This window comes from Pteronotus mesoamericanus, unplaced genomic scaffold (assembly GCF_021234165.1).
Source record: "Pteronotus mesoamericanus isolate MK-2021 breed Mesoamerican mustached bat unplaced genomic scaffold, CSHL_Meso_final contig_116, whole genome shotgun sequence".
Lineage (NCBI taxonomy): Eukaryota > Metazoa > Chordata > Mammalia > Chiroptera > Mormoopidae > Pteronotus > Pteronotus mesoamericanus.
In genome coordinates, this window is record NW_026555027.1 from 12839594 (window position 1) to 12983772 (window position 144179).

Here is a 144179-nt window from a genome sequence, read left to right on the forward strand (position 1 = left end):
AACAACATTTTGCACAGGTGTGTAAATATAAAAATTGCCACGTTGACTTCTACCCTCTGCTCTCAGAATCAATATATTTTTGGCATATTAACTTCTGATTTATACTGTATCTTACAAAAAATAGTTTCCCAATTGGACTATAACTAGGTCACAATAACCATTTTTTTTTAATTCCATAAGGCCAGAAGCTCACAACTTACCAGGGACTTGCTAAGACTAATGAATCCCATGAACCTTAGCCCTTACCTTCTTTTTCTTCTTCTTTTTAACTATAAAGTGAGTTCTTTGGTTAGAAGCAATGTTGCATATGTTACTATGATAAAGTTTTTAGATATTCAGTAAATTCAGAAATAGGCATTTATGGCATGGCAGAAAGTGATATATTATAAAACCAAATCCAGAATGAGACCATAAATCAGGGAGGATAAATTATTTCTTCCCAAGATGAAAGAGGTTCAAAGTAACCAATCTGGAGCCTGGCAAATTACTGGTACCCCTGCCCCCTGCTATGTATAGTTCCATATTAAAGGGAGTATCCATTAGAAAGCTTTCAGATGCAAGTGACAGAATACCCAAAATGGTAGGCTGAATAATGCCCCTTCCCCCCCAAATATCCAGGTCCTAATCTGTAGAGCCTGTGAATGTTACCTTATATGGCAAAAAGGGACTTTGAAGGTGTGATTAAATTCGGGATGTTAACGTGGGAGATTATTCTGCATTATTTAGGTGGCCTCTATCATCCTTATAAATGTGAGGCAGAGGGAGATGTGGCCTCAAAACAGAAGGGAGTGTGCAGAAGCAGACAGAGATGTGAAGATGCTATGCAGCTGGCTTGGAGGACCAAAGAAGGGGCTACAAGCTAAAGGATGCAGAAAGCTCAGCTCTAGAAGCTGGAAGTGAAAAGAAAACCGATTCTTTCCTGGAGCATCTGAAGGCAGTGTGACCCTGCCTGCACCTTGCTTTCAGCTGGTCATACTAGTTTTAGAATTCTGACCTCCAGAACTTTAAGAGATTGTTTCCTGAAACCACCAAGTTTGTGGTCATTTACTACAACGGCCATCTGAAACTAATACACCCACATAAAGGGGCTGACACAACACAGATTTCTCATCTCATGTCACAACAATCTAGGGTTAATTCAGCAGCGTGAAGATGTCAAAGGCTCTGAGTCAAGTTTTTCTGTGAATTTCCTGTCTCTCCTCTCCAGGTGGTAAAATGATCGCCGCAGTTCTGAGCTTCACACCAGGCTGTGACAATATCCAAAGGAAGAAAGGAAGGTCAGATATTTATAGCCTAGGTATGCCTCTCTTCTCTCAGGGTATAACTACTGAACAGGCATCCAACAATATCTGCCACAGTGGCTTGGATTTTATTTCTGACAATAGCAAATTGAGCTTCCAATTATCAGATAAGCCTTACTGAAGGGTATTACATATTACTAAAAAAAAGATGCATTTCTGCACCCTGGGCCCCTTTAGCACCATTGAGCAAGCATTGGGGTTGTTGGAGAATGAGGCTGACCGGTACTGACAGAGCAGGTCATCTTACCCACCTGATTATCAAGAGCTATCTCTTCAGAAAGGGACCTTTGGAGAATACCTTCATCGGTATGGACAGTTACAACAGATGACCGCAGACCACGAGGCTGAAACAACAAACCTTTATTGCTCACCGTTGTAGAAACTGGAAGTCCAAAATCAAGGAGCCTGCAGGTCCCATATCTCCTGAGGGCACTCTTCCAAATCAGGAAATGGCTGTCCTCTTGCTGAGTCCCTACCTGACAGAGAGCAGAGAGAAAGCTTGCTTTCTTCCTCTTCTTATAAGGACGCCAATTCCATCGTGAGGGCTCCACCCTCCTGACCAAATTACCTCCCAAGGGCTCCGTATACTGTCACATTAGGACTTCAACGTGTGAATTTTGGGGGAAACATAAACATCGATTCCAGAACAGTGAGCAGTCACATGGAGCATGAATAACCTCACACTCTGAGCTTTCTACCTGCCCCAGCATTCTTTGCGCCCCATCATCATATCCCAGACCAATCAGTAAAACCAAGGAGATAATGTTAACCTTTACTTTAGATTCTTCTTACAGACAAAATGGATAATTCATTGTAAACCTCTGCCTACTTTTCTCTGTCTGGAAAGAATTCCATTCTCTACTGTCCTTCAGAGTCACACCTGCTGGACTTACAATGGTGCACACCTACTCACAGCCAATTTTAGAAGTTGGGAGGAGCCATCTGTAAACTAGGATTTTTTTTCTTTTTACTTTTTCTCAGTTACCAGGTCAAATGACACTGCCCAGGAGACCTTAGCTCTGGATGGTGAGACAGATGGCAGCTGTCCAGCTGGATGTGTGCTGGGAGTAAGAACAGCTTGTTCCCGTTGTTTGGTTATGTGCCCTGGACCAGCCGGTGCCCAATCCCATACCTGTCACCCCCATTTGATGACATGGTGGTGCTGAGAAGGCCCTACTTTATGGACTGGTGGATCAGACAACACCCAGTTCACGAGGAAGAACATGGTCCTGTGTCGTTACCATCAGGGACCCAGTCTCTATCTTCCTGTTCCCACTACCAGGCCAAGAGCAGTTTCTTGAAAAACAAAGCAAAACAAGAAAACAGTTATTTGACTAAGCAGGTATGACTTTGCTCAAATATCCTAAAGAAAAGGCTTTCAAAAATTGTGACCTCAGAACGTCTTAAGAAATGCATTTTAATTAGTCATCCAGTATAACACACTAAGATCTTGAACAAAATAAACAGATTTTAATAAAGGTTGCCTCATTGTAAGCTATGTACAGTGGTATTTCCATTTCTATTCTACTCTCTTTCATATTTTTTAATGCTGCTCAGGACCTTTTAAGTGGCTTTCACAAGTCACTAACAGGCCACAACATGCAGTTTGAGGCACACTGCCCCCGAGGATCCACTGCAGGAGCAAGGGAGCAATCCGGCCAGCGAGAGAAAGTTCAAGCCAGATTGATTCTCCTGGTTCAAAAGGTCCAAGCGGCAGAGCTGCTTGCCCTGCCGGACCTGCCGAAGAAGCGTGAGCCCACGGGCTCACCCAGGAAGTGGGTCAGAGCAGCATCCTCAGTGTGATAGGCTTTGCTGTCACAGTGAAAGGGACCTGTGAAGCACTTGCCTTCCACGTAGTACAGGATGCAGCGACCTGTCTTGCAGTGTTGAGGGGATTTAACTATATGCTTTTATAGTGGGAATGATGTGTTTCAAATACCATCCAAAGTACAGTGCTTGTCATAACCATTATGCCTCCAGAGAAGGTGAAAGATAAATCCCACTCTGAGAAGGCGGAGGACAGGATCCACACAGGAGAAATCTCTGACAGACAAAAATGGGAAGTGGGTGAGAAGTCTGGATCCCAGGTGGGGTCTGAGGGAAAAGAATGAACAGAATGTCAGACATTCATGTTCAGACTTACGCAGTGAATGGATTTGCTAAAAACAGCCAGATAAGTAGAGGAACCCCAGAGCTGCGGGAATTTGTCCCCAGGAGGTCCTGGGGTTATTTTATGGCATCTGACATGAGGATCATATATGACAATATGCCTTCCAGTCTGGAAATGGCTGACCGGCATCTTGAGTTGGACGAAGACAAAGATTATCAAACTGATTTCTTCTCTGTTTGAGGTCAGTGTGATGGAAATCCCCAGTTTCACACGGGCCTAAAGAAGGAAGCCGGTGATTGCTCACACATGGGCCAACTCTCCAGACTTTCAAGAAATATTCAGGAAGGCAAAAGAATCTGACCAAGGAGTGAACTTTGGATCACTTGCAAATGATTGAGAAGTAAAGGGAGCAATCAAGGCTCCACACGGAATCCCCAGCTCTAGGGTGCTCTGCCCAGCTAGTGCCTGAAGACTGTCAATTAAGGCCTTGCAAACAACCAGTAGTTACAAGTCAGAGTTCCAGAAACCAAAAATGAAGCCCTCTCAGAGGTCCCACAATCCCCAGACATCAGAAAGGGAGATCACATGGGCTACACCATCAGCAGAGTAGCCCACTGTACCACAATAGAGCCCCGAGCACGTGCCCAGCTAGACAAGAGACCCATGAGTGTCCTGAGGACACACAATAGCTCGCACATAAATCTGGGTTCTCCTCTTGTCTTCCTGGGAACATGGGAACTGTGTTCTCACTTGGGATATAGAATGGGGAACAGGCCTGAAAGGGAGTGTGGATTTTTCCTGCCTTCAGTGGCAATAGACAGTTGTCAGGAATTTTTGATCAATGGTGGAAAAATAATGCAATTACTATATTTTATAAAATATGAGTTTATAGGCATACATAATTGATTCTGCTATGGTTTTGAATGGGATTTAAATTAATAAAACCAAAAGAAAATGCAGTGTTTGAAATTTAGCTGTGTACCACTAAAGGACCTGTGTACCACTAAAGGACCTGCGTAGGCTGAGCTGCAAAGAATAAGAATCATTTTCTTTGAAACAAACTGAATATTGTGAATAGATAGAAAACTTCTCTCTACTCATTCAACAGACAATGAAATGAGGTCTGAGCAGTGTCATTATAAATCATGAAATCTGAAACTGCACTTTACAAATAATAAATGAGACCAAGAGAAATAAAGCTTCTTGATCATCATCCCCCACAAAGTTAATAGCAGATCAAGGACGAGAATTCAATTTAGGACACTGTTTATTCCAAAAATTAACTAACTTCCTTAAACTCCCTTTAATGTGTACACAGCCTAGATTTGCAATTGGAGCATAAAAGTGGGAGAAAACATCTGTTTATTAAGTTTCTGCTCACCATACATCAGCTGAAAAAGTGATGCAGGAGATAAGAGAAATACTTCAATAACCTATTTCTGCAGTATTCATGTATTATGTATGAGTAAGAAGGATATATAATTGCCATTATAACCTCCAAGAGGGAATTAGAGGGAAAAGAAAATTTTTCATTAAGAGCTTGTGATACACAACTAAAACATGCATCAGGGAGGTAGATAATTATCTTGAGAATGCAAACATTTAGCAACAGGCCTAAAGGTAGAAAGTTATACTAAGGTAATAGATTTTATATAACATAGCAATTGTTTCATAAATAATAATATACTGTGTTTGCAACATACATTGAACCATACTCAGGCAAACCAAAGCTCCTAGATTAACACCACAACTTTAAGTACAAACCTATGTATAACCTCTCATTTGGGCAAACTTCTTTTCGGAATCAGAAATACAGTCCTAGATTCCAATCCACATCTGTTCTTCAAAAGGGCATCATTGCTATCCACCCGTGGTTCATCCCCTATTTCATTTTCTGCATCCCTTTAAACTCTGCAGAGCTTGTCTCCACTTCTCTCCACCCCCTCTAGGGAACTCTGGTTTGACTCACGGGTGTCCCATCTGGACAGATGTGCTCCTTGCCCAATACCAAGCGTTTCCTCCCCACTCTTTTTCCACGTGGTTACCCTCCACGGAAGATCAAAGTCGCAATTCCTTCCCGGGGCTCTAGGTGTCCAATGACTGTTTGGTATAAGTATGGAAGCCTAGGTCCCTGGGTCCTATTTGTGTCAACTCTGAAAGCCCACCCAACTCCACCTACCTGTTAAGTTGGCAGAGGCCTGGTTGTGGTAGCAATACAGCTCATCGTCTCTCTCTGTCTAGTTTTACTTCCTCTATTCTCCGACAGTGTTGATCCCAATAGCACTCTCCACAGCACCTCCCTGAACACTAAAGACAGCCTCAGAGTCAGCTTGCGGGGAAACCTGTCCACAACACCCACCCCTGACCCTGCGTTTCCAAACTCTCCATGGTGCTACCCTTCCCAGGGGGCCGTTTTGTTTCCTCATGGCTACTAAGACTCTCGTAAACAATTGCTTACAAATAATAAACATAGAATTTTATTTATTACATATATTTAGCCCTTTTTATTACTGTAATAAACACATAACATGAAATCTACCACATTAGTGAAGTTTTAAATAAGTAGTACAATATCGTTAACTATATAGCAGTGTTGTATAGCAGATATCTGGAACTTTTTTAACCCTACATGACCCATTGCATAGCAAAGTGCCAGTTCCCCCTCACCCCAGCCCTTGGCAACCACCATTCTACTTTCTGCTCCGATGAGTTCATTACTTCAGGGCTCTCATGTAAGTGGAATCGCGCAATATTTGTCTTTTTGTGATTGGCTTATTTCACTTAACATAATGTCCTCCGGAATCGTCCTTAATCGCTGCATGTGACAAGGATTTCCTTCTTTTTCAAGGCTAAATAATATTCCATTGTACCTTTAGACCACATTTTCTTTACTCATCATCTATCTATAGATATTTAGGTGTTTCCACCTCTTGGTTCTTTTGAATAGCACTGTAATAAACATGCAAGAGCAAATATCTCTTCAAGACCGTTTTCAATAATTTTGGGCAAATACCCCAAAACGCATTTTATTATTAATTGTCTTGTTTACAGAGTAACCTTATATATGGGCCTTAATTTCATACTGATCAATTGAAAAACATATAAATATAGTAATTTGGATTACGTGGACCATGTCATAATCTTCGCACATTATGCTGTTATAGCTCTTAGGAAATTAAGGGAGCGGATATGTTATTTTACAGGGTTGATTTTGTATTGCCCAAGATTAAGGGCATGAATAGATCAACTTTTCACAACTTTTGGTTCATAAATGACCTGCATTGTGTCAAAGCATTCCAGAAAATCCATGACATCTGTTCCCATTTCTGTACTGTTAATCAACTCATAAAACAAAATGTTGTTCCTTTTGACAACGGAATATGGAGTGAGATGGAGGAGATCAGGTGAATGGTCTGATATGCCCTTGAGCACTAGTCGTGGATTTATGATGCATTTGTACCCAGCTGAACAGCAGGGTAGTTTTGAGGGGTGTTTAATTTTTTTTTACTACTTTTAATTTTGGTCGTATCCTGTGTAATGTTCACTCATTTTAGACCATTCATTAAGCAGAAAGCATAAGGAACATTGATTTTGAATTAAAGATAATGAAAGGCAAGTAAAGGATGAAAATCCAAAATTCTGTTTTAGGATAATCTTAACGAGATCATGATTCTTAACCATCATTCAAGAATGATTTTTTGAGTTTAAAAACCAATGTTAAAAATATAAAACACAGGGATGCAATACCTTTAATTTGACTTTTGCCTTTTTGGAAATAATGATTACTTAAACTTACACTGTATTTACAAAGCATGGTGGAAACAATTTTAAATGGCCTCTTCTACCCATTTATCCTAAAACAAAACACAGAGTTATGGAAAATACTACAAATAGCAAAGTTTTTTAACAGCAGATGATTGTATATATTTTCCATACCATAGTACTTAAAACTGTACTTACATTTAACTTGCAGAATAAAATGTAATTTTTATTATTTATTTTTAAATCACACTTTTCCTGCATAATTAATTTAAAATGAATTAACCAGTGGATGTGACTTATTATTTTAAAAAAAGCTAAATCTTGTTTAATATTTCTTAAGAATATTCATAAAAATGTACTGTAATTTAACATGTTACACCCATGTGTCTCAGGAGACACTTTTTCCTGGGTGATCTCAGCAGAGAGAATACATTTAGTTAAAGCACCAGTGAGACATCCAAAAGTGATTGGAAGACAATTTAAATTTTTACTGCTGCTTCTGAAAAACATTAAAAAAGGACTATATTTTTAAATCTGAACAAAATGTGTTAAAATCTCTTTATCTGAGACTCTCAATATCTCACACAACATTGCAAGCTAGTTGCTCCCAATTCCCTTCTCTCTGCACCTGACTCCCCTAATTTTTTCTCCCTAAATTTTTTCAGTTGCTTCCATTGTCCTGATAAATGTATATTTTTAAAATAATAACGAAACCAAAAGGCAACCCTGGGAGCTATGCAAGCAATTAAGTACTATTTTTGGTAATGTAGATGTGGGGGAAAGGCTACGAAATTCACACTCAATTTTTTTTGATATCTATGCTTTTATTTTCTTCTAACATTCTTTTTTTAAATGATATATAACTTATATTCTATTTTAAGTGTACAGTTCGATACATTTTAACAATTATATACACCTGTGCGACCAACTCCCAAAGTTCAAGCTATGTAGATAAATTTCCATTAGTCTAGAAAGTTTCTTTGCAGCCTTACCAGGCAGTTCCCTACAATTAATAGAGTTGACCAGCGCAATGATCTCTATCATCATTTTGTGATTTATTTATATGTTTCATGGAGCAGTATTTTGTTCCTTTTTATTGCCAAGTGGTATTCTGTTGCATGAGTATACCGTTGTTTGTTTATCCATTCTCTTGTTGAGGTACATTGGGTTTTTCCAGTTTGGGGTTCTCCTACTACTCTGTGCTTACTAAAATATTGATTTATGTTTTTACTTAAAATTACTTTGTTAATTTCATATCCATCATACTAGCCAACATTTAAATATAACAGTAGCACATTTAAGAAAGATTATGCAGAAACCAGAATGCTTATACTCTGCTGGATGGAATGTAAAATATTATAATCACTTTGGAGAGCAATTTGGCAATACATTAAAAAGTTGTAGAGGCACAGTTTCTACTCTCCAGTAATTCCACTCTGAGTTATTTTAAAGAAACTCTCAGATATGTACATGAGTAGACATCTACGAAAATGTTTATAGCAGTGGTTTTTATATACACGTAAAAAAAGTCAAAACAGCAAAAATGTGTTGGCAACAGAAGGATGAATAAATTGTGACATATTATGTATCTTTAAATTGAACATTGTATTTCCATAAAAATAACAAAATATGAGCTACTTGTATCTACTTGGATAATTCTAACAAATATAATATTGAACAAGGAAACAAGTTTAAAATAATGTCATGATATTTTTTATTTAAATATTTAAAGCAATAATAGAATAGCACATATTATGTAGAAAATATATCAAGAAATATATAGAAATTATAAATATCAAGTGGAGAATAATAACTACTTCTGCAAAAAATAAAGAGACATAAAGGACAGGAAGCTTTAACTAAGTTTCTTTAAGTTGAGCTGTGGATACATGAGTGGTCATTATAATATCTCGTGTCTTGTATTATGTCTGAAATATTTAATAATTCCAAATTTTTCTATCATGGCACTAAACCACTCAGAAGGGAACACATGATGCCACAAATTTTTAAGGACATCTTTAGAAATATATTAGAATAAAATATATTAGATTAAAAAACTTCAAGCTAGCATGTTCGGGAGACACTGAAGCAGCTTAACTTTCAGATTCTTGTTTCTGTGAATCAGCATTCCAGTTAAACACAGTGAGTGAGGGACTGGGTACCGTTGAAGAGTATGTGATCTTTTCTCAGGACTAGAGTAGTTGCTTGGACATTTTCAGATTGTCCTATTTACTAGTTGTGCTAAAACATAATGTTTAAATAGATCCAAATGTATATGAACATATAGATAATTTGGGGACATTGGTATGCTGCTAAAGGTTTAACAACTTGTTTAGGGAGAGCAGAGCAATGAAAGCCCTAATTTGTAGCTGTGGTCAACTCCAATGGCTGCTTTAAGTTTTTGACTTGCCTTTGATGAATGCGAAGTTGGGAAGAGATGCACACAATCGACTGGCATGATGACATCTGACACTTCACTGTGGGAGATGGGTGTCACAGAACACTTCCCCTAGAAACTAGAAGGCTCTGACACAGTGGAAATTACCCACTGTCCTGGGTAATTTCCTGGCTAAGATGATACTGAGATTTTCCCAATAGTCAAACAAAGGCAGGGTTATTAAAAAATACATTGATGAAAAGGTAGAAGAGCAGGATCTTGATAGAAAGAGTTAACAGTACTTTCCATGATGATCTGAAAGTACAAGTCTGCAAACTTTCCTGCATTTCAGGAGCTAAGTCTTATCCTACTGAAAAGCAGCTCTATTTCCAGTAAAATGTTCCAATGTTTTGAAAACTCTAAATCAGTGTTAGTGCATTATTATCACAATGAAATGATAATATTCTGTATAGAAAGAAGCCAACAAATACAGTTAAAAGTGTTAAGCTGATAGTAAAAGATATGGAACTGGATGGACTTGGTTACATATAGAGAAGATTACACATAGGTACATTTTCTCCATTTGCAGAACTATAATGAAAAGAGCTAGAGATGCACAGTAGGGCCCAATTCCATCTATGAAGAGAAAGAATACAACCAAGTGAGAGAAGTTCCTCAAACATTCACTTAGAGGTTTTGTCCCTTCTCACCACTGAGTAGTTGGAAAGACAGAGACTATGGCTCGGCCTCCTCAACAGGACCACGAATCCATCATGTTTATAAACATTTCCTGAGAGGCATTGGTCAACTTTCCCAGTTCTTCTCTCAGCCCATGCAGACTTCAGGCCTGCTTGAGGTTTATTCCTAAAGGCAGATCAAGAAATACTTGTGATAAGATCACTGTCTCAAATAATGTGGGAAATTCTGCAATGAAATCAGAATTTTTGTTCTGTTTCTCATTATCTTCAGCTCAGCACCCCAGGAACCTACAGTCGTTAACGATGGTATTTACTATGCAAACTATTTATTTAACCCTAGATGAAACTAAAAAGTTAATCTAACTTAGAAAGATTCTTTTTTTAAGGTAAAACAAGATGACAGTATGAACAATGTGATTTTCCTAGTGAGACTTAAGAATAGTACTACATCAGCTTCTCAGTTAAAGATTTAACATCAAATACAATTTCGAAAATTTTCATTTGGGAATGTTCTGTACATGGAGCTGGTTTATAGTAGATACTGCTAAATATATAGCTTTAAGAATATTCCCATTGTTTCCAAAGAGCCATAAAAAAATAAATTTTGCAGCTCTCACTGTTTAATAATAGATTTTTAATTACTGTTTATTTTTTCCTTGGGATTTGAAAGTTTTGTTTTATTTTTTTTGTCTACTTTACAAAGAAATAACATACTCAAGAATTTATAAACATTTCAGAATTTGTTTCTTATGTTATTCTGGGGTCTCTCCAGCTATCAAGGATTTAAGGCATATGGACAAATAATAATTCAAGCTGCTTCATAATTTTCTTAACCTGTCTTTATGCCCTCAACTGAAATGCTTTTAAAAATGTATTTTTTCATAAACTGAAATTGATACTTAGAAACCTTTGAAAAAAATGGATTTTTTTTCTACCAGTCTTTTAAAGTATAAACACTACTTAGAAATGTCATCTAGGCTAAAAAATTTAAAAAGTAGCCTCAGTATAAAAAATGCAAACTTTTTTGAAAAAAAAAATGTGCTCCTTATTTTTATTCATTAAGTTGTTTATCTACAATAGGAAACTTTTGATTCATATAATACCAGCTGCTTGAATCTCAGAGAAGAGCAGTTTCTCTGAGTTGGTCCATGTTAATGAGATTAGATTGCAGACAGTCTTCTATCCCTGAACAATTGACTCAGTCTGAACTTTCAATCAAGATTTATTTATTCCTTGGTAGTCAAAGTTTTTTGGTCTTTTAGACTCCCATTTAAAAGAAATTCTGTTACTTCTTTGCATCCATCTGTATGGTTTTTCTTCCTGAAAACAGAATGTATTTCGTTTGGAGTATAAAAAGTATATATGCCATGTTCCTCCATAGGCTAATTCTTTAATCTGATATCAAGTAATGCCTTGGTGGAGATGAACTGACAGCTGGTTGAGAAATTTTTAGGTACTTTTCTAGGCATAAGTGAGACAGAAATAAAGGAGGAAAGTTGTGGAGAAAAAGGCGAAGAATGAAGACTTCCTTCCCCCTCGTTTAAAATACTGTCTCAGGGACGTCTCTTCAGAGCGGCCGATTGCACACAGGCGTTTTTCTCATGCTCTCTTCAGGACTCTAACCAAGGTGACAGGTAAAGAGATAAAAAGGTGAAAGTCATAATCTCACAAGGATGAAGAGAGTAGTAGAAGAGACAAGAGCAGAAAGGTCAAAACAATTTTAGAAATAGGAAAAGGGAGAGATGAATGATAAAAGATTTAGTCGAGCAGAGGAATGTGAAAGCTGCCTGCCTTCCCCAAAAACACAGGTGCTGGTCTCCAGGACTACGAAAAAGGCCGAGGGACTGAGGGCGTGGGCAGATGGGATTCAACAGAGGGGGGATGATCGAGACGTCCTATTAGAAACAGTTCACTAATAGATCTTCCCCTACTGATCCCCCAGAATTGAGCACGCTCTTGAGACAGGAAATGGACATTTGATTGAGAATAGCAGGGACCCCACATTTTATCACACTCTACCCCCAGGCCTGGACAAGAAGGAAAAGGAAGGGAGGGGAAAGTATCAATTTTGCTTCCTTTTATAGCACCCTGTGATGCACACGGAAGTCCTGAGGCCATGTCTGGGTTAAAACAGACACCTCTCTTGGGAAGCTCTAACATGTAACTCAAGTGAGCATATAATTTTAAAAAATCATTTTTATTTAGCTTTGAATCGCATTATGAAAATTTCAGCTTTTTAATTTTTTACACATTTTCTTAATTATGTTTTGCCTTGTGTATTAATAAAATTAGTTTTAATTCCCTACTTACTTGCTGACCTAAAGTGGGGAGATACAATCTGAAAGTGGAGTGGGTGCTTAAAAATGTAGTAGCCACAAAAATGGACACCTGGTAAACACATTCCCTCATAAATATCAATTCACTTAAATTTATACTGGATCTCTAAGACAAGCTAATAAAAGTCTAGCTATCTTTAAAAAATCAATAACAATCAGTAATGATTCTATGCATCAAGATAATCATTCAAGGTACATTTATTCCAAGAAAACAAAAGGTACATGACTTGAATCCACAGCAAAATACTCACAGAAAAACTTAACTATAAGGAATGATGTCAACTTAACCAGCTTCATCTCCTAGAATAAGGACGAAACTCAAGAAAAGTATACAAAAATGCTTCAGCCCTAGTCTTGTTACTTTGCAGATTAAAGATGCTCATTCCCACACAATAATATCACACCATAGTTTGATGTGAATCTTTATTGTTAGAAAAATGCAGGGCACAAAATTTTATAGAATTAGCAGTAACGGTTATTTGCCCCAAGTGGATTTTCATGAGTTTTTGTGATCTACTAGAAAGTGGTTGGCTGCCTGCATGTTTCCATGAGCTATACTCTCATAAACATTTCTAAAATGTAGGATTTCAAAAATATTTTTATGAGCTTAATATCCAAAGTATAATCTTATTCCCTCACCATGAGTTTGACTCCTTTTACCCTCTCCATTCTCCCCAAATCTCCTTTCCTCTCTGGTAACCCCTGTATTGTTGACTGTGTCTATGTGTTTGCAATACCCAGGTGATGTATTATTAAATTGTACACTTGAAACTCATATAATGTTCTTAACCAGTGTTACCCCCAATACATTTAATTTTTTTTTAAATAAAAAACAAATAAATAAAATTAAAGTAAGGTCATGGAGGATGTGTTTACTATATTATCTATAGTGATGTCCTAATAAGTGAGAAAAAAAAATGACACCAGAAATCACCTCTCCCCACTCATATTCTCTCTTTTTCTTTTTATCTTTTTTTCCTTTATGTCAGTTGGTGATGTGTTCATACTATAATAGGAATAACATAACTATCATGTGAATAGATCAAACTTTCTATAACCATATAGCCTTCTCTCAAGATATCTTTCAAAAGTTATTTTTAAAGTTATGTTAATTAAAGGAAGAATAAAATATATTATGGGAAAAGACGTTATAAAATTTTTCACATAAAATAAAGCTAACAGTTTTCTTGACATCAGTTTAATGTTTAACATGTCAGTGATTTAGAGATTATATTTCTTGATATATTCATATATAGTATTAGTTTTAATTTTTTCCTTTTTAGAGTCCCTGTTGTCTTTTTATCACTGTACACCTATAATACATGTTTTTCTGCATATATTTAGATCCTTGCAGATCAAAAGGAGTATTTAAAATAGGAATGAAAAGGTATAGGTAAGAGGACAAAAATAGGAACAAAAAACAAGGGAAACAAATAGAACACAGTAATAAATAAGATAGGTATCAATCCAACTATTATCAACAATCATTTTGAATGTCCATGGTCTAAATGCACTAGTTAAAAGACACAGGTTATTAGAGTGGACCAGGAAACACAACCCTGCTATATATATTGTTGACAAGAAACCCATTTTTCATAGTTCATTAATGAGGGAATATCTTCTCCCTTAGGAAGAAGACCTCCCACCCTCACAGAGATACGGCCTTTTCCACTGGCCCCACCCAGCAGAACAATGACATCTGAGCGCAGTAGCCCAGCACAAAGCCATTCCCCAGCATCCAGGTCATTCAGTCCTAGACAAAGCCACCGCTGAGAAATGAAAAGCCCACAAAAATGTTCACATGCAAACACAAGTGTCCTTCCTTTTCTAGTTTATTTCCAGTGTAAGTTAAAAATTATGTCTATATCTCTTTCCTGAAGTACTCTTCATCTCAGATCCTCATTCCAGATAAAAGCTGTTTAAGCAAGAATGCATGCAATCTCAAAGAGTAAATGGCAGTAAACAAGCAGACTACATTATAAATAAGGGGTGGGCAAAAAAAATAGGTTTACAATAGTTTGCATGGGAAATAATGTAATAATTAATAAGTAATAATACAAGACTAAATTCTGTTTTGCATACTCACAACTCCAAATCCATATTTGCCCACTGCTGTATATTAATAACAGAAACACATCTCTCAGAGAAGCAACAAAATCTTTAGGGACATAGCTTTGCCAGAAACTTGTGCACAACAGTTAAAATTACCAAAGAGACTACTACACTGATTCTCAGTTTATAACATCTGCAGCCATGTTTACATACTCAGGAAAGAGCCGGAGAAAAAAGGAAGGGATGCTAAAATACAGAATAAGAGATACATGCAGAAAAAAAGTATTCCTTTAAGAGAACTATAATTAGGAGGTAGAAGGAAATGGAAGTCAAAACACGAATGGATGGGATACCCTTGAATAGATGGAAAAGCTGGTGGAAGCTTAGGACTACCCATCTGAGAAAAGATTATAAATTAAAACTGGAACCTCTGCTATGATCTGGGGGATAGGAAAAAACATCAGATTTCTTTTAATTCCACAATTAACTTCTGAATGATTAATAATTAAGCTTTTTCACCTTTTCAAGTTTGAATAAAAGGAAAGTATTATTGTGCCCTTGTTTCTCACATTATGAAACAGAAATTAAAAATGCGTGGTCATAGAGAAATGAAAGATGGCAAATTCGCTTTAAATTATATAATATCTTGCTCACAGTCAAGAGGGAATATGTGTGAGAAGCCATGTATGCCTCCTGAATAATTACAGAGCAGAGGGACTGATTCCAATAGACACAAGGCAAGATTTCTTCCTCGTTAGCCTGAATGTCCCATACTGAAGGCAGGCTCCTCATTAGGTCTGTGACACGGAACATGGATTGTGTAGATGTGACGCAAGAGAGTCTCTGAGTCCACTAAAGCAGAACATGTTCACAATGGTGTGAAGGCTGCCTCTTTATTTGCATAATAGACTATAGTGAGAATATAACTAAAGGGAATGAGTTTTAAAATACTCTGATCTTAATATTCTGCTCCTGTTGTTTAGTAGTTGTACATTGAACACCTCTGTAAATTTCTTTAACATATGGTAATAAAATGGTACTTCACAATGTTGCCAGCCTTTCTCTAGTTTTAGTGAGGCAGCACTGGTGTGAGTCATTGTAAAAGACAGAGGCACAAAGATAACACCAGGGAAACCATGACAAATGTTTGGGGCGTATGGGTAGGGTATATAATAAGCTTGTCTATGTGGGAGGAAGCACCGAGGTACCGCAGGCAGAAACTGGGACAACACCATTGGTCCTCCCAGTTGGTGTGCCTCATGGCTCAGTTCCTGCCTCTTTTCTATAAACTCATCTATTCTCACATTAATGTTTTCATCCACATTCTTGCCCTTAAATAGCATCTTACTAGTTTCCTGACCGCTGTCATAGCCTAGTACCCCTGACTAGGTAGGTTAAAACAGCAGAATGGTTTTGTCTTGCAATTCTGGAGGCCAGAAGTCTGAAATCAAGTTGTCAGCAGGGCTATGTTCCCTTTGCGCTTGTAGGATAAAATCCATCCTTGCATCTCTCAGTCTTCTGCGGGTTTGCTGACAATTCTTGGCTTTCTCTGCTTTGCAGCTGCATCACTACAATCTGCTTGTCCACCATCGCATGGCGTTCTCCCCTTGTGTGTCTATATCTCTGTGTCTCTTCTCTTCTTATAAAGACACCAGTCAATTTAGATTTAGGGGCAAAACCATACCAGTCTGATCTCATCTTAACTTCACTCTTCACATCTGTAATAACCCTACTTCCAAAAAAGGCTACATTCTCAGGTACTGGGAGTCAGGATTTCAACATATCTTTTTTTTGGGGGGGTGGGGGTGCACAGTTCAACCCACAGCACCATTAACATACTGATGAACCCCAAATTTACATCTTTAGTATTGATCCTGAGCCATCTCCCAGTTGCCTACTTAGCAGATCCATTTGGGTATCTAAATAGGCATCCCAACAAGTGCAAATCAGTTGTCCCAAATCTGCACTTCCAAAGCTTTCTGTTCTCAACCTTCTTCATCTCAGTGAACGGGGTTAGCATCTGCCTCATTATTCAATTAAAACATCTGAAATTCATCCACTGCTTCTCCCTTACCCTCATCTCCTACATACAGGCCATGAACAGCTTTTTCTTGTTCTTCTACCTTCACAATGGAAGCTGAATATTCTGCCACCACGCAGATCCAAATCACAATGAAATACAAAGATAGCTTCCCAAATAATCTTCTTGCTCTCTTTCTAATACATTTTCCATACATCAGTCAGAGAAAAAAATCTTTTAAAGATACATCAAATCATGGTACTCCTCTTTGAAACTCTCCAAGTCATCCTATGGTCTAGTAAGACTAACGAGGCTTGAGTCCAACACCACCATTTCATACCACTAACCCTCTGTGTCTATTAGCCTAGTCACTTGTTATCACTGATTTCAGAAATTCTCTCATTCAAATTTTCTAGAGTCCAAATATGAGGCTACGAGGAAGGTGGAGTGCAGGAGGAGGGACAGGAGAAGGAGACCATAGCAACTGACATTTCACGATTGAAGAGGAGGCCTGGGGTCCACCCACTTTTATACCTACTTTATACCAGTCCTTCTTATTTCACTCCTGCTTCCTATACTACCCTCCATGCTATCTATACCTCCAAGTTCTAAACACTGCAATTGGAGTACCTTTTGCAGATATTTTAAGTTAAGGTATCTTTGCCCTCTGCCAAGTCAGGTACTTCTCTTCAATTAACCTCTTATCTTCCAAAACTCATAACAATCTTTGTCTACAGATATCTCTTCACCTATTCTCTTTGACCTTGTGAAATGATACTCATTTAACCTTAATTTTTCTGTAGTGAAGTTTGGAAGAGAGAGTAGATGTAGGTCATCAATCTGCCTGGTTCATGAGAAGCATTCCTAACATTAACTTGATTTCTCTACTCTAATTCTTCTATTATAATAATTGGCAGAAAACCTTTAGATTTGGGTCAACATAAACACACATAACTTGTGCAAGAACAACAGGTGAGTGATAGTTTACAGCTGCATTTCTCATCCTCAGTACTGTTGACATTGGCACTGGATAACTCTGTTGGGTGGGGCTACCCTGAGCATTGTAGTATGTTTAGAAGCATCCAGCTCTGTCTCCAGATATTATCAGATGTCTTCTGTCAGGGGTGGGGGAAATTTCCCCTGGAGGAGAATCATTAATTTAGAGAGTAAGAAAGAGAAAGTGACAAACATAATAAAGATCCTCTACTTCTTAATTTAGCCAATAAAATATGTCTTGGAAAGCCTTACAGCAAGACCAGCCAATACTTTTGACCCTGAATTACTGTATGATCTCAGGACAAGCAGGAAATGGCAAGAGCCAAGGTGGATCTGAGGAACTCAGCCGTAGGACCCTCTGATCTCTGTACAAGTGTTCCACTATTTGCAAAGTTGAGTGTCTTAGTATTTCCTTTCTGTCTACCAACCTGACATTATGTTTGTGACATATAAACTTATACTTGGAATGTGTTCTTTTAACAAACACTCACTTCCCACCCACAGCATGCCAGGGACCATTAAGAAGATTGCATATACATGCAGCAGTGCATATGATGTTTACGGCCTCAATCTACATGGCGTTTATATTCAAGGGGACAATTGATAGTAACTAGTAAATCCATCACTAAGTAAGTTAACTCATGTGGTGGTAAGTGCTATGTAGAAAGTAAAAGCGTATAATGTGTTAGAAATGAATGGTATGAATGGTGGTGTGGGAAGAAGCAAAGACGGCAAAATTGGACTGGGAAGTCAAGGAAGGCCCACTAAATAGGTGACATCTGACTTGAAACCCAAAACACAATTAGATGATATAATTAAAGTTTAATCATGTGTGTGCGCGTATGCATGCATGTATACATGTGAATATATATGTGTATGTGTGTATAGCTGTGTATACAGTTTGTGTAAATATGTATACATATGTGCTATTATCTGAATTATTGTGTACCCCCCAAATTCATATATTAAAATCCTGACTCCGAAGAATGATGGTATTAAAAGATGAGGCCTTTGGGAGGTGCTTAGGTTGCGAGGCGGGAGCACTCAAGAATGGGATTAATGTTATCATAAAAGAGACCCCACAGAGCTCCCTAGCTGCTTCCACCACGTACAGCTGCAGCGAAAAGGCACTGAGTAGGCAATGGGCTTGCACCAGAGATGGAATCCGCCGGCTCCTTGATCGTGGATGTCCCAGCCTCCAGGACTAATATAATTACATGCAAATGACAGAATTAAATAAATTTCCGTCCTTTATATGTCACCCAGTCTATGGTATTTTTGTTACAGCAGCCTGAATAGACTTAAAATCGTATGTATACATATATACATTTAATTAACTTTTTCTCTACATCGTTGTTTCTGTTTATTCAGTTACTCCTTCCTCATTAATGCAGGCCAGCAAACGACTCGCTAGAGTTACCTGTTCTCTCTCAGTACCACCCTCCTGCATTTTCAGCTCCTACTATTGCCTGCCTCACTATTTTGATAGTTTTGAATTTGAATTCATCTGATGGGCTGAACTTACCTTTTGTTCCAAGTAATGCCATAAACCCCGAGCCAGTCAATGGATTGACTACTCTCGGATCGATTACCCTTTCCTAATCTAATCAAAAACTCTGCGGTAGAGAAAAGCCAGTTGGTACTCCAATACCTGCTGAAGGTTCCCTTGAGCAGGACTGCAGTCAAATCAGTTTCTCTTTAAAGCGCCTGGGTAAGCAAGCTGCCCGGCTGACAGAGCTGCCGAAATCACCGGCAGATCACTCTTCGCCGTGTACTCAAGGTCATTCTGCCCTTCAGCTCTGCTATCATTTATGTTCCATTTTTAATTTATCATCCAGAGAAATCCCTGGGAGGTATCAGAAAAATCATCCTGGCAGTAGCAGAGGTTAAAAGCAAATAGATAAGTATACGCCTTCCTCACACTACTGTAAGATTGAAACTGATTTTCCCTGGACAGTAAAATGAACATATTTTAGTTCATATTCTCTACTGTGAACCATGAACTTATTTATTGAACCAAAAATTATTGCAGAGTCATTTGAGCCAAACTATGTTTGAAGATCTGGATAAATTAATCATGAACATAATGATGAAATTTCTGACTTGGGAGCTTACACGGTATTGGGAGCAAGCAGTGGCTGTTTACGTGGCCTCTGCAACTGTCCCGCACTCTTACAACACCTTTACCGTGACTTGCAAATTGTCCGCCTACATTGGCCTGCCTCTCCAAGGAAGATGCCAACTCTACGTTCCCAGGCTCTCTTGCCACTACATCACAGGGATATGACTATAGCCCTCCTATCAGTAACATGCACTGATTGGAGAAGAAAGTGCCATAAAGATGAAAACACAAACAGGTCTATGTTTTTGTGAGTGCTGGAGTGTCACAAAAAGCCATGCAGGCCAGAGCAGGATCACTAAAAGGGATTCTTGTAGTAGTATTTGTTGCCCGCCTTGCAGAGTCCTCAGTTAATTGGCCTCATGGTACAATTTGGGCATTTTTCTAGATTTGTGCCATCCGATATGGTAGCTAATAGCTTTGCACATCTCTTGGGACCTCAGACCATGGCTAGTGCAACAGAAGAACTAAATTTTTAAATTAACTTACATTAAAATTTCAAAACAACTGCTTCATTCAGTTATTAGAAAACTTCTAAGTATATTTGGAACAACATTGGTATGTGTATCTACTTTTTCAATTCTACGCTTTATGACATCAAAATTGAGATCAGGTTTTTAATAGAATTTAGTATCCACATTGAGATGGACCATTAGGTGTAAAATACACACAGGATTTTAAAGACAATATTTACAAAATGAAAAATATCTCAATAATTGTTTATGTTGATTATATATTATAATAATATTTTATTATAATATAATTATAATTTTATTAATAATATAATAAGATATAATAATATATCCTTGCTCTTATTTTTCCTTCAAATTCTTTCTTTACAAGCTACCACATTTTATTTATTTAAATAAGTAAATAAATAAATAAATAAATTTATTTAAAGGGCTTGGTATCTTTCTTTGCCTTTGGAAGTCAGTTGAGTTTGATTTTTTAAGCATTTAAGTACTTTAAGGCAGAATTTCTGTCAAAATGGAGTACCAGGAGGCAAGCTTGCTTAGCTATTCTGTTGAATAGTATAAGGAGAAGGCTCTGTGTTTTCAAATGTGAGCTGGATAAGACTAGTCTAACACTATAGCTTCCTATTGGCACCCAGGGCAACAGCCAGCCTCTCCCAGGGCTGTGTGCAACAACGGGGCAGAAGTAGTCTCTCTCCATCAACAGATGTCTGCCCCCATCCCCCCCCTTCCCACCCAAGGCTCTGCATCCAGTTTCATCATGGAAGACGACATCTTACCATTACAAGAATCCTCAATACAATCCTCCAGCTCTGCAAACACTGTCATACCTGTAGCTTCTTCTTTTAGGACTCAAAGTTCTATGCATCTGGAACTTCCTCCAGGATCCAACCATTCTTCCATTTATTTAGTAACTATGCTCCCCAGAAGAATGTTGAGATTAGGTTGAGAGTGACAGAATCTAGTGATGAAGCTTCTCAAAATCCATGGATTAAATATTTGGATTTTAAGCTAAGGGCAACAGGAAGCCACTTTTAAACAGGTGAGTGAATGCGATTAAATCTGTAGTTTCAAAAGAAATATTCTAGCTTCAGTCTAGAGACTATTCTTAGAGGCAAAGGGACTGCTTATAATGGAGACACTAAAAGCTGAGATTAGGGCAGAAAGAGGGTAAAATGCAAATATGTTTGTGTGGTGGTTGAGGGTACAATTAGTGAAACTTGACAGATCAGCTGTTGGGGCTGAGAAAGAAGGAGGAACTGCTCAGGTTTCTTATTGGATCAGGTGATGGTTGGGCCCACACTGGGGCACAAATCACTCTAGGAACTTCAGATTACATTTGTTTGGGAGGTAATGTATGGTCCCACCCCCTTACACTCAGGCAGCAGTATATTTATAGGGATAAATTCCTAAAAAATATATGACTAAATTAAACTTCATATGCATTTGAATTTCGATGCATATTGCTACATTGTTCTCCTTAAAAGTTGGTATTTTGGGATAGGGAGTGCTTATCTGATACACAAAAAATTATGCCTCAATATTAACTTGATATTTGCTTTTTTTTTCTTTGGGGGGGGAATAAGGATGAGCATCTTCTAAATGTTTAGAACAGTAGAAGACATAAAAGAGATATATCTGCTGATATTCCTGTTGAGTTTTTTACTGGTTGTTTCCTTTACCTTATTGATTTTTTTAAGCTCTTTATATATTAAGGAGATCAGGCCTCTCTCTATGTTGTGCATTGAAAATATTTCTGCCAGTCAAATGTTTGGCTTATCATATTCAGAAAGTTTTCATTCTTATGGACTCAAATTGCTCATTTTTTTTTTATGATTTCTGAGGTTTTTAAATAATGCTTAGAAAAACATTCTCTATTCTGTCATTATTCAAATGTCATCCTTTCATGTTTCATCTAATACTTTCATAATTGCATCTATATGCTTAAATATTTAATTCATATGGAATTGATTTTGATGAAAGGAGATAAGACTTCATAGAATCCTACTCATGGTCCCAACACACTTTACTGAGTAACCCATTACTTTAAAATGATACTTTTTAAACCATAAAATAAGTTTCTGTGCATATCTCTCTATTTTTATATTCTCTATTCTGTCCCATTGAGCCTGTGTATAATTTTAAAAAAAAAAACTGATTTAATGATTGTGATATTACATTTATTATATGTTCAGGCTTATCCTATTCACTCATTTTTAATAGATATTCTTACCAGTTTATTTTCCATGTAAACTTTAGAATCAGAGTGGTTTCAAAAAAATTATCTTGGTATTTTTATTGAGTTCAGTTTAATACCCAGATTTATAGATTAATTTAGGGAAAATTGGTATCTTCACACTGTTGAATTTTTTCAGTCAAGAGAAATATCTCTATTTACTTATTTCTGTCTTTTATTCATTCTTGCATGTAGCTGAGAACTTTCTGATTTTTAATTTCATATAAATAAGCTATTGAATTTTTAGTCATTCATCTCCACATAAGAACTTCATAGTTGCTTCTTTCTGATTTTCCATGTATCAAGCATATCATTTGCAACCGATAATTTTCCTTCCAATTTTCATAATTCTATTTTCTTCCTCTTGTCTAATCACATAGGCCAGTAACTCCATAGCATTGTCAAAATAGTGACCATGGTGTGCATTTTTGTTTTGTTCTGTTTTTCCTGACTTTATTGGAAGTGTTTTTAGTGTTCAACAAATGAACATTTTTATCAGCTTTCAAAAGAAATACTATATACTCTATGTATACTTTCCAATTCTCCTGTATTTTCGTCATTGGCTTTCTTTGTCCAATACTTTCCACCTTGAAAATGACCTTCGTTTAAAGGCAAAAAGTAAAGTTCTTCATCTTTTCATCCATTGCTTCAAAAGAAAAAAATGGAGTGGAGAATAGAGTGGAAAAGGAGCTTGCTAAACTCCATAGCAACAGCCAAAGCAAAGGGTTAGGAGTTCCTCCTAGAGAGGGTCATGCCCCCGGGTCACTGCTGAAGGAAGAACTGGAGTGTGGGGAGGAGTCAGGGCCACTCCCGCCTCCACCCCGCGTAGGGTGCCCCCCGCGAAGTTGAAATGTGAGTCCGGGTGGCCCGAGCCTTAGGAGCGACGCCTAGCCCGCCGCCGGAGCACCACCGGGAGAGACAAAGAGACCTCCGCCCCAGCGTTGCTGGGCGCGGGCCCCGGGGCTCGACTCTAGGGCTCCCGGGCAATGGCCAGGTCTCCGCGCGATGCCCCCCTCGGGAGCAGTGCTGTCTCCATCTGACCGCCCTCTATCCCCTCCATCCCCTTCCCGTTCCGGGCTCTCCCTTCGCTCCCAGCCAGCCTTTGCTCCAGTCTGTCTGTCTGTCTGGCCTGGCGCGCAACCTCCGGCCACCGGCTTGGATGGACGCGCGGAGGCTGCTCAGGGGTCCCGGGGTCTTGCTTCCAAAGTTGATTCTGCTCTTTATCTACGCAGGTCAGTGACACAGGGCAGCGGGAGAGGGGAAGGGGACCTGGGGCTGCGCTTGGGTCACCCTCCGGGCGACGCGGTTTGAGCCCGACGCATTGGGACTTTCGCAGGAGCGCAAAGATTGTGTGGTCCTGGCGGGGCAGGAACCCTTGGCTCCACTTCCATGCCGGTTTGTTTTGTTCCGTTCCTTTAACGTTTCCTTTCTTTTTTGAATTTTCTCTTCTTTAATTTTCTGTTCTTTAGTTGCGTTTTCTTTTCCTCTCCACAAAGCAACGTGGAAGCAAGCCCTAACCCCACATTTAGGAGATTTTACTCTCTGAATAGGGTAACATTTATCCAGTATCCACGACTCAGGAATCAGAGGGTGATTGAAGATTAAGGGCTGGAAGGAGAGCTTTTTTAAAATCACCTAAAGTCTAGAGATACTGCTGAAATTTTCAAATAAATTAATGTGGTGACTTTTCAATTTCAGTACTCACTGCCCTCTTCTGCTCTTGTATTCTGAATATTCCTCTTTTTCCCTTTGGAAACAAAAACCCATAGACCTTTGTTTTTATTCTTTTGGAGATGATTCTCAAGTCTGGTAGCTTGGACAATTGGATGCTTTGGAGTCAAATAGAAGGTTTTTGAGAGGCATAGATTCACTCAGAGTCTAATCTCTGTTTCATGGATTTTGTTAAGCACTTTTTTGTAGGTGATGGGCATCTCATTTCCCCCCTCCTAATTACGCTAAGTGATCATTGCTGATAATTGCTAATTATTGATGAAGTAAAATAGTTTTCTTGTTTTGCGATTGACGTAGAGCCCAGTAATATGGCCTTCCATTGCTTATTCGTGTACAGAGTTAATTACACATGAGTTTTGCATCTGCATTCTAGTCACAAAACAAGCTAAAAGCAAAAAGTTTTGCAAAATGTTTTCATTTCTCTAATTTCGTAGAGCAAAAACCATAGGCTGGTACCCATGACCTTGCAATGCTAAATTTGTATATAGTACCTTGAATAGATAGAAAGATACTGCACTGAAATGAAGATGTTCTTCAATGTTATGTGAACCTCAAAAGATTTGAATTTCTCTTTCAACTTTGCCAGAAGTGAGACACAATAACTCTTATGGAAATTATCAGTCTGTTTGTAAAATGCAAATTGGTGGGTTCTATAAATTACTTTAAAGGTATTTTCTTATACAGAGAATGCAGACTTTCAAATTCAGAAATTTATAAGAGTAGGAAAAGCACTTTTTATTTAATGAGGAGACTCCACATTCTAATCTGTTTATACTTATTTCTTTTACTTACATCACACAAGGTTTTTCTGAATTCGAGGAACTAACAGAATCAATTGCATTAATACTAGTTTTATCTATTAGTTTATTTGAAGCAGTGTTCTTTCCAACTCCTCTCTTTATCAAAAGAATACAAAAATAAGAAAATGGAACACTGCAGATAAAACTGTAATGCCCTCACTTGACCTTACTCAACCACACCATTGAAAATAACTTTTTCATAATCAATTGTCTATTCTACTCCCTGTGGTAAACACAAAGCTTCTAATTTGCACATTTCCTTCCCTGTATCCAGCGCTGGATGCGCAACTCCCTAGATTCAGAAAACCTGCAGAGCTGCCTAGCAGCAAGTTTGGTTGGTTTAGAAAGATGTCTCTCCATCATTTCTTCTCTCTTTTCACATCTCTCCCTGATGAAGTACAAAGTATGCCAATAATACCAGGTTGACCTAGTGTCTTTGATAAGAAATGTTTAGCTAATGTGTTATTTGGTGGTAATTCCTGAACTCCTTATTCCAGAGGCTTTTTCATGCATGCCATATTCATTCAACTAATATTTACTGAGTGAAATATGGTGAGTGATATATAGGGCAGAGGCTATGCTCTGAGCTTTGGCTGGGAGATAAGGTGTGTCCATTACTCTAATGGGTCATAGGAGAGGTACAATCATGTACTATCATCAGTGTTCAAAGGAGAGGCTCTTACTGCTGGCCTAGGAGTGTAAGCCCCATGAAGATGGTGTCTGTTTTGCTCAACATAATAGTCTGAGAGACAAGCTAAAAATGCCTTGTCCATAAGTGGCACTCAATCAATATTTGCTCAGAAAAACTGAATTGAGGAGGACTGAATTTAGGAACGAGATCTTTGAAAGATAAGGAGGAAGCCTTGGACATAGGAGATGGAGTAGCAAGACATAATGTGTACAAAGGCAAAAACCACGAGATGGGTCTGTGCAAAAACAGATAATCCAGTTTGATTGGAACTAAGACTTATGCTTAGAAGTGAGGACTGGGGTAAGATGGGGGAAAACAGCAGAAATAATAATAGTTCAGACACCCTGTTAAGTGAATTGCCAGCTTTAATGGGACAAAAAGCACAAATAGATGTGCTGTCCGGAACCTGAATTATTTTCCCCAAACGCATTAACTTCACGTTCCATTTGTTAAGGAAAATGGGAGCAACGTTTCTATACCTGAAGTGTCCTGTTGTACTGTGGAGTTACTTTTGGAAAGAGACCCAATGAAGTGTTTACATTATTATCCAACTCCCAGTGCAAGCCACAAAGACAGAATTGGCTAAGGTTTTGCCTTCGTGACCTTAGCCAGTGACTTCTGTCCCCTCCCTTTCCTTCCTCTCTGAACCTTAGCTGTACTGTAGCTTAAACTTTCTGAGCAAGTGTTTCCATCCAGATGCAGCTTTTCCTGTAGAAAACATTCCCTAAGATGGGATGGGGGTAGGGAACTTTCTTCTAGATCATGCCTTTAATGAAGGTCATTGAAAACAAGTTTGAACTGGATGATCTTCAAAGATATTAACTCGAATATTGGAAACAATATTATGTATTTTCTAAAGATAATTGGAATGTTTCATCTTTTTACAAGCAATAAAATGCTCCTGTATCATTCAAACTCTAATCTTCATAGAATGAGCCTCAAATACAATGGAGAAAGCAACTAACATATCAAAATAAGCTTTGAGGTGTGTTTGGTACCTCAGTTTGGAAATGCCATGATTGTGAATGTATTTGCCGTGCTATTAAATCTGCCCTTTTCAGTTGTTTAATTCTGGGAAGGAGACAAGAGCACTGGAAAATGCCATGAAAGTAATGAACAATTTGTGACTTGATCTAGATGTTTGCTGCAGGTAAAATCCAGTTTCTTGGCTACAAGATTTTAGGTTTGGTTTCCTGTAACACTGGCTCAAAATATTTTGATAACACCGTGTTCTTCTAATAATAGTTACTGGAGTACAAGAGTAGTGACTGAACCTTTGATATTCATGGAAAGCTTAGTAAGACGTCACTGTCCTGGACATCATTTTAAAAGGCACTTCTTGAAGCTACTTGTACATTGATTTGTCCTTCTCCCACAGAATAAGTGGGGACATCAGCTCTCTCACTAGCTTAATGGCCTGTAGTGGTTTTTAAGAACATAAGCAAGACATTCCTGCTAAGTACTTGAGACAACTGAGCAGTCTAAATATTTGAATTAATTAAACAGCACGAAAAATGAGAGCAATAAACATTCATTGGGAAAATGATAAAATAAACAGTCTTTAAAAGTTTGATGCGCTCTGCAAAAAGCATACACTGTCAATAAATCATTATGATTGTGTTTCTGTCCTCCAAATTTTCAAGTAGATTTAAGCAGAGTTACTGCATTTTACAAAGGTAATTATTTTCCCCTCTCATTTCTTCTTACCATTCCGGAAGTCAAGGTTTGTTAATTTATGAGGTAGAAATAAAACAAGGGAAAGAAAATGTGAACTTTTTTTCACTTGTTTGACAAAGGTCATGCATTATTGATAAAGATGAATGAACTTTGCTGTTTTTTATCACCTCCTTTTATAAAAACATCATCTTGGCAGGGAGATGATTTAAAAGCAAAATCAAAATTTTCCTTTTTTAGGTAAATCAATTGTATGGGCATGCAGAGAGAAATATAACATCTTGTACTTTTATGTTATGACTTGAGCAAGAAAGCATGAGTCTTACATAATTTAGAAAACAGTTGATATTACCTTCAGAGGTTGAGTTGGAAATGACTTATTTTGTGATTTTCAAACATGTAACTTAAATTATCAGACTATATTTAATGTTTTCCTTATTATGTACCTGAAACTCACATATCCATTATAATTTATAACACTTACTATAACTAAATGGTAACTTTAATGTGTTAAACATTATTTAAGTGGAGTAAAGAAATTTTAAAAGCCGGGGTAATTTTCATTCAACATTTTTGGTATAATTTTCCTTACCAAAAACTTATTTAAAGAAGAGAGTAATTTGGTTTTGTTAGTTCCAACATGTCCTTTTTAATCACAAAATACCTTTCCCCCTTCACACAGCATGGCTAAATAGCTTATTGATTCTTAAGTCTGAAATTAAACTCTTAATTACTCATAAGTAATTATCTATGGAAATTTTTTATTTTTCAAATCAAATGCATTGACAGATATGCAGACTCAGATGAGTTACCATATGTAGGTACACTGTGATTAAGGAAGTGAAAAATGGTAGAGAAAGGAAATCATATAATGCATTGTCATGAAAAATATACATTATTTTAAAATTATCTCCAGTTGACATTATTCATGTTCTTAACACTTTCCATTAAATGAAATTAATTGAGAATAATACCCAAAGTCAAAAGACTTTATCTTTTAAAAATCATTAAAAGAACTCAGTTGACAAAGTGAATGACTACTTAATTAGATCATTCGTTCCTCCTTTCATTGTCTCATTCAATTCTAACCACCACTTATGGTGTTTGATACAGGAGATTCAAAGAAGAATGGTCTTTGCCTTTTCTGGCTTTATGTTTAATAGGAAAGGAAATCTAGTTCAGATGTTTGCAAATGTTTTAGAATGCTGAGCATTTAAAACAAAAGTCTAAAGGGTGTCCAACCTATGTCCCGCAGGCCGCACGTAACTTAGGATGGCTGTGAATGCAGCCTAACACAAAATTGTAAATTTACTTAAAACATTATGAGATTTGTGTGTGTGTGTGTGTGTGTGTGTGTGTGTGATTATGTGTCTCAGTGTATTTCATGTGTGGCCCAAGACAACTCTTCTTCCAATGTGGCCCAGAGACGCCAAAAAGTCGGGCACCCCTGCCTCAGTGGTTATGGTATAAAATAGAATAATTTTTCATGAAGTTATGATTTCCGAACTGTAACTGGAGGTATGTTGTTTTTATTTTGCAGGCGATTGTCTTGCTCAGTGTGGCAAAGACTGCAGATCGTACTGCTGTGATGGGACCACACCTTACTGCTGTTCCTACTACGCCTATATTGGGAACATCCTCTCGTGAGTATTGGTCAGATTTGGCAGTGTTGATGCTCTTCCCATGCCCAGTTATATTTTCAGAAAATGTTAAGTTATAGGTATGGGCAAGAAATTTTAAGAGTGGCTGTTGACATAAAATCTCTACTGAAAATACTAAATCCTCATCATTATCCAGTATTATTTGACAAAATGTGCAAATTAATATACAAAATCTATTGCTTTGATTAGAAGAGAGTTAAAATAAATGTACTTCTATTGCTTAATTTGTTTTATAATAATAACAATGTTTTAGGTAGACCTTATTCATGTTATTGATCTTTCTTAACATTGTAAATTATGTTGTCTGCTTTGTTGAAAGATTTGTAGGTTAGAACTTGTCACTTAATTATGGCCAATTTATTTTGCCTGCCATGTGTCCAACTCATCCAGTAGATATCAGAGAAAAGAAACATTATGAATAAAAAACAGTCGAGATATGAAATGTCAGTTTTCTATGTAATGCATATAAAGAACCTTCAAGAAACAAGTTTAGAGTGGAAGATAGACTAGTTATCAACAATGTAAGGTGATAGCCAACTACAAAAAGCAGTGAAACATAGCAAAGTGAAACTTTGACTGTGTTAAGCATTTCTCCATAACAACCTAAGAATTGATTTCAGAGATGCTCTGGGCAAAGGGAGATAGAGAGGCGGGAACTGCCTGCAGGGTTGTACAATCCTATCTGAAAAGTATACAACTCTCAGTTGTGCTATGCAGGCCTTTAAGATGAGAAATTAAAGGTAGAGAATTAGGAACTTAAGAATTTTCTGTATCAGGATTACCCATAGTTTTCAGACAGCGACAAAGTTCCTATCTGTTCTCCTTACTTTTTATTTTTCATGTCAACATCAGGATGATTTTGGAGCTGTCCTGTTGCAGCCTAACTCATGCCCTATGAAGGTTTATGTGGACCAGGAAAGACTAGGTGTTAAAGGATGTTCATTGAGATGGCTTATAATTCATTCTCCATTTCTTGGCAATAGAAAATTTGGTACAACATAAATTTTCTCAATTCAGAGCTGGGGCTGATTTTAGAGATTATGTCTCTCTGAACAACAAGACCAAAAAGAGTCATAGTTCAGGATATTCTTGAAGACTGTCAAGATTATGTAAGAAAGATTAGGCTGTAATAAAGATTAATGAATGGAACTTAAGCAGTCTTTAAAATGCATATACACTCTAAATAAAATTCATTTTCTTTCCCATGGAAGACTTGGCAGAAAAGAGATGAAGTCTCCTTCTTACTTTAGAGGATGGTCAGAATAATATTTACAGGAATTAATCAGCTCAGAATACCCTACATATGAGTATATAATGATGTTTGATGTTTGTATGCCACCTCATACTGGCATGGATGGACCCGGAGAATATCATGCTAAGTGAAATAAGCCAGCCAGAGAAAGACAAATGCCATATTATTTCATTCATATGTGGAATCGAATACACAAACTGAACTAACAAGCAAAATAGAGAGACTCAGAGAGAGCGAGCAGGATGACAGCTGTGGGGGGTGGGATGAGATTGGGAGGTGGAGGGATCAAGCAAAAAGGAAAAAGGATTTATGGACATGGGCAGCTGTGTGGTGATTGTGGGGAATAAGAAGAATAAATAGTTATGAAAAAATATACAGTAAATTAAAAATAAAATAAAAAATCTTTAAAAACTTGAAATAAAAATTATTTAAAATACATATGACTAAGTTCTAATTTTATTTTTGAGTGATTTCCACATGACAGATACTGCTCTTCCAGGTAGATGTGCAAGTGGGCCCCACAGGTGTTCTAGATTTGAGGAACCAGCCCAAGAGTGGTTCTTGATTCTTTGGTCCTCTGGCTCCTGGCCCATCTTCTTTTCACTGCATCACGGTGGTGCTGTGACCTTATTTCTTACCTGACAGCTCCGTTTTTAGTTGCAATTAAGTTTACAGGTGTGCTTTATATGTGTTATATGTGCAATCAGATATACATTTTCATGGTATCTATTCTAAGTCTTTCACTAATTTCACTACTTATTTAAATAGTTGAGTTGGTATATTTATCTGGGTTATTAGGGCCATATACTTGCAATACTGGGGAAAGAAAGGATTTTGTTTTGGGATAAAATAAACACAGATGGCATTATATTTGAGGCAGTTAAAACTGAATCTTCTGTTCAAAATAGAGACCACGAAGTAAATCCCTTGCTAAACAATTCTTAGGGGAAAAAGGGAGGAGGGTGCTTGGAAGTGTTTTTTTTCCTCTGGATAAAGGAGACTACATTTTCAGGATTTCCAGTTATTGTTTAAGATTTGAAAAGAGTTCTTAACTCCACCCAAAGCCTTTTTTTTAAGTTGGGTGTGGGTAGGGAGTTTGAGAGAAAAAAAAAAATCATTCCAAGAATGCTTACAAAGGTTCTTTCATGCACATGTTTTCAAATATCACTATTTTGGAACTCATAAACTATGCTTCCTCTCTTCCAAGTATCCAGGCACATTCCCAGTAAAATCATTTTAATCACCTTAACAGAAAATTAAATCTTTGTGGTTATCAGAAAAGTATAAGGAAGAAAGCAATAAACACAGTGGGATCTTTTGTCTCCTAAATGAGCAACTTTATAAATCGGTTATACTTTGGTTTCTATTTTTGTCTGCTTGAAAATAGAGAATTCTTGGCTCAGTTTACAAATGAGCTAAAAAGAGTACAAAATACACTTTGGATCATTCTAGACTTTTTGTAAGTGCTAAAGTGAGGAATTCTTGATCCTGGTCATTAAGTCTTCTCCCTGATTACTTTAGTCACCCTCTACAATAATCAGAATAGACATGTTTCACCTTTAATTCTATTTAGTTCAGCTCTCCTCTCTGTTTTGCAAAGTAACCATGAAGGCTCATTTTTAAAGAAATCACAAGATCTAACTTTCAATTTACCTTTAGTTGAAAGTTATATTTTACTGAGGTCCCTCCTTCACTGATATTTTACTGGAATGTGAGTTAATTTTGATAAATAAATTGAGATCACCCCCTTTTTTTCCCTTGATAGAAATTTTAAAATTTACTGTGTCTCAGGAAAACTTTAAAAATTAAACTTTTAAAATAGCATATCGACCTGTTTTTCCTTTGAGATATTGACATATAACATGATATTAGTTTCAGGTATACGAAATAATGAATCGATACTTGTAAATATTGCAAAATGATCACCAAAGTAAGTTTACTTGACATAAATCTGTTTAAAAGGGCACATTCTACTTTTAATTATTGTCACAGATTATGTTTTCAATATAAAAAAGTAGTAGTATCATTTTCCAGAATTCAAGAATAGTTTTACAGAAATCAGTGTATACTATGCAATCCATTATTTACAAATACATAGTGAATACCCATAACCAAGTCAGGACTGACCTTGGTCCTAGGATCCAAAGGTGAATAAATGATGTACGTTGACCTGTGAATCTTGTAATCTAATAAGAGAAGAGAGTGTAGACAAATAATTCTAATTCAATGAACTAATCTTTGAAATGTTATTGGAGGATTGGGAGGAGAGAAAGCAGTGCAGACTATGTGTGAACATTTAAAAAGAAATGCTTAGGGAAAGCCTCATAAACATGAAATTTAAACAGAGCTTTGAAGGAACAGTATTTACATGAATGAACAATGAGGAAAGTTAAGTACATTCGAGACAGAGAGACTCTTGATTTCAAAGGCAATGTAATAAGAAAGGAAATAACCAGTTTGTGAAATTCCATGTTGTTCAATATTGCTAGAGAGGTAAGGGTAAAAGTTGAATATCACATTAGAATAGGTAGACAAGGCAAAATGTAAGCCCTTTTGCATATTTTTATTGGTAGATTTTATATCTTTACTGGTCATGCCTAACACAACTGAAACAAAACAATTCATTATTTTTCTAGAAATAAAACACCCAGTTTTACCTAGAAAGAACACATTGTTGGACAACACTGAGACCAGGTGCAAAGGTGAGAAGGCACTGAATAACGGTTATTTTTATTTATTCCATAGAGAAAAGATTTGAAATAAACACTTGGAGATATTACACTATTTAGAACCATTTATGACAGAATACGTGACTTGGAAATTATTTTTCAATTTTTGACATTATTTTTTACCACAAAAGTAACTACCTGAAAATGAAAAGCCTCCCTATGCTTGAAGATGATACTAGGGCCAATTCAAGAAATAAACAATTTCTCATCAAATTGACTCTCAAACATTTCATTCAGCCACTCTTCCCCAAGGAAGATAAACATCTGCGATGAATATTGAAAAGGCTGTTTCAGTTTTTGCTGCTGATGAAATTGAATTGACATTCACTCGAGAGAGGATCTAGCATAAAGATGTGGCTCATACAATAGTCTTTAGAATTGGAAGAATTCAAGGGAATAGAGAGTGAAGTTGAGTGGCTAATTACTGATAGATTTTACTGAAAGTGAAGGTAAGCTGCTATGTGAGTAAGAAAATAATTGTACAATATCGAAAAAAAACCCAGCCATGACTGGGTTGGACATGGTGAGCCAGATGACAAGAGGTAAGATTTAATTCCCTTACTCAAACATAGATTTTTGCTCTTCCAATTTGCCCTTGTCAAGTGCAGGTCTGTCTAGAGATTCGTCAGAGAGCCATCTGGCCAAGACAAAATCCCCACGGGGAAAAATCAAGAGGAAGAACTAATAATGGAGATCCTGGTGGGATTAAGTTTCTTTTCTTCTCAATGAAATGTGAAAGATGTATTGCCTGCAGTTTTGCAAAGACAGCTGCTAAATATCACAACTGTGATTTTACAGTCATGTTATGCATGAAAGAAAAACTGAGTTAAAAGATAAAGGTTTCATATTTTCAAGTGGCATTTGCAGTCCTGTGCCCATTAAGCAGCAGAGCATTCTGAATAAAACACATGAGGCTATTCAAATACTGACAAAAACATAATGCATTCTGAAAGGCCTTTGGCATTGGTAAAAAGAACATTTAAATTAATTAAATTTAAATTTTCTTAGTACTTAAATATGGAAAAACACTTCTGGAAGAGTACACACTAAGCAAATGAAAGTTTGTGGGAGTCTTTATTTCTGTTTTAGTAATGACACAAAGATAAATAACTGATATAACATTAAAATAAGTATGAACTTTATTTAAAATTTAACAAATTATTTTTAATATAAGAAGAAAGTGTTTCTCAGAAGACACATTTACATTTTATGGGTACTTTATTAAAAGCAAACATAAATATCTAAAACTTTTCTCAGTCAAGTCTATATTCTGTTCTATCAGACTTTTAAATTAAGACTAATGTCAGAATCATGATTTGCTTCTAGGAAAGAATAGATGAAGTTTTTAGAACAGTCTTAGTAACTTATTTCTACAAATATGTACAGAGATATTCTGTTCTACACCCGTTACATAGATACAGCCAGGAATCAAACACATTCCTGCCCATGCATTGTGTATAAGCCACTGGAGGCAGATAAGTAAATAGTTTAATCTCCTAGGGAGAGCCTGAAACTCAGTGAAATAAGGGAAAAGGAGCTCTTAGTCTAACTTTAGCATTCTGAGAAGGCTTCTTGAAGACAAATAATTCTAAGATCAATCTCAGATGAAAAAGCAATTGACAAAATTCATCACTCAAAGTTAAAAGAAAAACACTTAGCAAATGAAGAATAGAGAAGAAAATTTCCTAACCTAATAAATACCTTAAAAAAAACCATACCATACCTCAAACACCATACTTAATGATCCAGTGTTATACCCTTCTTTTTAAAGGCAACTGTAAGACAAGCTACTGTCTAGCACCACTTCTATTCAGTATCCTACTTTCCTGGTTAGTATAACCAACAAGCCAAATTTCAAAGAGGTAATAAGAACTGGAAAGAAAGAAAACAAATTGCTATTATTTATAAATTATATGACTGCCTATATTCCTGAGACTATAAAAAAAAAATTAGAGAATTTACCAAGACTTCAGGATATAAGATCAGTATACAAAGATTAGTGCATTAGTGTATGTGTGTATACATCTCATTTACAACATCAAAAAATTATAAGATACCCAGTAAGAAATCTAATAATAACATATGCACACATTTATGGAGTAGTATAATTATGTACAAAATCCAAGGGATGAAAGACAGAGATAAGAAATTAAGAGATATACCAAATTGTAGATTGGAGTATTGTAAGGATGTCAGTATTGGGATATGTCAATTGCTCCTGACCAATATGTAAATTCAATGTAATTCTAATCAAAACTCACAGAACCTTTATTTTTTTGTTGAGTTTGACAGCTTAAAATAAACCAATGCATGATCATGTATCTTTATAATAAATCTCAAAACTAGCAATGCTATATGAAAAAGAATTAGCAGAAAAAGAATGTGCCCAAGATGATCATATTAGTATAAAGTTAAACAGATATGATAATTCTGTGTGTTGCTTACAGAAACATGCACATGTGTGAGAGAAGGGTCCATATGAATTCCAGGCTTGCCCAGGACTGAAGGGTTTCCTGCGATATAGGACTTCAGTGCCCCCCGGGGGCAGTCCTGGGGTAATTGGAACAAGTTGGTCATCCCAGGGAGAAGAGCAGAAAGCTCCTCTCCAACTCTAATATTTTATTATTTAAAAAATCAAACATCTGAAGCAATATAAATTATTGACATGTGATTAGTCTGGGTGGTGAGTATGTGCGTGTTTTAGTATTATTATCTGTAATTCTTGTATGTTTGAAAATCTTTAAAATTTAAAAAAAAAAAAGCAATGAAAATGTTTCATGATGGCTGTCATGGATTCACCTACTCCAAGAGCAGTTCCGTTGTTTGGGTTTACCAGCACCACCAAGCAATGAACTCAGTTCTGACGCTAGCATCAGGTCCCACAGATTTAAGAGCTCAGTCCTCCCAGACTGCCCCATCTGCTATCTACTTGAGCCGCCAATTGCAAATCCATGTTGTCACCTGTGCTTCTGACTGACTGGCTGTAGATTGGATATTCCCAAGACCTCTTCCTTAGGTTTGATTAATTCACTAGAGCAGCTCATAGAACTCGGAGAAACGTTTTACTTGCTAGATACCAGTTTATTAGAAAAGAGTATAGCTCAGGAACAACCAGATGGAAGAGATGCACAGGGCAAGGTAGAGGGATAGGGTGCAGAGCTTCCCTACCCTCTCCAGGTGCTCAATTCTCCCCAAATCTCCACACGTTCTCCAACTGGGAGCTCTCTGAACCCCATCCTTTGGGTTTTTATGAAGGCTTCACTATATAGACATGATTGATCAAATCATTGACCACTGATTATTGAATTCAATCTCTAGCCCCTCTTCCCTCCCCAGAGGTTGGGGGTTGGGGGGAGGGAGTGGTGGGACTGAAAGTTCCAGCCCTCTAAACCATATGGTTGGTTTCCCTGGCAACCAGCTTTCATTCTTAGGTACTTTCCAAAGTCATCTCATTAACATAAACTTAGATATGGTTGCAAGATGTTTGCTATGAATATCAAGACACATGTACTGCTCTTATCACTTAGAGAATTCCAGGGGTTTTAGGAGTTCTGTGTCAGTCACAGGGACAAAAATCAAGCATATATATCATACTATAAATATCACAACACCTTCTTAACATACAGATTCTGATTAGGTAGTCTAGGGTGGGACCTCAGATTCTGCATTTTTAACAACCTCCCAAGCCATGCTGATACCGCCCATCCTCCAAGCACACTTGGGTAGAGAGGGCTCTTGCTATTTGACAATGTCCTGTACTAGAGGCTGACAGGGCAGGAAAGATTAGGACTTGAGGACTGATGGGATGTGGGGCAAGGGATTACGGCTAAAAAGAGGAGCCAGTCCAAAATGATTCTTCCTTCTTTAGATGAGTGAGTAGATTGTGCTCTGGGGACTAAAGGGAAATATGCAAGAAAGTTCAGAGAAGGGAATGGATTTTGTTTTTAATATATTGAGTTGCAGGGGAGGTGGGAATAGGCTTTAGAGCTTATAGGCCAAATTCAGTGGGCCTTCAATTGGTGGATTGTACCAATCTGAACTCAGTGGAGAGTCTGAAGCATCGTACAGAGGCTTGGGAGCAAAAGCCCCAGAGGTGCCGGTTTAAAAAAGTGTATGGGAGTGAATGAGATGTTCAAAAGAGGGATGTAGGAAAGAGAACAGCAACCTAATGATAAAGCCCAAAGGAAATTCGGGAGTACGTTGTGATTTCTCCCCACTCCACACTTGCCAGCTTCCTGAAAATTGTTCTATAGCTATTTCCCTTATGGTGTCCCCATCCTTTCAAAATTCCTTCAGCCCTATGAAAATTAATCTGCCCTTCACTAATCAGCCTGAAGCCATCTTCCATCGTGGTAGGGATAGTAAAGACCTTTACTTTCTTCTATGCACTTCGTGTGGTTTTTATTATATAAAAGATAGCAGTCCTGGTCTTTTCATTCATTCAGAATTGCATATGTTGCCATAACAAAGCAATTCATGTGAGGATCCATCTTCATTTATTCTGACTGTGCCCAAACCAAATCAACTCATAGCTGTTCATATATTTCAGGAGTTACCTTAATTAGGCAGAAATCAGAGTTGGGTATTATAAGAGAAAACGTGTTTGGTGGTCCCAGGGATTATTAGGGTCATAGGAAAGACCATTTATTTAATTTTTTTCTGTCCCAAATACTTAAAATTATATATAGTTTATTAATCTTAAGAATAGCCCTCATGACCTAAGTAGTAATTTTTTTTTTTGGCATTCACACAGCTCCTATGTAATGAGCTGGCATTTAAAACTTCACGTGCTGGACATCTTACTGCTTCTCTCCATGGGCTCCTCAATATCTGAAGATTTCAGAATGAAAAAATGGAAACTATTCATTGCTATAAGACATTATGAAGTGCAAAACACCGTATTTTGGGGCAAGCCTTTTCTATAAGCTGCCATAACATTATCCTTTCTCTGCCATGTGATTATTTATCACTTGATTCAAGTTCCTAAATTACCTGTCAGCCCATCCACTCTCTAGGCTCTGAGGAGACAGAAAGTCAATTGGACAACTTACCATTGAAAGTACAGGTCCAAACCAACTGAATTATCCATAATGCATTGTTTAAACGCAGGTCAATCCTCTATTTATGAAAAGCCTGACATTTTGTGTGTTCTAAATAAATACGTGTCATGTGGATGAATATTTGCTTAGAAAAAAAAATCAAATTATAATTTGCATATGTTATTGATTTTCATGGAATTCAAATCAGGTACCATTACAAAGCAGAAGGAGCAATTCCTATGGAATGATTCAGCTATCACTTTCTAGTCACTCTTTTATGATGATAACTTTACAATCAGATAATAAGATTAGAACACAAATGCCAGTTTGATTATAGTGATTTAAACTTTTGTCATATTTCATTGACAAAGCACATATTTGAATGTGATCCATCAATGAGGTAGTATGATGTGCCTGCCTCTGGTTATTAAGGCAACAGGCTGCTGTACCACTCTATTCAGTTGCTCAACTTTTGGAGATAAAATGTTTTATTGATAATTTGGAGGAGGGGAGAATTATGCACACACAGTGGTGTTTATCCCGTCATATTGGGAGGATGCTGGTGAGCCGCTGCTGGCCAGAACACAACGTGCCGCGGCCTCCCAAATGTAAAATGGTAGGATGAACACACCCACGACTAATGACAGTTTCAGAAGGTGATGATAACCCCATGCAGTGTAATAGGATTCCATCTAAACTGCCGTGGGTGATGCCGCCTTAGCTCATAGTAACTGAGAGACAAACAGCATTTCCAGTCTTCATATTCTTGTTTACAAGAAGAAGAAGAAGAAAAATCTTACAGGTAACAAAAAGAATGCCTTTGTTACACCTTTGCACAAATCTGACAAAAATAGAGAAATACATGACAAATTACTTCAAACATCCTCTGTATGAATTCACACTGCAGAACTCCTAAATCTCTCTATGCTATGCTGCATTTTGGGGGGGGAGCGGAAGTGCTACCTGTGGTTGCAAATAATCAACTGTACTATGTTGATGCACCATTTTTTCCTTTACAAATACCAGGAATTAAACTAAATCAGTCTCCCAAGTCTTACACAGAAGGAAATATTCAAGTTTAAATTTATCAAATAAATGGTGAAAACTTGACTATGGGCTCTAATTTGGGGTAAGACAGAATGTACATTCCACTCCCTGCCCCCTCTGAAAGCAACTACAGAATTTGGATGGAATGTACAGACGGTGCAGTTACAATCTCAAGTGACACCCACACTTAAGTCAATAGACTTTGCCCCTTTCCTGGGCTTAAACAGGAAACAACTCTGTGAGTCTGTTCTTAATCCACAGTAGTTTCAGTGATAGTAGGTTGTAGAAGAATTGATAAAAATGGCAAGTTCCTCTTTTGTGCTGTGTGAACTTAATTCTCCTAGTATCACGGAGCCTCAGTTTATTCATTTATAATGAGGGAATAGCAGTAACAGATTACCTAGATCTCAGAGTCAGGCAGAAGGACATATTTGTACATAAAAGCACTTAGAACGGCTTTGGAGATTTTTCCTGTGAAATTAATGAAAACACAGTGTGATGAAAACATCTGGAGTTTGAAAATAGGTGAAACAGCTGGGGAGCAAAGTGACTTCTCCAAGGTCATTTTGGGAGCCCATGAGTGACCAGCAGAACACCGCCGTGGTGTGAGGCTCCCTTCCTGGCCCTCCTGACCGAAGCATGGGCCTCTCTCCTCAGGAGAGCACTCTGAACAGGCAGCGAAACCCAGGGTCCAGCACCAATAACACCCCCTTTTTATTACAAAATCTTTTATCACAAAATCATATGCATGTAATGCTGTAACATAACAAAATCACACTCAAGCACACCACATGACATTTTAGGTGAAATGTTCAAAATAAAACTATAAATTACTACACTCATATTGTTCCACCAACCACACTCAAGCAGGCCTTACTTCTGCCGGAACCTGTACACAGTCTACCTGATCAAATGTGATTGCAGTCTCATAAATGCAAAGGCAGCTAATTAAGTACCGTGTCATGCTGCCCAGACATAATATAGCCCCCAAAGTCATGTGGATTAAGTATTACAAATCTGCCATGTTGCCCTAGGCCGAGCTGTGCATCAGCAAAGCTGACTGAAAAATCGAGTAAACAAGTCTAAATAAAAATATATAAGCCTGATTTATGAAACAATCACACATGTAATACCAAAAATCAGGGGACAGTGATTTGCTTTACAAAAGAATTCCTTATAGAGATCTAGTTAATTCACTATTCAAAATTTATTTTAGTCACTACTTTTGAAGTGTACACTGTGCGTATGGCTGGTTCGTCTCTATTGATGACTTGCAGTAATCAACGCACAAAACAGCGCTCTTAACTGCTCTCCAATTCAGCACAGGGATCACAGCGGTCTATAGACCGCAGCATGCCTTTGCATGTAAAAGTTGAGAATTGCCCTGATTAGGCTTTTTAAAAAAATATATGTTAGCATTTCTCTCAATATGTCAAGTTCTTAGAAGACTTGCAACAATAAAAAGGGCAATGACTTGCCTCTGGTGATGTGGAATACACTGTACATTGGCAACCGTTTCCAGATTGAAAATATTTCCAGTGATGGCAAATAAATGCCAGCTGCATGCTGAATAAAACGTCATTGATCATAACAAGGATCAGCTGAGGTCTATCCATTCTAAAGTGAGTTTCTTTTTGCACAGACTGTTGGGTTTAAAGAGCCAGCTTATTTTGCTATATATTTTGCATAGTATTTGCAGCAGCTTTTGTCTCAGTACTATTCGTTGAAAAGATGGGCTCTAATTTGGGGTAAGAGAGAGAGTACACTCCACTCCCTGCCCCCACTGAATGCAACTATAGAATTCGGATGGAATGCACAGAGCAGCTATTTCAGGTATATGGAAAATAATAGCAAGCAGATTGGTAAACAAGACCAAAATGTGAAGTGCTACTTAAACTAGTCATGAGTTTGCTGGTTACTTTCCTCTGTTTGCTTCACTCTGGATTAAACATAGACAAAACACATAAACAGGCTTCGGGACATGGGCAGAGAGAAGATCTCCAGGTCTGGGCAAATAAGCAAGGTCTCTTCAGGCTCAAAGACAGTGGGGAAAGTACTCTCATATTTGTTCTCTTTTGTAGCTCCCAAGTGATCTGTTGGTTGCTGCAACAGTGGCAGTAGCAATGACAGCAACCAGACCTTATAGGAACCTAAAGCTCTGAGTACAAGGAAACTTCCTTTCTGATTAGAATGAGGAAATACCAGGAAGATGGGGTGAACCCACATTGTTTTTTTTCTGTCTTTGACTTCCCACCGTTCAACCCTGAATATGAGCCCATTTGTGGAAGTATGCAAAGAGCAAAGCAAATAAAGCCCAGCTTTCTGACCAGAGAACCTAAATGGGTTGCCCCATGGAACCAGAAAGTATTGGGTTGGCCAAAATATTTGTTTTTTTCCCATAAGATGGCTCTAGTAGCACTTAGTTGTCTTTAACTTCAATTGAAACAATTTTGTTTTTTTGTTTTGTGACAGTTGTCATATCAGCATACATTAAAAAATTTATCAAAACTGGTAAATTTTTGTGTAGCCATTTTCATATTGAAGAGGAAAGAAAATATGCAACATTTTCAGCATGTTATGCTGTATTATTTCAAGAAAGGTAAAAACACAGCTGAAATGCAGAAAGAAAAACTTGTGCAGTACATGGAAAAGGTGCTGTGACTGATCAAATATGTCAAAAGTGGTTTGTGGTTTGCAAAGTTTAATGCTGGAGATTTCTCACTGGACAATGCTCCATGGTCAGGTAGACAGAACAGTTGAAGATGATAGTGATCAAATTGAGACATTAATTGAGAATAATCAATGTTATGCCATGCAGGAGATAGCTGACATACTCAAAATATCCAAGTCAATGAAGTTATTGGTGAAAATGAAAAATTTGTCTTTTATTTTACAAAAAAAAAAAAAAAATCACACAGACTTTTTGGCCAACCCAATACTAGGGAAATCACCAAGATAAAGCAACTCAAGAAAGTGACCACAGAAGTTGCTTGTGAACTCCTGGGCTCATCTGAGTTTGCACATGCATGGGATCTGACCCTAAGCAGTACACCGTAGACCTTAGTAACTAAGTACAGGATAGACAACTACCCAGATCCTACATTGGCAATTGGGTGTTGTGTGCATGGGACAGAGCCAAACATGACTGCAAAGGCTTTGAAAATGGAACTTGCTAAAACAACAACCCACATAAATCTGATTGGAATGTGTGGTCCAAATTGAACCTGGTTGATTGCCTGCTAAAACAAAAACATCAAAATTCCCCATAGTCTTAAGCAAAACCCAAAGTCTCCTAACAGACTATTCAAAAGGTCCAGAGTACAATACAAAATTATCCAGCATACGAAGAACCAGAAAGTAAAAACAAACACTATTTGAAATTAGTGAAAGTCCTGAAATAGAAAAAAATAAATAGAAAATATGAAGAACCAAATGGAAATTTAAGAACAAAAATAATTCACTGGATGTGCTCAATAGCAGAATAGAGATATCAGAGTAAAGAATAAGTTAACTTGGAGACAAAGCAATAGAAATTATCCAACCTGAAAACAAAAAGAATATACTAAGGGAAAAAAGTGCAGAATGTCAAGGACTTCAGGGACAAGAACTAAAGGTCTAGCATTCCTGCCATCAGAGTCCTCGAAGAGAGGAGAAAGAGTACAGTGCTAAAACCTTTCCAAGTTTGGTGAAAGAGAGAAACTACAGATGCAAGAATCTTAATAAATTCTAAAAAGGATAAAATTTCAAAAATCCACACACAGACACATCATAATTCAACTACTGAAACGTAAAGGAAAAAATCTTGCAAGCAACCAAAGGGTAGACAAATCACCTGTTAAGAGCTCTGATTTTAATGACTCCACACTTCTCATCAGAAACCAGGGAGGCCCGAGAAATGGTATGTTTTTTAAAAATTGTCAATTTAGACTTCTATAACCAGCAAATGTATCCTTCAGGAATAAAGGGGAAGTAAAGATATTCTCAGATTAAGAAAAACTAAGAAAATACATAGTGAGCAGACTTGATCTAAAAAGATTACTGATATTGCTCAGAAACAGTAGTTAAAGAAAGCAGGATTGGAATCTAGGTGAACTGACATTAATTTTGTCTTCCCACTACAGCCCACTGTTTTTTATCATGTCAAAAGCCTGGGCTGCCTACAGAGAAACTTCTACTCTCAAGGAATTTACAATTTAGCGAAGCAAATGTTGTATACATTTTATTATCAGGTTAAAATTGTTTTGAAACAATATCTACATTTTTAGATTTCCTCTCAGACTCTGGATTGTGTCACTGCATTTGTTAATTCTAAAAATAATGTTTTAAACTGAACACTCACTAAAAAGTCTTTTAAGGATAATGATAATTATCACCAAAAGGAGTGAAGCATACTATTATGACTATATTGTCTTATGGGGTTAAAAAAATACTTGTATTTTCCCTTTTTCTCTTCTCTATTTTTTATTATGAGTTTGTCAGTTAATGCAGATAATACAAAGGAAGCTTAGATTTACTTTCTGTCAATTTTAGACCAGTCTAAAACTTGACAATCTGTCTTGTTGATGTGTAAACACCTCGACTAGGAAATGAGATGGCCCCCACATAAGCATTTTTGTAGTGCACCGAAAACCCATTTTGGTGATGATAGAAATATTAATTTAACATGCTGGATGGAGAGTTTGCTCTGTAGGTGACATGGAATAAAGACAAACACACAAGCCCCAGAAAACTGAGTGTCAATAATTAAATGTAATGAAAATGGCTAAAATAATTAACTCCATCATAGATTTATTGAGGAAAATATATTTTCTAATGAAATGCGGAAGAGAATTTTTGAAGGGAAGTGAATGTACTGTAATATTAAAAACAAGACTCTAATCACTAGCAGGCTTTCCCAACTATATTCATACATTTTAAAAATTCATTAAACTTTTTAAAAGAATGATCCTGGATGTTTTCTTCTCATTTAAATATTGATGAGAAGGGAGAGCTCAGACAGAGTTGCAAGTCCCAAAATTCATTCTTTTCTGGAATAAAATTCGCTCCTGAGGAAGAAAGTTCATGAGGGAAAAGAGCTTATCCTGAAATGATTCATTCAAAGCAAGTAAAATGTATTCTATTTTTCAGATTATGTCATTAAGAATATAACTCCCAGGTGTTTGCATTAAGTTATAATCTGATTTAAAGTTCTGCAAAATCTTGTAGGATTTTGTGTTTTTTTTTTCCTGTACTACATCATTTGTTTCAAATAACTCTTGTAAGCCTATGTTAGCATAGAAGAAACAAAAATACATTTATTCATTTTAAAAATAACATTGAAGCTTTTAAATGTCTTATGATTGAAAATATTAGACCTTAATTATGTTTGTTCAGCAGAAGATAGAGATTTCACAGCATGTACCTTAGTTTAAATTAGAGACTTCTAAACTTTAGTATGCATGAGAACATCAAAGAGTGCTTGCTAAAAACATATTTTCCCAGGACCTAATCTAGAAATTCAATTTCAGTGGATCTAAAATAGGGTCAAGAAGCCTATATTTTATTAATCATCTACCACTAGGAGATTCTAGAACAAATCGTCCTCGGACCACATTGGTCTAAATAAACCATACCAAAAACAAATTTTTGGACTCCAATTTAGTTATCAAATCAAGAGATATGATCAAACTGTCATTTCATGAAGTATAACTTCTTTACATTTACACAGACTTACATAAAGGCTATTTCAACTGTGGTAAATATATTTGGGAATATTGAAAATAAAATGCCATGAAGATTTATTCACATTTAATCAAAGTAATTGAATAGAGGTCTTGATACTAGTTGAGAACCAATGAGTTCTCAGTTAAGCCCACTGTCAAATTAACAAAGCTTTTACCTCTACCAGATTGGTCGTACAATGGTAACAATGCTAGAATATGTTCCATAAGTGGCTACAAGGAATAAATTAGTTAATACTTATGAAACCACTCAGAACAGTGCTGATGCTCACCAATTATCAGTTACCACATATTCTTTGTCAATGTCTGCTTTCGTCACATCAGTTATGCTGTGCACAATGGGTGGTAACTCAAGGAACGGCGTTAGTAGAACCGCGAAGTTGGGTTGGTTTAAACATGATTTTTCCCTGTCAAAGGAAATTTTAAAAAGTGGGAAGAGAATTATAGTCTTCAGCCTGACAGGACAAAGCCTTTAGCTTAAATGCTGCACAAGCTGTACCCTTTCTTGCTCTATTTTAAGAAAAATAAAAATGAGTGCTGGCTTCTGGGGCTCCCTAATCAGAAAACTGCACTCCCAGCCTTGCTCAGCTCTCGACTTCCCGCGATCACACTTGCGCCTGCATTGCCTGGGCGCTGGGAGGCCAGCATTTCCACTAGATTATTGTTGTGCCTTCTTATTTATTTAGTTAGTTATTATCATTTTTTATTGTTACTCTATTACAGTTGTCCCAATTCTTGCCCCTCTGCTGCCCTTGACCCATCATCACCCCCCACCTCCTGCTCCCACAGTCAGTTCCCTCACTGTTGTCCATGCCCATGAGCCACTCCTACATTTTCTTTGACTAGTCCCTTCCCCTTCTTTCCCCCATTGTTCCCTTTACCCTGCCCTCTGGTCACTGTCAGTCTGTCCCATGTTTCCCTGCCTGCGCTTCTGTTTTGTTCGTGAGTTTAGATTGTTCTTATAGGTGAGATCATATGGTATTTGTCTTTCGCCCCCTGGCTTATTTCACCTAGCATAAAATTCTCCAGTTCCATCCATGTTGTTGCAAAAGGTAGGAGTCCCTTCTTTCTCCGGTGTAGTATTCTATTGTGTAAATAAACCACATTTTTTTGATTCATTCATTTACTGATGGGCACTTACACTGTTCCAACCCCTGGCTATTGTATATAGCACTGCTATGAACCTTAAGTGCTTTTGAATTGGTGATTTGGGATTGTTAGGGTATATTTCCAGCAGTGGAATTGCTAGGTCAAAAGGCAGTTCCATTTTTAGCTTTTTGAGGCAATTCAGTACTGTTTTTCACAGTGGCTGTACCAGTCTAGATTCCCGCCAGCAGTGCACTAGGGTTGCCTTTTCTCCACATCTTCACTAGCACTTGTTTATTGATTAATTAATGATGGCATATTTGACAGGTGTGAGGTGATATCTCATTGTGGTTTTAATTTACATCTCTCATGACTAGTGATGTTGAACATCTTTTCATATGTCTGTGTGCCCTCTGTGTATGCCTTCCTCGGAGAGGTGTCTATTCAGGTCCTATGCCCATTTTTTTAATTGGACTATTTGTCTTCCTGTTGTTGAGTTGTTTGAGTTCTTTATATATTTTCTAGATCACACCTTTCTCTGATGTATTATTGGAAAATATGTTCTCTCATACAGTCAGTTCCCTTTTCATTTTGATTATCATTTCTTTAACTGTGCAGAGGCTTTTTAGTTTGATGTAATCCCATTTGTTTATTTTTTCCTTTATTTCCCTTGCCTTGGAGATATATTGGCAAATATATTGCTATGTGAGATATCTGCAATTTTCCTGCCTATGTTTTCCTCTAGGACTTTTATGGTGTCAAGACGTATTTAAGTCTTTTTTATCTATTTTGAGTTTTTTCTGGTGCATGGTATAAGTTGGTGGTCTAGTTTCATTTTTTGCATGTACCATTCAAGTTCTCCTAACACCATTATTTGAAGAGACTATTTTTACTCGATTATATGTCCATGCCCTCTTTGTTGAATATTAATTGAACATAGAGACTTGGGTTTATTTCTGGGCTCTCTGTTCTGTTCAGTTGATCTACATATCTGTTCTTATGCCAGTACCAGACTGTTTTGATTACAGTGGTCTTGTAGTATAGCTTGGTATCAGGTATTGTGGTCCCTCCTACTTTGTTCTTCTTTCTCAAGATAGCTGAGGCTATTTGAGGTCTTTTTGGTTCCATATAAATTTTTGAAATATTTGTTCTAGACCTGTGACATATGCCATTGGTATTTGAATAGGAATTGTGTTGAATCTATAGATTGCTTTAGGTAGTATGGACATTAATTCTTCCAATCCATGAACACAATATATGCTTCCATTTATTTGTATCTTCCTTAATTTCTTTCTTCAATGTTCTATAGTTTTCTGAGTATAGGTCTTTTACTTCCCTGGTTAAATTTATTCCTGGGTACTTTATTTTTGTTGTTGCTATAGTAAATGGGATTTTTTTTCTTGGTTTCTCTTTCTGATATTTCATTGCTGTGTACAAAAATGCCATCAATATCTGAATATTGACTTTGTATCCCACTGTTTTGCCAATTTCACTTATTAGGTCCAGTAGTTTTTTGGTGGAGACTATACGATTTTCTATGTACACTATCATGTCATCTGTGAATAATGACAGTTTTACTTCCTCTTTTCCAATTTTGATGCCTTTTATTTCTTTTTCTTGTTTGCTCACTGTGGCTAGAACTTCCAATATTATGTTGAATAAAAGGGGTGAAAGCAGGCACCTTTGCCTTGTCCCTGATCTTAAAGGGAAAACTTTTAGATTTTGCCCATTGAGTATGATGTCTGCTGTAGGTCCTGGTATATGGCCTTTATTATGTTGATGTTTATTATGTTGACCATAAAACCCTTAAACACTTTTCTGAGTGTTTTTGTCATAACTGGATGCTGGATTTTTTCAAAAGTCTTTTTAGCATCTACTCATATGATCATGTGGTTTTGGTCCTTCATTTTGTTTCTTTGGTATATTACATTTATTGATTTTCAAGTATTGTACTATCATTGCATCCCTGGAGTGACTCCTGCTGGATCATGGTGTGTGATCTTTTTAACGTATTGCTGAATCCAGATTGCAGTATTTTCTTAAGGATTTTAGCATCTATGTTCATCAGAGATATTAGCCTGTAGTTTTCTTTCTTTGTTGTGTCTTTACTTAGTTTGGAATTAGGATGATACTGGCCTTGTAAAAATAATTTGGGAGTCTTCTTGAATTTTTTGGAATAGCTTGAAAAGGATAGAAGTTAGTTCTTCCTTAAATGTTTGGTAAGATTTACCTGTGTAGCAATCTGATCCAGGGCTTTATGTGCTGGAAGTTGTTTGATTACTGCTTCAATTTCACTAGTTGTTATCAGTCTATTAAGGCTTTCTGCTTCTTGTGATTCAGTTTTGGAAGATTGTATGTTTCTAAACATTCATCCATTTTGCCTAGGTCATCCAAATTTTTTCCGAGCTCAGATGAACATGCGCAGGAGGAAGGCAAAATGGGGTAAAACAGGGGGAGAGTAAGCTATGAGATTGGAAATAAAAAAACAGTGAATAAATAGGAATATAGTTCAAGAAGAACAGCAATAACTGTAATATCCATACCCAATAAGCTACAGTCTATAAATGTGGAAAGAAAATAAGAGTATTACGAGAAGGGAGAAAGAGCTGACTAAAGGAAGGAAGAATGCTTTTGAGAAGACAGAGGAGAAATAGAGTAAGGAACAAGAACATGGAGTAGCGTGGGGGGTAATTTACAATGAAAATATGAAAGGGCAGGACAAGGCGAATTGGAGTAAGATTAGGGAAGAGTACAGTGTATGATTTGAAATAACAGTAAAATAAAAAATAACATAAAAATCTAAATAAAAAGAGTACGAAATAAGAGACAAAGAATAGTGAATTAGTTGGAATACAATTGATGCCAAAGAAGAAGTCTTAAAAGGCTATATAAAAGAAAAAATATAGTGCAAAATTTGAAGAGAAACAAGGTGGAATTTATCTCAGCAGAGTTTGGTGTTTTCCTTCTGCCTTCTCTTTCTGGATCTGCCGCTTGTTTTTTTTTCTTTTTTGTTTGCTTGTTTTGTTTTGTTCTTTAAGATTATATTTATTTATTTTTAGAGAGGGAAAGGGAGGAAGAGAGGGAGAGAAAAATCAATGTGTGGTTGCCTCTGAAGAGGCCCCTAACTGGGGACCCGGCCCGCAACCCAGACATATACTCTGACTGGGAATTGAACTGGCGACCCTTCGCTTTGCAGTCCAGTGCTCAATCCACTGAGCCACAGGCCTGCCTCTGGGTTTTTTTTGTTTGTTTGTTTTTTTGTTTTTTTTTTATCAGCTCAAGGTCCCAGGGTGGGTCACTGCCCCTAGAGGGGCTTCTATTGGGATCGGGAGGGTGGCACTGCTGGGTCGCCCCTGGGAGGCACTGTTCAGTCTTCTGGGGAAGTGGTGGGTGTGTCTGCCTGCCCCTGCACCACCCGTCTTGGCCTGTCCCAGCTTATTTCCAATAATTTATAGTTTCTGCCGAATTAGCTGTCCATTTCAAGGGAGGGGACAATCTGTGTATGAGGGTCAGCTCTTTCCTGCTTGGTGTTGAGGGCAGCTCTGGTGAGAACCGAGGCTGAGCAGGGCCCTGATTCCCCCTTTGCTGCACCGATTTCTGATCTCCCTGCTTTGCTGGCCTCAGGGGAATAGGGCCCAAGGAACCAGTGAATTTTGTCTTCCTGAAAGAAGTTCAAAATGTGCCTTTTAAGCACTTCTCTTTCTGTCTTTCTCTTGCAGATATACACCCTTAGGAGGTTTTTGAACCTCTCCTGCAGGAAGTGGGGGCTGGGTGCATCCTTCCCGCCCCACAGTTTCAATCTTCCCCAGGGGGAGGGCGCTCTGTCTGGCTGTAAATAATCTCAGGTGCTCCACTCCCGCCCATCCAGTTCCCAGCCCACTTCCCTGGTGCAGCCACAGTCCCGAGCTCCACTCCGCACAGCCTCCAGCGGGCTCGCTGCGCCAGGCCGAGGCCCAGAAATCGCCTTGCTCTGCATCTTTCTGATTCCTCTGCCCAGCTGCACTCACGGGCGGGGGCAAGCGGTGCCCTCAGGCCTTTCCGCCGGCTGTCCGGGCAGCTGTGCATGGGGTCCCTGCCCAGCTCCCCTTCCAAAGGCTCTCTCAGCACTCCCACTGCAGCACTGAGTCCCTGGCCAGCCTTCCTCACACACCACCTCCCGAAAAGCCCAATGTCTCTCATGGTCACGGCTGGCCGTGGCCTGACTCCACCTGACCCGCTGTGACAGAATCCCTGCCTCCCTGGCACTCTCAGGTTGGCATTAGCTGGTGCAGCTATCAGTGTGCGGCTCGCTGTGTGTGTGTGTGTGTGTGTGTGTGTGTGTGTGTGTGTCTCACTGTGTGTGTGTGTGTGTGTGTGTGTGTGTGTGTCTCACTGTGTGTGTGTGTGTGTGTGTGTGTGTGTGTATCCAAATCACTCCCAGCATGCGCTGGTGCAGCTATCAGTGTGCGGCTCACTGTGTGTGTGTGTGTGTGTGTGTGTGTGTGTGTGTGTGTGTGTCTCACTGTGTGTGTGTGTGTGTGTGTGTGTATCCAAATCACTCCCAGCCTGCGTCTCTTTGTGCCTTTTTAATATCCTCTAAGGCAGCCTCCAGCCACAGTGAACTCCTCCCTGAGCTTGGCAAGTTTTTTCCCAGAGTATCTATTCCAGTTCCTCGAGTACTCCAAGCCCAGGAGAATCTCTTGTAGCGTTAATGAAGCTTTCTTGTCAGGGCGCAGATCTTGTACAGACCCCTTCATTGCATCTGAGATGGCACATTCACCTGGCTGTGCATTTTTGTAACACTTGCAAAGATATTTTGACTGTCTCTTTCCAGTTCAACATTTTTTTTTTCTCCCTTAGGGGCCTTGGAATGGCTGCACCATGTTAGGGACCCCGCTGGGGGATGTGGAATTGTGGATACGTTTAGTCTAAGTTTAGTATACATTTATGTGGTTCACAGTCACTTCAAAGTATAGTTAAGTGTTTGCTAGCCATTCTGATGTAGGAATGGTTCCCAAAAATGATCAAACAGCCCAAAGCAAATTGCAATACATCAGGTAAGAACAGCGATTTTCAACTGGTGCACTGCAGCACACTGGTGTGGCCCAAGAATTTTTTAAAACATGTAGTACCTGACTTATTTAGTCAGGGGTACTGGCCTCTTTTCCCTTAGATTGTCAAGTTAAAAACAATGACAGTTGCCAACAAAACAATAGCCATCTGATGTGAATCAAAATTATACTGTTTTTAAAATCTGACCAGCAGAAGTACGATTTTTTGTGTGTGTGCCACAGAATTTTACCAGTTTGTTCATGCGTGCCATGAAATGAACAAGGTTGAAATCACTGTGTTAGAGGAAACATTTCGGAGTATCCATCCTGTGGAGTCCTCCAATTTGCCGCAGATAAAAGGAGTCATTCCAGACACCAATGGTCTGCCAAAGAAAGGGGAAGGTGATTCCCTCTAGTGGGGGATGCCCCAAGCTGCCCCCCTTCTCCTGCCCCCTGCTCAATGGCTTTTATGGAGAGGATTGCAGGGGGGCAATAGGCAGCGGGAATGTATAGGTAATCTAATTACACCAGCAATTTAAGCTGACAGAGAATAGGTATTGTTTAAAGATGACAATGGCAGGAACCCACCGAACTGCTTTGGGTCTGAGCTGAGCAAACATTATGGCGCCAAGTGGGATTTGGGTCAGGGTCCATGAGTTTTGTGACTCTTTCCTAGCCTTAAGCTAGTTATCTGGTAAAAGATTAACAGTTTGAGGGAGAAGAATAGCATGCTTCAAGGAGTGTAATTACTTCTAAATCTGATTTCCCCTGGGGGCCCTCGGAGTCATTATCGGGCATTATCTTGCCTGCCTCCAGCTTTACCGATGTTTTGGCCAAGACTTATGGGTCCTTTCCCAGACCCCAGCTTGCATGCGGCTACAGTTCCCAATACCACTCACAGCGGCCCCCTACAGAAACACAGCAATATCTTTCTCTTCTCTCTTTGGAAAAAAAGGAATTACATATTGTCATATGAAGAGAAGCTCACATAATTTGCAGCCAAAAATGTAATAACACATATGTGAATTCACACTGCTGAGTTGTGCCACGCAGTTAAACTAATATATAGTCCTTAAAAAGGGTCCTCAAAATTTTGCATGTTTCAAACCCCGGGAAACACTGGTCACTACTTTTGATTAGCAAGTTGCATGGATGTTAACTGATCTCTCTCTAGCCCATTTTTCCTATAAATCATATTATTTTTAATTTATGATTTTGTAGAACTTAAGTTTTTTTGCAGAAATGCACATAATCATGTTGTAGCAGAAACATCTGTTGTTGTTGTTACTGTTTCTGTTGTTATCACTACAATTATTGGACCTTGGGATAAGGCGTGAAGGATTCATTTAACCAAATCTGTTCAGTAACAGAAAGTTTTTTAAGTATGAGTCTCCATTTTATATTTCATTTTATACTTTTAAAACTTTTCATTTTTTATTTGAAAACTGCATTTTAAGAAAATATCAAAAGAAGTAAAGCCCACAAAAATATTACCCTTTTTCTGAAATTAAAAACTAAACAGACCATAGTTTTCTTGACCTATGTACTGAACTTCCACTTTGTTTCAAAAGTTACCCATCATTTGTTCCTGCTTTACTTTGTTTTAGAAATCTCTGATATCTCAATGTAGCAAGGTCTAGTCCTACCTAAAAAAACCAGCTAATTTATGCACATATTTAAATTACTTTAAATTACCTGTTTAATCTCTCATTATGAAGAAGTGAATAAGGTAAGCCATCTTTAATTTCACTTGGAGAAGATAGAAACTTCACAGTGCAACTGTTTGCTTGTATTATCACTCACTAACTTAGCCATCTTGGAATTAACCTTACAATTATTTATTAGTATCCTTCTATGAAAAATAAATAAATAAAGCAGCCAGGATAAAGAGCGATAGGGATGGTACTTTAAACTGAATGGTCGGGGTGAGCAGATAAGGAGCCACGAGGAGGTGACACTTGAGCAGAGAAGAGCAGCGATGTGACTATTTTGAAGAATACCACTTCACCACGTAGGAAGCAAACCCGGAGGCCCCAAAAGGGTGCGATAAGAAAAAATTGAACTTAAAAAATAAAATATTTTAAACCAGCACAAAGATCTTATCATTGTAATTAAATGTTACATAATTTTAACATAAAATTAATTGCCAAATTAAGAATTAAACACAGAACAGGATTAATGGTAGAAAAATTTTGTTATTGAATGTGTTCTGAAACATTTAACCTGTTCCGAAGGGGTTTTGGCTTCCCATTAAGTTATTCTGTTCGTGCCATTTTATACTCAAATTATAACTTATCTTATTGTCTATCTATACCCGTATCTTCATAGTATAAAAAGACATAGGTAGGTATTTCAATTATAAAATTATCCTTTAAAATTTATTCAAATAATGTAATGCAATTTTAATAAAGTTACCTTTCCTTCTGATAGCCTCATTAACCAGTATATCCTAAGGACCACCAGGGTACCACACAATGCATACCTATCAAAAGTGTCAATGGAGATGAACCCTGACTACAAAGAGTTTATGAAACTTACTTTTGTATGTCAGAAAGCAATTTATAAACATTGCATTCTTATAATAAATATTTGGCTAATAAATTGATCACTAGACATCTGGTCCTGTCCAACACATTCATAAAGACATTTGATCCACGCCAACCCATCCACCTAACCCCCCATGCCATGACAAGCTAAGCTTCCGAGAGCGTAAGGGTTATTATTAACAATACAACCATAGCATAATTATTGGGCCAATAAAACATGATAGTATTTTAATGTATTAATTCTATAAACCCAAACTATAAATAACTGTTATGGACTATTGGAAGCCAAGGATGTTTCCTAAGCCTGGTCCTCTTGGATAGGACAAAATATTAAGGGTTATTTGGCATGGACCAAATATGCTCACAGACATTTTGGAAAGGACCAAATTTCAAGGTCCTGCTGACATGGATCAAATGTCTGCATGGATGTTTTGAACAGAAACAAATGTCCTGCAAGACTCTAACTTCCTTTTCTCTTAACTATATACTTAGTAATTTGAGATGTGTCCTGGACACTGAAAAATACATGGTAGAGTCTGGATTCCGTTATTTTCTCGACAGTTGATTTTTTTTTGTTTGTTTTATCAGGAAGTGAATGTGTCAGGACTCACATCCCAGCCTTTGTCACTCCTGCAGTGAGTAGCTGCTAAAATCTCCGTTCAGTTCTTTAAGCCTTGGCTGAGCTGCTGCGGCTTGATGTCTGCATGCATAATTCAGAGGTGATTCTGAGACTGTTCCCAGAATAGACGTGCAAAATTTAATGTCCCCCTCCCCTTGTAACATCTCCTGTCCCTGATTTACCCCCTTACTTTCCATCTCCTTTCATAGTCCTAAACCCTGTCTTCTGGTTCTTAAAACCAGGACACAGCCAGAGGTTCTATCCAAGATTTAATTGAGCAGGAAGATTTAACCTGCTCAATCTGACTGGGGCATGCTCTTGAGCAAAAAGTTTTATCTACAGGAAATCCACTCAGTCCCATTTCCTATTTCTAAAATTTGACTCTCCTCCAATTTATGCTGCTTCTACTTTCCCTCCAGTGACTTCAGGGTGGTATTATCCATATTGTCTAGAATTTGTAGTTTTTTCTATGGTTGGTTTGCACCAACAGGGTCTACTCTGCTCTACCATTCTACCAGAAGAAGACACAGCCCATGTCCCTGGTTGTCGCCTTTGAGGAACTCATAGTCTGATGTCCCAAGCAGAGGCACTCAAAGTACCTAGGGAGTGTCTCAGACAAGCTCTTTTAAGAAATGGTTTCCTTAAAATACAAAATAGATGTCTTTCTGAAAATGGCATTGCATATCAACCTTGTTTTCCACTCACTTTTATATTAAATCAGAGACAAGGAGATATGCTATTATGAGAGGAAGAAAAGATGTGAGTTCAGACATAATAAAATGCTACTTATGAATTTATGAATACATCTAAGCTCCTGTTAAATAGCATAGATTGAATACAAATGTCTATCTGTACTTCCTCCTGAAGGCTTACAGAGCAATGACAGTAAAAGAATTAAAAAAAAAAAAAGTCTCACAAGGACAAAAAGACAACAGACCACATAAGTAGCATTGTGAAATCTGGAATGCTTTAATCACTGGTAACTGCTGTAGACTAAAAAATGCAATGATCTGAGTCTGTTGAGACAGAAAGCCAAAAAGCTAGTCATTTCCACACAAAACTGCAGCAAACCTCAGAGACTGGGGACAGCTGACTTTTGAAAGGCAGATATAAAAAAAGGGACTGAAAGCAGGAATATGGATTGAGCATCTTTTAAAGAGAAGTTAGGCTTCCCATACTCCTTCTCTAACCCCGCTCCATCAGGGGAAACCTGGGGTCAATGTATGGAGAGGTTTTATCTGACAGTCCCCGGATTTGGAGACAGCAAGAATAGTTCAGGACAGAGGGTAACTTACTGTGCTGTGGTCAGTGGGATTATGGGAAAATCTTCCCCCTGAAGACGACTCGCTGCCTTTCCAAAAAGGCCAGCAGCCAAGCATACATACTTGAGGTAGGAGGCTGGTACTGCCTCCTGGAAAAAAATCAGTCTATCCAAAAGTATAAACCTCCAGTAGGGATTTTTAGCCAGGGGATCTGTGAACTTAAATGAGAATAATCATTCATTTTCTTTTGTTTTTACTGTCCTCTGAAAGTTAACATTTCTGTCATTTCTGAGTGTAGACAACAAACCATCATAGTAACAGCAATACCTATGACCTTTGTCGCAGCTCTTTTCTTATCACATTACTTTGAAGGAGTGTTGACACTCGTCATTGTTTTACCACCATGAGACACAGCTCTAAAGCTTATTATACAATACATTAATAATGAAGCACTTATTACTGTATCACAAACTTAACCTTTAGTATTTTGATTTAATTGGTTTCACACATTTAAACATTCCAAAACAGGATTCGCCACATGGCCATCACACACACACACACACACACACACACACAACCTCTAAATTGTAGATACAGGCATTTGGAGATTTCCCTAATCAAACAAATGATCCCACAGTAGCAATCCTACAGTGAGACTCACAAATTGATAAGCCACATTCATGCTTCCAAATCAGGTGCTTTCAGGCCTCACTTTTAAATATAGTTTGACATCTAAGGAAAACCAGACATTTGAGAACAGCCTCTACCCTGAAAGGTAAAAAGAGAACAAAACAAAATAGAATCAAATAAGAAGCAAAAGGGGGAAAAAAACAAACTGCTGAGAAAATAAACATGTGGAAGAAACATCATTAATACCCATAGAGAAAGAAGAGATTATATTTCATCCATAAAACTAGACCAGGGCACTACATACCGAGGAACAAAGAATACAAAGGAGCCCTTGGAAATTTAATTAAGACAGCTCCCATAAAAGGTTCAACAGACCTGCAGAATATTAAGGACAACGTGACTCATTTCCTTCTTCTGGGAAGCAGAAGAAAAGTTAAAGAGATGGAAATGGTATTTTATCTGCTCTACCTGTTCTCCACTCACAGAACATCTCACTGCTTAGCAAGCATCTCTGCCTTCCACTCCTGCAACTCACTCGCCCGCCATGTCCTCTCTGTGCCCCGGCACCTTTGTAGTAAAAAATGGTTGGAAATGAGAGGTTAGGAAATGGCTTGGCTGCAGGCAGGGCACCAGTAATTTGCTCTTTCCATAGACAGCAATATCTGATCTACAGAAGTTCATCTCCATGGTAATCACTACTGTTTCTCACTGAGCATTTCTGGCTTTCTCCTTCCCAGCCTCTTGGTAATGGCTGCTCCCTCTCTCCTGCAGTTTGAGGATAAGCATTTTCCTGTGACTTGGTTTGGCCAGTGAAGTGTGCAGCACTTCTGGAAAGAAGCTTTTAGGGCTGATTCACTCTTTGGCAGGTACTCGTATCTCTGTCTCAAAAAAGCCTCTGCAAGCTTGGGCTGCTGAGTACCGATAAAGGACAAAAACTGCGTCCTAGCAAACCCAACTTGGACAAACCCAGCTTGAGCACTAGATAAACTCTGCTTGGACCAATCACTGAGAGCTTAAGGTTGGTTGTATTGCAATGTCAGCTAGAGTTTGTACCATCTACCTCCCTGCGTCTGCTCTTTATGTGTTCTGACTTGTGGACCAAGGAGAATGCCATACAGAAGAATGGGATAGAGGAAGCTAATTTGGACCCTTTAATATCTGAGCTTTGAGCTTATGCATAAGTTACCTGGAGTCCAGTAGTTTTAAGTCAAACACTGCATATATCTATTCCTTATTTCAGCACCACACAATCTGTGGATCCCTGCATATGCCATTCTTTCTAACTGATAAACACTTTTTAGACCTTCCCCTGTACTCTTCAATTAATTGACCAACTGCCCATCCCTCACAATCCATTCCCGTACCATTTCCTTAAGACAATATCTCTAAACCCAGATGCCAGCCAAGGTCTGGCAATATCTCTAAACCCAGATGCCTGGCTTTATACTCCTACACTTCCTTCACAGCGATTCCTTCACAGTGTTTACAATTATCAGTATTGACAAATGCAGTCACACCTCAGTGCTCGTCAGCTTCAGAACTCATCAAACCCTGTACTCGCCGCATTTTGAGGAGAAAAAAGGTTTTCAACACCTGGCACTTGCGCAGGACTCATAGCTCTCGTTAGAACTTGTGTGGGTCACAATGCCGCCCCACAAGAGAAAAAGGCATCGTCACTCAGCATTCATCAGTTCAGTAATCATCACGTGCTCCAGAACAAATTAATGACGAGTACTGAGGTACCTCTGTGTTTCTTTTTCTTGACTCCATGAGCGCAGCAATTCTGTTTGCACCTGGAACACAGTAGGTGCTCAATAAATACTTGATGAGTAAAGGAAAAAGCGAATATAGTATCATGAAAGCTGAGAATAAGTCTGGAGAATACAGAAACAATGTGGTATTGGGGGAATTCAGAAGTAAAGATTGAGGCCTGAGGAAAACAGAGCCAGTTAAAGGACTTGATTTATCATTGCCCAGGCAACACCAAAAAGGAGATACATTTCCTTCTAGTGTCTCAAGGTTACTAGTGGTATTAAAAATAGTGACAAAATATCAAAAGGGAAAAGTTGTCATTTTCTTTCTACACAAGTATTGAACTGTAAAAGCAGAAAACCTTTATAATCACATTAGGGTGACTCCCGCCATTTTTTTCTAAAAGGAAAACCTCGAAAGTATGGAGAAAAATGGTGTTTAAAATGTACTAAGGTGACTTACACTTTGTGAAAAGTCTTAAGTTCCTGCCCTATGTGATTTTGAAATACTGTAATTTGACATTGCTTCCCTTTCAAAATGTACACCATTTCTTTACTCACGTAGACTATACATACACCTATTTGTTAAAAGCATAATAAAGCATCCCATAGAAAAGTAGGGCTCAATACCTGTGTGGTTTTCAACACTATGTTACATCTACCTTCTTTTTCTTGCTTCTTGGCAACTTAAGGTTAAGTGGCAAAGAAGGCATTCAGACTCCCTGCTGGTCTATTGGATAAGCAAGTTGCAAATAGCGTCTGGTGGAGGTGCCTCAGAGCTCCCTTAACTCTTGCGTCTGATGGTGAAGCTGAGGCAATCCTTGGAAGGAAGAAGCTGAGAGTGGTCACTGATTCACTGTAGCAACATACGCAAGGGAAAGAACCCTCAGAATGCAGACACTGTGCATTAAACAAATGAGATTAGAGAGTCCCCTCAGTTTTCAAGGTTTAGAATTCAGTGACTGCAATCCGTAGCCATTGGGTTCAGTACTAGCAAAGGTACTGCAAGCCTACCTCCTCCCACCCAAATGAATAGGATCAGCAAAACTTCAATGGTATTGTTCTCTACAATGGCAAAGGTATCCTGAGCTGAGCCTCTTCCATTCTTCCTTTTATTACTTCTCCTTCCCCTCTTTGTGCTCACAGCAAAGGCCCCCTTAAACTGGTTTATTTGTTTATCTATCAGAGGTGCTCACTTTGGGCCTGAATGTCTCTGTGGCACTCTGCTCTTTCAGGAATTGTACCTAGCAGTTACAATGTCAATAGACAAATTTGCAATGACTATGGGAAAGAATGAATGAATGAATGATTATAATAAAAGTTACAGGTAAGATGTAGTTCTATGACAGCTAAAATGTAAAATGGGAATAGTCTTATTTTGGGCTCTCAACAACAGAGATCCTTTGCCATCCCTAAGCCCGAGAGATTCAAGGGGAGGGAGTAGTTATCAAAATTCAGAGAGGGTAGCTGAATGGAAAGAACCTTTCATGAGAGCAAGGGCCTGTCTAGGGAAGGCAGCCAGCTGGCAGCAGTGGATGGGACTGGAAGCCAGAGCATCATAGGGGCATTTTCACTTTCACCCTCCAGTCTTCTGCATCTGGCATTCATTGGCCAAACTCAAACAAAAGTCAGAAGGCAAGCTGGTCTGTTAATGGAGTTGTTATGGGTCAGCCTTCCTAATTACTGAGCAAGACAGAGCAGGGTGGAAGGTGGGGCAGGAGGGGCAGGAGGAAAATACCCAGCACATTAACACAATGTAGAGATACAACGTGTGGCCACCAACTATGCAGCTGAGTGATGAGGCGAGAAATCAGCAACTTGTATTCATTGACTGACTCATTTAACATTAACCCTGTATCAAGCCCTTATTATGTAAAGGAACCATACCAGTTTCCTAGGATACTAAGAAATAAGACATCATTTGCGCCTTCAAAGAGTCATAATGGAGAAATCAGACAAACAAACAGGCAAATGACAATATGTCACAGTGATATGAGTGAACTATTGACAAAATATTTTTTTACAAGGTCATTATTTTGGATTCTGGTTGACAAATTCCTTCACCTGAGTTGAAACAAATACTGAAATAGGGACAGAAATGCTAATGAATGGCACGCCATGTGTGCTGGAAGCTCCATGCATTTAGAATTTCATACTGAATTTTATATTATTTGAATCCATCTTACAGCAAATACACTCAGTCCTAAATTCTTAACAGAAGCTTCTAGGCCTTTTGCCATGAAAGAATAAGTGCCTTTGGCTGGCTGCATTATGTAAACTAGTGTTGGTTAACATTCACTTTTACCATCTTTTCACTCTCAAAACTAATGCCAAACATTGAACACAATACATGCACACGCACACATCGCCTCCAGCACCACCACCACCACCGGCGATGGCAACAGCGCAGTTGATGTGTTGTCATGAACAGTTCTTGAATGTGCTGCCTATAGTGTGGCCAAAATAACAGAATACTCAACTTCTGAATAACAGTAAAATTTCTCCGTTAAACACCATAGGTTTCCTATGGCAAAAACTATCGTGCAGGCTGCTTGTGAACAGCTTGATTCTGTAAGCAGTGTCTCAACTTCAATGACTATCACAACACACAAATACAAGCAGACTGGCCAACAAATCTACGCTTCACACTGCATCCCAAATAAGATAGCTTTTACGGTTTGCTCTAGTCTCCAGGGGAAGAACTGCTCATTTATTTAGCATAGTTGTGGAGTTGCTTATCAATACTGACATGTCCATATTCTTGTTGGTATATACTAGAGTTCTACACAGTTCATTATTGTCATTAGAAAAGATGGGTTGGGTGCAATAACAAAATTGTCAAGAAAGGAGCTTTCAAGGTCCTTTGGTTTCTTCATTTTGAAGTCCACAGTTACCCAAGGTCTAAGGGCTAACTAAATCTCTCCCAGAATGCTGCTGCCTCTCTACCTTTCCAGCAAACAACGTCAGTGCTTAGTAAGATAAAATCCAATAGCATTAAACCAAAGTGACCTTTGTTGAAAACACTACCTACAGCTGATAATTTTCAATGAAATGAAATAAAGACAGGTGGTAACTCTGGCTGTGCATACCATGCTCTCCTGTGTCCCCGGGATCTGTGTGTGTATGTGTTGCCGTGCTATTGGTCCAGCCAGACTCCAGGTCTACAACAGTGTGCACTTAATCCCACCCATGCTCACGGCTGCTGCCCCCTCCAGCAAAACCATGTTCTGAACATATTTCGTCCCACTTTAGGCACAGCCAGGAGTGCTCATTTGTACTTAAAATTTAAATTAAAAATGTACCTGTTTTCTTCATGAATTGCGTACCTTATTAATGTAATGTATGGCTCTCATTGAATTCATGAGTGCGTCTTATATATGTTGGTATGTCATTCAGTCTATAAAAAATAATTTATATCCAGTTTGTCAGAAACTCATTTTTTGATAAAACTCTATACTTTTCTAAAAATATGCAAAAGGAGCATAGGTGGGAAAACTTAATGTGTTAGACACAGGTGGGCTTTGCACTAAGCAGACTTCTATGTCAGTTCCGCCTCTGACGCTTTACTAACTAGGTGATCTCAGGCAAGTTACTAAACGCCTCTGAGCCCCCCTTTATTTATATGTGAAATAACAATAAAAATACAAACATACTGGATTGTTGTGAGAAATAAATAATATATGTATGGTACCCTTGTAAAGTGTAGAGAAGAAGGACTCAATAATTATTTTAATTTCATCTATGCACGTTTGTTGGCTATTAATAATGGAGCAGATAGGTATGAAAAATAGTAAACCAGTAAAACTTTGTGATGTTAGCCTGCCTGCCTCAGAAAAACTTTTATTGAAAAGGAGTATAACAGATTTATTTGAATGTTCTTCCTTCTCTTGTATATTTTCTCCTCTGATGGCCACATATAATCAGTAACCAAGGTCCTCAATAACAGTAAGTCGAATTGATTTCTGATCAGGAAATTGCTGCTCTCCAAGTATATACATAATGGTGCCACCCTAATAGATTGAACTAAATCTTATATTAAAATTTCAGTTTTTTCCCCATTTGAAGTTCTTTTCAAAGTTGCATCAACAAATTTCTGGGAATTTTAATTTAACAGGAATATCTAAAAAGAAACTGAAAGATTTTAAATATAAACTTTTTTAGCTAAAAACAGTGATTTAGTTATTAACCAAAATTATAATATTGGCTAAAATAAATATTTTTTTATTCTGTCAAAAGAGTTTTTCTATAATGATACTTGTTTCTTTTTGACAGCTGGCCAGATTTCAAGAGAACATTTCTAGATTTTTCCTCATTTTAAGTGTTGCTGATTTTTTTCCCTTCCTCTTTTTTATAGAATTGCCTTACTTTATTTCTTGAAATTTCTATATGATGTTTTTGTAAAATAGTTCACTCATCTATCAGAGCCTTTTATAAAAAGGAAAGTAAAAATAATGCCCTAACCTTTATCACATCTGACTTTGTAGAATGTCATATTTCTAGGGACCCAACATATGAACACAGCCTCTGATCACGGAGCTGTTAGTTATCTGAGCAAAATGTTCTCCTAGGACCCATGAAAGATTCTGATACCTCAAACCTGAATTTAGCTTTGAATTTAGCAGCAGAAGTCTTTGTAAAATAGCAGTGTTCTGGAGGAGCTGAGCTTTCTTTATAAATGACTCAAATGGCCATATTCATACAAAAGAAATGTACAAAGCAGCATTGAAATAGAATATATTCATCCCAACATAGGCCATTTTTACTAGATGATGAAAACAGATCTATTCAGCAATTAAGAATTGTCCGTAATGAAAGATTCCTAAATTCAGGGAGAATATAAAAAGCTACCTAATAGATATTCTTTTTTTAGTTGGCTTTCTACCTTTGAGGATTACACACCATTCACTGAGAAAAATAAAAACGATTTGACTTTACTGGTTATGTAAATTGGATTGTTTTACAAAGTTCAAATACACTGAGCTTACACAACTTCACGCCTGCAAAAGCAAAACAAAGTAAACAGCCGCAATATTTTAGAAATTATGCCTCAGTTCAAAGCCCCAGTTAATTGACAGGACTACCTGTTTTGGTGGCATTGTGGCCAGTGGAGAAAGAACAAAGGGAATCTGGCAGTGTTTCCCGCTTTTGCTCTGGCTCTGATTTGCCCCAAGTGTCCAAATGCCCTTTGTCCCCAGGGCAGAAGACAGTTACACAGGGGCCGGGATTCCCTTACTTCCGATGACTCATGTTAGAGACACACCAGTATATTTACAAGAAAAAAAAAATGGAAGAGTCCAGAACCCCTTTATGTTTAGGGTCATCTTAAATTTATTGTCTAATTTATCAGAGTGATTGACCTGAACTCCTGGCTTCTCTATGCAGAGAGATGCTGAGAATTATTAGGCCCATCGTCTTTGGAGGACACGTGATGCGTTCCTAAGTGGGGTTGCTGAGTTTTAAAACACTTTCACCTTTCTTATTTCTTTTGATACCTAGAACCTTGAAGTAAGGACATGAATTATTATACCACTTTAAAGATCAAAACAAAGAAAAGAGTCATAGATGTGAAGAGCCTTTCACAAGGTTCACATAGTTACTTAGCTAATAAAAAGTAGAGCTCAAAAATAAGATAAACATCTCCATGGATTAAAAAAGAGAAGAGAAATACATAGATGTTAAGGCTGAAGCCTCTGTAGAGTGAAGCAAGCAGGGAGAGCTAGATTGTTGATCTGAGATTGAAACTTGTGCTTTTTTTAAATCTTACGCTGGGATATTGAGGTGGAAATATGTGTTCCTGGAATCCTATAACTGAAATTGGATTCATTTGTTTTACTTGAAACACTTATAAATTATTTTAAGTACAGCTGGAATGATCCTATTCATCAAATAAATTATAATTCAAAATGGTCTCATGCAAGTAGTTTCTATATTACAGTAAGATTTAAAATGTAACTTTTGTAGAACAATTTATTTGTAAATTACAGATTTGTCTAGTTACTGCGTCAAGCTAAAGTAAAACTCTTCAACCAATGGGAACCCCCCACTAAATTAGCAGAATAAAATGTTTTTAAATGTAGACAATGATTATAGAATAGCTTTAATTAATAAATAGGTCCTGTCAGATAAATGGTAAGCTTCCATTTAAATATCCTGTATACACATAAGAATAACTATTTTACTTAAAAAGTTGTTGTAGAGCTTAAAAATAAGATAAATATGTCCATGAAAGCTTCTGGTAAGGGAAGCAGGCAGGGATGATTGGGATTAGAATCCAAAGCACAGCATTCATTGTTGGGGGGTAGGGCACCAATAGGCCTGGGGGCTAGAAATCAACTCACTGCTCAAACCTGTGACTATTATGGGACTGAGGGAAGCTCACCTACCTGTCAGAGAGGCTGAAATAGGTGCAAAAAAAAATAATATGATGAAGTATTGACAATTGGTTCAGAATAAATGTTTTAAAGATTCTCGAACACATAAAGGAAAAACTTCATCAAAAATTTTGAAAAAGCAACAAGTGAAAACAAGCAGAAATGAAAAGGAAGTAGGTGAAGGAGGACATGAAGAAAGAGAAATAATTAGAAGTTGTGAAAGTAAAAAAAAATGTGGCATTGAGATAAAAGAAAAATCTTATTAGCTGAGATCAGTGTATGGCTGAAGAGAGATTTAGTGAATTGGAAAATGGTACTGAGGAATTCACAAAGGGCATCAGAAAGAGGATGACAGAGAATGTTCTAAAATCTCTATGTCAGTTATCAATTTATTGCCTCTTAGCTTCATATTCATCCTTCAATACATTCTCTTTGGGAACAGAAGGAATTTTTTAAAGCATTGCTCTTATAAAGTGAGCATGATGTTGAGCTTTCTCAGCAGAGGGCACTAGAGGCACATGGGGTTGGAGAAGGTCCGCAGAGTGGATGTGAGCACCCACCGAGAATGCAGAATCTATCAACAACGTTACAGGTTTGGCCTGATAGTAACCATTTCCAGGCCCTCTAAACAAGGAAATCAGAGCCCTGAAGGCTTTCTGCCCGCAGGAAAGGCCTCCTGCCCACACAAGCACTCAGGATTTCCTCTGTAAACCCCCCACTCAGCAGAGAATCCCCCACAACCTCCACTCCCTTTGCAGATGCCCCGGCAGCCCACCAGCACCCAAAAGAGTTCCAGCTGAGCTGCCAATCGCTTTGCAGGGCCAAACGATTGGTTTTTCAGCGTGCTTTCTGGGGGATAGCATCCTGCTTGCCCAGTGACTACAGACCACTTTTGGGCAAACTGTAAACTTCTTAGCTACCGCCCAGTGGCTGAAGTAAACCTCCCACAAGGGAAACCTTGCCAGCCTGTCCTTGTTTGGACTCTGTCTCTCAGCACTAGCATCTCATATAGTTTCCATGCATCTTACAGTTATTTTTATCAAGTTTAAGAATTCTTTATATTTAATCTTCCACTGGTTAAATTAGTGTGTGGTTTCTACCTCCTGATACAAACTCTGCAGTGTTTGGAAAGTAGGTGGAGATGCAAATTAACTTTAGCCTTGTTTCTGTCAACTCTACATGTTAAATGCCTTGAAAGAATAAAAAGTGACATGTATTATTTCTGAATTAGCACCAAGGAAAGGGAATAAATTGAATCAATTTAATCAACCCAGGAGAAGATGAAAGGAGAGGAAAAACTAACAAACAAAAGAAAACCATGGTTTAAAACACACAAACAATGCAGTAGAAAAGTCCAAAAGTATTACAATCACAATAAACTTAAACCAACTAAATTGCGTATGAAGGGACAAGAATTTTCATGTTGGATATTTCACATTTAATCCAACTATTGGATTTTTGCAAGAGAAAAAAATGACACACACAAGAGTTTGAAAATAAAGGAAGGAAAAAATATATACCATGCAAATATTAATTTAAAAAAAGCTTGACATTGTAAATTTACTTAGACAAAAAATGTTTAAAGCAAAAGGAACTATTAAGCAAACTTGAAAGCAAAAGCACTATTATATAAGGATGTTTGTTACTTATAGAGAAGAAACAAAACCCACCAATTCAGTTATCATGCAAAAGATACATAAATCTAATTCTATGCATCTATCAATATAACCTTAAATTATATAAAGCAAAATTTGACAGAACCACAAAGGAAAATTAACAATGCCCTATAATGACAATGGGAGATTTTAACACACTTCTCAGAAACTGATAAATTTTTCAGACATACAATTTTTCATGATCTAGATGACTAGAACACAGGTAAATACATTGGTCAAAAACTCTGCACCAAAAAGCAGAGAATTCACTTTTCTTTCGAGCATAAATGTGACATTTACAAATTATGACTATCAAGAAAATTTAAATAGATATCAAGAAATAATGTCCTGCAGACCACTCAGTGTACAATTAAAGTTAAATATCAAGCATCTAAAGACAGTTAAAATACAACAGCCTAAGTTTAGAAAGTGGAAAAAAAAAATCACTTACAAATAATCGTGGATTAAAGAGAAAACCTTAATGGAAATTACAAAATGATTCTAACTCAATAACATCAAAAGAACTATATGAAGTTTTCGGAAATGGAAACTAAAGTACTTAGAGGAAAATGAATAATCTTTTAAAAGATTAAAAATAATTGGTTAAGCAGTCAGTTCAGGAAGTCTGAAGGCAGCAATAGAGCTTCGAGGAAAATGGAAAGGAGGAAGAGATAAGAGCATTTTTTTTGCACCACTAATTGGAATGTAAATCAGTAGAACTTTTGACACATGGGGAAAGGGGGATATTCAAAGGTGTTCTTTGGGGTTTTATTCGTCATGAGAAAGAGAAAAAAACTAAACCCCAAGGAGAATGAATGTAAATTGTGGGATATTCAGGCAATGGAATGTAGTGCAGTATGCTCACATTCATGTCTGCTGTCCTTTGTGCCCAGAACACTCTAGTTCTCTTGCTGTGTCTGGAAAATCTTGTTTATCTTTCTAGTCCCGATAACCCTTGGCAGAATTCAGCTATCCTGGAGATAAAACTATTCTTGAATTCATTTCCCTAATAATGTTTTCACAGTTATATGATTATGAGTTGTGTTTTGTCTCTCCTGATACAGTGAGAAGTTCTCAGGGGCAGGAACCTGGACTTTTATTTTTCATCATTGTACCCCCGAGTGCGCAGTGGGCACTCATAAATGTTGGTTGAAATAAATGAATGTCTACTCCACCAGAAAAATCTATAACAGATAAAATGAAATATTTCCTTTTGTTGTCTTTTTTGAGGGAGAGTGCTATCACAGGTGCCATTGAAATTGGAGTAAAAGCAGATCATTCAAAAAGAAAAGGTCATTCAACAGATTCATATGAATACAGAACTTTGCAAAGAATGTTAGAGGCTACCAGCCCCACTAAAATTCACTCATGGAATAGGTCAAAATTAGGGTACAGTATCTTTTTTTGAGCTTTTAAAAATAATTTACAGTAAGTTTTCTCTGTGATTGGAATATTGCCCACATTGTCAATTGTTACTACTCTCATAGTGTAGATGTCTAGTACTGTGGTTGGTTTAGATGTGTTAATAAAGGTGAAATTATTATTTTAAACCATGATTTTCAACCTTTTTTTAATCTCATGGCTCACATAAACTAATTACTAAAATTCTGAAGCACACCAAAAACTTTGTAATTTTTGTCAATTTGACAAAAAAAATAGTTATAATTTTGATTCATTCACACTGGACAGCTATTGTGTTGGCTGTTGTCATTTTTTATTTGACAATCTAAGGGAAAAGAGGTCAGTGTCTCTGACAAAATAGCCATGTATTGCATATTTTAAAAATTCTTAGGGCATACCAGTTTCAAATCACCGTTTTCAACAGCATATAGCTTTGACAGAATGCCACATAAAACAATACAACATCAGTGTAAAATGGTGATTTCACTTCGGATAGAAATTATTTGTACAGTGATGACAATGTAACCTTTTTGGTCTGTACCACCACTGTCCTGAAGGACAAACCAGCTAAAAAGGAATGCAAAAAAATAAAAAATAAGAGAGAGCGATAGAGAAATGTTACAAAATGGTACTTAGACTGCTAAAGAAATAGATTGAATTTCTCCCTGAATGTGAGCAAATATTTGATTCTGTTTCTTTATATTTTTTCCTCTGAAATATGATGGTCCTGTGACTCAGAGGCTATGTCACAGATGAACTATGAGTTGGTATATTCAAAAATATAGCATGTATCCAGGACCCAGTGAAACAATTTTTTATTGTTCATTCTCCTTGGAATAAGATACACTCAAATGTCAATAGAGTAGTAGCTCATCAGGAGTTCTTTAAAAAAAAAAAGTAGCTAGTAATACTAGTACATGGTAGAAAACATTGAAGGAGACTATTATTTGTTATTATTGATTAAAGTGAATTAAAATGTTCCTTTCAGATAAATTAGTCCTGATGGTTTTTAACTGGAATTTGTCATTGAATTCAGTGTCTATTCAGTGTACCACCTGTTTACAAAACTTAAGAGTTAAGACAATCTTGAGAATATTTCATTGGCCATGCTGCCTCTATTTAACTAGATTTCTTCAGTACACATATAAAGCAATTTTAGTCTAACATAGAGAGCATGATAAATTATTGCATGGAGGGACCAAGGTTGCTGATTTAATCTCTTAAAATGTTTCTCACCTGGAGTACTGCAGCTCCTCATATTCTACCATCACTCCCACAGTCTCTTCTCAGCAAACAGAATGACACCTTTCAAAAACCCATTGGGTTTTGTCACTCCTCTCTGCTCAAAACTTTTCAGCACCTCCCATTGACATGCAGAGTAAGGACCAGGCCCTTAAATGGCCTAGAAGTCTCATAGACCTCGGAGCCTGTGACTTTATCTCCTATCATTTTTCCCTTAGGCACTCTTCCCAGCTACATTGACTTTCTTGCTTGAATATATGACACATGCCTTAGGCTACTGCCGAATCTGTGCCACCTACCTGGAATGTCCAATCCGTGTGTCTGTGTGGCCAACTCCTTCACTCCTTCAAGTCTTTCTTTTTCTTGCAACTAACCTGCATCCCTCCCCTGATCCTTCTTATCCTGTTGACTTACTCTTTTATTCTTTGTGGAATGTAATACCTTTGGATAATATTTATATTTTATTTATTGCTTAAATATATATTTGTTGTTTATTGGTTGTTCCCCAACTCATTCCAGAATGTAATCTCTTCAAGGATAGGTATCTTGTTTGCTTAGTTTGTTTTTTAGATTCAGTTGTTGATAGGTTCGTATTTATTGCCATTTTATTGTTCATAGTTAAGCAAACAAGAAGAACAGAGACAGAATTCATGGACATAGAGAGGATTTTGATGGTTGCCATATGGGAGGAGGGTGAGGGGGAAAGGGTAAGAGATGAGGGGATTAAGAAAAACAAATAGGTAGTTACAGAATAGCCAGGGGAATGTAAAGTACAGTATAGGAAATGGAGTAGCCCAAGAACTTATACACATGAGCCATGGACAGGAACAGTGGTGTGGGGGTTGCCCGAAGGAGTGGGAGGTGCTGGGTGGAGGGGGACAGAGGAGGAAAAATTAGTACAGCTGTAATAGTATAATCAATAAAATATAATTTAAAAAATTAATTTGGTAAAGACAAAGAAGAAAGGATAGGTATCTTAATAAGATTTACATATTAATTCATTTTGAGGATACACAAATGAATAAGAAGGCATGACCCTGTCCAAAAATGAATTTACCCCTAATCTCGGGCACTATATTAAAATGTTTGCCACTGGTCTCAGGCCTAAGTGAAGGAGCAGGGATAGTGCCACCAAATCTACTCAACTTAGGAGAAAAGACATCTGTTGCCAGGATTTCAGTGATACTCCAAAAAATGTAAATTACTGCTTAATTTCTGAACTCAGAGCGACACTCTGACCTTAAGCCCTTCCTTAAATTGGTGAGAGACTGAATTGAGTCTCTCACTGCTTAGTGTTTCGGAAGGCTGAGCTTTAGGAAGATAGCAGTCTGGGAGCAACAAATAGTACGAAGCTACAAAAAAGGCAGCATCCTTTCTGCTCTTCACAAATGAAGAGATAAAAGCAATGGGTTAGGAAATTAGTGTTCCAGACAACCATACCAGAGGTCTGTTTGGATCTCAGATGGTTGCAGGTACACAGCAGCTGATTTCTGTTTGCATAACTCACATTTGGAATCAACCCTTTTTTGTTAAAGATCCAATGCCTTCATCTTACCTGTGCTCAGGCAGTGCAGGAGCTGAGACACAAAGACTCTATAATGTGGTCCAAGATCTTAGGGCCACGCCAGAGGAACGCTGATGTGAACCTTCAGGTCATGGTCCATTCAGGCTGCAATAACAGAATATCCTAGATTGGGTGCTCAAACAGCCAACATTGATTTCTCACTGTTCTGGATACTGGGAAGGCCAGGATCAGTCAGCATGGTTGGGTTCTTGGTCAGGGCCCTCCTCCCGGTTTAAAGACAGCTGTCTTCTTGCTGGAGAGATGGGCCACATGGCAGTGAGAGAGCCAGTTCTCTGGTCTTTTGGTAAGGACACCAGTTCCATCATGGGGGTCCACTCTCATGACCTCATCTATACCTAGTCACTTCCTAAGAGCACCACCTCCAAATGTCTCATTGATATTAGAGCTTCAACATATGAATCTTGCAGAGACACATATTCAGTCCATAGCCGCCCTAAGAAATGCTTGTGTAGGTCTGTGTGGAAATCTTCTGAGGTCTCATAGAGCTTTAATGAGGAGTCCTCTGGGCTATCTCAAATTTCGGGATTCCCTCTACCCTTCCTCACCAACCCCCCCACACCCCCTGAGCCAATATGTCTAATTCCCCATCCATCTGAATCTTCTTCTTCTACACAAAAGAATAAAAAAGGAAAATATTTTTATATAAATTAAATATGTCTCAATGAATGAATAAGTTTTCAGCTGCATTTTTTTAGTAGCAAGCCACTTCTGGGAAATAATTAGGTTTATCTGGCAGCAATACTTGAAAGATTAGAAGTAATAGCATATTATAATTGCATATAATGACACGAAAAGAAAATAAAATGGATTATAGAAGAAATAGGCTCAGATAATCTTAGTATAGGGTGTTCTATTTCTTCCTTGTAATTCACTTCATTGATAGGTATATTATTTTTAGCCTTGATGGTAGTCAAAATTATAATTGGATAGATTATTCTACTGAATTCTTAAATCCTAGCTAAACATTTCTTTTATTATTCCCTAGAATCCCTTTATTACTTATTAGCCTGTAGAATAATTTTAACATTAAGTTAAGCAAAAAATTTTGAAGAAAATAACCCTTAAAATATGTAATATATTCTAAGGGCCAATATAAGTGGCTTTAAGTTTGACCATTATAGTACATAATGCACTCAGCTACTATTGTCTATTTACATAGATAATTAAAATTGATTATATTTTGGGACACCTTCGTAAACCTATCAAAACTAGGGAGCTTATCATCCAGCAAAATCTGTCAGTTTGATATTTTGCCATCAATAATTTTAAGGTACAGTTTTAAAAAGAATGTATTTCTTAGTTTTAGCTGTCATAATGGTGACTTTTTGTAGTCACTACAAGCTCATTTTTTCATAATTTAGTACCTTTGGGTCATTCCTTAATAAATGCATCAATGTTTATAACATGAGAAAAGTCTCTTTTAATATAATTTTTAAATATCCTAAATATGCTTTGTTCTCCAGTCCAAATTGGCTTTCGGAGGACCCTTGCGAGTTATCAGACTGTCACGATGATGTGAATTAAGCGAGTAGCACAAGAAATTATGCAATTATTTAAATAGAACTTCTTGGAAGGGTGTAGGATCATAGGATGCAAATCAGTAGATTTTATTTATGAAGGACTTTGAAAAACAGATGGCATCTCAATAAACCTGTACATACTATTGGTGGTGGGAAGTATTTTTGGACTCAGATCCTCATACTGGCTTTCCAAGTGGTGTAAAACAAATAGCCCCAGTCTACCTTCGATGTGCCAGCCTCTTCTTTTGTTTCATGCAGCTGCTTCTTATTAAAGAATTCCAGTGACCAGAAAGAATTATATTAACTAGAGACTGAAGTCAGAAAAAAATGGCATGTGGGAACAAACTTCAGAAGGAAAAATTGCCAATGTAGAAGAGTCTAAGAAATTGAAATTTTATTTATGTATTACTTTTAGTACCTATATTTTAAAGCACCTCTTTTGAATGAACGATACCATAAGGCACTATGCAGGATAAAAAGATGTGTACAAATTCTACAGTTTTGGGGGTTTTAGTTTGTGCATGAGTATTATTTCAAATCACATAGAGAATCATTTAGAAAGAAATGCTGTAAGAGTAGGGGAAAGAAAGAGACATCATTTTTGACTAAAGAGACCAGAAAGGAGGTAACATTTAACATAGAAGAGATAAAGTAGACAAGGATTGATTGGAAAACAGTAGGTAACCCAAGAGAACCGAACAAATTAAAATAAGCCTGGGAAGGAAATTGGGACTAGTTTGTGAAGGGCTCGGAAGTCCAGAAATTCAAAACAGTTGCCTGGAGCAACCAGTATGTTTTTACATTATTTTATGTGCATGCTTTTCATATGGGACCACAGACTATCCCAGAGTTGTGATCAACAGAAGAAACAAAAGCTATCTAACGCATAAGGAAAAAACTAGAGAAAACAGGAAAAAAGATCAATACTATCATATTATATTGAATTGTAAAAAGAGTTTGCATTTACAATTTTTCTATGTTCATTATTCATTTATAAAACTTTTTAATAAAGAACTGTGATGTAGTAGGTAGAGAGCAGGAGGAATTGGTTTGGATTCACTTAGACCTGCCCTCAAATCTCATCTCCATTAATTACTTATATCTCTCTAAGTCTCAATTTCCTTATCTGTAAAATGGAAATAACACTGCTTCCTTGCAGAGCTCCCCTGCATGTGAAATGAGACACTGTAAGTAAAAGTGTTATCCCAAGGCCCAAGTGCAATTAGTGCTCAAGAGAATTAGTTCCCCCACACCTCGCTCTTTCCAGGCTCTACTCTCTCCCTTCCTTGGTGTCCTGTGTCTTCACCCACAACAGGGCAATTTAATTCTTCTTTATCGGCTTCTCTGCTCTATGAATCTAGAATTAGATCAAAATCTAAGCAAAGTAATTTAAGGAGCCCTTACCCAATATTTGGGACTCAGCTCAGGTCACCCTCTTGGTAGTAGTTACACTCTGATCTTGAGCGCTGATTTTTGTCTTTGGACTTTTGTCCAGTCACCTCCTTAGGGCCCCAGTCTTGCCAAGACTGAGCCTCTATCTTCTTGTGAAACTCCACAACCTCCATTTTACACCCTAATTTTTTTGCTTCTGTTGCCCTGGACCCCCGTCTGGTTAATGGAATCTTGCTACTTGCTAATGAGCGTCACTGATGTTTAGAACCCAACTGTATCTCCTGCTCCCAGATTGGGTCCTGGTCTTCTGCTCTCTGAAGCTTGTTTGTTTTTTATTGAGCTCAGCCACCCTCCCTACCGTTTCATTAGAACCCTGACTTGGGTCTTTGCCATGCCACTGGAATGTCCACTGGACCCTGCAACTAAGGAAGTATGTGATTGAGTGTGTGCTGAGGCCTGATGGGGTGCTTGTCATTACTCCCTCAGTCAGCAAGAGTCTGTACCAACCTGTCCATGCCTGCCCCATTCTTAAAGGTACAGTGACGACTAAGACAAGTCCTTATATGTAAGGATCATAAAATAGAGCAGAGAAATGAGACTCAAATGTGACTGAGTACAAAGCTAGGCAGGATATGGTAAAGTGTGTCAGAGGAGGTTAAAACACTGTGCAAATTCATAGAAGCAAGAAATCACATTAGGCTGATACACATGCATGAACTGCTATCCTGAAGTCGACCTTTGAGCTGGGCTAACAGATAAATAAAGGAGAACCCACAGCTAGAAGAGAGAAGCAGCAGGTGGTTAAAAGGGTGCCAAAGAAAGAGTCAGTAGTCGGTGGGAAGGCTAGAGAGAATCTGGTCTAAATCTAAGTTATGGAAAATTTTAAATGCCTGACTAGGGAAAAAAAAGTATTTAAATATGATGAGGGCTAGAGATCAGAGCTATAGTATACCGTCACACAGGCTATGCACGACCCAATGCCAAGAGGTCCCATTAATTTATACAGAGTCTGGCAAACTTTCTCTGTTGTGTCTGACCAGATTGTAATTATTTTAGGCTTTGTGGGCCATGTGTCTGTTACAACTACTCAACTCTGCCTCTGTAGCTCAAAAGAAGGCACAGACAATATGTAAACAAATTAGCATGGATATGTTCCAATAAAACTTTATGGACACTGAAACTTGAATTTCAGAGTGTAAAAAAAAAGTATTCTTAGCTAATAGACTACACAGAACTAAGCAACAGGCCAGGTTTGGCCCTCAGGCTGTCGTTTGCTGACCCTTCTCTAGACTCAGAGTGAACGACACTGCTGGGACTGTAGACACGGGGGCCATGGTGGGAAGCAGTAGATCGAGTTTACTCAGGGCAAGACTGGTACTGTCAGATATGAGTAAGAAACGGGTTAGTGGGAAGGGAGATGTGAGAGAAAGGGCCAGTTCTGGGGCTACTGCCACAGTTCAAGCTCTGTGTGCGCGGGTGGACAAGCACACATTTGCACTATTTTTGACACATCTTTGAACTGTCATGTAGAAAGTGACATTTGACCTGCACTTTCTATTTTTTCTACAGCAATTATTCTACACTCTCTATTCCAAAGTGTCTGTACACTATATGACCACCAACTTGGTGTCGTGATCAGCTCTCTGCATAGTAGAGAAAAGAACAGCAGACGTGTCTAAAAAGAATAAAAAGAGAAAGCAATCATTCTCAATAATCTTTGAGGGGGTTGGGTTGGAGAATTAACCCAAACCCTTGAGTCAAAGCAGTAGTATAAGTTGTCAGCATAAGGAAATGAAAGAGCATTCACTTTGTAATAACCTGGTCCTGTTTTCTCATAATATTGCATAAAACATCTTATAAAATTCACTGTGCTTTCTGTTACTCTTTATTTTAATAACCTGCACTTGGGCATGTGTCAGAAATCTTTGTTCAGTGACCTTTGGATTCAGAAGGCTTTATCTCACTGTTGATGTGCTGCCTGCATCTCAGCACGTGGCTGTGGATATCTGTTTATGGCTGGTCTTATTGGGTCCATCTTCTCTTGTTCATCTCAGTAAGAATTATGTGGGCCAATGACTAGGCAGGAAATTCCATGACAAGGTTAAATTAAAATATTCTCATATGAGTTTTTTATGTGTTGATTATCCTAGTACTGAATGGTTTGTGGTCTCTAATATCATCAATTTATGACCTTTAAATGACTGTAATGATGCTCCTGTTTAGTATATATGCACAGTAATATTACTTGAAGCACAAAAAAACAAAAAACAAAAAAAAACCAACAACAAACCAAAACTCTGAACTACAATAATGGGTGGAGGTTCTACAGAGGTAAATATCTGCATAATAGAGGAAATACTGTGAGGAAAGAGCTTTCTCAAAGATAATAAATGGCATCCCAGTAGGTTTTTATGGTAAATATAGACAAACTTATTTTATATGGAAGTTATAGCCAAGGCAATTTTGGAAAAGAAGAATGAAATTGAAAGAAGTTACCTAATTTTAAGACTATTTACAAAGCTACAGTAATCAAAATAATGTGGCATTGGCAAAAGCTGGCATGTAGACCAATGGATCAGAATAAAGAACTGAGGAACATACTTGCAAAAAAAATTTGCCAATTAATTTTTGAAAAAAATGTGCAAAAATAAATTCAGCGGAGTTTATTATATGTCAAGTATACCTCAGTAAAACTGTTCTTTTTTTAAAGGTATGCCAAGTTAACAAGAAATTCTCCACAGGAATTGGAACAGGTGACTTGGACTCCTTCTACGCTAATGTTGTAGGATTCCACTGACTTTCCAGAGAATCCAAGGCATATTGTTCATAGTAGAATCCCCATCTTTAAGTATTTTGCATTAAATGCATTTAAAAGATTAGATTTTCTATTTACAAGACTTCTTTGAATATAGAAAACTGATAGGATCATTATCACCATTAACATTAACTTATCAGCAGCAGCAATCTTTAGGTGACTAAGAAAATAATTGTGTATAAAGTCAGTGTCTTTTTGAAGTCTGACAACAAATGTACTCAGTAATTACCCAAAACTATAAAAACTAATGTTATTAAAAGAGTTTGATATATCCTTAAATGCATTCTAATGAGATTTTTCAAATAGTTGATTTTTGGTTAATATTATACTTTGTTCTAAATACACATAAACCTTTGGAACCTGTGATTGACTTGGTTGCACTGCAGCTGATGCAGGAGGACCCTCTTCAGCAACAGAGCATAAGATACCACACACCTGCCAATACTGGACTCATTCAGTCTTAAAGACAACGATAACACAAAAAGTGTCTTCATGGTCTGCAAACTTGTACTTCTGGTCACTTCAAATGTTTGTTCTACAACTGAATTTCCTCAGCATTTTCTTCATGTTTCACTCATAGAAGATACCCTGATGTTGATACATAAACAGTTCCTAACTTCAGACTTTAGTTATCACACCTGTTAAGGTAGAAGGTCTTGGAGATGTCACTGTTCTCTATGGCTCTAACAATGGGATAACTTTATCAACATTGATGTGAAATGGGAGTATAATTCATTTTATCTCATCCAGGCAGGTTGTCTATGTTTCATATCACATTATTTGTGCATTTGCATTTGAAAGGTAGCATAAATTTGTTAATCCTATTTGCAAACTTTAATATTTGAGAGTCACAAACCCTTCTGAAATAAGCTGGATGTGTATTATTTCCCCTATTTTGTGGAGTTGAAAACAGAGTCCCAGAGACAGTAACTGATTTACTCAAGGCCACATGGATAATGATTGATTCAACCAGCTCTTATGTCCAGCCCTACGCCAGTGCTCTCTCCATGGCATCACACTGATCATAAGAAGATCATTCCACAGTTGGCTGCTGTGGTCAATCTGAGGAGTGCTCACCAGTATCCAGGTCTCCTCCTTCTAGGGCATTTAGAAGGCTGTACTTTCCAGCCAGCCCTCTTGTAGTCAAGTAGCTCAGGGAATAGCTCTGATCATTGGACAATGGGAAAACATGTGTACCACTTCCAGACTCAGTTAGGTAAAAATTTCTGTGGGACCTTTCTACACACTTTCCATTTGGTGGCACGAACAGAGGCCACATGTGGTGAGAGTGGAGTTATAAGATGCAGATACCTGGTTAGTCATCTGACTTAGAATTTTTTTGAGAAAGAGATAAACTTTTTTAGTTTAGCCACTAAGATTTGGGGCTTGTTTGTCACAGTAGCATAAGCCCAGCCTACTGTGATACAACTTATCTAGATCCCTTCTACAACTGGTATCAGCACTGTACCATTATCTCCCATGAAGATGTTTAAAAGAAACACAAAAACTGTTCTCTGGTGCTATGAGAAAATAGAAAGGAGAAGGTGGAGGGATTGGTGAAGGTTTGGGTGCCACAATTTTAAATCAGGTAGTAAAGGAAGGAGTCACTCACAAAAATAACATTTGACCAACAAACTCAAAGCCATGCAGATAGCTGTAGGAAATGCATTCTAGACAAAAGGGGATCGTCAACCATGTGATGTTTGAAGAGAAGAAAGAGGCCCGTGTAGCTGGAATATAGTGACTGGGGGAGGCATGGAATAATGAGAAATGAAGCCCAAAAGGTAAGGAGAAAGAGGCATATCAGAGAGGGCCTTGTGGGCTATTGTAAGGACTTTGGCTCTTACTCTAAGTGAAATCAGAAGCCACTGGGAAGTATGGTACAGCGTAGTAACATGGTTTGATTTATATTGTTAAGAGATTGTCTTCTGAAAGCATATCTAAAACAAAAAAACAGTTAGTAACAATAGATGATACTGCAATATAATCTCAGCTTCCCTCATGTGTCCTTTTGATCCATGAGTAATTGTCACCAAACCAATGCTGCATGGTGTCAACTGTCAGTGCAAATTGTATGGGTGACAATTAGACTTATCTCTAAGGTTCCCAACCATACCCTAGGCTACAGTGCCCTGGGAGGAAACACTTGCTGTAGAGCTATCAAAGAAATCCTTACAGAAGTCTTTATTCTCCCAAACCTCCATGGTAAATTATCAAAAATCATTGCATTATAATTCCACAGCACATGAAACAGCACTCAGAATGTCTTCCATGATCACAGAGTGAATGCATTGACTTCACAAACTGTTCACTTTGTCATCTCCACCTGATTACCACTCAAAACACATCTTTGGCTCAGTATCTCCAAAAATAAAATAATTCCCCATTCTCACTTACTCACTCCAGAACTTATGCCAATAGCCACCCTTTTCTTGGTTCAGAAAACAGTAGCGCAAGTCAGAAACCATTTCTAAAAGCTCTCCAAGCCGTCTTTTGCCCTCTTCCTCCAGCACAACTTCAAATCTAGACCTCATTCCCTGTCACGTGAGTTGCCGGGCAGTCAGTCCCTCATGAGTCTCGGTCCCATTCTCTCATTGCCCACTGCTACAGGAAGCATCTTCCTAAACCACAGCTCTGACTATTTTGCTCCCCTCTCTGAAAGGAATGAGCTACACACTCTTTGGACTTACAGATCCCTCACCATCCAGTTCATGCCGGCATTTTTAGCCACATCTCTCGCCCCTTCTAGACAACAGCTTTTGCTGCAGCCACCCAAAGTTACTTGTTGTTTTACAAACATCATAAGCTATTCCACACATCGGTGACTTCGCACATGCCCTCTGCTGGAATATTTTTTCACCTTGTTTAACTGGCCAATTCCTACTGCTTTCAGCCTCTGCTTACACGCCATGCCATTTGTAAAGCCTTCCCTGAGTAAGAATCTTCCCACCAGAGCCCCTCATATATAACTTTATTTCAGTGGTGCCTTTGAACTTGCATCTGTCACTCCCCTCACAAGACAACTCTTTGTGTGCCAAGCCCCTAAGACTGAGCCATACATAGTAGATATAAAGTAGATGTTCAGTTAATGTTGAATGAATTAATAACTCTAAATCCCATTCGAGCTCTTTTGCCTGATATTAACATAATTAAAAAGATATCATGTCTATATCTCAACACCCATCCTGTGATGCTCATTGGGTAAAAAGTGGTGGTGTGTAGTTATTATATTCTTCGTGAGGGAAAATGTACTCATTTCTTACAGCAGTTTTTTGGGAAACCTGAAAATAAACAGTACTTTAGCGTTGAGCTTGTTCTTACTCAAGATTTGAGAGGGGCATTTTATTGCTCCAGATTGATTTATCTCCATAATTTTTTTTTGGCTTGCAGCCGTTGATATTAGATGATTACCATTCTTCTTAGGGCTGACCTCATTTTCTTGTGCACTGTATGCTTCCGTTTTGAAAGGGAAACCCGTTGAGAAAAATCAGCTTCTGGTTTCTTGGTTCCTATGGGGATCTGGATTTTGAAAGTCGTGTAGAAATAGGTTTCATTTAAGGGAGCAGCTATTCTAAAATTAATAATCAAATAACGGGGAAAGTAAAGATAGATGCCTGATTCTTTTTTAAGGGATTACGTTTCAGGAATGCAACGTTGTTTAGTATTTATATTTGGCTCTTCTTTTTTTCTACTACAGGATAGCATATGTTCTGAGCTGGGACATTGCTGTTTTTGCTTCATCAACTTGAAATCTCTCTCTAGACGGCATAAGGCATGTTTGGCTGAGTACTGCAATAATACGCTGTTATAACTGGTAGCTGACTCATCTGTTTTTACAGGATTGGTACTGTAAGAACTGAGTCATATGTCTCATGTCAAAATTGAGAATTTTAAAGTCAAAAGTAAAATGAACCCTTTAGAATTGTCAAGTGAAAAATCAGAGCAACCTGTTCGCTGAGGGTTTTCACAGCTACCATTTGATTTTTTCCCCAAGTTGCATTATTATACCCTTTGCATTTTTGTGCAGCCAGTGGAATAATGCAAGCTCAGAGCTTACTAGCACTGTTATGAAAAGGATGATACTAGGAATGATCCTAGTTTCTCTGCAATCAACTATAAACTTTGAGATCCTCTGTTTATTACAGGCTTTGTTTGTTTGTTTGTTTGTTTGTTAAGGTTGCAGTGGTCAAGTGCTCAAATGAGGGGCCAGGGTCATTTTAGCAAGTGGGCACTCACCTAGACTGGGTAGGGAGCCTACAGAGACCAGGTACTTTTGGAGCCCATTTTTCTTCCCTAAAATGAAAGGATTTTCAGCATGCACCCCTGGGTAAAGTATTCAAAGTGTGAGGCTCAGGGCACAGGAGGTGCTGATATTAGAGACACAGGAAGGGCTGCTCAGACTAAGACCCCCAAGCTCATTCATCTGTTGCTTCATGATTTAACTCTGAAAATGGAACCAAAAAAGTCTTTGGGGATCTATAAGTCTGTTTTTGTTTTGTTTGTTTGTGTCTTTATATTGTTCTTTAGATTCTACATATAAGTGAAATCATATGGTATTTATCTCTCTCTGCTTGACTTTTTTACATAGCATAATACCTTCTAGGTCCATCCATGCTATTGCAAATGGTAAGAGTTCATTTTTTTTATGGCCAAGTTGATTCTATTGTATGAGATCTGTCTGGAAAAAGTCCAGCCAGTGTTAATATAACGAGAATGGTTTGTACGACAGCAATGTAACCTGGCCACCAAGGAGAGTGGACTGGAATGTGCATGCATAAACAATGATGACTTCACTGTACCAGTCAGTGAGGGCAGTACATGCCATTGAGTGAGTATGTGCACTGTGTTGCCATTTCAGTCAAAATGACAGAGTGAGTAGATCTGCATCAAATTTTGTGTTAAGCTTGGACATTGCTCCATGGAAACTATTCGGATGATTCAGAAGGCGTCAGCTATGGGTACTGGTGATTGGCAGCTTCATCATGACAATGTTCCTTCTCATGCATCAGGTCTTGTGCAGAGTTTTTTGGCAAAACATCAAATCACCCAGGTGACTCAGCCCCACTACAGCCCAGATTTGATGCTCTGCAACTTCTGGCTTTTCCCAAAGCTAAAATCATCTTTGAAAAGGAAGAGATTTCAGACCATTGATGAGATTCAGGAAAATACAGTGGGGCAGCTGATGGTGACTGGGAGAACTCTGTGAGGTCCCAAGGTGCCTACTTTGAAGGGGACTGAGACATCATCGTCTTACATACAATGTTTCTGGTATCTTGTATCTTCTTCATTAAATGTCTCTATTTTTCATATTACATGGCTGAATACCTTCTGGACAGACCTCGTATATATGTACCACATCTTTTTATCCATTTGTCTATTGATGGGCACTTGGGCTGTTTCCATATCTTGGCTATTGTAAATAACACTGCAATAAACATAGGGGTACATATATTCTTTCAAATAAGTGTTTTGAAAAATATCAGGGGAACACTATGTAAAGTATATTCTGAATAACCACTATACTGTACACTTGAAACTAATAGACAGTAATTGAATGTAACCTGTAATTGCAAAATAAAATAAAACAAATTTAATTTGAAAGTGGAGGAGAAAAATTAAAAACAATTAAAACTGTTAAAAAATTGTAAGAAGTTGAGTTTGAGAATGTTGCTGCTCTTTAGGTAGTTCAACTTCAAGTGCTTTTAAAGCTCATTTTCTGTCTCCTTACTTACCTTTGGCCCAGGATGTTTTGGAAAACACAATACAATAATGGTTGCAAAAATAATGTTTATGTAGTTCGTGAATCAAGAAAAATGTAGTGAAAAACATCACTAATATAATAGCAGAAGGTAAGCCCCCTAAATGTCAAAAGAAGGTCATAGTGCATAAACCCATATATCTGGAGAATACTCAGCATATTATATATAATTATATTAGGGGCATGTTGACATACAGGATGATTATGGGTTAGAGGCAAGGTGATATAGGCTGCAAGGAGAGTAAAATCAATGGGTTAGGAGTCAGACCTAGGTAAGAGAGAGAATGAGGTCTTCAAATGTCTTGGAGGCCCTCTAGGAAGGGAATCTAAAACCCGACACCATCAACAGAACAGTGGTTATCTTTGATGGGCGAATAGTGTATCAACCGTGAATGGGTACATGAAGGGTTACTGAAATGATGTGTAAGTTATATATGTTGGTGGGGTGGTGGTTACATAGCATATAAATAAGATCATAAAATTTCCAATTACTTTATGCCTCAATAAAGAATAAACAAAGGAGAGAGGGGCTAGAACTGGGCAGAACCTTGATTTTATACTTCTCCCAAGAATGAATAGTCCCTTCATGTATCAATAACTTAACACTGTTCCTTCTCTCACATCTGTGGAAAGCATTAAAAACATTTTTTGTTTGTTTTGTTAAATAGTAACTTAGTTTCTAATGAATGTGATCTTTGTGTGGTATTATGTAGAAAATAATTTTCTTTCATTTTTTTAAACAGCTGTTTCTGATTAGCTATGTACCTTCTAACTCAGTCTCACAACTCTATGATCATATTGGATTACTAACACGAATGATAATAGCTCATGTTTGTTAAGCACTTATAATGTTCTTAGCACTCTGGTTAAATACATACTTATTTGTTTCTCATAGCAACCTCATGAATTAAGTATCATAACCATGCGTACTTCTTTTACCCCAAAAAAAGAATTTTAGTAAGGTTTAGCAGCCAATACATGATCACATGGTAAAATGTGGCAGAAATTTAGATCTGTTATCAAATTATAATCTTAAAACTTTCTGAACTGTTCTACCTCCCAGCTGTCTCCAAATTCTCATGGAGGAGCATATCTGTATTTGCGAATCAAGCTTTTACTTGCTTTATACATGCTTTGGGATAAAATATTTGGAAAATAATATTAATTCTAAATAATATAACTGGTACCATACCTTTGTGACCATGAGGTCCCATATGAAAAACAAAGTGTAATTAATAGCATCAAAACCATTAAAGTTCATTAAAGAGGGGCCACTTCCATGTCATTTCATCTCTGAAGTATATTTTAATTCACTTAAATTTTCCAGTATACAGAATTTTTTCTTTTAGGCATAAACATTTAAAAATATTTCTAACTCTCCTTCAAAAATGAAAAATACAGCCTGAATAGAGCCTTAACTTCCTAAACAGAGCACACCTTCTACCATATATTAATATGCTTTTGACCTTTGGATATCATTAAGATGTGCTAAGACTCTTGGACCTACTCAGAATGCCCAACACTGACATGGTGTTTGTTTGTAATCTGTATTATTTCACTGTATTCCAAAATTACTGTTATATTGTCATTCCTTAGAAAACATCCCAAATCTTGATACTTTAAGGTATGTAACATAATGATTTGGTATCCATAAAAATTTCCAAAGATTATCGCAATAAGTTTAGTTAACATCCATTGCCTCACATAAATTACGAAAAAAAAATTATTTTCCCTTGTGATGAGAACATTAAGGATTTATCCCTTAGCAACTTTCAAACACACCAAACAGCAGTGTTAACTCCAGTCATCAGGCTGCATATCACTCCCAGGACCTCATCATCACGTAACCGGAAGTTCCTTCTGACCCCCTTCACCCAGTGCCCTCACCCCACGCCCGTCCCCACGCTCTGGTAACCACCAATCTGATCTTTCTTTCTATGATTTTATGGGATATTTTAAATTTCACATGTAAGTGACATTCTATAGTATTTGTCTTTCTCTGACTTATTTCACTTAACATAATGCCCTCAAGTTTCATCCATGTTGTTGCAAATAACAGGGTTTCCTTCTTTTTAGTGCTGAATGGTATTCCCGTGTGTGTGTGTGCACTACATCGTCCTTCATACACCATTCATCTGTCAATGGACACTTAGGCTGTTTCCATGTCTTGGCTATTGAAATAATACTAGAGTAAACATAGGGGTGCGGATATCATTTCCTTCAGATAAATACCCAAAAGTGGAATTACTGGAATGTTGGTTATACTTTTATTTAATTTTTGAGGATCATTCATACAGTGGCTGCATCAAATTACAATCCCACCAACAGTATACAAGGGATCCCTTTTCTACATACCCTTGCCAGCATTTGTTACCTTGGTATTTTGATGCTAGCCATTCTAACAAGTGTGAGGTGATACCTCATTATGGTTTTGACTTGCATTTTTCTGATGATCAGTGATGAGCTCATTTCATGAACCTATTAACCATTTGCTTATTCTCTTTGGGGAAAAATGTTTATTTAGGATTTTTGCCCATTTTTAATTAGATTATTTGGGGTTTTGCTATTGAGTTATATGGTTTTTATATATTTTGGATATTAACCCCTTATGAGATAGATATATGATTTGCAAATGATTCCTCTGATTCCATCAGTTGCCTTTTCATTTTGATTATTGTTTGTTGCTGATTATTTCTTTTGTGATACAAAGCTCTTATAACTGTGTTTTCTCTCCTTTTTTGTTGACCTTTTTCACAGTTGTCCCTATGCCATTTCATTGAATTTGTTGCTTCAAAACTCCTTCGGGGTAAAGAGAATGCTAACAGACACACAACAGATCTAAAATATACATAATAGAGCCTTAAGAATATTTTTTAAATTATAATAAATAGGCAGTGTGAGGGGACCTAAATGATTCTCTTATTTTTAGAAAAGAACAGGTTTTCATTTTTGTCCCACTTCCTATTTTCATGGAGTTGTAAAATTCAGATCTTTCCAAACATGTTTTTTCTCCTCTGCGTGTTATGCTGTAGTTGTTATGATTAGCTGAATAAGTAATACTCAGACAAGTGTTTTATTGTGAATTTTAAAAAACGTTACCTGTGTGAGACAAGCTGATGATTTCCTGTCAGCTCCTCATTAGGTATCTTAAATCTCCAAGAGGCCATGACAGTGGATGCTGTTCAGAGTGGTCTCCAAGCAACAAGATTCCAGGCAGATAGATACTGCGAAGGACACAAAAGTGAAGAGAAATAAGATGAAATACTCAGTTTTAAAAAAGGAAGAATTTAGAAGAAATGTAGACATGTTTGAGATATATATGAGAACATTCTAATGTCTTGGAGAGAAGAATTAAAAACCCCATTTAATCTATAATTTATTTCTCGAATTGGACTATGCTGTGTTTAATTATTTATTCAGTACTTTTAAAATAACATTTGAATTTTTAATCAATGAAATGTAATGCTCAATAATGTACTCTTAAAATGTAATTTTGATTCAATTTTGATCATATATCTCAAATTACTTTTTTCTGTTTTAAGAATGAAATAAGTGGCTAAGGAAAGCAAGACCACTCAAGAACAGACTCCAGATTATCTCACTAGTATCCTAAATAAATGAGGTCCCCAGATATTCTCTCCATTGTAATAGATTCTAAATTACCCTACTGAGATTAGACTTAATGTCATAGAGACTGACTTTTTTTTTTTTGGACTCCAATGCAACTCTAAAATTGAATCCTGTGGGGAAAAAAAATGTCGAACTTGTTATGAGTTCCACCCACCTTTATTTTTCTTGTCTCACTTACCTCCAGAATCTAGTATAAAATAGACAATTTCAACTACAGCAAATATACTCTGACCATATCTATAGAGCAGAATGTAAACATTTATGCAAAAAAAACCCCACAAAAACTAGCACTTGTGAATAAGGAATAAAAGGAAAAAAATCATCTAAAAAATACGCATCTACAGATTGGAAACAGAGCACCACCTGTTCCAATTGTGGTATTAAAGATAAGAGACTTTAAGTAAAATGTCTTATCTTAACATTAACATTAGCTACAGCTCACTGGGGTATTACAACATAGAGACAACTAGGATGAAAAAGAAAATACATTTTGAAGTAAATGTATTATAAATAGACTTATGACACCTGTTTCAGGAATACAGGGAATAGGTAGCCTTTAAAAGAAAAGACAGACGCCGTGATACCTACTCCTCGAAGGTGCACAGATCAAGAGAAATTGTACGGGCCAGAATAATTTAACTATTTTCTATTTACTGGAGGGTTTAAGCCCTGAACTAATTAGTGTACAGGAAGCACACCATGACTTTAACTTCTTTTAAAGTGCATAAATTCATAAATAACTTACTCTTCTCTTATTTCTCTATAAATGCAACTTACTCTTATTGTCAAACTTGCTATGCATTTTCATCTGCTCTCTAAATATCTCCAAAGTAAACAACAGTTATATCTCCATTTGATCTCTTTTTGAAAGACAAATAAACAGTTATCAAATTTATACATAGCCAATGAGTTCTATCCATGCTGCATTTTGATTTGGGAAGGAAAGTATCCTTGATCTATTTCCCTTCTAAACATCTCTCTCTCTCTCTCTCTCTCCCCCCGCCTCCCCCCAAGTTCTTTGCTTTCCTTACAAATTATTATAAATTTCCAAGGCATATAGTTTGATTTCGTTACATCCTGGGTGCATAAATCAGTGTTTTATTTTTAAAATTAAGCTGTATTTTTTAGGGTGCAGAGAATATTTCACTATTAATGTGTTTATGGTCTTGGATTGTCTGGCTTTGTCATTACTTTTATTTTTCTACTCAGATATGATGCATATTCCTTTCTACCTTAAGGCATTGAAGTACTAGGGCAAGCAAGCCAAGATCCTTTGCTGTATGTTTTTCCACATTCATTAAAATATACTTATTTGTTGGCACCCTCAACAATTCTCATCATCTGTCATGGCGTATTCTTCATCTTTACTACATTTGCAGACCACCATTAATTATTGCAACCTTTCTGAGAAGTAGCTAAGTGGGCATCGCTGGTTAGATTTTCACTCAGTCTAACGGTGGAAAATCCTTCTATCAAAAAAATGAACATGGGATCCATTGCCTCCACTGTACAGATAAAAAAAAAAAAAAAGGGACCAAAAGATTGTGATGAACCAAGGGGAATGAGAGAGCCTATGTGAACAGAGTGGAAAAGTTTTTTCAATTCTGACTCTCAGTCCTAGGTCTTTTACGTTCATCTGGTTACAGACTGTCTTGGCTAGCGAAGACAAATGGAGCCTATATGTGATGCTTTAGAAAGTTCTGCGTTGTTTAATAATCACACCATGATTTGTTCATCCAATGTTTAGCACCAGGGCTTTCTCCCTGTGCCGTGAAAGGGTACAGTGAGAAGACAGTCATCTGCAACACAGAAAGGGGGTCCTCACCCAAAACTGTATCTGTTGGCACCTGGATCTTAACGTCCCACCCTCCAGAACTGTGGGAAAATAAATGTCTGATATGTAAATTACCCAGTCTGTGGCATTCATTGTGGTAGACCAAGCTGACTAAGACACTGCCCTGTGTTTGACTGGCGCATAAATTCCCCAGACCCAACCATTGCCCCCTCCCTGCCTGCCCTGCCGTAGTCTTCCTCCTTCCATTTTGATCTCCTCGCTGATATTTTGTGTTTTCAAACACAGCAGCTTTACCCTAACAAAGCCTCCTGCTTCTCTGTCCCCTTTATTCCCAGCTTCACTCATACATGTCCTTCAATTCTGCACCATTGGACTTTGCAGTGTCCTAAATGCACTGCGCTTTCCTCCTCCCCTGATGTCTTTCTCTTGCCTTGCCGTATTAGTTTCCTATGGATGCCACAACAAATTACCAAAAACTGTAGCTTAAAACAATAGAAATTTGTTCTCACAGTTCTGGGGGCCAGAAATCTGAAAACAGGGGATCAAGGTGTCAGCAGGGCCACCTTAGGCAGAATCTTTCCTCGCCTCTTCTAGTTTCTGGTGGCTCTTGGCATTGCTTAGCTAGCTCAACCCTCTGTCTCTGGTCACAGTGCCTTCTTCTGCCTGTCAAGTCTTTCTTGCATGTCTCTTGTAAAGGTACTTGTCATTGGATTTAGAACCAGCCAGGTGTTCACAGTGATCTCTTGATCTCAAGGTTGTTTTTTTTTATTGTTTTCAATTATAATGGCCCCCCTTTTCCCCCTATTACTCTCCCCTGCCCTACCCACCCCCACCTCCCACACTCAATCCTCCACCCCCATCCCCACCCCCACCCACCATTGTCTTTGTCCTTGGGTCCTTTATACATGTTCCTCAATGAACCTTCCCATTCTTTCCCATTATCTTCCTCCCCTCTCCCTCCAGTCACTGTCAGTTTGTTCCTTATTTCCATGTCTCTGGTTCTATTGTGCTCGCTTGTTTGTTTTGTTGATTAGGTTCCACCTATAGGTGAGGTCATCTGGTATTTGTTTTTCACCGCCTGGCTTATTTCACTTAGCTTAATGCTCTCCAGTTCCATCCATGCTCTCATAAAGATTCTTAAGTTAATTACATCTGAAAAGGCCCTTTCCAAATAAGGTAATACTCACAGGTTCTGGAAATTGAAACAGGGACATAGCGTTTTGAAGACCACTGTTCAACCCACTATACTTGCCAATGCCTTTCCTCTTTTGCCAACTCCTAACTGGTGACCCTGTGTCTCCATTCTTGCCTCTTGCAAACTATTCGCTATTCTACTGATATCCTCCTGAAACGCAACTCTGTCGCTGCCACCAACCTTTCAGCCATACAGTCATCCTTTTACCATGGTTTTCAAAGCCCTTCATGAGCTCACCCCAGTTTAGCTTTTCGAGCTCATCTGGAATCATTAGTCAAACATCTTTTTGCCAAAACTATTTACAGTACTTACTATACTGAACTTTTTTCTCAATATTTGCCCTACACTCTCGCTCACGCTTTCTCATGGCTTGTTTTTTCTTCCTGGATACTTTTTTTCCCCTTGACTAACCTTTCAAAGCTCATTTTAATTACCACTTTAACATTCCTTAATATCTTGTCTGTCTTCCTTCCCTGGTATTATTGAAGGGAGACACCTCCTTGATCACTGTTGTATCTACAGCTTCTAGACAAGCACCTGGTTCAGTACATCATCCACAGGTGACAAATATATGAAGAGATCTGTTCCTCGTTCTTTTTTGAGAATTTATAAATGTAAAAGATGGAGATCTTATAAAGGTGATGTCAGGTTTGGCTGCTTAAAATTTCAAACCAAATGAAAATATATGACACAAAGGACATATGGGAACTCAATGTGAGATTTAATTGACTTTATTCAGTGGAGAGCATAAAAATCAATATTTACACATGGGTCTCTTGAGCCGTGTTTCACTTATCTTTCATTGTGGAGAAAAACGTGTGCTTCTTAGACATTTTAAAACAGAACATCTAGGAGCCTTGATCTTAGATTGATTTACCCTCCCGAAAGTAATTATTAGTCTTACACTATCACAATATTGTTGTCAGAAGCAGTATGTTTGACTCTTTCTCAGGTTGATGGTATGACAGGAGTCACGTTACACTTGAGTCCATGGCATTTTAATAACTTGAACTTAAAAGAGTAAAAGACCAAATTATATTTCTTAGCCCCATGTGGAACTAGAACTTCCCTTAGGGAGTAATTTAAGAAGCAAACTGTCTGCTATAAGCAGATGGGGGAAAAAAAAGGTCAAGACTTACAGCCTAGAGCAAAAAGGCTCTATGACCATTTTTCTTTGTCAGCATGCCAGCCGATTTGCTTTTCAAAAATGATCTTTTAAAAACAATAGAATAAAATCTAAATTTTTGTTAAAGAGTTTATTTTATGTTCTATAATTTGAGTGACAGAGATTCATGAAGCAGTGTTTAAAGTCATGAACTGATGAATTGATGGACATAATCCCAAACTATATACAGAATATAAATTATTGGTGCTCTTCCCTGGAATTTTTATGATTTAGATTTCCTGATGAGGGTACATTGGTAGAAAAAGGCTCATTTGCAAATTAAATCTGAGCAAATGTGTGAATATTTTAAGGACTGTTTAAAAATGTTAATAACAGTGTGACTCAGTTGATTAGAGCATCGTCCCATACACCAAGAGGTTGGGGGTTTGATTCCAGTCAGGTCACATACCTAGGTGGCTGGTTCAATTTCTGGTTGGGGTGCATTTGGGAGGAAACCAGTTGCTATTTCTCTCTCACATTGATGCCTTCTCTCTCTCTCTCTCTTCAACAAGCATTTTTTTTTAATTTTTTAAAAATGTTAAGACCGTTGACTTTGATTCCAAGTAAAGAAGAAAAATAAAATCCCTTGGCACCAATGCAACTTAGTGTAAATGAATTGAGTACTCTTTAGTGACCTTTCTCCATCATCAAAGCCGAGAGATTAATATGTTACTGTCCAATAAATACCTTTCATTACCGGCAGATATTTTCAAGTTTGTCATCCTACTGGAGCCTAGCAGAAATTTGAGTAATAGTTATAAATGATTAAAGGAAATTAAAGTATACCTCTCCACTAAGATTTATTTACACCTGTTAGAAAATTGGTCTTCATTTCTGGATGTGGGTTAGGTCAACGACAGAACAGGACATTGGATAAATAATGGGTCTGAACCAATCTGGCAATTCTATGTTCCTGGATTAAGTTTTCTCCTCATTTGGAAATCGCTGGTCTGATCTGCCTATTTTCATAGAGCCAAGCATATATTTTAATGACGATCTAGAAGCAGAAAATATCACAAGCAATTGTTCAGTTTCTGTATTTCTGTAACATTTTGTTAATGTTTTCCTAGTTTTGCATATTACCAATCAGATATATTTTTCTATGTTGGAAATTTATTTTGTACCGCCGTCATTTTTCCCATATTTTAAATGCATGGAGTACACTGAAAATATGAAATAAAATGAGGACTGAAAAGAAAATAATAGTAATATTCATAACAATATTCTATTTTATCTCTCTAAACAGAAAAACGTTTTGACTTAAATTTCTACCTCTATTTTGTTGAGAAAAATTGCTGCTAAAATCACCTCTTTGTACAGTTCTGCATATAAGATTCCACCTTGTTTCTTTCCCCTGGGCTCCCTCCTTCACCTCCTTAACAAAATTCAGCCAAAACAAGGAGCTCTTGAGCAGCTCTAGACCTCTTTGTTACTGCAACTCATTGATTCTCAGCTCTGGCTCTAGATTAGCACCAGGGTAAAGTACCAGGGTAACTTTAAAAATATACTAACATCTTAATCTCATCCCCAGAGATTCTAATTTAATGAATTTGGATTAGGGCCCAGGCATCAGTACTTGTGTCTGTGTGATTTAATTTAAATCTAATGTGAAAGCAGAGTTGAAAGCAGAGTAAAGGCCTTATTCTGCCAGCCTTTACTCTGAGGCATAATGGAACTGGCTTCTCATAATGGGACTGGCTCGCAAACCAGGTGCACTATGGGTCCCATTCATTTGTGTAACTCAGGAAGCCTGATAGTCACACTTGATTCCTGGGAATTATGCCTGTCTTGGAAGGTAGCATTTCCAAAGCCTACCCCTGGACTTCCATTTTTGTTTCCTGAGTTGAAATCCTTTTTATGAAGTCTCATTCTAGAAGTAAGATTCTTGCTCCCCTAAACTGAAGTTCAGAGAGGTCAAGTCACAGAGCTCAGTGGTGGTAGAAACTAGATTTACACTTTGTCATGTTAAATCCACACCCTGTCCTCTGAATCACAACACTTGTACCTTAGGACACTCAGGCTATTGTGCAGAAACAGATAAACCCTGACATTTCAGTGGCTTAGCCCAACACTTTTTTATTTATTGATGATGACCTTGGCTGATTGTCTGCCTCTCAATCTGTGACTTAGTGACTCAGTCTCTTTCCATATTGTAGGCTCACCATCCAAGAATCTTTTTGTTCCAGTACCACAGACAGGCTGTGATAGTAAAAGGAGGTGAGGAAGAAACACCAGGTACTGACCTTGACAGGAAGCCATGCATCACTTCCTTTAATATTTTATTAGGGAGAATTCCTCACACAGCCCTCCTCCTCCAAGGTCCATGAGAAGCTGGGAAATGTCAAGGAGCACGTGACTCTTACTGTCCCTGCCACAGTCCCGCTGCTAGCACTCACCTACCTTAGGTGCATTGAAGAATATCACTCCCTAATTCCCTGTTGCTGTGTTCTCCTTTTTGGATTTGCCTCTCTCTGCCCAATGTGCATTAATGTAATGATAAGAATCTTTAATCTATACTGATGACCCACAATGTAATTTGCTATTTCACTTGTCTACACTGGCAAGATAATTACTTGATAACTATAGTCTGCCTTATTCTGCCAGGCTACACAGCCTGCATAAGCTAATTCTTTTTTTCTCTCCAGTAGGAAAACTATCATTTTCCAGTCCAGTTCTCCTTCCTTTCATCTGTCCTAATAGATGGAACATAACTAGATTGCCTGTCTTCTGAGATACACGAAAGAGACTAAAACTAGTGTGATACCACTCTGGTAGTTCACACCTGTCATAACTCCACCCCCTCCATAGGTTTCATGCAAGTGAGGGTGATGGGCCCCCTCCCTGGCCTATTGGAATTTCAATACAGTGAAACCTTCAACCACTGCTCCTAAAAAGGCTCAGAATCAATCCAACCTTCGAATCAGTTATGCTCTTAAAAAAAATCATGTAAAAATCTTCTAAACCAACTACTGTGTCATAATATAACCATTTTTGTCAGGATCTTCAAGACAAAACTTTATCTTTAAAAGTAGAAACAATTAATGAAGAGCTGGCTAGATGATATGAATGAGTACCTGCAATTATAATTACTTAGATAAAATATTTAATGTTACCCCAAGGATTATCACATCTCCACAGACTTGAGATTGTTGCTTTAATTGACAATAAATGAGATAAGGATTATTGAAAAGCATTATCTCTTTCTACCTCAGAACAGGAGATGACATTGGAGGAGAGTTTTATGTGAATAAATATAGTTTAAGTTGCAATTAGCCAATATTCATAGAACCTTGTTCTTGTTGGACTGTAATTAATTATCACACAGAAATTTCAAACTCTTCTAATCTTTTTTTGTATCTTCATTAGGCTGAGATTCCCACCTTTGTTTCACTTTCTTTTCTTGACCTGGGATAGCTGTATTATTAAAGTGGGATTTCTGCTAATTAGCTGTGGTACTGAGAAGCAGGAGGGGACCTCGAGTGTTCTCTGATCCAATTAGATTTTAACTGCGTGAAGACCTGGATTGGAAGATCAGACTGCATGCAGCAATCTAAGAATAACTCCAAGAGTATTGTTTTTAATTTATGCTTTCCAGAGGTTTAGGAACATGAGTTTCAGAGGAGGACACTTAAAAGTTCATTGATTATACAATTAAAGCAAACCTCCTATTTATTCATGCTCATTATGCTAAAAGCTTATGCAATACAATATTAAAGAGTACAAATGTCTTTTATAAACATTCATTTTGGAAAACATACTTGGTTAAAATCGGGCCAGTAAACAAAGTTTATCTTCTGCCCTCTTTATGACACCTTCTGGGCCTGACAATTCCCTTCTTCCCTACAAAAGGTCAGAGCTTTCACTCAGCAGAGGCCCCTTCCTTGGGACAGATAGGAGGCCTGGCGAACTGAAGCGTACTGCAGAGCCACACGCTTACAACGTACTGCTCTGTGATGGAATACGCTGCCTCCAGATCCAATGACTTTTAAGTACTGGAGTAAAACATGCTTCGGGTGACTGAGGAGAGCAGAGTTATACTAGTCCTTCAGAAGTTTGAGTTTAATGGCCTTAAGGCACCACTAACGTTACCTTCTATGTTTTATGTTCTTGAACTCACTCCTCTCCACCTTTCCCCGGCCCCTCTGCCATCGTCAGGTTCAGGCTTTCACCATGTTTTGCCCAGATAATTACAGTGGTCTTTCAATAGGGCTGCCTGGGGACAGCTGATACCCATCAAATCCACTCTCCACATTACTCTTAGACTAATCGGTACTTACAGATTGTCACTTGTTTACTATATACCCCATACAAAGGCCAAATTCCTTACAGTGTCACTGAAGACCTTCTTGAGCAAGGCCCCCCAAACCCCTGCTGATCCTCCAGCCTCACTTCCTCCTTCTCTATTTCAGCAACTGTCAACTTTTCACAGTCCATTGAACATATTATGATACATGTGTTATATTCCTATGGCATTTATATGTTGTTCTCTTGATCTGAAATGTGCTCCTGCTCTAATCCTCCCAAATATCTTTGACTCATTTCTAATCTTTCTTTAAGATAGAAGGGGTTACTACCTCAGGAAGCCATCCTCCAGCACCTCACAAATACACACATACATCCAGACCTTCTTTTGCTCACATACACTCTCACACATACCTTCTCTCTACTCACAAATACCCAATCTCTGCTCACACACTCACACGTGGCTGTATACTAACACATTCAGATCATGCACTGTGCTCTGTTCTAATAGAACCTAGTCTGTGTTTTCCCCTTTGACTTAATGCCATGCATTGCAAGTACATGTGTGTGTGTGTCTTACCCAGTCTTTGTCTTTCTTGAATTTCCAACATAATATCTAGGCAAGGAAAGACACTAAAAAATGTGTTACATAATTTATGATTCTCTCCAACCTTGAGATTAACTGGTTTTTCTTGAAATGTCTGCTAGAATAGATGGCCACTGGAAATTCTTCTAGTTCCATGCCTGCAAACTTGTCTGAAGTTACCTTTTTGATTTTGTAGTTCCACTTATATATTTAGAAGGATGGACAGATATGAGATTTGGAGACATTTGTCTGTCTCTGTCCTTCATTCTTGAAAATTCTATCTCACATCTATAAACTCGAACTTGGACCTGGAATCCTAATAATGCCAACTACACAAAGTCATAGTGTATGTGTCATGTTTGCCAAACCCCTCGCCTATGCTCTTGAATAAACAACTTCTCTTTCTCCATGTCTTTTCGCTTTCATTACATATTGCAGGTCTGGAAAGAGGCATTTGACCCAACCTGGGTCATTTGCTGTATTCCTGGCCTTGGCCAATTGGATTGATCTAGAGGTGGGTCCTCAACTCCCGCTGAGCTAATCCCATTTCTTCTTGGGATTGTCTCTCCTGGAATGAGACAAAAAGACATGGTTGGATTCAGTTTTTCTCTCATGGATAATTATAAGGCACAAAACTCAGGAGCTGTTTGGAGCTATATAGAGGCAACCATCTACAGTGAAAGGGAATAATAGTAAGACAGTGATAAGGATGTATTGCTTGTGAATGGCTTTAAGAATCACTAGAACGAGCATGAGGCTACATCCAGCAAGGAAGCCAAAGTGTGATGTACCCAATCAACCACATCAGGTGGGCACAGGTGATGATGTGAGCAAGGCCTTCAAAGAGGTATGATCAGGCAGCAACATTTGCATCTTAGAAGCCACAAGCTCATTAGAGTCATGTGCTGATGATAAATGTCAGAACTGAGCAAATTGTTGTCAGACCTAGCACAAGGTATCTCCCCAGTAAACAATGATCAGTCACAGGCTTGTCTCAGCAGACAATGGGAACCTGCTAAGGCCCAGGAAGAGGATTACAGTTGCTTAGGTGGGTGGACTCCCTTGTAATGCACAGGCAAGCGGTTGGCAGCATGGCAGGAGAAAACACATGTGGACTCACTGCCAAGAGTCCATTATGTCATTGTATTCTGTTACTGGTTTCATTAGTTAATTTGGAAAGGTTTACAACTTCCAACGTCCACTTCAGTCCTATAGGAATCTTATTAAATTTTTCAATGTCCAAGTCTGAAAGTTATTGTAGCTGCTCTTCCGCCAGGTCAATGATGGTGTGAGCCTCCAGATTTATTTGAAACACTCCATGCTGGAGTCAATGGAAAAGAAAGCAGGTTATACCCTGTGGGCTTTGCATTTTCATAATCAGATTCAGTCCCTTAAGTCTTATATGCTCTTAGGACTTAAATCTCAACAAATAGATTTTCAATAGAAATTCTTATCGTCACTGTTCAAAAACTGCTTTGTGATTTATTTCCACTCAAAATATGATAAAAAGGTATAGAAAGGAAGAGAAGAAAGTCCTGTCTAAAGTAATCATTGTAAGTTAAGGTAATTAGCTCAGTGTGAAGTTTCAGCAAAGGTTACTTCCAAACGGTGAGCTGTGCTGAAGCATTAGAAATGAGAGAATTATATCCAGCTGTAACTGGGAAATTTTTACGTTTAAAAGGAAGAGGCAAGGAAACCTATGTGCAGCGGCTGTTCCTATTTAAATCTAGCTTTCGGTTGCATGTCTCGTACAGTCTTCATTTCAACATACTTTCATGAACTGTCCACTGCGCAGCAAGGGTCGCGCGACCGCCTGCAATGAAGACACTTCATACTCTCGCCTCTTACTTACTCCCCGCTTCAATCTAGTCATCAGATTTCAGAGGTTCAGTTTCCCAAACGTTCCAGGAATCCTTTATCTCCTCTTCTCCGCTTCCCAATAAGGCTTTGTCCACTAATCTGGCAGAGTGAAGAGACTCCATAATGTTTGCCAAGCAGACGAGTGACTGAGCAGGGCAGGCCACCGCAGTACACACGGCCATGGGGTGGGGATCAGGGCCTCTGAGATCTCTTTACCAGGGAACTAACTAGGAGATCTTTATTTTAGCCTCTCACAGATTTGATGTCCTTGCGTGCAAAATAAGTGGATTGGATTCTATTGCACAAAAGCATCCTCTGGGTCAGAAAACTCCATATGCAATTAAGTATTGAGAAATCATTACTACTCTCTTTAGTTTATTACATTCATATTGTTTTTTTAAAAAATTACATTCATATTATTGTTCTATTCTGCTGAATATGATCAAATTCTTTAATTGTTTTTTTTGTTTTAGTCTTCTATGCCTAGAAAAAGTTGACCTTTAAAATCTCTTTGCTTACTATTCCATTCTCAAATCCTTGAAGCTTCCATTCACAACTTACCTTTATATTCCTTCGCCCAGCATAGTGCCTAGCACATAAGAGATATGCAATATGTACTCTATTTCATGAAATTTGCTATCTAGTTGCAGCCATTTAGAACTGCAAGCATAATGACAGGAATAAATCAAACACCTCCCAGGCATGCCTGGAAAATTAAGCTGATTTATGTGTGGGTCAAAACTGCTCTTCCAAATATTGCCATGAAATGAATCACATTCATGTATATTGCACAGAAAGTTTCTCGAAATTTTACTATGAATGACTGCATTTGGACTGACAGTATGTTATGTTGTGCTAAGGCTACATTGGCAGGATATATGACACATAAAACCCATATAGTATATAGAACATATCAAGTAATATAACTCAGGAAATCTTTACACAGATTTCTGTTTCTTACTCTTATTTTATTACATGCATTTGAACTTCATTGAACTTACTTTATGAATCTAATATAAGAATTGGGCACTTGTTCAAAAAATTAGATCAGTGAAAATAAGTACAAACCAACCCATTCTCAAAGGATATTTTTTGGCCTGAATGTTTGCCTTAATCAATCAAATCATTTATTATTGAATTCCACTGAAAAAAAGTGTTATTGTGCAGGTCAGTCCATCATTCCCAACATCTTCAAGACTATTTTTTATTCTCATTGTGTATACTTCCTTGATGTCTAGACAATGTAAAGATTTCTTGAAGGTTTCTTACTAAATCATAAAAATTTAGCCACATGAGATGGAAAAAGAATGATCCCAATTTAGCAGAAATTGAATGCAGTCTCATACTTTCTTGGTTCTGGTATGCTTTTTTTGGAACCTTTCACGGGGACCTCAGAGTATATGTATGTTCCCGAAAACGGCTATTTCCACATTAAAGACTTCTTTTTGTTTTAATGTGTTAATCTTGGCAAAGAAGCTGGATTAGGTGAGGTTAGGTTAAGCAGCTTATATCACACACACACACTCTAAAGTAGAGATTTTAATGAAAAAAAAATTAAATAGTTTATATTTCTCTCTCATGTAAAGGGAGTTCAGAGAGAGGCACCTCAGGGCTGATATAGCCTCTCCATATCTTCTAGAGATGCACACTCCATCAAACTCATACCTCTTCCATCTCTAGGCAGATTGTCCTCATGGTCTGGCATTGAGATGAGAGCTCAGCCATTACGTCCATATTTCAGAAAACAAGATGGGGAGCACAGGAAAAAGCCCAATCCTCCCATCTTTTAAGATATTTTCTTATGTGATGTCACAAAATATTTTACTTACAGCTATTTTCTATAAATTTATCACCAAAAAGACTAGTTTTAGGAGTATCTAGGAGATATAGTATTTATTTCAGGTAGTCATGTACCCAAATTAACCCTCAAGAGTTCTTTTATGAAGGAAAATATAGAGAACAGGTACTGAGGTGGACACATCTCTATCACAGGGGTAGAGTCAGGAAATCAGGGAAATTTATTATTCTGAGCATAACAGAGAAATTAATTACAGCGCCTCAAGGGTTTTGACAAATAATTATAGAGGGAAGTTATTAGAGAGAAGGACTAGCATGAAAAAAAAGCAAAGTAAACATCTTTGGCATATCTGAATTTTACAGCATGTTTTTGCAAGTAAAATACATGTACTGGGAAAATGATATAGATTGGTGTTTCTACTTTTTATTAGCATTTTACACATGAAATTGTAATAATATTTGTAGTAATTTAACTATGTGAAATTATAATTCTATATATATATAGAGAGAGAGAGAGGTATATGCAGCTAGATGCAGGCACAGACATATTCTTGTTCTTTCTTGGTGAACTGCCCTGTTCCCTGAAACATATTCCTGAATGGCTTCTTAAAGAAAAGTACAAGGGAGATAAATGTTTGAGACCTTGCATGCTTGAAAATGTCTTAATGTTACACTCAGTTGTTGGTAGTTTGACTGGGTATGGAATTCTAACTTGAAAGACACTATTTCTCAGAAATATGAAGGCATTGTTCATTGCCTTCTAGATTTTGGGATTGTTGTAGAGAAATCCCATAGCATTCTAATTACTTTCCTTTGTGTGATATTGTTTTTTATTTTTCTTTATGAAGAGTTTTAATGAGAATAAATGTTAATGTATTATTTTGACATTTCTCAAGTTGTCTCCATTAAACACATATACTCTATAGAAAGTAGATAAATTCTTTGTTATTTACACAGTAGAATGTTTTTTAATTATTATTTTAGATAGCATATCTGGAGAATTATGTTTTGTATAAATACATGAATTTTATTTTTTATTTTTTTTATTCCTTATAAGTTTTTTTTTTTAATTAATTTATTTACTTTTTAAATACATTTGTCTCTGCCTTCCCCCCACCTCTTTCCCTTGCCCCTTCCCACCTTCCCTCCCTCAGCTCTTCCCCTTTGGTTTTGTCCATGAGTCCTTGCTATATGTTCCTTGACTTTCCCCTTCCCTTCCCTTTCCCTGCCCCCACCCTTCCCTCTTGTCTCTGTTGATTTCTTTTCCTTTCAGTGTTGCTGGTCATATTTTCCTTGCTTCTTTGCATTGTTGGTTAGGTTCCGCTTATAGGTGAGATCATATGGTATTTGTCTTTCGCCCCCTGGCTTATTTCGCTTAGCATGATGCTCTCCAGTTCCATCCATGCTGTCGCAAAGTTTAGTACTTCTTTTTTCTTTCTGCTGCGTAATATTCCATTGTGTATATGTACCATAATTTTTTGATCCAGTCATCTACTGATGGGCATTTAGGTTGCTTCCAACACTTGGCTATTGTAAATTGTGCTGCTATGAACATTGGGGTGCATAGGTTCTTTTGTATTGGCGTTTTGGTGTTCTCAGGGTAAATACGTGAATTTTAAAAACCAGAATCTGAATGATAGGTATACTGTTCTGGAAGAGGATTCCCTAAAGGTTTGTCACTTTTATTTATTCATTGAAATACATGAAACTATTCTCAGAGAATTACCTTTTTTAATATTATCCTTAAGAACATTCATAAAGAAGCACTTGTCATATAGTTATTGAATTGTCTATGAAAGTCCAAAGAATCCTTATGAGACTTTTCAATAAATGTACTGTTGCTTTTCTTTTTTAGGGGCACAGCAATTGCCGGCATTGTGTTTGGGATCGTATTTATCATGGGGGTCATTGCTGGAATCGCCATATGTGTCTGCATGTGCATGAAAAACAACCGTGGGACCCGGGTGGGAGTCATCAGCACTGCCCGCATCAATGCCATCACCTCCTACCCTGGTAAGCAAAATCGCTTGCATCATGTCATGGAAGAGTCAGATTTGTTAGCTACGCTCTCCTCCTTCGAGAGAGGAAACCATTAACCTCTCCCAATGGAATAATCTCCAAGTATGTAGTGTATATCTAAATCAATGTAGAGTGAAACTAGCTTTCAGTGGAGATTACTTAGATCCAAATAATAAAATCCACCTCATCTTTGAAGACATTTATATTTTCAATGATTGTCTCATTGCCTACAATTGCCAATCAGCCGGGGTTAAAAGAAATAATTTGCACCCGCTGTGCTTATCTGCCAGTGAGTTTTGACAAATAATTATAGAGAAAGTATAAGTTACATGTCTGAATAAACTAGCATCTGAACTAATAGATATGTATGTTTTGCGAAAAAATATTGGAGAAAGTTGTTATGTGTCCTCTTTATGCAGATACAACTGTTTTAACATAATATTAAAATTCCCAACAAATAGCAAAGGTAACATTAATAATTTGGCAAGTATCTATTGAGAATCTGCTAGAAGTTCCACATATAAATATCTTAAACATATATGACGTTGTTAACTATGTTTTGCATTAGATGATTTCAATAGTGTTTTCTAAGTCAATCTGTGTATGTACAATTTGACATATAAAAGGGGGTCAAGTTCTAAATTTAGCATATCCTTAAGAAGATAACTTCTCATCTATTCTCATGTCCTTTCTCTCAATCTTTATAGAAAATAACAAGGTCACCTTCTCCATACAATCTAACTTTTATATCAATTTCCTAGTCCTTCCTTCTTTTCTTACCCTTTTCTTCAGTCTTCAACTTGAGGAAGCAAACTTCAGATGAATGTGAGAATAACCCTTTCTCCTGTTCCCTTTTTGTCAACTTTTCCTCCTCTCCAGTATCTTTATGTTCAAATGACTCAAGGCTCAGTCTTGAGTCTTCTATCCTGCATCTACACTTACTTCTTTGATTATATCATTTACCTCATGGTATTAAGTACTATTTACATGCTAATGCTTCCAAAAGTTACATATCTCCATTCCAAACCTCTTTACTGAATTTCAGATTTATTTGATCTCTCTCTCTCTCTGCCTATTAGACATCTCCATTTGGATGCCTAGTAGCCGTCTCAAATTTAAAGTGTCTAAACATGACCATTCCTTCCAGTCCTCCTCCACTTACAACCTTTTCCATCTCAGTTGGTGGCATCTCTAGCCTTCCAGTTGTTCAGACTAAAAATTTTGAACTCCTCCTTGACTCCTCTCTGTCCTTCAAACTTACATGCATTCTATCAGGAAAATTTCTCATCTCCATCTTCAAAATACATGTATATACAGTATCTGACTACTTCTCACAGTACCCACTGTTCCTTCCGTGATGGGAGCCACCATCAGCTCTCACCATCCTAAGTGCTCTCCCAGAACCCTCCTTTGTGCCTCCAGGGTCTATCTCAACGTACTACCAGAGTGAACCTTTCAACATAGTGATAAGTCACATCATATCACTACTCTGCTCAAATTCTTCATTGGCTTCCTATTTCCCTCAGAGGAAGAGTCAATGCCAGTGGTTCCTCCTTTTATCTAAAGTAAAAGACAAATTCTTTACCAGGACCTTCAAAGCAATGTATGATTTGGCTCCTCTTTTTAGTTCTCTGACCTCATTTCCTTCTGCTTTCCTTCTTATCACTCTGGCTGCAGTCCCACTTTCCCTTGCTGGTCTGTGAACCAACAGGGCACACCACCTCCCACTTAGGGCTTTGTCTAGAGTACTGACTCCCTCACTTAATTCAAGTCTTTGCTCAAAGGTCATCTCCTGAGTGAGGCCTGCCCTGGTCACCTTAGTTAAGAGTATACTGTGCCCCTCCCCACAGCACCCAATACTCCTTAACTCTGCTATACATCTTTCCCCAGTGTTTTTAATCTTTCAATATACCATATAGTTTTCCTAATAGTTATATTTATTGTCTATTGTTTATTTCCTCCTTCCAGAATATTAGTTCCATGAGGCAGGAATCTTTTCCTATTTTGTTCGCCACTAAGTCTCAAACACATGAGATCAGGACTGGCACATAACAGGCACTCAGCAGACATGGCTGAAAGACTTAACAACACAGCTCATGACAAGACCTGATTTAGATATAGTACCTAGGGAATTTACCTTAAATTCTCCTCTGGAGTATATAGCTTTCATTCAGTGCAAAAGCAGTTCACAATTTTGAATCTTCCCAACTTACTGAGAATATTGTTGAGGTTAGTATGATGATGCTAGGACTAAGGTATAAGGGAAAAAATAGGGGAATTATTTTTTGTTCTTCACATCTCATTTTTATGTGGCCAACCCATAACCCAAGAGAAAAACAGAGGAGAGTCAGACAGACATTAGCTAGAGCGAAGGCAAAGAGAAGTGCTCTGTAGATAACACTTCAGTACAGCTTTGCTTGACCAGGAAAAGTTTAGTTAAAATTAATTTTTAAAACATTTAAAAATATTTTTTATAAAATTAGAATAGAAGATATAAAATACTTCCATGTGAAGTCCTGTGTGTTTTCGGGTTTGAAGTTTCAATTTATACATAGAAACATGTTTTTAAAACTTTACAGTGGCGCCATTAACTCCAGCAGATCACAGAGGTGTGTTGCATTTTTAGCAAACGCATGGTTCTGGTAGCTGAATGATGCAAGAAACATAATAGACCTTAGGGTAAAAGCATTTTCACTGCAAAAAGACAAGGTCTTCAAAACATACTATACTTGATTACTTCTCATTTCCTTCTCAAAGACACTAATTAAGCTTTTACTTAAAGAATGAGGAAACAACTCAGTAGAATTGAATGCTTTTGAAATCTTTATGTGTGGAGATATAAAATGTTTTTACCCACATTAATTAATTCACCTTGTGATAATAGACACAGCAACCCAAGTTATCTCCATGGTTGTTGAGTCCAAATTCTATAGTCCTACAGGCTGGAGGCCACATAATTGCGTAGAAAATCATTTAGCCATTGTTATCTTATCCCTTGGTGCACGTTCTCAGTGGGGAACCCCGCAGTGAACATAATTACTCAGCACTGGGGGGAGATGACCAAGAAAAGGTAATCTGCCACCCCTGAGCCTTTGGTGGACAGTGACCTTCTCAAATAGTTTTTTATTCCTGCCATGTTGGGTAGAATAACGGTGTCCTGTTCAATTACAATTTTTTTAAAACCATCTGTGGGAAATTAAGAATTATTTGTCAAATCTTCCATTTCCACTACTCACCAGAAATCCAATGTAAATGAAGAAATGTGATCATATTAACCCCTTTTTTAAAAGTAGGTTTGGATTATATACACCTGAGAGAAAATAATACAGAAAGACCATAACGAAAGGTTTTGCAAAGATATAAAAACCAAATGCCAATAAAAGGGAAACAAGAGATTTTTAATGCTATCAAGACAATTGAGATTGGAAGTGCATTATTGAGTTCCCTGATGATTGATTGATGATAGACAGACACACACAGATAAACAATGGAAAAGGAGAGGGAAGCTCTTGCTAACAGAAGAATGCCAAAGGTCACATGTAAAAAGGAGTTGTGGAGTTGGAAAATTCATCATTTTAAAACCACCAGGTTAAAGGTTTAGGACAAGAATCATCGACTGATGATAAATCTGGGGGGAAAGGTTGCTGAGGAGCAGGATACATGCATGCCCTTAAAGCTTCTATTCCCAGATCCTTATTAATTATAAAAGTGAAGAAATCAGATGATATCTTGACCAGGAAGTAAAACTTAATATCACCAAAGAGAGACAGATGAACATCTTGCATCTTTGAGTGTACCTCTGAGAGTGACACAGCTTCCTCTGTGTAGTGTTCCGGCTGGAAGTTCACAGCCTGAACCTTAGCATGAAAAGTTATCAGACAAACCCAGGTTGAGGAACATTCTGTAAAATAACTGGCTTGCAGGATTTAAAATCTCTTGGAGATGTTTCATTAAGAAATCAACACTCCATTTGCATTATTGAATTAACAAAAGAGGGCGACCTTATTGAGATAGTACTGAACATGGGAAGGCTTTCATGTACCCATCCAGGGAGGATTTAGTGATAAGGTGTCTTCTAATTGTGCCTATTTCCTTAGTGAAAAAAGAAGCAGGTCTTACGCTAAAAGTAAATTAAGGAGGTGTTTGCAGGGGAGCAGACAGACAAAAGCGTGAAACCGTAATCTCAGAGAATGGAGGGTGCTGGAAAGCCTAAAGAAATGCTTAATTTCCAAGCACTGCCAGTGGCCTCCACACTTAAGAATATGGTCATTCATTTAAAGTGAAATCAATCAGCACAACTGTGCATTTTTACCCTCCTACATTAAGCTCCTAGATACAGAACTGGGGTAGTTAAAATGCATTTAATTAGGATTGGAGTCTCATCAGGCAATGGGGAAAGAGAGATAAGCAAGTTAACGGTAGGTGTACAGAAATAATTTCTGTGCTGGATCATAAATCTAAGCTGAATAAAGATATGAAGACAAAAAGAAAGGTGACATCATCTTAAATTATTATTTTTTTAAATGCCGTCAATAAATTGAAAACCCAGGTTCTAGATGTTTTAGAATGCGTATTCTAGAAAGATAAAGAGTGGTGGTCAGATTTACAGAATGGTAGCATTATTGCTTACACCAAGGTGAGAAAATGGTTTTTGAGTGCAAGAAGTCAAACAGACTGAGAGGCAGGGTTACGTGTGTTTAAAAAATAATTAAAGAAGACAATTTAAGTGATACAAACCAACACCATGAATTAGACAGTCTTCGTGTGGTGAATTACAAGACGGGCAGAAGGCAGGAAGCTTTTATAAGATAAAAAATAAAAACAAGGAAGACAAAAATAGTAAATGATGGCCAGTTAGTTGATTCCTAGAATTTTATTCTGAAGAACTAATTCAAAAGAAATCTTTGTGTAAAAAGATATCCGTCAGTCCTTTTTTTATAATAATAAAAAATTGTTAATTTCAAAACAAGTGAATGGTCATTTGAATAACATGCAGCTATTAACAATAACATTTATGAAGAATGTATAGCACAATGAAAAAGACTACATTATGAAGAATGTTAAAAGCATGTACCTTTTTATATGAGTACAAGGATATAAAAAACACAAATGACTAGAAGAGAATATATAAAGATAATATTTGATCTCACCTATAAGTGGAACCTAATCAACAAAAAAAACAAGCAAGGAAGATAAAACCAGAGGTGTTGAAAAAAAGAACAGACAGAGACCAGAGCCGGGTGAAGGGGATAATGGGGGAAAGGGTTGGGGGTGGGGGGGGGGGGGGGGGGGGGGGGGGGGCAGGGGAAAGTGGTGGCAGGAAAATGGAGACAACTGTACTTGAACAACAATAAAAGAAATACTAAAAATAATATTAAAAATAAAGATGATATTTGTTAAATTGTGGTGACAACATTATGGATGATTTTTCTGTTTCCAAATTTTCTAAAATAATGCCATGTAGTTTTGATAACACCATGCATCTTCCCTTTGCATTTGCTTTATAACTGTTGGCCTGAGTGGGTGAAAAACATTAAATTACTTCTGTGAATTTCAGAGCATTCTTAAATGTTCTAATATTGTAGACAACTATAATGACATTAAGAATAAATGGCATGTTTGCTCTGCTGAAATCAGAAATATTGGTTATGAAAGAATTTCTAAGACACCATATCTCCATCTGTATCCATATGTCTTTTAAAGATGACTTAACCTTTAAGGAAGAACAAATCTTCTTAGAGTTAATCCGGAATGCTAAAAATTGATACCATGAAAAGTTTACTTCCTAGTGAAACCTTATTATCTGCAAGAAAGGAAGATAGCACAGCCCACAGTTATACAAGTATTATTTCAAAATGTCTTCCAGTAGCTGCTACCATGAAAGATGTGCCATGTTTATTTCATGATGGATAGTCCTCAAAATATCGCTCTTCAGCATTATATTTTCCTTTTATCAAAATTCAAAGGCTGTATGACAGAAAGAACGCTGTTTCATATGTTAGATTTTCATGTTCAACATGCAGCTGTGTAAACCATGGGGAATCTCACTGAAATGTCCTCCAGCAGTTTTTATGCAGATGGCAAAACATAACACTTTGTTACCGAAGCAGAACCACGCACTGCGGCTTCGTGACAGAGAATGATGCAGTCAGCCTGTAGAATCACGCCGTGTGTGTGCCTCACGTGGGAGGCAGCGAAAGGCTTCGATATAAAAACAACTTAAAACCCCATGCGTAAAAGAAACAGTTCAATGGGTATCCAGCTGAAACTTCCTATTTTACATGGAGACTGCATTTCTTGGCTTTGAGGAAGTTCATTATAAATCTGTTTGTCTCAGCCCTAGACATAATGAAGCAAAGGAGTGGGCGTAATGCAGAGGGAACGTGGGTCTAGATTCCGCAGGAGTTATTCCATTTTGTTGTAGAAAACAAAGCTTGGAATAGCCCAGCCCCCACAGGTCCAAAGCAGCCGTGGAGAAGCTATACACATCGTCGCTGCTTTCTCTGCAGAGCCCCATCCTCTGTCAGCAGCTCGCAGCCTGCTCCGACTTGCAGGGCCTTTGCTGACCAGAGAAACCCACGGAGGACATCCCACCCAGTTCTGTGTCTCCATCTTCCTCTTGCCTTGAGTGACTCAATTCTGCTTCCTCACATCCCTGAGTCTAGGCAGAAGTTCAAATCATTAAGCTCCTGGTAAAGTTAGCCAACTTCAAGGAATCCAGAAGAAACACAGTTTGTGTTTGCAAATAGGATGAAACCCAGTGTCTGTGCACGCATATCAATCAGAACACGATCATTTTCTTTGTTTTAGAAGACATCTTAGAAATAAGGATGTTGCAATGTTGCTTGTTCTTTCCTCCCATTCTAACGTTTAGAGCCTGGCCTTTGGGTTTTGGGGTTTTTGTTTGTTTTTGTTTTCGCATTGTTATGACAACAGTCTTGTGATTTAGGCTCCATTCACAGTAGCAATTAAACACGTTCATTCCAAGTAGAATCATGATCTTGATGACTATTCAAGTACTGGCAAGTCATCCCAGGGCTTGCTGAGGCTTTGCTTGCATGCTGCCAAGTGACTGGGTTCTTAAAGACATGGCGTACTCGGGTGACGCCTCACCCAATCTAGAGAAGGGATGGAGACCGCTACATAAAAGACCTTCACACAGAGTCCAAATAAAGTGTATTACACATCATTTAAAAACACACTGCATAGATTACAATAAAAATTAATATAAGAAAAATTTTCAAATAAGATTTACAAAACTAAGTTCATCATCTTTATTCACAAATCTGCTTGTCCTCTTTTTTTTTTTTTTTTCCTCAATCTTATTCTTGTAATGGCTCCATGACCTTTCAAGTTATGGGAGCCCAGTACTGGGTGCCCAGGACTTCAACACTTTTTTTCACTCTCCACACCTACCCAGTCCTTCCCTAAACACTCCACTGCCCGAGGGTTCTGCTGGTTCCCATCCGCCCCCTGCTCGGAGTCCCCCATAATGCCTCACATGACTCTCAAATCCTCTCACCTTTTCCCTAGTCCGACTCAATCACCCCAAAGCATATTCACTAGCATAGTCAAAAGAATTTTCTGATAATTGTATATCACACATCCCTTACATAATTTTCAAAGCCCACCATGATGGTCATACAATCAGATTCCTCACCATTTTTCCCATTTCTCTCCTCCATGTACTTTTTTCTTTAAAAAAAAAAGTTCTCCTTCATCTGTTCTTTTGCTGAAGTCCCCCCTAGCCTCTTCTTTCCCTGCCCATCAGCACCACACTTCCCAGAAACGCCCCCTGAGCCACCAACCCTAAATACTTTGGCCAATGGCACCACTTTTGACAGCACCCACCCTGTTTTAGGTGTGCCCTCAGCCTGATAAAACTCAAGAGTTTTACAGGCAAAAATGATGTCCTCTCCCAACTCTCAGGACAGTGACAAACATGGAGGGCACTCAGATATTTGCTACCTGCCTGATGCCCTTCTCCTTTTCTTTTGCAGTGGCGCCGCCCCCCTATAGTTACAACCGGGAGATGGAATACTGCGCAGAACTGCCTCCTCCCTACTCCCCAACGCCACAGGCTTCAGCACAGCGGTCTCCACCCCCTCCTTATCCTGGGCACTCAAGGAAATAATCCTCCTCCCAGAAGAGAATATGTGCCAGCCACAGCTCTTGCCCAGAATAAAATGCCTCTACTCAGAAATAGACAGGAAAAGGTTGCTGAAAGGAATAGTCTTTTGGATCAAACAATGTGTCAAGTGGAATGTCCAGGCTAAGAGACACAGAATTTTTAACCCTTCTCAGAGCTGACCCCACCTGGAGTATTATGTTTGGTTTGATGGAACCACATTTAAAGAGATCTACTAATCAACCTAAACACATTCAGAGGAGAGTAATGAGACAGATTAAATATCTGAAAATGATACTGCGATACTGATCCCGGAAAAGAGAAGATTTACGTGATACAGGAAAATAGCCTGGACTATCCAAAGAAAGCACTATATTCCATATTTCACATAACTTTAAGAGTCAGAACTAGAATTGTTTGCCCTTTCTTTCATCAATAAATGCTGAGCAAGTGCACAAGAACCTAGTCTGTGCCTTATACCATTGGAAGCACTGGATGGAAGTTACAGGGACTTTGGTTTCAGTATGAGAAAGAGCAATTGGAGCTTTTGAGAAGACAGAACTGGCTGACTATCTGTTAGAGAAATGCCTTAGAAGGGGCAGCTAAATCAAATGGTCGAAGGGTCCAGCGGACCTCAAAAGTTCTCCTTATGTTTCATGTAGGTATGGGATAAAATTTGTGTGCCTCCAAAGATAAAACCTACTGGAATAGTTCAATCTCATCTATTTACTTTGAAAGTTAAAACAGAGTCAAAGGGATTCAAAGTTGCTCAAACCCAAGAATTCTTCAATGATAGCGACTGCCACTGAAAAGTCATCTGACTTTACTCAGTGTAGTATGACAAACTCAGTGTAGTATGACAAAGGCTATTCCAACAGTGAAAAAAAAAAGTACCAGGTTCCAGAAGCAACAAATTCTTCACTTCCGATTAAAATATTAGAAGCCAAATAATTCCATTTTATCTACAGCAAGTAAAATCTCAGAACTTGACCATGAAGATATACAAGTTTACAAAAAGAAGAAAAAATGAAGTTTGGATTCTGTTCTGTGGAATTCCATTCATACGTAGCATAGCAAAAAATTTCTGTTTCTCTTTCATATATTTTGATAACCTAGTCCTTTGAAAAAGTTACACAGTTAATGGAAAGGTTAAGGTATTAACATCAAGTTGTGCCTTTTGCCAAAATCCAAATGGTATGAAGTGCTTACCTTTATGTGTAAAAGTTGGTAATAAATAAATCTAATATGCCACATTTTGTGCTGCAAGTGACCTTAACATTTATGTTAGACCTTTTATGTACTTAAAATTTACACTGAGAAAACACTGGAAATAGGCGAGTGAATTTTTGTATCACTTTGCAAGTTAGTCTAAAATGTTTACTCCACCACCATCATCATACTTCAGTGAAGTCCCCAAACAATGTTATGAATTTTGCTTAATAAAACCAAAGAAATGTCCTAAGATATAAATTATAGTTCTGCTCTTATACACAGAAAATTTGGTAGCTAATACAAGTAGCATATTTTACTTACAAATATATTGATCTGATTGAAATACAGTTTGTCAGTGAGATCTAAAAGCCAGACTTGTTCTGAGTGACTTGCTCGGGTTTTTGATACTGGTAATTTCCTTGCTTATGAAGACACAGTGCATTCAAGAGTTCCAGCCTATTTTAGTAACTGAGATTTTAGCACAGTCTTAACAGTACATACGCTTTAATTCCTCTTTCTTCTGCAAGTATGATCAGACCCAATCACTCTGTAACTGTGATGCTCAAAGTGTCAGGGTCTCTGTGAGTTTGAGAATTTTGGCTGCAATGCACCATATATTTCTTATATATGAGGAAGAAAAATGGAGAGGAAAAGATCAGCGGAAATTGAATTCTCATCATCTTCACCACCAGTAAACATTTATTACATACCTCTTACGCTCTGCAAACACTACATAGGAGCCATTTCAGTACACGCCATCTCTCTTCTTTTGGGTTTGTTTAATGCCTCATGTAAAATATCTCACAAACCCATAGACCTACAATAGATGACCATTTTTATTATTTGTATTTAGTGTCACGATAGCGTAAATGTGCACACTATCAGTACACATTTTCAGAGTTCACCAATTATTTTCATAGATGATACATCTTAGGGGAAAGTAGCATATGATGCGAAATCTTTGAACTCCGGTTATTTAAAAATCAATGTATTTGCTGAGGCCAAAATGTTTACAATGAGCAATAAAATGAAACAACCCGTTTTAACAAGGGTTATATGTTAATCGTCTTGTGTCCATTTTATTTCACCCTCCCGTCGATCTGATTCGGCCTCCTTCTTCTGCACAGGAGAGTGGGACTGGGGCCAGATTAACTTTATTTTGAATCCTGTCTCTTGCCTGTATGATGTGAGACAGGCCACTGCATCTCTCTAAAATTCAACTTTCTGCTCTGGAAAATGAAAATCATATAATGGGCTTCACTGGGTTTTGTGAAATTGGACGGATGCGTGCAAAATGCAAAGTATGGTCCTGGCACACAGAAAATGTTCTATAAATATTAGCCGAAAAATAAATTAACAAAAGAATAACATAAGGATGACAGCCTCTGGAGCTGTGCTATCCAACACGTCAGCCACCAGCTACATGCGGTTATTTAAATGTAAATGATTTAAAATAAAATCAAACCACACATTCAGTTCCTCAGTCTCACCAGCCACTTTGCAAATGCTACACAGCCTCATGTGACTAGTGGCTACCCCACTGGGCAGTGCTGCTCTAAAAGTACCCTCTATGTGTACGAAAAGCGCAATGAGGTGGCAGGAAAGAGCCGAAGAATAAGCCTCTCCAGTCATCCTGTCCAGGAGTGGACTTTGTCCGTTAACGGTGATGTCTGACACAAACACGGTGAAAAAGCCACTGCTCTGGGAGCAAGGCTGTGACCCGCATGAGAACCCATGAGCAATGAGAAGCCTACTCCTGGCCAGGGATGGGGAAGCTCTAACAAGAGCTGAAGGGCTAGATCTACATGAGAGACCCTGAACCTGGCCCGGGAGCTGGTGAGACAGAACCACGGCCTGTCCTCAGAGTCTAACCAACCCTGCAGCTGCCCTGCTCAGCTCTAGAAGCCATACAAAGAGCACCCAGGGCCACCCCCATCTCCCTAAGGTGTGGTGCAGCAGCGTGCTCTTCTATTATGCCAGTCTTTTTGCCACCAGCAAATGAAAGCAGCACTCTCCACTCATCCCCTCTGCTCCCAGCTTGTGTAGCCAGACCTGTTTTGCCAATTTGGGGCCGTCGCTGAGGTTATCCAGCACACATCTCCCTGTAATGAGCCCATCAAATGGTGGAGCTCTGGGTGCTGTTTTGTTTTTAACTTAATTAAAACAACCTAATGCCAGAATGTCAGAGTCTCATGGTCGTCTTCATAATCACCAGAGAGGCTGCCAAGGACTCCCAGAATCTTAATCAGAACCTGGTTGAAATGTGCCATTTTAATTTTTTGCATCACAGACCCAAGCTGCAAGCAATATAGCTGAACCTGGGTACGGTCGGTGCTCTTCTGGGCCAACCCCAGTGCGTGGTATCGTTCAGTGCACGCTGTGCAGGGGCCTCCAGAAAGGAAAAGTGACAGAAATAGCACTGAAAAGATCTTACCGGTGGTTCTCATCGCCACCCTAGCCTCAATCCTGCCCTTGCCTCTTACGACTCATTAATGCAGAGGAAAGAAGTAAGGCTTCCAAATGAGAGACTTGGGTTTCTCGCTCACCTCTGTCACCTTCTAGCTATGTGTTCTAAGCCAAGGAACTGCATTTCTGCAACCTCCATCTGTCCAAAATATGTGAACAACATCACCCTTGCCAGGGTGTTGCAATGATTGTAAGCAGTATATGTAGAACATTTGTCATAAAGACTCTCTGTCGGTTGGTGACTCCAACAGACACACATATATGTACTACTTTCTTTCCAAACTTTGTGCCCCCTTTTCCAAGCCCTATCGTTTCTTTAAGCAGGTGCAATAGCTATCCATTGCTGTGTAACAAATTACCTGGAAACCTAGTGGCTGGAGACAATGACATTTATTGTCTCCTTTTTTATAGAAACTATAAAAAATGGTGTGGCTTAGCTGGGCCCTCTGTCTGGCCCAGGGACTTTCCCAGGCTGCGGTCGTCTCAGAGTGCAGGTGAGGCAGAGCCTGCCCCCAAGCTCACTCACATGCATGGTCATTAAGGGGGTTCTGCTCTTTGCAGACTTTTAGCCTGAGGGCCTCATTTATTCCCCAGCGGTTGACTGGAGACTGCCCTCAGTTTCTAACCATATGGGCCTCTCTGTAGGGCAACTCCAAATATGTCAGCTGGCTTCCCCAGAACCAACCAGCACACAGAGCATAGAGGGAGAGAGTGTGCCAGCAAAACCTAGTGCTAGCAAGAGGGGAGGCACTTTTGCTTTGTACTGTTCCTTCAAATCAGGTCACAAGGTCCAGTTTTCACAAAAGAGGAAGGGATTACACCAGTGTGCAAGTACCAGCAGTTGAGAGTGTTAAGAGCCATCTTAGCAGTGGGCCAACCGTCAAAAGGATATTTCGTCTCATTCTCCTGAAGTCCATTATGTGCAGTTTAGGCAACCTCCCCTTTGATAGGAGGGTACCAATTCAACAGCTGAGAGAATCCAAGGGCCATGCTTGGCTGTGAGCAAGTTGATTTTGGTGTGCCAATGGGTAGAATGGAACCCGCAGCTTTCACAGAGCCATGCTAACTGAGGAGGTGCCTCACTCCTAAGGAATCTTGAAGATGACACAGAACCTTTGTGCTTCTCATGAACTTCATTTACGAGCCGCACTAAAGCACGTGGCATTTTTGGCAAGGAGTAAAGTATACCACGCACCTTATAAACAAGTCTTAACATGGTCCCAGTTCGTTCCAAGATACTTAATCTTGAAGAAAAGAATTCCAAAACAAGTTTCCAGAGGAGTGTTCGGTGGATCAAGTTGCTACCTCACCTAAGCCTGAATACCTTCACTAAAAATGGAAAACGAATCCAAGGCAATGTTTGGAACTGCAGAAACATGCTGGGAATGTTTGCCTTCTCTGGATACATTAAGCATAATTGGTTTTTAAAAAATTGTTCAGAGTCAGACTCCTTGATTCCTATTTCTCCTCTGTTCCCCTCTTCTAACCCAGCCGTGAGTGGAGTCTGAGTGTGCGCCTCCTGCCATTGTGTGGCGTGAAGAGGAGGCAGGGGATTCATTTCCTCAATCTCACTTAGCTGTGGGCAATAAGTGAATAAGAGCTCTCATATTGTTTCCGTGGCCTGAAAGATGGATAATTTAAAATTTTTTATGACGAAAATCCAAAGAGAACCAAGTGATCTGATTTTCCCATTTCTGTATCTTATTGTAAGTTAGTGTCTTCATTATCGCACATCTTGTATATTATCTTCTCCTTGGTCTGGGAACAACTTGAAAGCTGTTGGATTCCTTCTGCTTTGCCTGTGAAAATGCATCAGGAGGCCCACCCCTGGGTGTCTCACTGCCACCTGAAGACACAAGGCAAATTCCCTTATCCACTTGCATGGAAACTGGCCTCTCGCTTCTTCTGTAGCTAAAGGGCTTGTACTCTGAGGAAAGATCTGGTAATTTTTTCCAATCAGAATTAATTGATCCAGGGGGGAATGGGAGATAAGGGGACTAAATGGTAATGGAAAAAATACAATGAAGAATAAATTTAAAAAAGAATTAATTGATTCCACCTCTGTCCCCTTTTGCACTTACTTTGCTCCCCTCATATGTCCCTTGTCACAGTTATGCTTAATGTCTGTCTCCCTCATGAGAGTACAAATTCTTTGAGAACAAGGACTATTTCTTGGACATTTGTAATCCCCAGCAGGGAGCTAAATGATATGTGGAATATGAAGTAAATGACTGGCTATATTAAGTCAGCAAATAACATTTGACATTAAAGAATGTTAAAATAATTTTAAGAACTAGAGAAAGACAGTTTATAGTGAGCAGCATTTTCCAAGTGTGGTCCATAATCGAAGATATGGGTTAGAGAACTGGACAAAAGGGTGGTAGTCTCTTGGTCTTTCACAGATGAGATGTGTCAATCCAGATACAGTTGGATTATGTCATTAAGCACAGTATTAACAGATGTCCACTCAAGTAAGTGAATGTGTTCATCTTGACTGACTCACATACTGAGGAACAAGACAACACACCAGTTTGGGAGAAACACTTTCATAGTTCTTTAGATTACAAATCAGCTTATTTTTTTACCTGGAAAGATTACCAACCAAATATCAGAGAAGATTACATTTCCTAAATCACATTTCCTTAGAGTGGATTCTAATGTAATTTAGGCTTTAGAAGCAGTGTCCAAAGAATTCATTGAAGACATTTAAATAAGATGCCATAGTTTTCACATTGCAATTTCTTCTGAGAATGTCGAGAAAACACCAGTGAATATTCTGAAATGAAACAAAAAAAGACTCACACTGCTGGAAATGGCTACCAGCCTTTGTGCTATTATTATTTAATAGGTATAGAGAGCAAAAGTGCATTTATCCAAGTTATAAAAAGCAGTAATACCATTGTAAGAAGACTGATTCTCAATGGAATCATCCCTAGAAATATGTTTCCCTAAATCATAACAGTTGTTTTTTGGGAGGGGGAGGGGAGGAAGGAAAGAGTTGGTGCCAGGAACTATTCTAAACACTTTACATTTAATTACATTTCATCTTCCAATTTCATGACTTAAGCATTATTATTTCCCCATTTTGTTGTTTAGATACTATCAATGTATCATTTCATAATTCTAAAAAGAAAATCTTTTAGTGAGAATAAACTTTTACTGTTGCAAAGAAATACGTCTATATTGACTCATTGCTTGAAGAGCTACCTACGGCAACCTGGGAGCTGATTGCGGCACTACCTCTCCGTGGTGTAAGTTCCAGGCAGACAATTACACATGTTTGGACAAGCTTAATGACTCAGGTTCTTCACCTTGTCCTACTGTTGCAATTCATTCAGTCTCCATCTGTTCCGGGTTTTATGTACAGCACGGATGAGACAGAGAGTGAAGGGACCCTTTCACCTCTGCTGCAAAATCCTGTCCCAGCAGCCATCTTCGCCCAGTTGCCTTCCAGGTCATGACTTTTGCCAGTACAGAAACCGCTATAAATTTCCTGCGGAGCTTCTATATTTCTTCTTGAGCAGAACAAAGGAATGAGTCAATAGTTATGGAAAAGAGGTAAAGGAAAGCGACCCCTGCAAAACGATGTGAAGTTTTAATTACTTTTGAAGGAACAGTCATGAATGTTGGTAAACATGAATGAAAACTTCAAAAATTGGTGCCTGCTTTGTACATATCTCAGTATTACCATAGAACTGGTTGTTGGTTTTCTGATATACATTTTTTTAGAAACTCAAGATCTCTGCAGAATTTTTAAAGAAAAAGTATATATAAGCAATAAAATATTAAGTTAGATAATAATAATATGTGAGAATACATAAGAAATAAATTTTAAATGAGAAAAAAGTTAATAGTCTACCAGATAATTCTGTATAAACAGCACCATTCTATAGTAATCAAGGAATAAAATAGTTTTTGCCCAGCACAAAGCCATATATGCATGAATGTGACAATTAAAATATTTACAAGATCTATGTTTCTCCAGCCACAGGTAATAAATAATAATACAATAAGTAATAATATTTCTCCATCTTGGGTCTTATTTGCTACTCTAGGACCTCCAGACTCTTGCAATGGACAACATATATTTGGGAGCCCCCAGAAGGTGTTTCTTAAGGCCTCTCAGTTGCCAGGTTACATCTTCCAGGTATTTTTTTCTCAGGTTCCCCTTTACTGATGTTATTGGCTAGACATCTGCCAACCACGAGGTTGCATAAAGGTCACTTGCCATAGCCATGCTGCTGAGAGCCACCGTTAAGATGTGTGAATTGGTCTGCTGTGCCCAGCCACCAGTATGCCTGTCACTGCAGGAGCTTTCACTGCTGCAGTGGTAGAGCCATCATGGAGAGTGACTAGGTTGCTGTGTCTGCCTCTGGCTGTGGTTGAAAGCTCTTGGCCACCGGTGTCATTAGAATTAGGACACACACACACACCCCCTGAGGCCTGCACCACTGAAAAGGTAGCATCTCCTGTACGCCAGAGCTTCCTGTGTTCTCTCCATTCCTCCACAAACCAAGAAAATGTTGCACTCTGAGCTAAATGGGAAAATACCTCTTTTTCTTTTGCTGAAGACATTAGGCTCTTCGCAGCAATATTTCATGTTCCTAATATCTCAGGGACTATTTTCTGAAAACAGTGCTTTCAGTTTTGACATAATATCCTCTCCTGTTCCTCAGACTTAGACATAAGTCTCTAAGGAAAGAGCTTTAAGACAAATTGTACTCTTATTATCAAAAAAAAAATTAACTCTCCTCTGAAGATTGGAACATTTTATGGGAACATAATTCTGGCTCTTTCCTCCTGTACATGAACCCTGCCCCGGAGACTTCATAATCTCATGCAAGTAAAATCTCAGTGGACCTGCCCCGCCATTCAGTCTTTCAGACACACCGGGAGTGAACTGTGCAGGCTCACCGCGGACAACTGCTTTCTGCACTGCACACAAAGGACAAGAATTTCAAGGACTAACCCATTTCTCCCCTGAAATTGTAAGTAGCCATAAAGTAGCGCTAAACTATTTTTTTTAGCCAAATTCAAATGAACTAAGAAAATAATTTTATCAAACTACTTACATGGGTGTTATTTCAAGTTCTTAATGTGAATTGACAGTCATTTTGACTATCTGTAGACAAGTTCTTAAAAATATTTCAGTAGAAACCGAAATAAGGGCCAAATGTCTCTCCATCATATAATAACTTTTTAACAAATACGTGGTAATGAACAAAGTATATTAAACCTTTCTGCTTTGCATACCCCCCCCCCTTGCCCTTTCAGATCCAGTCTCCTCTCTCCCCTCCACCTCTGCCCCAGAAGTCACACTGTGTAAACTCCATGAATAAGCTCCCTCACCTATTGGGTTTCTGGTGGAGTTTGGCCAATGAGGAGCCCACCCAGGAGATCAGAAGGAAAATGGAAATTAAGGATAAAATATTCACTTTGGAAATTTGGGGGACTGCACCTCTCAAAGTCAAGTCTCAATTTGCACGGGATGCTTTCTCCAAACAGCTATTTCTGTTAACTCTCTCCTCTGGCTCATTCAAGCCAAAGGCTGATAAAGCTTCCCCATGGATGCTAGCCTGGGGGTATGCAATACCCCTTGTAGTTTCCTTCAACTCTACCCACATGGTTCATTAAACTTTCTTGAAATTACTCAGTTTGAGTATGTCATTTTTCTCTTGGCCTGATTAAAATACTAATTCTTTTTTTTTTTTTAAATCTTCATGTGAGTCATTTAATATATTAAAATAGACCAGAGTCTTTTTTCAACTTCTCTGGGTTTCATTACATATTTGTTTGATAAAGTAAGGAAGAAACCTGAATTCTAGACTCAGCTTTACCACTAGCCAACTTCAAGACAGTGGAGAATTCTCCAGAGCCACTACTTTCTTAAAGACAAAATGAAGTTATTAGACTACATGATCTCTAAGATTGTTTTTGAGCTCTGTGATCCTATGAGGGACTAATAAATTACTGCGTGGCAGCTCTCAGAAATGAATAAGCCAATAAAAGATTCACATAGACTCCAAGCTATAAGGCACCATAAGAACATTCTTATGTAATACTGTTATTTTTTTTTAAGTGAGAAAACACGGAAGAGAGAAGAGATTGTTCAAAGTCACTAGTGGTGAGTCAACTTGGTGGCAACCAGCAAGACCCTGATATCCATGCTTTTATCCACTACTTTATGCCATTTCTCTACATAATTGTTGGTTCAAGTTGTTGCTGTCTTGCTCTTTCCAACCTCAGGACTTTTGCACATGCTGATCCCTGTCCTTCTCATTGTTCAGGTGTCAGTTTAAACACCAAATCATAAGGTAAGGCTTCCCTAACAATCTGATTTGAATAAGTCTCCAACTACCCATGACCATTATTTTGCATCAATATTTCCCATGTTGCCTTATTCCAAGATGTAATTAAATCGTTTGTTCACTTGCTTCTGTTCTTTCCCCCTTATCCACTGGCCTGCAAGCTCCCTGAGACCAAGGACCTGTTTAATGCATAAATCTACACCCAGCGCCTATTAGAATACCTGGGGCTATACAGGCACTCAATAAAAGTATATGTTGAATTCATTATTGAATGTTTTCCAGAAGTACAAACCAAGCAATAGAATGCAATTGTCCAAATCCTTTAATAAGAGAAAAGTTAGATTTAAGCACAAAGTTCTTAACTGTGAAGCGACCATCTCACAAATCTATCTGCTTTCCCTTCTGCTTCATTTCTATACTGTTCTCCTTAATGGGCATGATTCACAATGAGGGGTGATATCACCACCACCCGAGACAGTCACGTTCAACAGAGAATCGTCCTGCCCCAAATGTCACAGGGGCTGGAATTTTTCCTTAGGTTTTCCCTCCTGCAGTACCTCAGGTTTGCCCCAAAAGAGAAAACTTTGTAATTACATCAAGTGTCATTAATTTTGAAATGTTTTAGATAGTTAATGGTCCTAACACACACTATTGACAATGAATTCCTCAGCTTACTGCACTAGTCTAAGGAAGAAGGGAGTATTAATAAATGTTCTACCTCCCTTCTCTTCATCAAACTTCAGTCACCAATGGTTAAACAGCAAGAATATCTCAAGTGGTGTTTTGGCCTCTCTCACTGCAGTTTAGCTTTGACAGCTATGTGTCACCCAAGTAATGGCCCTGTGTGCCTGCATCCCAGGGATCAACACAAATATGTGGATATATTTTTACCCAACAGCAACCTGCATTTTATTCTGAGCCAAGCTGTGTTTTATTGTTAGTGAAGAGGCCCACTCATGGATGCATGCGTTGTTGGAGTATTAATAATTGATATTCGACATAAGTCCTTTTTATGGTCTCCATTTGTTAGGGGAAAATCCAATCAGGCAATGCTGTTTTTGTGCCACCAGGTTTGAAATATATGTCTTTGGAAATAAAAACATTGTGGTTTTTTTTTAACATGTCCTGAGAATGCATTTAAGTAAGTCAAGCCTTATAACTATGAGATAGCATTAAAATTAAAATAGTAGGAGCTACAGGTCTACTTATATTAAGAAAACAAAAGAAGAAAATTACTCAAATGAATCAATTGATATGATGGTGTCTCCAGGCTTAATTTTAAAAATAAAATAAGGCTGATACATCTCACAAGAAAAAGATGATAACCTCTTCCTGGCAAGTTACCAAAAAGTAAGTCTGGAACATTTGTGGGCATGCTCTTTGGAATTCACTTTCATTCATGCATTAGGACATTTATTAAATCAATAGATTTTTATTGACAACTTATTTTGTGTCAAACATTAAATGCTAGGGTTGCTAGCAATGAAGGAATAGTCATGGTCCATTGACTCATAGAGATTACAGCAGTCTCTATGTACTATACATAAACAACAGTCACTACAAAATTAATTTATCATATTCAGTTGTAGGGAGTGCAGTGAAGACACGTCAGTCCAAGGTGTAGCCTTAGACGTCATTAGCTTGGACCCATTGTCTCAAAAGTAGGAATGCTGACTTCCTGGGAGGGAAAGTGACTCAGCTGAGTGTAGAAGCAGCATGCCTGGGGCTCAAGCCAGTTAACATAGATGGAGTTGATGGGTTTTTCATCTACATATAAGGCTGCCAGGCCCACTAAAGAAAAAAGAATACGTCTGTGTATGTGCTTTTGCTTAAAGTCAGGCTTATAGCATCTAAAGATTCTTACTTAGAAACAATTGTCTTGAAAATATAAGAGATTTTCTTTTTTATTGTTCTAATGTTACCAACACTGACTGTTTTCATTTGGTTTTATTTATTATTAAGCCTATTGGTTTTACATCTATAGTTTGCCTGTTTTTCAGTTGGTTGGTTGTTTTTAGCAGATCTCAACTACTTTATAGTTGTAAAAAGCTCTTTAAAGAAGCCAAACCAAAAAGGTTACATACTGTGTGATTCCAACTATATGACATTCTGAAAAAGGCAAAACTATGGTGATAGTAAAAGGATCCGTGGTTTCCAGGGGTTAGGAGGAATGGAGGAATGAATAGGTGGTGTGCAGAAGATTTTTAGGGAAGTGAAATTATTCTGTATAGTATAATGGTGGATGCATGTATCAATGTAGGCTCATCGATTGCAGCGAATATACCACTAACTGTTGTGGAAGATGATAGTAGGAGAGATTGTGCATTTGTGGAGCAAGTGGTATATGGGAAATCTCTATACCTTCTACTCTCCTCAACTTTGCTGTAAACCTACAACTGCTCTAAAAATAAAGTTTATTTTTTTCAAAGATCTTTATAAAGACACAAACCATCAGTTCAGTAAACAAGGAGAAGACAGGCAGTGCTACCAAGATCTACCTTCACTAATATTCCTTCCTTCCTTCAACAAGCCGTGACTGCACACCCATGGGTCAGTCCTGATTCCAGGTGCTGGGGATTTACCAGGGAACACAAACACCCTGGAAGTTCAAATAAGAATAAATAAATGAGTAAAGTGTCAACTGTGAAAACGCTCTGAAGGAAATGAGCAAAATAACGGGAGCAAGAATGAGAGAGTTGAGGGGCGAAAGCCTGTGTTTTTAATAAGAAGAATATGGGACTTTTGATTCAAAGCTGTTTAAGCAGAAAATGTAAGGAGGCGAGGGAGTGAGGCCTGCAAGTATCTAGGGCAAGAATGTAGCAGGAGGGAGGACAAGCAAGAACTCAAAGCCCAAGAGGAGCAAACACCCAGCCTATTTGAGGAAGAGCAAGGAGGCCACTGTGGCTGCAGTAGAGGGAGCAAAAGGGAGATTATGTCACATGAGTATCAGAAGAGTGGGCTCCAGCGTGCACGTGGTGGTAAGAATTTTGCATTTTATTCTGAGTAAAATGGGAAATCTTTGGAAGACTTTAATCTTATAGATATGGCATACACACACATGTTTATTTATACATTTACTATAATGTGTTTAATTCAAATGGCAAATTTATGTAACATATATCCTTGTGCTGTAATATTTAACACTTGTACATGGCTCTTCAGATTTCAAAGTGCTTTCATCTATGTAATTGCATTTTTATGCTTATAAGTGTGCTTAGTGGTGGAGTGTGAGCAAGAGCTGTGAAACAGAGATATAGAGGTTAAGGCAAATATGCAAATATGTAGCCGGAGACCATTTCTGTTAGGCCACGGTTATCTGTCCCATGGCAGCATCCATTCACTTATCAGCACAGCGCTTCATGTAGCACATCCCTAATGGACATTCATAGACGATAGAAGAAAAAGAAAAATTTGGAAATTGGGTCACTGCTGTAGATCTTGAAGGGGCTGGGGGACATGACTGGGTTGTTGGGTAGCACTTGGAACTGGCTTACAGAGAGATGAAACCGGAATAGAATTAAGAATACTTCAAAGTGGACAGTTATGGTTCCCTAAAGATTTTCTTTTACTTCAGAATACCCCCTAACACCTCAAGAATACGGTTAAGCTCTATCCAGCCCTTCTTAGACCATCCCCCAGAGGCACACCCAGAAATAAGATTTCCCAGCCAAAGATGAGGTCTCAAAAATTCATTTTTGTTTTAAAATCCTCTTAGGCCTTCTCTCTGAAATGTTCTACCGCCCTGTTTATTGTTTCCTAGACTGGAGAATCAGGTTCTAGGCATGGCTCTGTTTATGCTTCTGAATGTTTTTGATCTCTATGATACCACACAAGAATATACAGATGATTTCATTCATTTTATGTATGGTAGAGAGGGACAAGGAGAGTGTGTCAGTCCTCATGCAGTGTAAGTTACCTGCATGAGGACTGGCAAGTCCTTGTTCCTATGAATGTGCTCATGGAATGTGTTATTTCCGCCAGCACTGACATGTAACCTGGCTCCTTGCACTTCAGAAAGGTATTGCAATTGGTGAGATATATTTGCTATCCTTTGTGCACACCTTTGAGCAGATATAAAGTAAAAATGGGAAATATAATTTTACTATCCTTCCCCTTTAAAATTAATTCAAGGAGTGTATTCACTTCTGAAAGTAGAAATTTTTACTTCATTGCTATGAATTTTCAATAGTATCTACATTTCCAGTAATGGGTAATTTGGTGTGTGTGTCTGATGCTCATTTAAGCATTCATAATAGCAGGTGGATGTGGAGGTGATGTCAAAATCTGGAGAACCCATCATGCATATATGAATATAAATCATTGTTCATCCTCAAATTAGTTAATTACTAAATTAGGTCTACAAACCAATCAAATGTCTCTTCTGTCAATTACATTTTAATTCCTTACTAACATAAAACATTCAAAGAAGGACCTGAAATCTGAAAATAGCAAGATTTTTTCCTTGTAGTTTTAGCATTTTCCTTGAGTCAATAGCTCATGGCATTTTCCAGCTTTCTCTCAACACTGTTCTTAGGAGTCAAAGGAAAGAAGATAAATGTGGACATTTTCAAGAAAGCTGCTATCTCTGCACTCAAACTTCTTTTTTCCTGAAATAACAATGCCGCCTTCTAACTCAAAGCCAAAACATGATGATTTCAAGGTTGAACGATTATATTCTATAAAGTAGTGCCATTTGATTTCTGACTTTTTGAATTTCCCATTTTATATTTCTGATTGTCATGAAGGGACACTCAAACTTTTCAATACATACGGAATGAAAATTCACTGAACCCAATATTGAAATTACCAAACCATTCAATTTCCTAGGATGTAGCTGATGAGAAATAAAACATTCTAATTTCCCTAAAAAGAGGGAAAGGGGTGAGAAAGGAATGTAAAGTGCTTGAAAATACTCCAAAAAGATGTAAACTGCTGCCTCCAAATATATATTTTGAATATTCCAACTACTTAATATGGTTGAAGGTAACTTTCTTCTTAAGTTCTGTGTACAAAGGATTCAGGCTGTACAGATCCCTGAACAATTTTTATTTGTCTAAAAGTGGTGTAAGGTTTTTAAAAAAATATGGCCTATACAAAATCGTGGGGTTTGGGTTTGTTATTGTGAGAGTTGCCTTCCTTTCTGAGTTAGTTTATCCTCATCCTATTGTGCAGTGTTCTTCATTAGATGTCAATGTTTATGAAAGATGATGTGAGTTACCTTTCCTCTTCTGTAACATGGATTTTTCTAGGGACTGGGTTAAAAAAGTAAGAAAGGTGTATATGTGCATGTGTGTGTGTGTCTGCAGTGAACACACTGCATACTTTGGAGTCAAGTTAAAGCAGCATTTCAATTTTGATACTACTGCTTACAAACTGCAGGATCTTGTTGAAGTTACATAATTTCACTGAGCCTCAGCTTCCTCATTGGTAAATTGTAAGCCATTTGGTTTGGGCTATTGCTTTGTCTAAGTTCCCAGAACCATTCACGTGGTTGATTCTGTGAGTCAACTTGACTGGGCTATGATGCTCAGCTCTTGGGTCAAACACTAGTTTAGAGGTTGCTGAGAAGGTGTTTGTGGACGTTATTAACAGCTGCAATCAGTTCACTTAAGTAGATCACCCACAATGAAATGGGTGGTCTTAGTGGCAAAGACTGCGACTTCCCAAGGAAGAATCAATTCTGCCTCAAGACTGCAACACAGAAACTGTGCCTGAGTTTTCAGCCTAATGATCTGCCTTACAGATTTTGAACTTGACATCCTCCACAATTGCATGAACCAATTCTTTAAAATAAAATCAGTCTCTCTCCATACACACACACACACACACACACACTCAACATTGCAGTTACAATGCTCATGCATACATCATTGCATATTTGTCCTATTATTTCTTTTAGATTAGTTTCTCAGAGTGAAATCATGAAGTCAAAAAACGTGCACAATTTGCATTTTGGTATATTTACACACACATGCCCCCTATGGTTCTGTTTTCTAGAGAACACTGGCTAATATACTATCTCGTGTTATTGTTATTAGAATGAAATCAGTTCCATAGGGTGTTAGAATATCATGTGTTTGATCTATTGTGGTTCCTTACCCACTTACCCCCCCAAATGAATGTTACAGGGAGTCCACGGAGAAGGCTAGTTCCGAAAGCAAACTGGCATTATCCTTTGTGCTACTTTTAGGAGATTTGGGGTAGGGAGACAAAGCGAGAGAAGTCACAAGGGATGAAGTCTCCCACAGGAGCTGTCTAGAACAGAAAAAAAAAATTAAAGTTCATAGCACCATTAGCTGTCATCGCACACAGATCCAGCCCTAGGCTGGGTCTTACTCCACCAGAGCAGAGGATGCTGGGCCTGGCTGGAGTCGTTATCCTATAAATGAGAGCTATCGCTCAGCTTCTGGAAACCGTCCCACATCAAACCCAAAGGCAAACTGTGCTTCACTTGGGTTCTGGCCTCTAAAAAGGAAATAGAGAAAAAAAGATTCAAAAATACCTCTGTCAGAAGAAGCCCTGTAAAGTGGGCTAAGGTTATTCTTTGTCCCGAATATGATGAAAAATCATGCAATACCTTAAATACCATCACCGCTCTTCATCAAAATTTCTAAAGGAGGAACTTCAACCAAAGTCAGTTTCACTACAGAGTTGATACTATTCTTATAAAGTAAATTGATAGAATCTTATTTCTTGATAACCAGACACATAATTCACTCTATCATGTCTCTTTGGACTCCATGACCTTCTATTATGGGTTAAACTGATTTCACCTGGGAAGATGTTGCAATTTATGATCAATGCTTAAGAAAACTCAATCAAACAAAACCAATTCAAGATTTCAAAATTTGAGTAGATTTGTTAATGTATTGAAAACCTATTTTTGAGATTAGTCTATGCCAAGAAGAGATGTGGGGTGCAGGCGCACCTGTGCCCCATTGGGAGGCTCACTGGGCAGATCTTCCTGGAGAGCAGTGGGCAACATCCAGCAAAATGCAAAATGCGCATACTTTTGACTCCATGATTCCACTCTGAAGAACTGATCTAAAGGAAATAATAGGACAAATCCACAATGATGTATGCATGAGAATCATAACTGCAATGTTGAGTATAACATGAAATAAAATCAGTATAACTATGCATCAATAAGGCCAAATGCATAATGATCATCCACACAATGAAATATTCTACAGCTACCACAAGTGAACCATGCACTACTTTATGTCCATATTATATTAAGCAGAAAAAGAAGGATTTAGAGTGAATTCCATTTTCTTTTGATCAAAATACTATTTTCATATAAAATCCAGAAAATGTATTTTAAGAGATTAAAAATTGTTATCTCTGTGTTGTTCGATGAAAAATTACTATTACTTCCTTTTTAATTTTTATTTATTTCAGGATAAATAGTCCATTGATTTTTATGACCAGGAAATAATAGTTATTAAAGTTTTTAACTAAGATAAATTAATATAAAATATTCTTCACATGTTTTAAGGAAATTTTTTAATTTTTGAAGTTTCAGTTGGTCATAATTCTCAACATAAGGCATAAGCAGAAGTGATTCTTTTTTAGATTCAAACAAAACAAATTTCTCTGAAATCCAAAGTTCTTACAAGAAGATATTCAAATGCTTAATAACCCTGCAAATAAGACTGTAGGCTGAGATCTGTGGTAACTACTGAATAAACATATCTGTCAGTGTCTGTAAACCTGTGGAGGAGCATGAGCAGTTTGTCAATGAATGACTTAAGTATCCTGCGATGGATTCCAAGCACTGTCTATCATTGACTCCATTATGTGCAAGTTGACAAAGCTTTTGTTACTGTCGCAGCTGGAGCTATGTTTATATTGTAAGTCTGAGTAGCAATTTCTCTCTGGATATTTTTCCATTGACTCTTAAAACAAGCCTGTCTTAAAACTAAACTCCAACAAGAATATGGTTTAATGTGAGATCAGTGATATACAGAGCTCAGTCATTTTTGAAGAGGAACTATGCATACATAGAACAGAAAAATGTACAGTATTTTTCTATCAAGACAACAAATTAAAGGGAGTAACTGGATTTCTGTTCCAGGACTCAACTGTGACTTGAAGAGTATGATGCATCCAGTTGCTTTTAAGTTATAGGAAGGGGTGACAACAAAATAAACACAAATTATAAAATTGATAAAAATAATAAATGATAAAATTTAATAATCGGTAGGACAGATCTTGGAGTCCCCTTGCTATGACAGCTTTAATTGCATAGAAGGGAGGTGACAAATGGGTCATGTGGAGGAGACAGGCCAGGATGAGAGAAGAATTTGGAGGACTCAGAACAGTACCAATTAGCAACTGTTATAAAAGTATTCTTATATTTTAACAATGCTACAACCCAAGGTATCTTTGATTTATGCAACTGGCACTGAGACTAGCTCTAGAAATCATGCCTAAGTCAGGGTTTCTCTAAATGTATGTGGTTCTAATACGTGGGTACTGGTACCAGAAGCCGTGTAACAACATCTGGAGATATTTTGGGTCGTCACAACTGGAGTAAGGAGTTGTCAGCATCTAGCAAGTAGAGGCCAGGAATGCTGCTAAATGTCCTCTAATTCTCACAATGAAGTATTATCTGACCCAAAATGTTTAGACGCTGAAGTTAAGTTACACAACCTTATCCATTGTATATAAAAGTTATAATAAAGTCTTCTAATAACATTTCTTGAGTGAATTAATCAACATTTAAATGGCCAAAATAAAGGCTGATTCAATAGGATATAACACAGGAATAACTTGGAAGGGGCTGATATCCGTGGTTCTTATAATGTAACAAGTGTATTTCTCTTGCTTTTTGTTACAATATAGGAAATCTGAGACACAATAATATCTTCAGACTAGTTCAGACATGCCAAGGTCATTGAACAATTATATTCCAACCGCAAAGTCAAAAATGGTAAGCACAGAGTCTTTTTTCTTTTGTTAAAGTCTGCATGTTCAGAAAACATAGTAACAAGTTATTTCACCAAAGACCTCATAAGATGCACTCAACATGAGCATGTGAGATGAGCAAAATTTTGTCATACATAGAATTTCCAAGACAAAATGCTTTAGGAATGGCTTTAAGACTAAATGTTTGCGTCCCCCGTAAATGTTTATGTTAAAACCTAATCCCCAGTGTGACGGTATTAAAAGCTGGGATTTTGGGAGGTGGGTAGGTTATGAGTGTGGATCCCCCATAAATGGGGATCCGCATAGAGATGCTTAAAATAGAGACCCTTAAGAGCTCCCTTTCCTTCCACCCATTGAGGACACAGCAAAATGACAGCCATCTAAGAACTGCAAAGCAAGCTCTCACCAGACACTGAATTTGCCAGTGTTGTGAGCTTGGACTTCCAGCCTCCACAATTGTAAGAAATAAATTTTTGTTGCTTATAAGTCACACTGTCTATGGTATTATGTTGTAGCAGCCTAAACAAAGACAGGAACCTGCAGCATTTACCCTAATTCTTACGAACTGTTGTATGTGCGAAGTGAAGGTGAATCTGATTTATTTATAATTAGAATAGACATTGGACCAGTACTTTCTGTAAGGTTCTTAACCAGCAGTAGTTTGTATGTGTGAATGTGCATCTCTGCGCATGGCTGCACACATATGTCTCCAACAACAACAGACTTGATGCTGTTGAAATAAGAGTTTACAAATGTGCAGTGTGGCACCGTTATAGAGACTTCATTTGTAATAGACAAAGGAAGGCTAAGTGCTTCTGGGGAGGAAAATGCTTCCCATTCTTGGACTTTAGTATTCTAGTATTTAGCATTCTTGCCATTAGAAATAGCCAATTATTGGAAACTAGGTATTTTCCCAAGGGATGTTTTAAGAATTGGGAATTTGGGAACAAGATGGTGGAGGAGTGAGTGGAAGTCACAATGACCTCCTTCCAGGACCAACCTGGAATTACAACTAAATTGTGGAGAAATCGCCTGGAACGAACAACTGAACAATAGCAAGAGAGGAGCCTTTTAACCTTGGACAGACAGAAGAATCAGCTTTAGCACAACCTAACTGGTAAGGAGTGCAGTAGAGACTCGAGAAGGTGGGCGGGGTGCCCACGGGCCACAGCACCAGAAGGATATTGAAACAGCCAGTTGGATCCCCCTGGGGAAAGTGAGGTCTAAACCATAAATGGGGATCTCCAACCTATAGCACCAGAGCCCAAAAAGTACACAGAAAACAGCCAGCTGTGAAAAGTGGCAAAGTTGCTCTCTGCCAGAGACAGGCAGCTAGAGATACAAAGAGCCATCTAAAGGGCCAACGCATAAGTTTTTGTTTGTAGCCACTTACCCTGGACTCCGGTGAAGGTGGGGGGAGAGTGGGCTGGAGACGCCTGAGGAGAGACTGGGGAAGGAGGCTTTGAGGAGAGAACTGAGAGAGTAGCCAGCGGGGTCGCAGTGCTGCCTCATCCCCCATGCAGGAGCAACCATCTTGCTCAGGCAGACCACTCCCCAGAGTGGCAACAGTGTGGGAGGACCCAATAGCCCTGCCCCTAGGAGGCTCTGCCTAGGTAGTCCCAGTAGTGCTAAAACCTGATGGCTAAGTAAAGAGTGGCAGCCACAGATAGCAGGTCCTTGACTAAAGGGGGCGCAGAGTGGTCTAGAGATACTGGAGGAAAGACTGGGGACAGAGGCTTTGGGGAAAGAATGGAGAGAGCAGCTGGCAGGATCCTGGTGCTAACTCCTCCCCAATATGGCAGCAGCCATCTGGCTCAGGCAGACCATTCCCCTAAGCAGCAGCAGCGTGAAAGGACCCAATAACCCCACCTGCAGGAGGGACTCTGCCCCACCCTGTGGTGTCTCTAAGCCAGCCTGTTGAGTGCAGAGTGGCTAGATTAACACCTGAAGGAGAGAGCTATAGACAGTAGATTCCTGGAAGTCTCAAACAGACTGCCTAAGGTCACACAGAGTCAACATCTGACATCATCAGAGGCAGATCCAGAAAGAAAAAAACAGCAGTCTCCTACCATAGAAGTTCACACCACAAAGTCAGGAAATCAAAACATCAATTTAAGAAGCAGAAGCAAAAAAGAAACATCACATAAATAATGGGAAAAAACGCCCCAGAACAGAAGAATCCCCAGAAAGAGACCTAAATGAAATAGAGGTAAGTAAACTATCAGATATTGAGTTCAAAACAATGGTTCTAAGGAAGCTCAATGAGCTCAGTGAGCTCAGAGAGAATTACAAAAAACTACAGGGGAAAGTACAAGGAACTTACTGAAAACTATATCAGCATGAAAAATCACATAGAAACTATCAATAAGAGATAAGAGGAAATGAAGAATACAATTTCTGAATTGAAGAACACAGGAGAAAGAATCAAAAACAGGCTAGATGAAGCAGAGTATAGAATCAGCCAGCTGGAGGATAAGGTAAAAAAAAACTCCCAGAAAGAGCAAGAAAATGAAAAAAGACTCAAAAAGAATGAAGAGGTGTTTAGGGAAATGCAGGACAACCTGAAACGTAATAATATCTCTATAATAGGGATACCAGAAGGAGAAGAAGAAGAGCAAGGGATAGAGAACCTTTTTGAAAAAGTAATGATGGACAACTTCCCTAATTGGAGGAGAGAAAATGTCATGCAAGTCCAGGAAGCACAGAGGGTCCCCTTCAAGAGAAACCCAATGAGGCCCACTCCAAGACACGTCATCATTAAAATGGCAAATATCAAAGACAAACAGAGAATCCTAAAGGCAGCAAGGAAGAAAGAGGTAGCAACACATAAGGAAGCCCCGGTAAGGCTAGCAGCTGACTTCTCAACAGAAACACTACAAGACAGAAAGGAATGGCAAGAAATATTCCAAGTCATGAAAAGCAAAGGCCTGCAACCAAGACTGCTCTAGCCAGCAAGGCTTTCAATTAAAATGGAAGGCGAAATAAGGAGCTTCTCAGACAAAACAAGGCTAAAAGAACACACCTCCACCAAACCAGCATTGCAAAATATGCTAAAGGGACTGCTTTAAGAAGATTCAGAGAAAGAGTCTGTGAATACCCAGTTCCTTTCACAGGCACCAATACTTGATATTACCAATATTTTTAATACTTATTAATCTGATTGTGACAATGATGTGTTATTTTAGTTGTTACTTTATTATTTGTTGAAATTAAACCTGTTTTGTAGATTTCTCACCTATTTGTATTATTTTTAAAAACATATAAATGGCTCTTTGGTATTCTTTATCCATTATTTGATTAAATGTTTGTAGAATTTTTTCCCTTAAAAAAAAAAACAAAAACTGTTAACTCTTTTTTAGATGTGTTGCAAATACTTTTCTATTCTATTAATTGTCTTTTAACTTTTTTACACATATATTACTATACAGTCTTAAATGTTTAATATGGTCATATTGTCAATATTTTACTTTATAGCTTCTGGGTTTGAATATGTTACTTCAGGGTAAGAAAAATATTATTTTGTATTTTTGCCTAAAACTCCTTAGATTTTACATATTGATTTTTAAAGAATATTTGTTGTATAATGTGTGAAATGGAGCTCTATGTTTGTTTTATTTCAAGTAATAGTGATCCATGCACCTTATATGTTGAATAAGACTTATTTTCCCCCATTGATTTGAAATATCAATTTAATCATACATTACATTGTTAGATAGATACATTTGTTTCTAGAATGCTCACTTTATTTCATTGATCTACTTGATTATTTCTGTGTAGCTGTCATGATTGCTGAGACTTTATAATCGATTTAAATTTTTTAATATTTTATAACGGATCTTGACATTAAAAAATAAATAAATAAAATCAATCTGCAGTTAAAAAAGAAAGAAAGAAAGAAAGAAGGAACTCCTACCTTTTGCAACAGCATGGATGGAACTGGAGAATATTATGCTGAGTGAAATAAGCCAGCTGGTGAAAGACAAATACCATATGATCTCACCTATAGGTGAAATCTATTAATAAAATAAACTAACAAACAAAATAAACCGCAGGCAAGGAAACATGGAGCAGACTGAAAGTGACCAGAGGGCATGAGGAAGGAGGACAATGGTGGAAAGAAGGAGAAAGAACTAAACAAAGAACATGTATGAATGACCCATGGACATGGACGGCAGAGTGGGAATTGACTGTGGGAGAGGGGGGTGGGGTGGGATGGGTGGAGGAGGGCAAAGGGGGGAAAACTGAGACAACTGTAATAGAATAAACATGATTTTTTAAAAAAAGAATTGGGAATTAAAAGGAGAGAAAATAATATCTATACCAGCCAGTGCACAAACTCACTAAAATGTAGAAAGATATATTTCGTCTAAGGATTATATAATCAAAAGGTACATTCTAATTCCACCAATTACGATCAACACAATCTGAAACAGATTTGCTAGTTCATAAAGAGTTTATCCAAGGCCAACTCCTGTCATGGGTCAGCCAATCACCCTTTTTACTTAGGAGAAAGATATTGGCATAATTTGATGTTGCCCAGGCTTATTGACAATACCAGTAATGCATATCCAAATACTTCTACAATTGACACTTCAAAATAATGAATGAAATAATGGCCATTTTTAATTATTTTGGTTCCCGGAATTTTTGGGCCATTTCTGGAGTTCCAGAATCTCAGACAAAACACTGTCTTTTAGTAATTTTCATGGCATGGGATCTGCAGAATGCAAATTCACAGAAAGATTTTAAAGTGGCACATTTTTTGATATATTGGGGATCTAAGTGAAAAAATAAAGCATAAAACAGTATCTTTCAACAAAACAGTATCATCAGCAAAATATCAAAAATTTCTACCATGTACTTTTTCTACAAAAGCCTGCCAGGTTGCACATCAATGTGACAACACTTAATACCACTGAACTGTACACTTAAAATGGTAATTTTTGTTATGTGTATTTTACAAAAAAAGAAAAACCTACTAAGAAAGCATATTAAAAAAAAAAAAAAAAGCTAATCCACAGTGTGAAAACTCTAAAGATGCATCCCTTTCTAAAATTATAGGAAGTTACTGAAATCTGAGTCCATGCTAGAATTTCTGTATCAGCAACTGTTATCTCCCCGCTCTTTAACTTTGGTGGCATTGTACATAGTCATACCCTGTGTTAGACATCTCTTGTCCTCTTGTAATTTCTTACAAAATTACATAAACCAAAATGTCGACCTTTTCTCATTTCCTCTTGGCTCAACTTTTTTACTGTAAGTGGTCCCTCAGGAACCACCGCGGCAGAAGTGTGGCTTCAACGGCACCTCTTCTCAGCACACCACCCATCTACCACTTTTTGTCCCAGGGCTACTCAGCTGCCATGCCTGCCACATCGGTGGAAACCCCTCAACCATTCTGATGTTTGCACAATCAAGAAGTACGAGGGAACCACTGCCACATAGGAAATACATTCCACATATGTAGTTCATTAAGGGGTCCCCAGTGTATAGTATACCTATATCTATACATGTACATTTTGTATATGCAGCATAGAGTTTCTCTGGGAGAATACCCAAGGGATCTGTGATAAACTCTTGTTTCCAGGAAGTAAAACTGTGTGGCTAAAAGACATGAGTAAAGAGAGAACCTCCAAAGAATATTCTTTTATGTCTTTTGAATTTTGAACCATGTAAATTTATTGCCTAAAAATTAAATAAAATTAAAATATAAATAGATAAAATATCCTTTGTTAATGTCAGAACATCTTATTTAGTGTGAGAAAAACTAAATATTCTAAATATTCAGGCCTATTCCTGAGTATTTGGGGGGGTGGGTAATAATATAGATGTGGCAGGATTGCCACTTTGAGAAATTACCTAAAAATGTCAAGCTTGTCACAGATTGTCTGCCCATAAAGGATATTTTTTATAAAGGAAATAGTGATCATAATTCAGAAAGCAATCATCATATTAACTTGGTCACATTTTAGATAGTACATGTTGGAAATGCTGAAATAAAACTATTGGCTAGAAGCTATCTCAGATGACCTCAAACTGATTTTATATAAAAAGTACTAGAAAGATGTGTGTCATACATCAGACTGCTAAACTAACTGACAAAGGCATTTTACTTTTCTGTTATATTTTATGTAGAAGTTTTGTTCTAGAAGCACATTTAGAGGCATCTGACAAATTTTGTGGGATCATTTCAGAGGAAGAATTCTTTGGTTTTGGTGGACTTCTCCAAATGGTCCCGAGTGCTTCCACTGTCATTTCCAACTAAAGCTACAAAACAGACTTTCATACCACAAAATATGGAAGCTCTGTATACTCTCAAACCCTCATTAACTTCATTGTAAACATAGTGACTTCCTTTATTGGTGGTCTCTATTATAGTTTAAGCCAACATGAGAAATGAAAAATCTGTTTTACAAGAACATTAATCAATTTCATTTTAAATAACCAATGCACCTAGTGAATTTAATTTTCTGTTTATATAATCTAGATTTACAATGAAAGCCTTAGGAAATCTTTTTGTGCATAAAACATGGCTATAATATTTCATACTACTTTAGGCAATTTTCTTGCTATTACTTGTAGCATATTTCAAAAGGTGGCATCGGCTACAATTTTTCAATCTGTTTACATGGGTAAACTGAGGCTAGCAGATGGGTTTGGTGTGTCCAGCTCACACGATGTGATGATTTTCAATCTCTGTTGTGTCCACAAAAAGCAAGTACTGCTCATTTCTGCATGGCCTAACCACACAATGCATTCTACTTTCTATCTGTGTTTTACTGATTAGACATATTCTTGATAAAATTACAAAACCAAATGTGAGTCAAATCAAATTAAGAAAAATGATAAAACCAGGCATTCTTAAGTACAGCAGAAGAGCCAAAGAACCATCACACAATGCGACCACCCTGAAAATTACACTGTTGGTTCCTGTCCCAAGTGTTTGCCCATGATAACTCATGGGAAATACTACCACATGCCGACAGAAAGCATAATTAAAATTGCCTGCTGGCATTTCCCTACATAATATAATGTGTTTATTCAGAAGCCCTACTTGGTCTTGCAAAGGTTGATCCAGGAGCTTCCTAATCTGACAAGATATGTTTTATTATGTTTTTTTCCATAATGAATATTGGAATAGTTAATGTAGGGACTGCTCCTTTATTAAAAACAATATATTATGGAGAAAAATTCTTACTCTGTCTGAGAAAGCAATCTCCCAGTTCCCAGAATGGGTTTATTAACCATCTAAATTTGATCTTCTCATGAAGCTAATTTTTGTTTTCAGAAAGTACATGCAAGGCCTTTCATACCAAAAAAAAAAAAAAAGAGAGAGAGAGAGAGAAGGTAACTATTTTAGGCTAAACACTTATTAACTAGCAAAAGCAATGAACTTCACTTAGTTTGTATTTAATAGGCTGTATGTTTACTGGAGCCTGAAACTCTTGGTTATTGCCACTTATATAACATTGAACTTGGTGCTTACGTAAGAGCATGATAGAGGTGACATTAACCAAACTAAAAAGAGAAAACTCCCCATGAGAGATTATCTATTGGACATCAAGGGACATTTTAGACCTACCTGAAGATTCACTGTACTAAAGTGAGCTTCTGAGTTGGTTTAGAATATTCCCTGAAGATATGGGAATGGACCATTCAATTTTAAAACATCAATTTCATTTTGTGATTCAATTATGTTATGGGAAATACACTTTTAGTCCCAAATATGTTGTTTCTGGACCCCTGGGCACAACCATTTTCTTCCCTCACCATTCCAAAAATTCATAGTTTTCCTGAGAATAATGACAGTTTTTCTCACAAAAACAGCATCTACTCAATTCTGAAAGATTGTTTGAGCAAATGAGTCAGCCAATTCAAGCAAACTGAATCTGTGATGTCCTGTTAATAAAACAAAATCATCAGGGATGATATTTAATTTTTTAACCTGTAATTTGGTAATTTTATAGGTTCAAGAGAAAAAATATGAATGTTTTCACTTTTAACCCAGATCAAATTTATTCTCAATCCAATCTTGAAGGAGGCCAAGCGAAATACCAAGGAGCTTTTTCAAGAATAGTCTCCTAAAGTAAATTTTAAGGAGTGAAGAACCTACTCTTTTTTTTTTCTCCAGAACCCATCTGAAGCACCTTGAAAGTATGAACACATCTTATCCATGTACTTGTTCAAAACATTCTTCTACTTGTGACTCTCAGTAGCAGACAATCCCCCCAGGACCTACTCTGAGCATTTAGACATGAAGAACCTGACAATATATAGAATGAAAACTGACAGGCTGACCCTCCACTTGAAATTGATCTGCCTCTTTAAACTTTGAAGCTTAAAAGAGTTGTCATTTTCACTCACTCTCAGATATGGAAATTCCCTGTATTGTAACAGTTTACAGGGTCAATGCTTTGGTCACTTTGCAGTACTTTATTTCTTTTCCTTCTGCAAGACTTGAATATGACTTATGGCCCAGGCAGTAACCAAAATGACAACATGTAGGATAAACTAAATTGACTGACCCCAGAGCTGAGTATCCTTCTCAGAGATTTACAGTAAGGACTGCAGGAGCTATCTAGCAGCCAAGAATTACTGCTAGACTCCTCAGATTCATGATGTTCTTCATTGCCATCCACCTAAGAAATTGGGGTTGAAACAAATATTGTCTTATATTCCCCTTAAACTATAGTAATGGTGGTAATGGGAGTTATACTACCACTAGTAATAATAATACTTGACATAGAAATATTACAACCTGATATTCTTAGAGTTCGATAGTAGATTTTACTATAACCTTCTGAAGAAGGCTGATTGTATAAAACTGAAAAAAAGAACAACCAGCCTGTATGTGGTAAAGGCTCTTTTCTCCCCCATTTTATTGAGATATAATTGACATACAGCATTGTATAAGGTTAAGGTGTACATAATAATGACTTGCCTATATTGTGAAATGATCACAACAATGAACTTAGTTAATATCCATCATCTCATATAGATACAAAAAAAATCATGTTTTTTTCTTATAATGAGATCTCATAGGATCTATTCTCCTAAGAACTCTTGCCAAGTGAAAAAGGAAGAAGCTTTTGATGATACAAAAAAATATTGATGAGGTCATGCAAAGAATTTGGACTCAAAATATTAGGCACTTGAGTAGCCGCCCAAACTTGAATTATTTATCTAGTCTTTCAGGGTCTCAATTTTATCATTCAGACAATGAGAGATTAAATGACATCTAATTTCCTTCTCAATTCCAAAATCCTAAGATTCTCTAATGAAATATATCAGTAAAAATCAAGTTACTATTAGTTTCTCACCAAAATTACTACCAATCCCACATTTCACATTTTGTATAAAGGATTTTATTGCCTTTTTTAACTATGAGCAACATTTGAGAAGGCACTTGTTCAAGACTATCAAATACATTTCCTTATAGAGTGATCAGCAATTAAAACAGTATGGTCTGACTTCTCCAACTCAGAGTCTGTGCCCCCAGAATCCCCTCAGTCCTGGGCAAAACGGGAAGACTAGTCAACCTGTCTCACCGCAACACTGCACCTGTTAGTCCCTTCCACAGCTTCCACAGCTCCTTTTCCTACAGGAATCAAATTCTTCATTCAGAAGATCAGTTCCACCGAGGCACTGATTTAATCTACACCAAGAAAGGCCTTACACAAAGAATTATAATCTAGAATTGTCTTGGTTCTATTTCACCGATTCCATCTAATGAACCTAAGAAGAACCTTGGCCAACTGTTTGCACACTGAAAATTTATTCCTGTAGTGAGTCTCAAATCATGTTACAAATAACACCCTGACCTGTTATTTATGGACTTGACAATTTCTACACCTTTCCCCCTTTCTCTCATAGGTGCTGTACCTGCCATTTGTACTCATCTTCCTGCCTGAGAGTGAGTTTCACTACTCCTTCCATTTCTATGCAAAAACCCCCAGACTGGGCTCTCCTCTCACTGTTCCTAACCTGCCACCCACCCCTGAAAGAGAATCTAGGCCAGTGCAGATCAAGCTGAAATGGCCATATCCCTTTGAGCACCATAATTGGTGCCAACAGCCACCCTGTGACCACCCCTGGTTCCTCTCAATCCTGGTTAGCCCATTTGCCCACTAGCTTGCATTGCTGGAAATTCCAGTATGCAATATGGGGCTCCAGCCCAAGCTTACCCACACTGGGATATGGCCCTGTCAACCTAAACATCCTTTCTCATATTTGACTCCCTCAGCTTTAATTTACTGAACCGATAAAAGCTGTCATGGAACAGGTGGTACTAATGCCCAATGCTCTGCTCTCTCCCATGTTGGCACCAGCTCTGTCTCATGGTTTCTGGGGCATGGCCCCAGGAAGGATTAAGTCAATGTAAGCACGAGATTGCTCACCCAACTGAGTCTCTTCTACTCCTTCATGGCCAACTAGAATTCTATGCACTATTTTAATGGATTATATGGATAATATTATTTTAACATGGAAAAGGTATTCTAGATGATGCATTGGGACCTTCACCTTCAAGTGATGCCTTCAGAAAATATTGGGTCAGAATCACATCTGCTGTCAGTTGTCCATCAATTGCCCAACTAGTAGTAATATCTGAATCTAATTCACACTTCCTGGTGGAGCTCTTCAATCCTTAGTGGCAAGAGCCAGGAATTACAAGCACAAACCCTGAGAGGAGTTAAGACCACTCATGCCCAGAAGGTTAAGAGGGCGCCCATGCTTCAACCTTTAGAAAAGTAGTGTCCTCATTCAAAGCTAAGATATAGACCTCCCACAGTCAGATGTGCGCAGGAGCGAAAGAGCACTGTACTAAGCCTTGTCCACTGACCCTTTCCCTAACAGCAATTTCAAAGAAAAGGATTCAAGTGTCTAAAAAAAAAGGGGGCAAATCTTAGCTTAGATGGAGCCAAAGACCTGTGTGTGCTACCTGCTAGACAGGGAAGATTGTATGGATTGGGAAATCTGGGATAGAGCATAAGACGGAAACAGAGACACGAATCGTCAGGCAGCAGGAAGCCAAGAGCTGCTGGAACCAAAAACTGCTAACGAGGCCTTGTTGGCCCCCATTCTCGGAAGGGGCCGTGCAGAGCAGAAGGGAGAGACAAAGGGAACCAACCGAGTCAGGGCAGCAGCCAGCTGAGTCAATGCACAGCTGAGTTCTGTCTGCACACAACAAAGCCCAACCAGGACCCAAAAAGGCATCATACAGGTGACTCCCTAATCTGATAGGTGGGAAACCATGGAGATGGGGAATTTGTGAGTCTGCTTTTCCATTATTCTTAAAATGCCTGGCATGAGGCACACATTATTACATTCTTGTTCCGGCCTTTCTTCAACGCCATCATCATTTTCCAAGTGTCAGAAGAATAAGGCGTGTGAAGCCAATCTGGTGACCAACCAGACACTTAAGTAGTAAACGAATATATATCCAAGAACTTCCTCCTAAATGGACAAAAGTAGCGGTCACAGTGACTGTATTTACTGAAAACTTACACAAAGTTTGAGGGTAATGGAATTTGGTCAAATTCACTTTGCATTTACTATTGCCATTGAATTTCTGGTGTGCAAGATGTAGTACAGGAAAGGCAGTTGATTTATAAAGAACAGTGTCTTTCTCTACTAATCTTGTAATGACATCTGCCACATACATCCCCACCAAAAAAATATATGCATTGGAATAATAAACTCAGAATAAAGAATTAAGAAACCAAAAGTCAAGATAAGGACAAGCCACTTATAAAATCTCAGACACAACCTACATATATTCAGGGGCTCAATTTATTTATCTGTTGAATGAAGGTGATGCTGTTGCTTACTCATTCTCGTCACAAATAAAAATAAGTAAATAAAGTGAAATGTAGAGAGTGAATGCGCCACAAATATACACTATAATTATGACTATATAAGTATAATATGAGACATTTCAATTTCTATTTTATTTCTATTTCATTTCATGTCTTCCTTGTTTTTCTTTTTATTTCTCTACCTAAACATACAGGAAATATGCTACTTGCAGATTGAAAAGCTTTCCAAACCTAATAAAATATGACCAAGTACAGGGAAACCAAAAGGAATTTAGAACATCAAATGCATCAGAAATGCTATTTATTAAGAGCAATTTATTAGGTAATGTCTGCATACTAATCATTGACAGAATCAGCTCAGTGGTACTATGATATCACCAATGGTTTTTCCCATTTTTCTTCCCATCCTTCCCACATCGTACATTTCACTTGTTCTCCCTTCAAAATAGTAACATTTTTCTGATTTTCAGCTAAGTCAGTCTTCTTGTAGTTGTGTTTAGAATTTAAAGACACTTGAATACACATAGAAATCTTATTAAATTAGGCTTTATTTTAAAATGTCTATATGACACAGTGAAAATGTCTATTATTTGTCAAAGCCTCCACCTGGTAGAGACAAATTCTGAGGCCCCTGTTCTAGTCTTATGGCTTTCTTTACACTCTAGAGAAGGAAAGGGGGCAGGGGAAAGTGAAATAGAAAGGAATTGGAGAGTTGGGAAAAGTAACAACATTGTCATTTAAAATTCAATGCTGTCCTGTGCTGTAGACTGAACATTGCTGCCTCTTCCCAGATTCATATGTTGAAACCTAATCCCCTGTGTTCTTGTGTTTGGACATGGAGCCTGCAGGAAGTGATTTGTCATGAGGGTGGAACCCCTGTGAGTGTGATTAGTGCCCTTCTAAGAGAGACCATGCCCTCACATCATGCGAGAGCACAGCACAAAATGGCGCTGCCTGTAAGTCTGGAATCAAGCACTCACCACACCCTAAATATGCCAGCACCTTGATCTTGGGTCTCTTGACTTTCAGAATGGTGAGAAGTAAATTTTAAGCCACTCAGTCTCTGGTGTTTTATTACTGCAGCCTGAATGAAACAGATGTGCTGGAATTCCCTTTCTCCTACATCCCCTATATCCAACTGGTTACTAAACCAAACTTTTAAATATATTTCCATTCTGGTCCCTCTCTCTTTAAAAAAAAAAATATATATATATATATATATATTATATTATATATAAAATATATATATATATTTTATTTCTTTGTTTTTAGAGAGAGGGACGGGAGAGAGAAAGAGATGGAGAGAAACATCAATTGGTTGCCTTTCACATGCTCCCTGACTGGGACCAGGCCCACAGCCCAGGCGTGCGCCCTGACCAGATGGAACCAGAACCTTTTGATGGGCAGGATGACTCCCTCTTTTACTGCCATTTCCCTTCTCCAAATCCTCATAATAGGGCCTCTTACAAGACTCTTCAAACTTGTTCCTTCATTCAATATTTTATTCTTCTAGTCCAGCCTCCATCAGTCTTCCTTGTTTACAGGCCTCTAAGGGTTTCCTTTTGCTGACAAACTGACATCAAATCTCCAGAGACAGACCCCAGACCCCACTTCCAGGAGTAGACCACATCAAAGAACTGTACACTTGAAATGTGTGCTCTATATTGTTTATCAATTATACTTCAAGTTGATTTTAGAAAAGGTTGGCATCTCTGAAATTTTTGACATGTAAAATGCATATTATAGAACTTACGCTCTTCTCTGAATACAAAGCGTGTTCTGAGGATAAACCCTGATTTTGTCCTGCATTCTCCCTGACTACATTAAACCCAGCATATTAAACTCAGCAAAAAGATACTATTTGTCCCCATCATCCTCATGCATGAAATTATTGAACTCTTGTTGAATGCTACTTATCTCTTACATAAGCCAGTGATTTCCTAATAAGAACTGACTTTTTTTTTTTAATACAAGGATATGAATATAGTTAATGCTGAGGTAATGAAAAGAGTAGCCAAAATTTAGGATTCCAAGTGATATTAAAACATGACTTTGATCTCATCAGTGGAGCACACTGTGGAAGAAAGGTGCCCTTCAGTGACAGACACCTCATCCTGGAATGAATTGTAGGGGACTCCATACATTCAGAGACTTGCGGAACAAAATGCCATCTCAGAAGCCAATAAGAACACCCTCTTTTTAGAGACACAGAGAGGGCAGGCACTTTGTCTAAGGTTCCATGGTTAACGGGAGATAAAATTGGGCCTGGAAACTGCATTTTCTGACAACCCATGCCTTTCCAAGCTCCTGCTTTCTCCACATGCAACACCTGTTAAGTCAGTCATGAAATGCAAAGGAGAGAAAGAGAGTTAATACAATCACCTTAGGAAGGGGAAGACAGAATTTCTGTTTAAAAATGTCAAACTCTAATTTTTTTGTATAACAAAAATACAAGAATGGAAGACTACAATACTCTAAAATCAAACAAATTTTTAGCTTCTATTTGGCTGTGTCTTTATTATAGATACATAGTTTTTTAAGCTATGGAGTCACTGTGTGAAAGCTTGAAAAACACAGTTAATTTTTGTCTTTAATGGTTCTCAAACTACAACTTAAGTATATATGTAAAGTTCATATATTTGGTTAATTAAAATACACATATAACATTCTTATAAATTCACATATACTTGTGAATAAATAATATACAATAATATACATTATTTCGTTCATTAATTTCTTTATTAAGCAAAAATTTGTTGAGCACTTATTATGGGCCTGGCTCATCACCATGAGGTTTAAAAGATGAAAATATAAAATGTTCTTTCTCTTTTCTTACCAGAAATGTTCCATTAGACTTTAACCACTGTTGGAAGAACATAACCTCAGGCCATCTGTCAAATGTTTACCGTTATCAAAACTCCCCCTGGAGAGAGATAGAGAGATGCAACTTCGGCTCACGCCACTGCAGTAATTTACTTTTCCCAGGTTCTAGGTGTTCCAGGTGCCCCAGACACAACTGAGAAATAAAGTCCCTGACCCCAGGAAGCTTACTTTTCATTGCAAGAAGCAAAAATAAACAAATAAACACATAATACAATGTAAAGTAGTAGAGTTCAAAGAATGAGAAAACTTAGTAGAAAGATATCAAGTAATAGGCAACAGGGAGTTACTAGTCAAATAAGATCGTCCTGGAAGTCCTTTCAGAGTAGATGATATTTGCAGAGAGGCCTGAATAAGGTAATGGAGCAAGCCTGTGTGTATATTGGGGGAAAGCACTGTAGCCAGAGGAAACAGCAAGGGCAAAGAGCAAGGTAGAAACATACCTCCTTGGTTCAGGGAGGAGCAAGACCAGTACGACGGGCTGCAGGGGAAATGGAAAGCATGAGGGAAACTGAGGGCCTTGTCTCTGTACTTTATAGTTTCTGATGCACAGTCTTTCGGAAGGTTCTGAGGTAAGAAAGGACGAGAGCTCATTAGCATTCCCGAAAGTCACTTTGTTTCCCATATGTAAATCAGACTTTAAATTGATTATAAGGCAGAAGCTAGTCTGCAGGGGTAACCGGAAGAGCCTCTGCCTTATAACTGATTTAATGTTCAGAGATGGGGGGTTCGAAATGTACAGGCCTTTTCTTAAATTATGAACTTTAATTTTAATAATAGCCGTAATAAAACAAATTTAAGCTCAGGATGCACTTTTGATATTATCTGGAAATGTTCGGCTGGAAAAAAAATGCTGAGAAGAGCAAAGCAGCATCTAGTTTCATTTAAGCTCGCAAGCATCTTAGAGTTCTTCTGCATCTCCCAGGAGACATAGCTAGTTACTGTGTGCACCAAAAACACTTAATAAATACTAGCTGGATTGAATTTGACCCCACCAAATTTAGAGAAATTATGGTTTAAAGGAACACCAAAACAAAATATCTGAGCTTGCCTAAAGATCAGGTTTCACAAAGTACAGTTCAAAGCTGAAGCAAATACATGGGGAATTTAGATAAGAAACATGAAAAAAAATTATAAAAGCTAGAAAAATAAAACCTAATTAACCAACTGAGAGATGGAAAGCTAGTTGGAATTTCCTGACATTCTCATTTTATTGTTTATGTCTTATGTATCAGGAATAAGGAGTGAAACCTCTCCAAAATCTTCCATCTATTCTCCATGTCATTATTACAGACTTTCGTCGCTCCAAATCTGGCAGCATTTGAGAGATCATTCCTTTAATGAAAATAATTTTGGCTGTGCTCTTCAAGTTAAACATGCCCTCTCCACACACTCAAGATTCCACCTTCAGGCGACAGAACAAGTCTCGTGTTCTCAGAATAAGACCACCCCTCCCCTGCCTGCACACATCACCCAGAAGCCATGAAGGGGGTGTCCCAGGCCTCCACCCCGTACCACCTCTCAACACTCAAAGCCTCAACACCACTCACTCTCTGCTTTGAGGCCACTAGGATTCATCAAATTATGGACCTTTCCACTATTTATATGCATCATCCCAAGAAACTCCAACTCCCAGACAGACCCTTCACCTTCTCTAACCTCCACATCTTTCCTTGTCGCTGAGTCTGCCCCAAAGCCTGAAGTCCCCCTAGCTCTTGAGACGCCCCAATTTTGCCTTCTGGAATTCAGCTCAGACACCCAACTACCGCAACCTCTCCCCTGGGGCATTATCGCTCTTCGTGGAATACCTGGAGCTCCCTGAGCGTATGCTGCTTCTCAATTTTTCTCAAGAGGTAGTATTTCTTCCCACAAACCCATACCCTGAATAGGGAGCTTGGGAGGTGGTCTCCTTGCTCCCCAGCTTTAGATCCCTCTTGTTTCTCAAAATACTTAGCATCCAGTTTATTGTTACCCCTTTTTCAAAACTACTTCAATCTTCAATTCCAGTGATTTAAATAGTCATATAAATGATTTTTTCCAACACACTGGATTCTTGGATCATTAAGCCCTCTCCTCCCTAATCTTGATCTGAACAATTCCTCAATTACAAACTTCTATGGTCATAACCCAGGCCCGGTCTTAATAAATAAATGCAATTCTTCCTTAATCTCAATTACAAAAATTCTGTTCTCTAGCATACAACAATCCTTCTGCTTCAACGAAATCTGCATTCCTTTAACCCTGCCACCTACCCGCTCATTCTCCTAGGGTGTTTCGTGTCCTCCTGACCCAAGTTTAAATTCCATGTCAATCATTATAAATCCTCCCTTGCGAACACTCTCAGTTCCTTGTTTCTCTCTCACTTCATAACTCTTCAAACCTGGTCAAATTTATCTTTCTACCTCTTCTATACTTCTACCTATGCACTCACTATGGTTAGAGTAAAAGAGACATGCTGGTTGGTCTCATATTAAATTTATGACTTCCAATTTCTGGTGGGCCCTATTGCTCCCCCCAAATTATGCTACATTTCCTTAGACCATTCCCACTCCTGTTTACTAAATGATTAGAAGTCTCCTTTAATCTCTTACACCTTCCAACCCTATCACACTTCCAAATTATGACCTTATTTCTAGTTTACTAGCAGAATTAAATAATCAGA

At 38.0% G+C, this 144179-nt stretch overlaps 1 protein-coding gene across 1 annotated transcript; it reads left to right on the top strand.

The window, feature by feature from the left end:
- Nucleotides 1-23400: 23400 nt before the first annotated feature.
- Nucleotides 23401-110173, top strand: CYYR1 (cysteine and tyrosine rich 1). Its single transcript, XM_054579503.1, has 4 exons — nt 23401-23712; nt 28917-29019; nt 99613-99770; nt 107777-110173. The coding sequence occupies exons 1-4, from the start codon at nt 23640-23642 to the stop codon at nt 107908-107910; spliced, it is 468 nt and encodes a 155-aa protein (XP_054435478.1). The 5' UTR covers nt 23401-23639; the 3' UTR covers nt 107911-110173.
- Nucleotides 110174-144179: the final 34006 nt, after the last annotated feature.

What these genes read in the sequence shown, in the direction of transcription:
- CYYR1 (XM_054579503.1), top strand. Translation starts at nt 23,640, where the DNA reads ATGGACGCGCGGAGGCTGCTCAGGGGTCCCGGGGTCTTGCTTCCAAAG. An exon ending in TATATTGGGAACATCCTCTC is followed by an intron (nt 29,020 to 99,612) that starts GTGAGTATTGGT and finishes TTTCTTTTTTAG; the next exon opens with GGGCACAGCAATTGCCGGCA. An exon ending in TGCCATCACCTCCTACCCTG is followed by an intron (nt 99,771 to 107,776) that starts GTAAGCAAAATC and finishes TTTCTTTTGCAG; the next exon opens with TGGCGCCGCCCCCCTATAGT.